This window comes from Schistocerca gregaria, chromosome 2, assembly GCF_023897955.1.
Source record: "Schistocerca gregaria isolate iqSchGreg1 chromosome 2, iqSchGreg1.2, whole genome shotgun sequence".
Taxonomy (NCBI): Eukaryota; Metazoa; Arthropoda; class Insecta; order Orthoptera; family Acrididae; genus Schistocerca; species Schistocerca gregaria.
In genome coordinates, this window is record NC_064921.1 from 382,169,555 (window position 1) to 382,313,733 (window position 144,179).

General features: G+C 42.1%; 2 protein-coding genes and 1 non-coding gene across 5 annotated transcripts in view; all 3 read right to left on the reverse strand.

The window, feature by feature from the left end:
* Positions 1 to 7,173: 7,173 nt before the first annotated feature.
* On the reverse strand, positions 7,174 to 73,552 carry LOC126320697 (esterase FE4-like). The gene is made up of 11 exons (XM_049994088.1): positions 73,428 to 73,552; positions 56,919 to 57,056; positions 53,745 to 53,876; positions 53,441 to 53,591; positions 51,639 to 51,824; positions 47,423 to 47,622; positions 30,858 to 31,023; positions 22,780 to 22,961; positions 21,310 to 21,442; positions 11,908 to 12,028; positions 7,174 to 7,546 (listed from the first exon to the last, which is right to left on the reverse strand). The coding sequence occupies exons 1-11, from the start codon at positions 73,494 to 73,496 to the stop codon at positions 7,393 to 7,395; spliced, it is 1,632 nt and encodes a 543-aa protein (XP_049850045.1). The 5' UTR covers positions 73,497 to 73,552; the 3' UTR covers positions 7,174 to 7,392.
* On the reverse strand, positions 57,723 to 57,796 carry Trnat-ugu (transfer RNA threonine (anticodon UGU)). Its single transcript has one exon. It is a non-coding gene; the product is annotated as a tRNA-Thr (tRNA).
* Positions 73,553 to 91,372: 17,820 nt separating the features above from the next.
* The window catches only part of LOC126320713 (esterase FE4-like), a 104,747-nt gene continuing 51,940 nt past the window's right edge, over positions 91,373 to 144,179 (reverse strand). For all 3 annotated transcript variants that reach the window (XM_049994090.1, XM_049994089.1, XM_049994091.1), the window contains exons 7-12: positions 137,691 to 137,890; positions 132,485 to 132,650; positions 124,812 to 124,993; positions 119,765 to 119,897; positions 98,222 to 98,342; positions 91,373 to 91,733 (exon numbers count right to left, since the gene is read on the reverse strand). In XM_049994090.1, coding sequence (XP_049850047.1) covers positions 91,580 to 91,733; positions 98,222 to 98,342; positions 119,765 to 119,897; positions 124,812 to 124,993; positions 132,485 to 132,650; positions 137,691 to 137,890 — 956 coding nt within the window. In that variant the 3' untranslated portion in view covers positions 91,373 to 91,579. The remainder of the gene's footprint in view (positions 91,734 to 98,221; positions 98,343 to 119,764; positions 119,898 to 124,811; positions 124,994 to 132,484; positions 132,651 to 137,690; positions 137,891 to 144,179) is intronic.

Below are 144,179 nucleotides of genomic sequence, written 5' to 3' on the forward strand. Positions count from 1 at the left end.
TGACTGGAACTGATCGGTTGTCGGACATCCACCGTCTAATAGGCGCTGCTCGTACATGGTTGTTTACATTTTTGGGCTGGTTTAGTAACATCTCTGAACAGTCAAAGGGACTGTGTTTGTGATACAATATTCACAGTCAACGATTATCCTCAGGAGTTCTGGGAATCGGGGTGAGGGAAAACATTTTATGATATGTGTACATTTGCTATAAGTTGCCTTTACCTTGTCTGCAGCTCACACGCCGTAGCCAACGAATTTAGAAACGTTAGTCAGTAGACGTATTAGTAGTGTTATTCATCTGTATATCACTTTTACAAGGATATTGGAGATGTTTTCGTGTCACAACTTAAGAAATGCAAAAATAATGTAGTTCATATATACAGGCTTATACATAGACCACCACTTACAGGTCTGTTTTGACAACGAAGGGGCAGATAGTTGGTTGTGGCCCTACAGTAGTTGTCTGAATACAGGGAAACCATGGATGGTCAAATGAAGACTGGAGCCTCCAGCCTCCAGAATACAAAGCCAATCTGTTTAAAACAGTGGTACCTCATTCGGTGTATCCTTTGTATACAATATTGTTTGTCAAACAAATAATTTTGTAATATAAGAGGATAGTGCTACAATGTTCATTCATTTCTCGCTCCCAGCCATTACACACAGCACACAAAACTGCAGTCAAGTCTGGATCCTGAACTCACCTTTCAAATGCCGAAATAGTAAATCGCAAATACCTCAGTCTGGAAAGTACTAGATGTATTAGAAACCTCATCGATAGTCACCTAGTACAATAAACGTTTAAAATCACAAGAGTATTTGATACTGACAGAGGAGAGTGAGACACCTTACGTGAAAGTAGTCTGTAAGTGTATAAGTGATTGGGAGATTGATGTAAGTAATATTGAACCTAAAGGAAAATATGTCATTCTTCTTTCTTTGATTTTTGGCCATCTGTGGACCATGTGAAGTAGCTTCCCCGTGATCTTTTCTCCTTGGCTTATTTTCGGTATTTTCAGTATTTCTTAATTCTGTCACTGTGTTCTTTCCTTCTTTAATCTTTCCATAAAGTGATGCGTTTTATAACCTTTCCCTGAAAATTTCCAGAACTTCCTAATCTTGTTTCTAAATGCTGGCCTATCTAGAATATTTGCTTCTGTAACGTTAAATACTGCAAAGCCCATTTTCAGTTCTCTGAACTAATTTGTGTTTTGGGCTTTTTTCTCGAAATCGTCAAATATTAATTAGTCTCTCTTTCCGTGAACATTCGAAGAAGGAGGCCATAAAATGAAATTCTCCATTTCCTGAGCGCGTCAATTAGTTTTTTAGTCTGCGTGTAGATTTTTCCATTACTTTTCCTCATCCGCTTGCTTCCTACTTTTTTTGGACCGAGTATTTTCGGTAGTATTTTCAACTCCTTTTTCTTCAGCTCTTATATTTCTGCATATTTGTTTAGGATTTCCTTTTTTTGTAGCTGTGTTGTAGTGCTGAATTTTTGTTTTTAGTGGGAGCGATTTTTTATTGTAAGTGTCCTTTGTTGACTGTAAAGATATTTCCATTTATCACCTCTTTATCTAGAACGTTTATTAGAATTGTTTCCCTTAAATACTTAAATATATTCACTCTTTCGATTCTAACGTTTCTTACGTTTGGGAATTTTGAAGCGTTTTTGGTGTTCGTTATTAATTCTGTTTTCACGAAACAGATCTGCAATCCAGCCGTTTCTGTCGTCTCTTACGTCAGTTGTATTTCTTCAGCTAGTGTATCAGCCGTACACATCTTACAGCGGTAATAAAGTGAGCTACAGTGAGTGGACCCTACTCTCAGGTCCAGGGAAAATATTACTAACTCATCTGCAAAGGCTACACAGTTGAGACCGACGTTCGAGTTTTTGTATCTCAGTTTAATTTCTTGGATTCCTGTGCCTTGAAGTGTTAGATTCCATTCCCTTATTACCTCTTCTCAAACACAGTTGAAGAGCATTGGGGAGAGGCCATAACCTTGGCTTTCACCAGTTTTTCATTTTACATGGTTCCGAGATACCTCCGCGGAATCTTATTTTGCACTTTGTTTCTGTTCAAAATGGCTCTGAGCACTATGGGACTTAACATCTGAGGTCATCAGTCCCCTAGAACTTAGAACTACTTAAACCTAACTAACCTAAGGACATCACGCACATCCATGCCCGAGGCAGGATGCGAACCTGCGACCGTAGTGGTCGCGCGGTTCCAGACTGAAGCGCCTAGAACCGCTCGGCCACATTGGCCGGCTTTGTTTCTGTCAATGGTTATTTAATTATGTCCGAAGCTTTTTGTCTGTGTTGAATTCTTGTAGTTCATTGAAAAGTGTTTCTCCCTCTACAGAGTGGTAGGCTTTGTTGAAGTTACGAGAAGATTTATGCTTTGTACGCAGTTGTTCCTTATGATAAGTTTCAGATTCATAATCTGTCGTACGCAGGACAGACCCTTTCTAAATTCCCGTTGGTGTTCACTGAATTTACCATCTAATTTTTATTCCAAATGATTTAGAATGACGTTGGATAGGATTTTACACCTAACAGTCACTAAGGAGATTCCCCTATACATGTTAATATTTGCATTATTTCCCTTCTTGTGTAAATGATGTTTGAAAGTGATTTCCCATTCCTCCGGAGTTATCTCAGTTTCCTAAATGTTCCCCATAGATTTTTGAAATTTTTCAGTCATATCATCGCTTGCAGTTTTCAACATTCCTCCGATAGTTTAGTACTTTTTCAATTGAAGCCGCGCGTGGTAGCCTTGCTGTCTGGGGCATCTTGTCATGTTTCGCACGGCTCCCCCCGTCCGACGTTCGAGTCCTCCCTCAGACGTGTGTGTGTGTGTGTGTGTGTGTGTGTGTGTGTGTGTGTGTGTGTGTGTGTGTGTGTGTGTGTGTGTGTCTCGTCCTTACCGTAAGTTAGTTTAAGTCAGATTAAGTAGGGTGTAGGCCTAGGAACCGATGACCTCAGCAGTTTGGTCCCATAGGCCTTACCACAAATTTCCAAAAAAAAAAAAAATAATTCTGTCCTCTTCAGAAGCCTTGAGATTTTTCAGTTCTTTAATGATATTTTGAATTTTAATTTTACCTGTGAGTTTTGCATTTGCTAAAACATTTTCAGGTTCTACTTTGGCAAAAGGTCCATTGATCTCTCACAGCTCAAAAGATTATTGAAGTACTCTCCTAATAATTTACAATATCCTTTGCAATTAATGGTTAGAGTGGCATTTTTTCTTTTGTGGTATAGACTTGGCACTTGATACTTCGTTGATATAGTTTTGGAAATTTTATAAAAAAGAACTCTGTTGGTTTTCTTGAAGTGTTCTTCATATAGAAGAGAGTTCTAAGACTTTTTAAAATAAATTTCCGGAACTTAACTGTAAATTACTATTCATTTATTTCACACAAAGATGGCTTAGTATTTATAGTCATTCTCAACTGCGAGCTGAAATGTCACAAAATATCCGACATGCCTAAATGACATTTCATCATCGAAATAACATTTTTCTGGTCGTATAAACCAGTTGACGTATTAAAGGATATGAATATACATCTATGTCCGCTTTGTTATCCATCTTTGATGGATACTAATATCCTATAATATTAGTGCTAGTCAAGCTCCCTGAATTGTTTTTTTAAGTCGTCATTCTTACGGTTCCGTTGCGGCGCGCCAAGATTCCTCCCCGATGCTTACCTCTTCATCTCACAGCAGCATTTAACCTACGTCCTCAGTTATTTGATGGCTGTATTTCAATTTCTGTCTTCTCTTACAATTTTTTCCGTCTACAGCTTCCTCAAGATAATGGAATTTATTCCCTGGTGTCTTAACAAATGTCCTACTATCCTGCCCTTTCGCTTATCAATATTTTCCACGTGTTCCTTTTTTCACTGATTGTGCGGAAAACCTTCACATTCCCTATCTTATCAGTCCATCTAATTTTCAACACTATTCTGTAGCACCACGTGTCGAATGCTTCGATTCTCTTCTGTTTCGGTTTTCCCATCATCCATGTTTCGTTACCATGCAAAGCTATGCTACAAACGTACGTTCTCAGAAATTTCTTCCCCATATTATGGCCGAGTTTTAGTACTAGCAGACTTCTCTTGGCCAGGAAAGCCCTCCTCTTTGCCTGTGCTAATTTGGGTTTTATGTCCGCCCTTCCGAAGTAACAGAATTCTCTAACTTCCTCTACTTCGTGATCCCTAATTCTGAGGATAGATTTCTTGTTGTTCTCATTTCTGCTACTTCTCATTACTTTCGTCTTTTTTCGATTTACTCTTAATCCATACTGTGTACTCGTTAGACCATTTCATTCAAAAAATCCTGTAATTCTATTTCACTGTCACAGTGAATATCATCGAAATACTTACCACAGATATATTTTTAACGTGAATTTGGTCATATGATATTCAATAGGTACTACGACGATTTGTTTCAGAAAACAGATATCTTATCAGTTAAGAAAGTTACTCGATCTCTTACTTTTATAGCGTAATAAATAAATGCTGTAGTTTAATGACACCTAAGTAAGAATGAATCTATTTATACTACGTCGCAAATGACTGAAAACGTATTCCCTCATTTCGTGTCCTTTACATCGAATCGCTGAAGCTGCTGCAACTGTAATTATCTGTATAGCGAAAACGATAGATTACCATTAATATTTGAAAGTTCGCGTGATGAATGTGATAAAGCGTACGTAACATTTTCGTATAATCTCGTTGAATAAAGTCATAGAATTCCCACGTAAAGTAATATTACTGTTCTTCTGGGTAGATTTATTTCTACAGCTTTTTCAAGTTAAGTGAGGGCGTAGCTTACCGTAAAAATAATAAACACTGTAACTTGTACTATGAAGTAACTAGGAGGGAAGAGGGCGTTAGTCACAAAGTTGTAATTGTCACCTGGTCTGAATAAAGTAATGTACCCATTTTTTGTTTGTTTTCAGGCACATGTTTGTAGGCCCAGGACACGTTAATACCCAAAGCCTTTTAACACAATCGAGCTGGAACCCGCCATTCCGTTTTGAGTCCTCTAGTTGTGTGGTCGGGCAAAGCGGTTCCGGGATTTAAAAGTGTACCAGCAGTGGAGACATGGGCCTAAAACAACAAATAAATAAATTATGTAACTTTATTCTTTGAAGTGATAATTAAAACGTTGTTACTACCCCCCACTGACAGTAGTTGCGCGCATCCTGGCTGCCTCACCACTTGTACGCTCCCAGAAAGAAAATATGGAATCAGTTTCATCGGCAACACAGAATGCTTAAAAAATAATGATCTTATTGTGGTGCTTACTTACAGTTCATGAAATGTGTGCCGATCTGTCACCGCAGGAGCGCAACAGCAGCTGCGATAGTGAGCTATAGCCGGTTACCCTGCTCTGAAAAAGTAAAATTCGGTTCCATCTGGCAGAAAGGGTAGTGCCAGTGTTCCCTTTGACGCAAAACATGTTTTTCTCTTTGTAAAAATAACAAGCGAATACTTTTCAAGTCTTTCGGACCAAGTAAATGTATAAATACGCGTGGAGAGCGCGCAGATTACAAAATGAAATGATCTCATTTTATCTGGACAATAAAAAGCTGGTTTGGCAACTACAGAATTAAGAGGTTTGCGATACGAGTTGGTGGGATATCTATCCTAGTCACGCGATTTAACCTACTGTCACATTTTGAAAAATTTGGTTTTGAAAAAGTTTTGAGTTCGTTAAAAAGATTATGACAACAGTCGATGGATGATCACAATTCAGGAATGGAATCTACTTACTCGACATATCGTGGACAACAGGAATAGACATAAAAGAGAGCTAAGAACAGAGTTTACCACTACCAGTGAGAGAACGTTCCACACCCCCCTTGTTAAAGCGAGCAGGTAAATCAGTGCGACTTTCCCACTATACACACAAACGTATTAGTTAACTGTCTTACTATGCACACTGCGTACGCCTTTGGGCAGAATTAGGAATTTTAAAGTAGAAAATACAGGAGCTTTAAACGATAAAATGGAAATAGTACCAAAGGTCATGGAGACCTATGTTTCGGTTAATGGTAGTGTGGTTGGCACAAAATGAGGTAAGAACCATCTTAGATGTAAGTACTTTTGATTATAGTACATGTTTTATAGGCTGTTCATGTGACGAAACACACTTACAGTGTCTCACTGAAGGTCCACAACTAGTCCGATACCAGTGTGGCATATCATATCTTTAAAAATAAATCTTACGCAGCCGATGTCGACCTTTTGTCAGCAGAAATGAAAATCTTGAAAAAATCATGGGCAATAAAAGTGGATACCTGATAACACAAAGTGATGTTTGTATTAATTTTTATTACCAATTTTAGATTTAATATAATTTATGCGTTTCGTGTGTGAAAAATACCTTTTACATTTCAAAATACCATCAATAACTTTTTGGCTATCGATTTCTGGAAGAGAAAACCTTTTAGTCGTGGAGATTTTGCTTTTCCATTTTCTGAATTCTGATGTGTCATTTTTAGTATACAGGCGAAATAGCAAAATTACTTAGCTCCAGTAAATTTATTAAAGACGTTCCTGCCTTCTTTAACAGTACTGAAACATGTCTTGCGTTTACTCCTTAAGTATGCGCGTTTTGTCAGTTGTTCCAGTACTGCTATACATGGAACGCTTTATCGTCTCATTAAGGTGACGCAGTGGATGAGTAGCGCGGACTTATTAGAGAAGCTTGTTGGATAAATCCCGCTCTCAGGATATAAAGACGTAAAAATATTCAGCAGTTTTCATGAATAGTTCAAGGTCAAAATCAGTATGGTTGCTTCAACAACAACGTTGTGCCCATTGCACCCCCGCCGTCCTGGTTAGCAACGACGCCGGTTGCACGTCAGAAGTCAACCATCCTGCTCCGTTTCCGTCTTCGAGAAACCACTGCACTCATAGTTGAAGAGCGAATCCTGCCCATCCAGGAATGTGTGTGCCGATGCCGTTCAAGATACTTTGACGCAGTCAATATTTTCTGAATCATCTCCATCAACTGAGTACCTAGAAGAAAACTCACCAGAAAAGCATAACCGCAAAGTCTTGTTCTTGCAGCACTTAGACCTCTTAAAAACGAAATATGTCGACACAAGAAACTTTTGTGCGGTATTGTTGAGACTTTACTCGGGAAACGTCTGGCACGTCTAGAATACAAATACATTTATTTTAATTTCGAATTTGCAGATAATATACAGACAGTATTCGGTTTCTCCAGAAACAACACAAACAAGGATTTTGTAAGAGCCAACACATACTGTGGTAAATATATGTTTGTGCCACTACTTAGTGTTTGTGGACTAGAGACTAGCTGCTGTCTGAAGAGCAAATGTATTTCACTGGTTGTGTCGTGTGACGGCGTTGAGTCTATGGCAGCAGATCATGCCAGAAGCTCATATACGGCTCAAAGAGGTTCATCCCGGAGCTGAGTGGAGCGGACATCCTCAGGTAGAATGGCGACGTTTCGTTGTACGCTATCCACTCTTCCGTCAGCAGTGAACTCACTTCTGGGGTTGGATTGCTGAAACAAGAAGACCTGCCATTAAAGAGCCATAACGGATGAGTAGACCGATAGTGCCTCGGAAGAAAATGCTAGGAAATGAATCATACTCATTTTCCTGGGGAGTTCTGCATTGTTAACTGTGAACATAACAAAAAATCACTGACATCATTACTAAAGTTGTCGACTCCCAAGCTCACCATTCAACTGTTCTTAGATATCCTGCGTATTCTAGAATTACAGGAACAATACCAACACCTGCACCATATAGAGGAAACACACCCGCACCAATGTCGCATGCAGCCGCAACAGCCACACTAGTGTTATGTGCAACATCTTCATCAAGGTCAGCCTCGACTTTTTCACCTAATTTATCTCATCCGTCAGACGAAGATGCTTGTTACCCATCACACAGCAAGAAATGGAACCTTTCTTATGAACTATAATCCTGACATACATATCCCAAAAGTATCCCTATAGAAATATAACAGAATTAAGTGGACGCATAAGATAAGGAATGAGCTGGGTCTTCGTAGAATCGATGAAGAAGGGAACATACGGAAAATAAAGACAAGAAGAAGGGACGGTATGGCAGAACTGTATTAAGACATCACGGAATAAGTTTCGTGATACTAGCGAGATTTGTAGATAGTAGAAAATGTACGGAATGACAAGGATTGGAAAATATCCGACAAATTATTGAGGATTAGAGTACAATCGATCATCTGAGGTGAAGAGGTTGACCTATGAGAGGAATCCTTGGTAGGGCGCAGATAACGAAAAAGTACCTGCCCTACCTAAACATACCGCACCTAATACCTAGTAATGTCTCTGTCAAAATAAAATGCTTAGAATGTAACTAACATTCCTTACTGGAACATGAACTCCCACTTGTAGCGTTTTTTTCCCATGCATTTTGCTCGCATTCATCCACGTCCTAAATAATTCCAAGCTAGTCGCGCCCCGCCGATCCTCAGAATTCCTATCAAACGAGTTGATCCTGATATCACAGAAGAGGAGACTGAACAGCAACTTGACACCAGCTCTGAGTTATAGATGTGCGAAGTCCTTTGTATCCGTAACTGCTTCAGTCCCATATTCCTTATTCGCATTTTCTTTGAATACTGGTCGTTTTATTGCCGATAGTTTCCTCTTTCACATTTGCAGACAATATGTTGACACCTCCTAGGTCCAGTCTTCGTTGCCTGAAATGCGTCACTTTCATCTCATCCAAGACAGCAAAACACCTCTTGACATAAATTCAAAATCAATTAACTGGTGAAATAATGTTCCAACGTTCAGTCCTCAGTACAATGTAGCACCTGCAACCAGTTCCACTCCACATGTTCCTATAAATGTAAAGATAAGCTGCTTCTCATCAGACTTGAAGTACACATCCCAATCTGCCACTTAGCAAAATGATAGAGTTTCGAGCTCATACAACACTAAGTACGGAAAGCCGACTAAAATTAGATATTGGTAGCAGTGAGATTTTTGAGCTAAAAAAAGAGCATATGGAAAGGGTAGGCTATCGGAAAATAGAAGTGGACCATTTGTTGTAGCATACAAGAAAAATCGGTTCCCAAAAGATAAAAAGTGAAGCTACGTGACTGTTGTGCGGATAAAGCTACGTATCAAGGGTAGACATAAAATTACACTGGATCCTTCTGCTAACCAGCATACTTCCAGTTTTCTTACATCACATACTGAAAGTCGTGTATCAAGTCAAATAGTTGGATGCAATACCTCTGGACTTTCGAAAAGCATTTGAATTGACACCAGATGAGCGTTTATTGACAAAAATGTAAATGACTTCAGACGTGCGCCAGGGATGTGCGTTGGGCCTCTCTTCAGTACTGTTCTGTTTACGCATGTTTCTGGTGTGTTTGCCTTTAAAAGTCCTGTGTGTTATACTGGAATTCATGGCATACTCTCCAAATGAGACGTGGCCATTATTTAAGTAATGACAGATGTGATTTTGTGGGCTAAACTGCTTTACCCTAGTCTGTGAAGACGGTCTGTGACTGAAACCAGTCGATATTTGGGTTTTTAAGTAAAAAAAAAAAAAACAGCTGATGGTCAAACATGCATTTAATACAATATTAACGGCATCTTCAGACATTTTTGCAGATTTTGCAGTTATGTGTGATAAATTAGCAATTAAAAAAACTGCAAAAATAATCAATCAGGCCTTGATAAGACTTAAAAGCGTTTCGGACATTGGCAGATTGTTTTAAATATTGGGACAGAGCAGACACAATATCCATATAAGTATATAGTTCTGGCAACACCAGTCATGACCTTCTTCTGTGCGGATGCACAAATATTCCCCGAACTCTTACGGGACTTGGAAAGAATGTCTTCCACGAGTGATGAGTGTGTTGGGGTGGGACACTACGAATGTAGTGTGTGGACATACAAGGTGAGGATGTGGATCTCGCGGGAGGTGTGCGCGAGATAGTCCCTGCAGTCGCGTTACCCTATGGGCCCTGGGTGGCTCAGATGGACCGTTCAGAGGGTTTGCTGCCCTCTGAAATAAAAAACTGGGTCAACGGCTCAACACTGAACTTGAACGCGTGTCCTGGGACATCAGCACCGAACAAATGCAACGAACAACATCGAAAACAAAATATGGAAAGAGCGTCTGCCATACAAGCAGGAGATCCCGGGTTCGAGTCCCGGTCGGGGCACACATTTTCACCTGTCCCCGATGAAATATATCAACGCCCCTTACCAGCTGAAGGTATTAATATAATTCTAAATTTGTGCTAGACGGCTGCAGGTCATTTCCGAAAGAACAGACACCATATCCATATAAGTACAAGTATCTCCTAAGGACCATCTGTGGCACGTATGCACGTACCTAAAATTTCATTTTTGCAATATTTAGCTGGACGCAGCCAAAACAGATGTTGCCCATCACCACTTTGCTGCGACGTCTAGTGTTAATGGAAAACGTCGTTTTGTTTTCTGTAACAATCAAAATGATTTTTAAAGTAGAACTTATTTAGACCTTTCGACAGAAGTGTCTCAAATTAGTCTAGTGTGATATTCGGTTTAGCAACATATATTAACAGGGATAGTAAAACATTAAAAATTACTAGTAATGCAGCAGTGACACGCGCTCTTTCATGACATAGGCTGTCCGCTACCATCATGCAGCAGCACTACTCAGCCGTTGTTGAAATACTGGTTATTCTTAATATTTTATTGGCGCTGTTGAAAGATATTGCTAAACCGAATATCAAACTAGACTGATTTTGGCCAATTCTGTCAAAACGGACTCATTAAATTGCACTTTAAAAATTATTTTGTTTGCAGTGGGGAAACAAACTGTCATTTCCTGCGTCGCAGGAAAATAGTGATGGGCCTCATGTGTTTGGGCTGAGCCCAGGTACACATTTCAAACATAAAATTGCTGCTGAAACACCAGAGAAAATCCACCCGACGACATACATATTAAAGAATGCTACATCCTTGTCCGACTTGATGCTACCAGCTCTCCATTTATATGCAGTTTGGTTAATGTATTTCCTTATTGGCTTGTTAATGTATTGTTAAATGGAATGGGTGCATCCAATGTGCTCTACAGTTTTTCCCCATTACTGTATCAAACGCCTTTTCTAGATCAACAAATGCTAAGTGGGTATCTCGATTGAATTCTGCACGTTTTTCATTGATCTGTTTCGTCACAAATACTGCATCTGCTTTCAATGTCCTGCTGCGGAAACGCATTTACTCCCCAATTAATAACCACTGTGACTTTGTTTTTTAATCTGCTGGTCAGCATCCTGGCGTTAGCTATTTACGCCGCTTCCAGAAAGATAATCACTTCATAAATCTTGCAGTTACTTTTATCTCAGTTTTTAAACAGTGATACAACTTTTGCCCTTTGCCACACTCTTGATAAGACACTTCTTTTTCGAAACATTCTGAATAGATTTGACAATCTTAGACGGAGAGAACCGTATTTTAGGAGTTCACTGACAATACAGTCCACGCTGTAGCTTTTCTTATCTTCCATCCACAACCTCTTCCATGCATAAATAGCACTCACCTTGCGCGTCTGTACTCGTATATTCCAATTCTTCATTTCTGTCTGCCCGTCTGCATACCAAAGCAGTTTTTAGTGGTATCGTTCACTCTCTACCTGTATTGTTTCTCTGTCTGCTTCATTAACCATTATTATTGTCTTACGTGCGGGTGCTGGTCTTCCGTGGACGTCACCTTAGATTAAACTACGTAATGCGCCATATAATAAAAGAAACGCTACATATATAATCCACTGGAAGACTTGAAGTCTATAGTACTTTTAAGGAAAGGAAGTTATCGATACTACATTATTACTTTAAGAACTTGTAAATTTGTAAATAAAAACTTACTCCGTTTTTGCGAAATTCGCCAACATGGCTGTCATTTGATCCCTTAGAATAGCTCCGTCTGCATTAGGGTCGAGAGATGATGATCCGAAGAGATATGTTATATCATCTGCATGGGCAGCTCCTGAAAAATTATTTTTAAAGATGTAAAACATTTATACAACTTGCCTGGGGTACCAGCATTACGACTATAAAAGATCACGTTCTGTTACAGCAAAAAACTTAATTTTTTATCTATAAATATTCTCTAACTGGCTTGGTCTCAGGCGATCTTATCCTAATACAGAGGAACCACAAATGTTTGCTTCCTTTTTTGAAATAAACTTTTGAATGCTTGTTTCCATCAGTGTTCGTTTGTGTGTGTGTGTGTGTGTGTGTGTGTGTGTGTGTGTGTGTGTGTGTGTGTGTGACGAGAGAGTGAGAAGTGAGGAGAGGGCCAGGGAAGAGAGGAGAAGAATAATGGATAGTCACTAAAGATTGTTTTTTTCCATGAACTTAAGAAAAACCTCGTGAAAGATCATTCAAAATGCCCTGCGTCTTATTCACTGGGCTTTTCGACCGGTTACTGATACCGTCTACACCACTGGTCGTTAGACGTTGTGGTGAAAAGACAATACTGACATTGTGCTGCGGTACTTCGGGCCGCATATGTACCAACCTTCTACTGATATCGAAAACTTAACTAACTTCAGAATAATGTGTGAGTACTGTGTAAATATCTCGATGGAACTCGGACCATAAGTAGAACCAACTGTTACGGTATTTAATAGCAGGTAACTGAAAGAAACACACAGTGAGACGAACAGAGAGACTTTTATTCAAAGACAAGAATTACACCGGTGTCACCAAGATTTGTGATGGTTCCATGGACACTTAAAAAGACGGGATATTGTTGTCAATTCTGTAAGTAATCACCGTGAACTGCAGCAGACTCTGTGCGAGGTGTTCCCATATTGGTCACAAGGTTGGTAATGAATTCCTGTGTCAGGGCGTTCCATTCCACCGCCAGCGCGATTGACGCTTGCCAGATGGTCGTTGATGCATGTAGACGTGCTGCAATACACACACGCGTTCCATCGGATTTAAGTCGAGGAAATGAGCAGGCCAGTCCATTCCCTGAATATCATCACATTCCAATAGTCCCTATACCAGCGTTGTTCAACGCAATCGTGCATTGCCATCCATAAAAATGAAGTCAGGGCCGAATGTACCCCTGAAAAGACGGGAAGTACACAGTGCTCAGGAAAGTTGACTAGTGAGTATAATGTGTTCGAAGATTTGCTGTTCAGTATGCCCATGCAGTGTTATGCCTCCCAACACCATACCACCTGGACCACCAATGTTCGGCAATATTCCTGTGTGCATTACGTGTTGCTTCCTCATGTCATATGAGGGGACGTCCTGAATAACTACTCAGACTGAATCTGCTCTCATCCGATAAGAGCAAGCGAGCCCACTGTTCGTTGGTCCAGTTCCTATGGTATAGGCACCATCCCAAAGGGAGCTGCCGATATGCGGGTGTCAACGGAACGCAACGTATTTCTCATTGGGCAAAGAAGCCACTGTGGAGCTTGAGACTGCATGCCTTAGAGTCCTGTTAAATATGATTGCCATTGCACCCAGCGTTTGCCGATGATCCCTTCTTGCCTGTTGCCTCCTCTCCTTCGCACAGCTGTGCCTGTGGTTCGGAACGCTCCCCACGCACGTGAAACAATGATGCGACCAATACCACTCTCCTCGGCAACCCTCGTCGCACGTCGTCCTTACCACAGTTCCTCAACCATTCTTCCGCGCGCGAAGTCATCCAGATCTTGTCTCCGGGCCATGTTCTAATGAGAGACACCACCACAGTGGACCTTAACCTATCGCTGATAGAAATACACTGTCTTTTCCGACCGTAGCCATCCACATTTGGTGCCATAGTCACACTGACCTCACGACATGTGGCGTACAGCTTCCTGTGCACGACTGGGAGACCTCTGGCAACATGCTCCCGCACTTTGAGTCATTTCCAGTGAATTGTTAATATGTTATGTTACTGTATCTATCTTGTTATTAAGTTTTGCAGAGCAGCTATTATTAGTTGGTAACATGTACAAGTTAGTATGTAGTCCAGCCGTAGTAATGGCGCGATTAGTTGGCCACCGACCACGGAGCATTGGCCGTTAAAAGTCGTCATCATTCGGAAAACATCGTGTCGGTTGTTCTCTATTTCAGACTACTGCCACTCCCAGCGACTCCACAGTTATGACTGTAATTGCTTCGTATACAGTCGTTGTGCTCTCTGTGTGAGAGGATTATTAATTGAAAAACAACAATAACTGCGCTTATACTTAAATGCATTATGGAACATGAGATGCGTTCACAACTGTTTACTAAATGTTTTGAATGTCATTTTTCTCTATTAATTGCATTCTGTCTCGACAGCATTAATTTAATCTCGAATTTCTCGCTACAAAAAGGTACCGAATTTGAAGAAGTAAGGCATGTTCACAAATCCATGATACTCCCATATAAAAGTTTACACCGCAGCAGCTGATCGGAACGAGCCGCGCACGCCTTTGAGACGCCAGTACAGGAAGACAAAAAATGAAGCATTTCCCCGTCTGACATCCACTACGCAGTGGCTGCGCTACCCCTCTGCCTCTGAGATAAGTGACCAAATCTACTTTTCTTACCGCCGAATTCACCAATGGCAAATAAAATTAAGCGCATCTTATAATATTCAGTCTCTGTCGGTCCATTATGGCTAGGGGTATGGGCTGGTACTTACCTCTCAATTCAATTAACTTTACCAACAGCCGTATACTTTAGGTTATTTTATTTTATTTCAAACGCATCCAATTCTGGCAATTCATTTTTCCACCTTCAGGCCTCATACGATTTTTTACAGTTAACGAGCTCTGTGTCACCCTTTCGTATGAATCAGTTGCTCAGCGATTAGGATTCACAGCATCCAGTTTTATGGCGCAATACGATAAGCTCGTTGCTACGAAAAAAGCGTATGGGGTCTGAAGATGGCAAAATGAATTGCCGAAACTGGTTCCGTCCGCCGCCAGCAGAAATACTTAAAACGTGCCGCCTGCGGCCCGCGGGCCCAGATTGACGACCACTGGTCTAGACGCAGGGGGCGGGGGGGGGGGGGGGGGGTAGTTACCTGAGCAGACACTGGAATGTGTTACATGGAAACAACAAAATTCTATCATCCTGTGGATAATTTTAAATTAGAGATTATTACGTTGAACTACGGTGTGTCTCACTTCACTATTCACGCACGTCTGCAGTTCCAGAGCTACCTGCACGTGCACAGGTAAGTTTGGCAGCTGTTGTACGACGTCTCGGCGCGTCTTTCCTGATTTGAGCAGAAACTAAGCCGCAAAGCGATTAAATTAAACTTGTCTTTGTCTACAGTAGGTGGGGACGTCCGTCTGCAGGAAGCGCAACCTAAAACCTCCTAAACACATTGTCTAAGGGTCCTAGAATTTTACTGAATTTTTTAAAATAAAAAAATCGAATACTCAATATTAACTATTCACGAGTACCGGATTTGTTCGCATTTATCTTACTTTTAAACATACTTGAAAGATAAAAATCGCGTGGATCTTGATATGGCGAACAGGCTGCCATTCAGGTATCTTACTATCAAATAAATATTATAATAATGTTTTATGTTCATTATCGGCACGTGCCCTCGCATTGTTTTGTAGTAAATAACGATTGGTATGTTCGAAAGCTGTTACTTCTCTGGATGGAAGTTGTAGTATTTTGTTCACTTATTTATCAGAGGCTACCATTCGGTGAAAGAAACCGGTCCCACTTTTCGTCTCGGACTAGTGTTGTACTCTGCCAAAACTACGGTTAAATAGCTTTGAGTGCACTACATAAATGACGTAGTAAACAGTAGGATTACAGGTAGTGCTGGTAGCATAGGTAGGGAAAGAAACATAAAAGAACTTTTAAGAGAGGAACTGGGAGCTGACGACTTTTCTTTGTTTTTCTGTTTGTTTGTTTACACATAATTAGAACCGTATATCCTTCAGTGCTAGTCTTGTGTATTTTATAGCCTTACAGAATATAAATTACAATTCATACGTAATAAAAATTACTTGATCACGTAAATTCTACGCTTTTATGTAACCAAATTAACTAATTTTGAGTTAAGTGCAGTTTACGTACACAAACGTAAAAAATATACAGGGCGGGAAAGATAAACTACACATTGGATTACAAAAAGAATTGTGATGAAAGTTGTTCGTCTCGAAGGGCGACATGCAATGAATTACAGTCCACCATCTGCACCACCCACATGGCGTTGGAGGGTGTCAGCTTTTAAATATTCAATAGGAAATACCAACTTTTTTGCAGATTCGGATTCTCTTCAAAAAATACGAAAGTTCTGAACATAACCTTTTAACGTTGTGTGATAGATGGCACTTTAATCGATACAAATCAAAATGGGTTACAATCCGCTGAAGCATGATAGTATCTCAGGAAATTAGGAATCTCAAATGGGTAAAAGGGCGGTATTTTTACATTCTGTAATGTAAAACACACCGGTGTTTTATAGCGAACCAGCGTGATTATGCAGACAATAACACACTACGGTGTCTATATTATTGGCGTAATTACCTTAAAAAAATGGTTCAAATGGCTCTGAGCACTATGGGACTTAACATCTATGGTCATCAGTCCCCTAGAACTTAGAACTACTTAAACCTAACTAACGTAAGGACATCACACAACACCCAGCCATCACGAGGCAGAGAAAATCCCTGACCACGCCGGGAATCGAACCCCGTAACCCGGGCGTGGGAAGCGAGAACGCTACCGCACGACCACGAGATGCGGGCGTAATTACCTTCGCAAATGGCACTAAAGTGGAAAGCGTTTAGAATTGTCTATTGGTTTGTTTATCGATACTGTAACAACTACGTTGAGCGATACCTAGAAACAACGACGTTGATGTAGTACTGTTTAGCTCCCTCTGGGGTGCCTTTTTAATGTGAGTCCCCATGCCTCTCACCATCAGCGTGCTTGTTTTAGGTGAGTTCCCTTGCATTTCACCATTGTTTTAGGGGAGTCCCTTTGCCTCTCACCATCGGATCGCTTGTTTTAGGTGAGTCCCCATGCCTGTTACTGTCATCGTGCTTCTTTTAAGAGACTCCCTCTGCCTCTCACTATTGGGTTGCTTGTTTTAGGTGAGTCCCTCTGCGTCTCGTCATTAAACTGTTTGTTATCAGTGTGTCCCCTTGCCACTCACAAATCTAATTTTTTTCTGAATCCAATGTTCCAAACAGTGCCTGTCTACTGCAACACACATCTTAAAGGCAATCCTACGTCTGAAGGTGTCTCTCCGCTGATGTTTGCACATTCAGTGATAACTCGCTGTCACACATTTGTTGGGTTGTTCAAAATGGTTCAAATGGCTCTAAACACTACGGGACTTAATATCTGAGGTCATCAGTCCCCTAGAACGTAGAACTACTTAAACCTAACTAACCTAAGGACATCACACATCAATACCCGAGGCAGGATTCGAACCTGTGACCGTTTCGGTCGTGCGGTTCCAGACTAAAGGGCGTAGAACCGATCGGCCACGTGGCCGGCTGTAGGGCTGTTGGTACTTCCATGTAACAATTCTCTTTTAGCCTCCCGCATAGGGAAAAATCGGGAGGCGTACATTCGACTATTTACATGGCCATCTATAAAGTATAGGCCAAACGCACTGCACCCAGCATTGACACTTCTGGGGAGTTGAAGCTCTACTTGCCTTAACCAGTGTAGATTCTCCACTGCCCAATAACGCATGTTATGCCGATTCACGTGGTCACGATTCCCAAATGTTACTTAATTAGAGAGAGGTATCTATGAATTAAAATCATCATTGGCTGCTGGTTCTTGTTGTACCCGGTTGCAAATGTTCAAGTGGCTTTGAAAGTCGCCCCATGTAGGACTTGATGCAACAATGGCTGATATAGCTGGTATCTGTGTTCATGCAGTATGCTCAGAGCACTTCGTTGTAAAATTCCTGCACCTCTCGTGATATGTCGCCAATTAATGTGAGGATATGCATGAGTTACAGTTAAAACATCCACTACGGCATTTTCGTTCGTTGCAGACGGTGGGAAGATTATTCGTGTGGGTTGAACACTTCCAGATGCAGCAAACAGTTGGATAATACTGCGAAATGTCGTTGCAGAAGGAATATTCCTCTCAGGAATTGGTTCGCACATCGCCGACGAGCTTCTCCTACGTGTCCGTTTGAAGCAATGTACAAAACAACGACATCTATCCTCTCTGCAGTCTTCAACATTGTTGCACACCTAGGAAGAGACGTTTTCGGTGCGAATGTTTGTAGTGAAGTAAACCGGGACAGCTCCCCTCCGCCGTTTCCTTGTTCAACGTTCGCGGTGAAGCCACAGCCGCGCTAAACACAATAGAACTACATCCTTGCATGTAGAGGTGTTGCACCTACAGAGAGAGAGGCTGACTAGCAACTGTGTAAGTTTGTTCATCGTCGTGTATCGCAGACGGTTATTTGAATGGTACAAAATGTATCACTGATCATGATTAACAAACAGAACATTTCCCTATCACTTTTCAATGGTTTGTAACACATTTTGACTGGTGTCGATTACAGCGCCATCCAGCACGAAATTGGCGGTTCCTATTGAAGATTTCAAAGTTGACCCCCTCCCACCCCCTGGGGATTTGCCAGGAGGGTCGAGTTTAGTGTCGCTGGATGTATGTCCCCTTTCAAGACGAACAATTTTTATCACAGCCTTTTTCCATTGGGTTTGTAGTGTCTTACCCTGTACATAATTGTAGTTGTTATTTTGTAAACAATAGAAAGTTCTTCATCATGATCAAAGTTTGCTGTTATTACTGATACATGCGGAAGTTTTTTATGAATAACAGAAACTTGGCTTTTATAGAACTTCGACGAAGTATCTAAATGATGTTCGACCTTTTCTTTTTTTTTTTTTTTCTCAGGAAACTGCGTGTGTATTTTTTCTTTATTTTTGCTAAAACATCCCTTTCAAAGGTCACTCCTGACCCGCTTATTTCAATCTAGGTTTCTAATCTTCTTTTATCTAGCCAGCTCCAGTCTGATTTATCTTTACTAAACTGTGTAACATCGAATCTTTGGAAACACATACTCCGGAAAGTGGTTGTATGAGAGTAGAATTTTTCTACGTACGTGCCCGATCTGACACATTTCATCAGAAGAAAAGATAGTTGATATGTTAGGAGAATAGATGCTTGGGTAGTACCCAAACATAAGCTTTTTCGAATTTTTCTGTAAGTTGTCCTGACTCATTCTTTACACTAATACTATGATGAGCCACTTTATAGAATTATAAAGCTCAAAGTTATAATAATCCACGTTCATTGATGTTTTTATGTTCTCAACCATTTACATTAAGGTCGTTCAAATATTTGGAGGGTTGTATGTTACACTCCATTATAAAGAGTAAAAATTAATTTATCCTATAAATAATTTTTGATCGGACTCATAACTGTTAGATGCATTAAACTAAATAAGTGCAAGTGAAACATCTTTGTACAAGATTCCACATCGAAAGTAATTAAACTCATATAAGCACAAATTTCTGATAACATGATTAAGGTAACATTTTGAACGGAACAGGCTACATTAAGAGTATTAGTTTAAACCTTAGTGAAACTTTTATCACACGTATAGTAAACACTGTTCCGCTCTATAAGGGCATAGTTCTCAAGGATCCAGCCCTCGCAAATGTGACACTGAATTCAGTCTTCTTCGAAGATTTCATTCGTTGTACAACATTTTTTATCGTCCATCACTAAATTTTCCTGTGAAACAGATTTCATGGTCATCTCTTTGTCTTCCCGTATAGCCTGAAGTCTATCAACGAATATACTTCGTGAACCTGAATATTTCTTACTCTCTTCGCTGATTGTCATTTCAGTAAGTCTACTTCTTCTTCTACGACTTTCGTCATGTTATTTTCATCCGATTTACGTCATGAGTTCTCCGTGTCTACCTGTTAGAGAAATAAACAGTAACGCTCAAGTTTTTATGGCATCTGTTATGCCTGGTACAACCTTAAACTGCTTTGTTCGATGCAACCCGAACGTACCGCTGCGATAGTTACCGTTCCCACTGTTAGTATTTGTCAAGGCATACAATACAGATAATAGTATCAGTTGTATCTGAAGATAGCCGGCGGCGGTGGCCGAGCGGTTCTGGCGCTAGAGTCCGGAACCGCGCGACTGCTACGGTCGCAGGTTCGAATCCTACCTCGGGCATGGATGTGTGTGATGTCCATAGTTAGGTTTAAGTAGTTCTAAGTTCTAGGGGACTGATGACCTCAGATGTTAAGTCCCATAGTGCTCAGAGCCATTTGAACCATTTGTATCTGAAGATATAATAAAATCGCAATATTACTTTCCTGCAAGCAAAATGCAACACTTCAAAGTTAGGTCTGTGTATCGAAAAAAAATCACATTTGTCCTCATTAAAAGTCGCGCGTGTTGCTTCTCCGCAACTTTTGTTCTATACAGTCTGCTGGCCGATGCAATCCGACACCCCCCCTGTACCACAATGAACGGAAACTACATACAACAACTAAGGAAAGAAAGAGTACACTTAATCACGCAGTAAACGGCGCACAAATACTTCTTGTTAACTGATATGCCAGTCGTTGCTATCTCCGAGTAACTGACCCACGGTGCTATTTAGTGATTGGAGACTGCCTTCTGATGCTCTGGTTCTCACTCAACTCCAGAGGAAGCGTTTGCATCGCACGCGAAACTTCCTGTATTCTGAACCGAACACTCCCATTTCGTGGCGCCTGGCTGCATACTCTCTAGCACACCGAATCATTGCCTCTTTACATTATACTATCCTCGATTATTTAATAATTATTTTAATTTTGATTGTACTGTGGTTTCATTGTTTTTCCTTGCTTTTCTTGGTTCTATCACCAGCTATTTGAACGAGATCCACTTTTTGTTGAAGAAAACAACGCAAGTGTTTCTGAGTTCCACAAGTGTCAGTACAAAGGTCTTCGACCTTTCCTCTTTCTTTGGCTTCAAAAAATTCCATACAATCTTGTACTCTTCCTTTTCCCCCTTTTTCGGCCTTCACACCCCTTGCAGAACATTTTTTTGTTTTTGTTTCATTGGGTTTCTGCAGTGAATGCAATAATAAATGAGGAGGTAAAAATCTCAAAATTCAGTGATAGTATTCCTTAGCCTGCAAGAGCAGTATATGTAATTTGAAATTAAATAGGCTATTATTATTACCATTTTATTCATGAGAAGAAGCAGTACGTTAAGCTACTGAACGTTTTGGACAGTTATATTATGAACAATATGTATTCATTAAATAAGCAAGTAAATGAAATACAGGAGTTTTACCTGGTCCGCCAGGGAACTGACTTATGGGTCCATTGTAGGCAAACTGGTAGTAGTAGACGGGCAGCGGGGAGTAGCGAGCCATACTCCTGATGACTGCGTCCACTCCCTCCACAAAGAAGAGGTGCGAGTCAAACTGGAAAGCACAACAAGCAGGTTAACATTGTCGTAAGGAAAAATATCTGGGGCAATGACGAGGTTACAGCTCAGAGGAAAATGTTGATTTAGCTTAATATTATACGAAATTTCATGAAATAGGAGAAAAATGTCAAATTACAATAAAAGTTATCAAAAAGTCAGTCGCTGAAATACGGGTGCATGTTTATAGACGAAGAGCCAATAAATGGCACTTTTGTGTGCCTGGAATAATAATATTACTGAATTGTTCCTACTGAAAGCTAATTTGTTATTTTAAACTGTAGGTCCATAACATTTCTGAAGATTTCGCAGTGTACTAAGATATACAGGGTATTAAAAGAAGTATCAGATATTTTGAGAGGTAGTGACAATTATCGAAACAAGAAAAAAGTCCAACAAACGTCGGTTCTAAAATTCATACCGTAGGAACTAGGAGCTATTCATATTCTGTACTGTGAAACACATCTGTTCGACTGAAAGCTCTCTGCTTTCCTCATTTTGGGAAGAGATAATATGCGCTATGGCAAAAAAATGTTAAGTAAACAAGAGCTCTAAAATGCATTCCCTTAGGGCTATGAACACTTCTTCATTTTCACTACTGAGAAGCACATTTCTTCCATTGAGCAAGTACTCATAGTTTCTTAGGTGTGTCATTTGTATCCCATGTTTACTGGACATTTCTTTTTTATTGTGACCCATACTACTACCTTATCCTAAAACATGGAAAACAAAGAGCTTGCTGTAGAAGATACGTGTTTCGCACCATCAAAGATGAACAAGTGCTTACAGCTCTTAAGGTATTCGTTTTAGAGCCCATGTTTATTGGACTTTTTCCCTTGTCTTCGTGGTTACTGCCACATCTCAAAATATTTGACACTTTTTTAACACCCAGTATAGCATGTCATGGAGATTTTCATGAAGTTTCAGTCACGGTACGCATTTAAAAGGAACATCTGTGGCAGATAAATTCACACAATTCGACGAATCAAGATGATGATGGCTAGCGTCAAAACAATTACGTTATTCTGTTGTATTTCACGTACCTTTTTGTTCCTCTCCACTCAAAGTAAGCTGACTAGAGAAAGTATATTACCGTATTTTATAATCAATTAAAATGTCTATATCAGTTGACATTGGTATTTGATACTGGGATTCATTATGGCCAATGGCAAATTTTTGTGGCGAAAAGAGTATCCGACTGACTTGCTTTTTCAAGTATTCGTCGTGTCAGAACATATGGGAATTTGTGTGTAAGCTTCGCTTTAAATTCTGTGCTTTAGGATGAGATGTGACAGTGTTGTCTGCAGCGTGGAGAGTTTAGTGGGCGTGACTCACCAAGGCGGTGGTGTAGTTGTTCTGGAGCGTGATGGCGCTGTCGTTGAAGTAGAACTGCCTCACGAGTCTCGCAGCGCTCAGCTGCTCCTGCCTCGTCGGCAGGCGGATGTCACAGGCCACTATCTCCTCAAAGTTCTCGTTCAGGTTCTCCACTTGCTCCTGTGTGGACAACACTCCACCCGCTGTAGTCAAACAAAGCCGCTTTTATTATTGAAAGAGCACAAAGTTCTGAACTGGTAGAAACTTACAGCAAGGCATGAATAATACTGTGCCACCTCACATGCACAAATAACCTTATTTTTCTTTGTGTGCTTTCTCTAACAATAGATCAGAATCACTTGAAGATTGATGTAACTTCTTGTCCTCATATTTACTCCAAGATTTTGTTCGTAACGAATTTCACAATTACTCTTTGCTTCTTTACACGACACTCCTGCCCAAAAATTAAAGGATCTTTGAGACTCTCGAAGAAACGTTGCATCAGGATGAATAGCAAAAATGTATTGTTAATGTGTTTCTTTCCAATATCAGACGTAGGAGTCAGCAAGCAAAGAAGGCAGAGAAAAGCACAACTAGTTTCAAATTGCTGTTCTTTTAATACGTTGAGACACTTGAAAATTTGTGCAAGACGGGGAAACGTACCCGGATTCCCTGCTAATAGAGAACAGTCGCCTTAAGCGTAAGGCTACCTGAGCTCGCCTCCGGGCCTGACTCAAACTTCCACTGTCACTCATGCTTCCACATATGTTTTCAGAACAGTAATACCGGAGGCTTTCCCACGGAATATGTGTGAACAGCACGCAGAGGAACGGGTCTGCGGTGGACAACGGCTTACCCGGCCATCGATTTCTTATACACTCTCTGACCAAAACTATCCGGACTCCACTATGTGGCTCAGAAGTGGCAGACCCGCCAATGTAAACAGAGGCGAGGAGTGCAGCAAAATGCATCGGTAGAAGATCTCATTGCCTTCGGAGGTGCGTTAGTCAGCAAGTAACAAATCCATCAGGGGCATTTCAGTCTTTCTACAGCTGCCCAAGTAAGACTTCTGTTGAAGTGGCCGTGTTATGAGAACGCGAAGAAGTAACCACAACTAATCCAAGAGCCGACATATATCATGTAATGACGGACAGGGACCGTCCGAGAATTTAATTTAAGTAATTATTTGCATCCATTCGCTTCCTAAACACAATCTCATACGAAGATGCCAATCTTTAACAAAGGACAGCAGTTGAAATACGTTTCTGCACCAGTAACTCTTACCATCATCACATTATCCACAGCACTAAAATTACCAGATTACACCTTGAAAAATAAGGAATTTACGAGATTTTTTTGTGACGGTTGCCCCAGTTCTTATCTTCGACAGACCGGTAGAAGCTTCAGTGTTAGATATCGTGAGCATATGGATGCCTTTACTCTAAAAAACGTAAATAAACCTGCAACAGCCACTTTCCAGGAGCCACTCACACGAATCAATGTGGACACTCCGTTTCTAACATTAATGATAACTGAGAAATACTACATACCACCAACAAAGGCAAAAAGACCGATACATTAGAGGAACTAGAAACATATATTCATACCCTCAGTTCACCCCAATCCATTCTAAATGAGCAGCTGGAGATAGCCAGTAACAATTTCCAGATAATTTCCTTGGGGCGTGCAGAGAAATTAGACACACCTCGAGACTCGTAATAGTCAGGACTCTGCACAAAACGTAGAACTTGTTTATAATATCAGTATATAATTGTGTAAATATAAGTTATCTTGGTAAGCAAATGTTTTGTTCTCATCCCACCCTCCCCTTTTTTAATTTCGTATTTCCATCAACAGCTTATGAACTGTAATGAGAATCAAATGTCTGCGTACCTAAAAGGGTGTACAACATTTTAAACAAAATATTTATGGCTGGTTCCGTCAATCACCAACTATAATTAACGGATGCATAGTTCGGGAGGTCCATGGATACAATAATATTATTTCTCAATGTCTGATGTCTCCAAGAAAGTACCTTCCGAAGGTAAATAGAGATGTACAGACACCACCAACGAAGCCAGGGCAGATGCTTTCTTCCAGCTTTTTATATATTTATTTATTTTTTAATCAGTTGCGGCCCTCAACGAATTCCTGGAATTTGTTGGATATATTCCAACATCCGGCTTCGCATAAAGTTAATACCCTTGACAGATCCTACTAGCACACTCTAGTTAGTCAGTGATGTTTTAACACATCTCTTATCATTCTTTCGCGTCTTCTTGCTAGTGTTTTCCACCGGTACATTCCTTCTTCGTCTATTGTCCGGAGAGCGTCCTCATTCCTTATCAGTCCACCTAATTTTCAACATCCTTCTAGTGCACTAGATCTCAGGAACTGCGATTCTCTTTTTTCCGGTTTTCTCGCTGTCCATGGTTCACTGCCACACAACGATGTGCTCCAAACGTACATTCTAAGCATTTATTTGTCAAATTAAGGTCTATTTTTAATGCCAGAAAAGCACCCTTTGTCTGCGCTAGTCTGTTTCTTATGTCCTGCTTGTTTTGCCCGGCATGTGTTATTTTGCTTCCAAGATAGCAGAATTTCTACGTCTACTTCGTGGTCTTCACTTTCGGGTTGAACTTCATCACGGATCTCATCTCTGCTACTTCCAGCTAATTTCGTCATTCTTGGGTTTACTCTCAATCAGTATTCTGTAGTCATCATACTGTTCATTCCATTCAGCACGTCCTGTAATACTTCTTCACTTTTGCTGAGGATAGCAATGTTATCAACGAATCTTAACATTGATGTCCTTTAACGCTGAATTTTAATCCCCTTCTTGAACCATTACTTTATTTCCTTCAGTAGGAAGGACGTCTTCCATTCTTATTGCTGCCTCTTGATTCTTGTCCATATTGTACGTTACACGTCTTTCTCTGCAGTATACTCCATTTCTTCTCAGAATTTCTGGCCATTTTACATTGTGAAACGCTTTTTCTAGGTCGTCAAATCCTATGAACGTGTCTTGAGGTTTCTTCAGCCTTACTCCCATTATCAAGCGCAACATCAGAACTGCCTCTAGTGCCTTCATGGTTACAAACTGATCATCATTTAACAGCTCCTCAATCTTCTTTCCCATTCTTCTGCATATTAGTCTTATCAGAAACTTGGGTGCATGAGCTGTTAAGCTACGCTACGGTTCTCGTACGTATCTGATCTGAATTGATATTTTTCCGAAACATTGATGGTAAGTCTCCGGTCTCATAGATTCTAGACACCATTTTGAATAATCGTCTGGTTGTCACTTCCGCTAATGATTTTGGATATTCTAAACTCTTTCGCAGATCTGATAAATTCTGACCCTTATACTAGGGCCGGCCGGTGTGGCTGAGCGCTTCTACGGTCGCAGGTTCGAATCCTGCCTCGGGCATGGATGTGTGTGATGTTCATAGGTTAGTTACGTTTAAGTAGTTCTATGTTCTAGGGGACTGATGACAGATGGTAAGTATCGTAGTGCTCAGAGACATTTGAACCATCTGAACCTTATACTAGATCACCATGTCTTCGATATCGACTCCTGTGTCTTCTTCTATCACGTCATCGAACAAGTACTCCTCCTGGTTGAGGTCTTCTTGTACTCTTTCCACCTATCCACGTGTTCCCTGCTTTTAACAGTGAAATTCCCGTTGCACTCTCAACGTTGCCCCCTTGCTTTTCATCTTCGACGTAATCAATCTTTGATAAAGGGTACCAAAATTTTTGATTTTAAGTTGCTATTGGCATCAATATAATTAAGAACGCCGCATTAGTTTAAAACTTCGTTTAATAGACTGTTGTACCTGGCCATATTTGCAGACTTCCGTTATTGATTAAAATGTCAGTAAAAAAAGACCAAAGGCTTATGAGATATGATTCTATCGTACCCCATATATCACTGGAACTTCTGAGAACAGTAACACCGGAAAAACAAAAGTTAAATAACACATCTCCATTTACAAGAAGTCTCCTCGTAACGCACTGAATTACTACACTGCTTGACAATAGAGAGCTAAAAGGAATTCGCTTAACTTTGGTTACACGATAAACCAGTCTAATCTAAAAGCCGTTAATTTAACTAAATACGTAGGTATTACAATTACGAACAATTTATTGGAAGGAACACATGGAAAATGTTGTGGAGAAGGGTAACCAAAGACTGCGTTTTATTGGAAGGACACTTAGAAAAGGAAACAGATCTACTAAGTCGACTGACTATACTACGCTTGTCCGTCCTCTTTTAGAATACTGCTGCGCGGTGTGGGATCCTTACCATATAGGACTGACGGAGTACATCGAAAAGGTTTAAAAAAAGGTAGCACGTTTTGTATTATCGCAAAATATGGGATAGAGTTTCTCAAAAATGATACAAGATTTGGGCTGGACATCATTAAAAGAATGGCATTTTTCGTTGCGATGGAATCTTCTTACGAAATTCCAGTCACCAACTTTCTCCTTTCTCCTCCGAATGCGAAAATATTTTGTTGACACCGACCTACATAGGGAGGAACGATCACCAAGATAAAATAAGAGAAATCAGAGCTCGTACGAAAACAAATAGGTGTTCGTTCTTTCCGCACGCTATACCAGTGTAATGCTGGAAATGCATACCCTCCTATTTCCATCTATTGTACTATAAATTTGTTTCCTTATTTTGTTACCTGAAAATATGACATTTCTGTGTCTTTGTATGTCGTAATTGTTTTACTATTTATATATATACATGCATTTATATCGATGTATATTTGGTTTGTTTTGTAAATACTATTTGTATTTTTACGCTGGGTCTTGCCTAGGGAAAACTATGCTATCGAACGAATACATCGATAGGTCGTGTGAAGAACCAAATTGTTTAGGATCATTGGTAGTGTGAACTCTGCCGCGTGGAGAGCGGGCAGAAGAGAGTCTGGCTGGAGTAGGGCGGTGGAGCAGGTGTGTCGTGTGACGCTCCCGCGAGTTGCCGCGCTTTCGGGGATTGGCAGCATGTAATTGCGGTCGACTTGCTATGATAGTTTCTGACACGGTGTCGCGGACGGGAAGCGTTAGCTGGCGCACATCAAGAGTCCGTTTCGGCTGGAGACCGTGTCGAGAAGAAGGCGTGCCAACATCCAGCTTCTGCAACAGCGACGGCCGACTATGAGTGACTGTCGCCACCTCCTCGATCGACGACTTCAAACCTTCAATCAACCAACAATGAAGACTAACAGTTTTAGAACTGTATGGCAGACCTCAGCTTTTCAAACTGTTAAATTTTTCTCACTAAATTACAGCAACGTAGCATGAACCTTTGTTGCTCATTGTCCCAATTGCATTACCAAGCAGGGTCCCTTCCTTATCCAGAATGAACCCGAGTGTCGTTGAAATTCAATTGCCAGCATTAAAGTAATATCATTCGATTTCACTGCTTTAATTTCAAAGTTCAGTTAAGGTATTTATAGCTGGCTACAATATTTAGATTACAGAAGCACAAATTAAGAGTGCGGGTTTTGTTACCGTATTTTAGCTTACTTGTGACGGCAGCTGAGCTTGGTACGTACTAAATTTTACTATTGTTAATTGTTCAGAATCATTTAATTCAAGGTCAAAGTTTAATCTCTTGTTTCTAAATTGCCTAGATTCAAGTAGCTTTTGAAATGATTGTTGTGATAGCCCAAGACTAACCGTATTTTACTGAATTTCGATGTGATTCAGAAACAAAGCTCACTAAATTAACTTTCAATTTTCCGGTTTTATTAATTCTTTTGCTAAATTATGACAGAGTGTAGCGAAATTTATTACTTCTGACAAACTTTCAGTTTTCACACTACATGTGTCAACCTTCAGTTGCCACGCTTCTAGTCCTAATTATATGTGTAATAACCTTTCTTTTTCAGTTACTATAGTAATTGTCCATAGGACTGGCGACCGTAATTTCCCCCAAATCTCAAATATCTAATTACCGCTAGTTAATTGTTAACGTAACGGCCGCACATTTACTTTCCTTATTAATTTTGCCCCTTTTCAAAATTAATTTCCACCAGTTTAATTTGCATTTTTCCTTTCAGTTAGATGTAACCATTTCCTCCCTCTTTGCCGACAGAATAACTTCGGTGACGATTACTTTTCCCAAATTTCCATTGGGTACACGCGGTTTAATTTTTCACTGTCATTAAGGTCGATAAGTGACGAGGAGGTTACACCAGATTGGAATAATAAAGAATTGTGAAGGTGGTTCGAAGAACTTAAATGTAATTTGCAGAGTATCCATGTAGATGCAGATGTAGAAAGGGATTTCTGGTCACGAATAGTCACACGGAATGATGGACGACACGAAAAACAGTACATACGTAATAGAGGTGGAGCGATATACTTTGATAAAAAGTGGTACAGATTTCACCACACAGTAAAGCAGGATAATAGGCATAAATAACGTTCATGTTTGACACAAATCAGACTCCCAACATAAACGCAGATATCCGACTCTCGGTAAGAATATGCCCTCCTCGAGCAATGATGCTCATTTTGCAGCTTTTATTACTGCTGGATCCCAAGCTGTTGAGACGTCCTTGGAGGATATGTCCCACTCATCTCTCATGGAGGTTTGCAGTTCTTGCATGGGGAGGGGACGTTCGTTGAGAAATGCGTCTGCCAAGAGCATCCGCAGGCAAGCTTGTAGGGTTTAGGTCCGGGGAGCAAGCAGGCCATTCCCTACGTTCAATATCTTCGCTTTCCATTGAGTCCGACACCTCAGTGGTCCTGTGTGATCGGGAATTGTCGGCCATAAACAGACATTCGAGACTTACGACACCCCTAAACAGAAGGACGTGATCGAGAATAATCTATCATTACCTCTGTGCTGCATCCGTACCTCGCGCAAAGATGTGTAGCGGTGTTCGGCCGCTGTACGTAATGCCTGCCCACATCATAACATCTAGGCCAAATATTCACGACATTTATGAACATTCTGTAGTGTGTACCGTGTGATCCTCTCTCTCCACGCTAACTGGTGGCCAGCATCGCTTTTCACAGTGCAGCGAGATTCGTCAGGGAATCACTATCGCAAACTCCAATCAACGTGCTCCCAGCACCAATGAACTCTTTCCTAGTCGACGATTGCGTGATTGAAGTTGGTTACGCTTAACAGGCTTCCGAGAAGACAAACCAGCCTCATTTAATCGCCACGAAGTGGTTCTGGCACAGACACGTGTACCGGTGGCGGTTGCTAGGTGTGCTGCGACCCGTTCCTTTTCGCTACTAGGACTACGTATCCTCTTGCAGTGTGGTGTGCCGTCTACGTCCGCTGGCATGGTTTCGTATAGCATTTCCACTTCCAGCGGCCTTTTTTTTTAATCGCCAGATTTAAGATTTTGGGCACAGCATTGCTGTGGCCGCAATAGTGACACTGTGACTGGCCTCGAGACGTCCAACTGATCGTCCACCATAGTAAGACCTCAAATGTTGTCTTGCAGACACGTTACCGTACCATACAGAATATCACACTAAGCAGTTCCAGAAAACGATCGAGAGCCACCGCACTGCATGAGCGGTAGAACGCATACAGAGAGCTCGTGCACAGGCTTCACTGCAGTTAACACATCACGCCTTCTACATTTCCTTTTACAATCATTGGTCGGGTATTCTGTAGCACTTGTCGCCTGTTCCTTAGCAAATGGCTGCTGTTCCTTAGCAAGTGTGGGTTGTTTCTCAGCAATAGCCAGGCAATGTGCTATATGTAGCTCTTAATGAGAATGTCACATAACGTATCAGTACTAGTTTATCAGTCATGTGTCAAATATTTTTCACTTCATTGAATGTAAAACATACCTGCTGTCTCTATGCTTATAACAGTAAGACTGGCTAGTTACTGTATATTATTAGAAGTTCTTTTATTTTTTTTTTTTAAATAGGAGAATCCATATTGAACCAAAGCAAATTCGCTGCAGATTGTCCCTATGAAGTTATTTCTAATTACGTTACGAACTATCTACAACATACTTTAAGAATAGATAAACTAGAATTGCCGTATCTTGCACTAGCTCTTAAGATATTCCAGGCCGTTATTTTTCTGCTCTGCTGTTCCTTACGTTGGGTCTGTGCGAGCTGCTCCAGGTCGGTGACGCCGGACATGTAGGGGACGATGTTGTAGCGGCCCTCGGCCACCAGTTTCCACGGCTCCTCCGTCAGGAACGCCGACTCGTGTTCCGGTTCGACGCTGGGCGCCCAAACACACGTGAATAAGCTCAGTCGGTCCTGTCACAGAAACAAAACGCACGTTGCTACTACTCCACTCACATACGTAGCAAACCAATATAACTATAGATGCATAAATAATTTTAGCCAACCTCAGAGGTCAAAGGAGTATGTCAGAATCGGATATAATGAATATTTGTATATTTTTAACAGTTTCCTAAGTATTAGAACAACACTAAAATCGTTTTTACGAGCTATAATTACACAATTTCAAAATTCTATTCTTGTGGATCACTGTGCAGTGGATGATGATGATACATAATGTATGTCTAAATTCCCACTTGTTTCACGTGCCATAGCACTAAATATCTTTGTAATCATCGTTGAAGTGTCATGGTATTTTGTTTGTCTAATTTTTGTAGCGATCCCTCTACAGAATTTTGAACTACTTGTAATCAATATTTGTTTCTGATGTACAGTTGCACAACTAATTGTTTGTGCTAAATAACAAGAAACTGTTTATCTGTTCTACTACATTATTCTTTTTGAACGCTTGACATAAGATTAATCGGTAATTATAATGTAGTACAAAAAATACTTTCTCCTCCTCCTCCCATGTACCAGTCCATTGAGCGGTCCGGGTGCACGGTGAAAATGCTGCTGACGCCTCAGGGCTGAAGATGGCACGGCTGCCGGTCGGTACCGTTGGGCCTTTAAGGTCTATTGGGACTGTTTTTGTTTCTTTGTTTAATGCGGAACAAATAACTTGCCGATAGCTGCAGTATTACGTAAGAGGAAGAATATCAATCACTATATACGCCGGTAGTGTGATGAAAAGTAGAATGTGATTTCCGTTATTTGTGAAAGTGAGACCCAGCTTATGATACTAGTATACAGCTCATGTGTTATATTCCACACTATATACTCATTAACTTCGTCTGTGCTGAGCGTGGTCTCGGTTAACTTTTAAAGGGATAGGTGCCCAGTAAAATATTACATGTTATTCACAAAAATTAAAATTCGCTTCAATTACGTCAAAAACTGGTCTCCTATTCAAGATTTTAGTACTGCAAAATAAGTTATTGACGTACTTTATTTTTTTATTGAATTTATTCTTTTATTTGCCATTATACAGTATTATACTGCCTTCTACATTAAAAAAATTATGTTTACGAAAATTATTCTACGGGGCTGTTTGAAAGAGGCTCATTTGATTTCACAAGGCTATGTCTCGGGTAAATTTTAACACACCGAAGCCTGTCGGGTCCACATGGCGATAGCACTGCATCAATAGGCGTTTCGCCTTCTCCGTTTCACCAGGCGTAATTCAGTTACAACTGTGCAGAGTTAGCTACTGCCCTACTTCCGCTTAAAGAGTTCGACGCTGTCACCAGCAGTTTCTGGTTGTTTATGTAAAACGTACCGGCAGAGGTTCGAGTCCTTCCTCGTGCATGGTTGTGTGTGTCTGTGCTTGGGACAATTTAGGTTAAGCTTAGTAAGCTTAGGGACTGATGACCTTAGCAGTTATGTCCCATAAGATTTCACACACATTTGAACATTTTTTCGTAAAACGTATTACACAAGTCACCCCCGGGTGCTCGTCTCACACGTAAAGCGTAATCAACAGAATTTTGCACGCAGTCCACCGAGTTGCACTCGTCGTGCGAGCTGAGAAATGCCCGTTCCTAAAATTATTCCTGGTGTGTGTCGGGGCACGCCTCTTTTTCAACCATTCTGGATTCACTTACTGCAAAACTCTTCACGGTGGTATTAAACAACAACGCGTCGATTTTGGTGAATTCATTCTGCTCTAGAAGATAGAAGGAAAGAATTTCCTTTCGCGATTATTGTTCAGTGATGAGGCTACGTTCGTAAGAACATCGAGTCCAGAGAAGCCACGTACCATACTGGAACAAGACGGAAACACTACAAAGCTTTGTGTGTTTGCGTCATTTCCAAATAATATTTGTTTTTTATTGAAGAAAAGATAATTACAGAAATTACCTAGCTACGTATGTTGGAGATATGGCCATTTCCACAACTTTTTGAATAAGCCGAAAATTTAAATTTCTCACAAGACGGAGCACCACCCCACTGATACTGTACATAAAAGCATGTCATAACAATGAATCTCCTCAAGCGTTGAATGGCTTCCTAAGAGCAAGGCAAATGATATTTTCTTTCTTTTGATTGTGGTTGAGAAATGTGATGCAGTCCTTCCATCTGCATCCCCTTCCAACAACTTTGGATGAAGGGCGACGCAGAAAGGCAACATCAGTGATTTGCAAAGACCCCCGACATGCTGGACAGCATGGCTAGAAGACGATTGTCATTTAGAAATGTGTTGAGCGTTTACTTGAGGTCTCATCGAATATCTGATAACACTGAATGATAACTTTGATATTAAACGTAGTTTCGAGAAGTACTCAAAGCCTGCCTACTGTTGCAAGTGGAAAATATACCATGGAATTTTTTTTAGATTACAACTTTGTAGACTTAAGCGTAAGTTCAAATTCAACTGGAGTTTTCGCCTTAATAAACGTAGGTGAAACTGTCTTGTGAAATAGGATGAAACTTTTTGAAACTACTTGTATTTCGAGCAGGAAATAATTGACTTTCTGTTCCAGGTTTGGTCATTTTTTGTAGCGTGATAGCGTCTCTTGCTGGCGTTATCTTAACATGCTAGTTGCTTCCAATACAAGATTTAAACATCCAGTCGGTTCATACTACACATTTAACGTCGAACGGCGTAATTCGACTACGCTGAGATAACACGATTACGATGTAAAGTAGAGAGCAAGTGTTAACTTCGTGCAATATGTAGTTTACTACTTGTAATTGTGATATATGAAAAGCCTATGCAGAGGTTGTATTGCATAACCACACGTTATAAACTAACCGAGGCGTAACTACCATTTCGGATTATACACAAAAGGGAAGAAAGTAGTTGTCACCGTCAGCGTGTGATTTCTTTGCATGTGACAGTCTTGCAGTCTGTACTAGAGCGGCTAGAGTCTTGATCCGTGTTGCACTTGCTGAAATAACCAGTGGTCACTTGTGACTATACATTTTAGGTGTTCACAAATTTTTACTTTCAAATACATTTGAGAACGTGAAATTAATATCATCTATTGTATAACAGATAAGCTTATCAACATGCAACCACAGGCACCGCCTATAATAACAATAACATAATAAGAATTATAACAATAATAAGAAGCGTAACTTATCTGACAAAACAAAGATTTGTTCCTGTAGATTTTTTTTTAGTTTTGTACGTAATTAAGTACAGTTTAGGGCGATAACGAAATAATATGTAAGATTTGGCAAGTCTCTATTTCTCATTTTTGTATAAATGACAATTTTCATGCTTTCCCATTTTTTCAGACACATTTACATGATTCCTAAGAGATTTATTAGTTCAATAATTTGATTCAGGGCTGAAAATCAGATATTTTTGGGCTACACCCACAGAACAACATACGCTAACAGTACACTTGCTGGTTAAATGTTCGCTTATAGTCACGCTTATTTGATTTCGTCACTATTTCAATCAAAGGATCTTGTCTCGGTGACCCTAGTTCCTTTGTAGCTAACTTTTCCTGCTAATTTACTTTTCTATTCCAACAATGAGATTTTCACTCTGCAGCGGAGTGTGCGCTAATATGAAAATTCCTGACGGATTAAGCTGTGTGCTGGATCGAGACTCGAACTCGGGACCTTTGCCTCTCGCGGTCAATTGATCTGCCGACTGAGCTACCCAAGCACCACTCACGACCTGTCCCTACAGCTTTACTTTCCTGCTATTATTTAAAATAATTTCAGCATAGTTCTGCACACGAAAGCCGATTCCTTACAATAAACTACAAATTCCAAACACAGACGACTCAAGTAGTAATCTATACCAACATGGTCACTTGAATAGAATACAAATGAGGCGCTGAGATCCATAAGGACGAAAAGCACACCGCCTTCGATTGAACATTTAAGTAAATATCACAGAAACAAGTGATACAGCTTTTCGTGAATTTCAGTACACACAGTGTGGGCCCACAGCACTGATAAACCTGACTCGCCGTCAGATCAACAGATTTCAGAAGCACGAATAAATGCTACATTGTCACAATTGACGCTGATGTGCTTTAGGCCCTTACGATTCTCAGGGCCTCAAATGGATTACTGTGTGACAAAATTCATAATCTAATATACTATAACTCACTCATAAACCCACAAAATAGGTTTATTGTCAGTACAACTTTGACGTGTACTGACCTCCGCTCTAATGTTACTATATAGTGAATGAATTAGCATATCTGAGAAGCATGCTATCGTCTAGCAGGATTCCAGGATTTATGCCAAGTGAACGGGGATAAAAATCTTCCACATTGTGCGACCACCTGGTGGCACTGACGTAAGCTTCTGGTTAAGCAGCAAGAGCTAGATGTGTGCACTGTGGTCCGTGGATGTTGTTTACCAAAACCGTATTATTTGGCCCATAAGGCAGTTACATCATGTGAGTCCCCCATGCACAAAAGCTCCTTCAAACGTGCACAACTGAAGGAGTGCTCACGACCCTCTTGCCAAGTTTCACGGAGTCTACAGGAGCAGTGGCGCGGCAGATTCGAGTGCCGTATATTCCAGACCGCAGCGTCTACACTCGAGAGCCAAGGAAACTGGTACACCTGCCTAATATCGTGTACGGTCCCCGCCTGCGCGCAGAAGTATGCAACACGACATGGCATGGACTCGACTAATGTCTGAAGTAGTACTAGAAGGAATTGACACCATTAATATTCCAGGGCTGTCCAAAAATCCCGAAGGCTACAAGCGGGTTGAGATCTCTGAACAACAAGTTGCAAGACATATCAGATATGCTCAATAATGTTAATGTCTGGGGTGTTTGGTGGCCAACAGAAGTGTTTAAATGGAGAAGAGTATTCCTGGAGACACTCTGTAGCAATTCTGGACGTGTGGGGTATCGTATTGTCCTGCCGGAATTGTCCAAGTCCGTCGGAATGCACAATGGACATCCATGGGTGCATATGATCAGATAGGTCGCTTCTGTATGCGTCACATGTCAGAGTCGTATCTAGACGTATGAGGGGCCTGACATGCAGATCCATGGATTCATGAAGTTGTCTCCATACCTGTACACGTTTATTTGCACTATACAATTTAAAACGAGACTCGTCCGATCAGGATACATGTTTCCAGTCATCAACAGTCCAATTTCGTTGTTGAGCGGCCCAGGCGATGTGTAAAGCTTTGTGTCGTGCAGTCATCAAGCGTACATGAGTCAGCCAAGCATTGAAGTCTGCAGGAATTTGCGGAATGATTGCACTTCTGTCACGTTGGATGATTTTCTTAAGTCATCGTTGGTCCCTTTCTTGCAGGATCTTTTGCCGGCAACAGCGATGTCGAAGATTTGATGTTTTGCCGAATTACTGAAGTTCTCATAAAGGTCCTATGGGAAAACCCCACTTCATCGCTACCTCGGAGATGCTGTACCCCGTCGCTCGTTCTCAGACTATAACACCATGTTCAAACCCACTTAAATGCCATGGTAGCAGCAGTAAACGATCTAACAACTGCTCCAGACACTTGTCTTATACAGGCTTTGCCGACCGCAGCGCCCTATAATGCCTGTTTATACACTCCTGGAAATTTAAATAAGAGCACCATGAATTCATTGTCCCAGGAAGGGGAAACTTTATTGACACATTCCTGGGGTCAGATACATCACATGATCACACTGACAGAACCACAGGCACATAGACACAGGCAACAGAGCATGCACAATGTCCGCACTAGTACAGTGTATATCCACCTTTCGCAGCAATGCAGGCTGCTATTCTCCCATGGAGACGATCGTAGAGATGCTGGATGTAGTCCTGTGGAACGGCTTGCCATGCCATTTCCACCTGGCGCCTCAGTTGGACCAGCGTTCGTGCTGGACGTGCAGACCGCGTGGGACGACGCGTCATCCAGTCCCAAACATGCTCAATGGGGGACAGATCCGGAGATCTTGCTGGCCAGGGTAGTTGAGTTACACCTTCTAGAGCACGTTGGGTGGCACCGGATACATGCGGACGTGCATTGTCCTGTTGGAACAGAAAGTTCCCTTGCTGGTCTAGGAATGGTAGAACGATGGGTTCGATGACGGTTTGGATGTACCGTGCACTATTCAGTGTCCCCTCGACGATCACCAGAGGTGTACGGCCAGTGTAGGAGATCGCTCCCCACACCATGATGCCGGTTGTTGGCCCTGTGTGCCTCGGTCGTATGCAGTCCTGATTGTGGCGCTCACCTGCACGGCGCCAAACACGCATACGACCATCATTGGCACCAAGGCAGAAGCGACTCTCATCGCTGAAGACGACACGTCTCCATTCGTCCCTCCATTCACGCCTGTCGCGACACTACTGGAGGCGGGCTGCACGATGTTGGGGCGTGAGCGGAAGACGGCCTAACGGTGTGCGGGACCGTAGCCCAGCTTCATGGAGACGGTTGTGAATGGTCCTCGCCGATACCCCAGGAGCAACAGTGTCCCTAATTTGCTGGGAAGTGGCGGTGCGGTCCCCTACGGCACTGCGTAGGATCCTACGGTCTTGGCGTGCATCTGTGCGTCGCTGCAGTCCGGTCCCAGGTCGACGGGCACGTGCACCTTCCGCCGACCACTGGCGACAACATCTATGTACTGTGGAGACCTCACGCCCCACGTGTTGAGCAATTCGGCGGTACGTCCACCCGGCCTCCCGCATGCCCACTATACGCCCTCGCTCAAAGTCCGTCAACTGCACATACGGTTCACGTCCACGCTGTAGCGGCATGCTACCAGTGTTAAAGACTGCGATGGAGCTCCGTATGCCACGGCAAACTGGCTGACACTGACGGCGGCGGTGCACAAATGCTGCGCAGCTAGCGCCATTCGACGGCCAACACCGCGGTCCCTGGTGTGTCCGCTGTGCCGTGCGTGTGATCATTACTTGTACAGCCCTCTCTGCAGTGTCCGGAGCAAGTATGGTGGGTCTGACACACCGGTGTCAATGTGTTCTTTTTTCCATTTCCAGGAGTGTATATCGCTGTATTTGAATACTCATGCCTATACTAGTTTCTTTGGCGCTTCCGTGTATCTTACGTTTAACAGCATTCGAAGCAAAATAACAAATCCGCAAGGTGTCGAACGTCGAGAGCGAGAGAGAGAGTGTGCGTGAGAGAGAGAAAATCGTGCTGTGAATTTTGGCTAGCTGTCGTCAGCGGCCATTTTTCAGAGTATCCACGCAACCTACGACACTCTGTCACGTTTATGTTGCAAACAGGGAATAGAGCTGTAGCTCTCGCTTACCACTGCTTAGCTTTTGCGCCAGATCTGGTATTACAGATTTGTTGTTGTTGTCTTCAGTCCTGAGACTGGTTTGATGCAGCACTCCATGCTACTCTATCCTGTGCAAGCTTCTTCATTCCCAGTACTTACTGCAAACTACATCCTTCCGAATCTCCTTAGTGTGTTCATCTCTTGGGCTCCCTATACGATTTTTACCCTCCATGCTGGCCTCCAATGCCAAATTTGTGGTCCCTTGATGTCTCAGAACATGTCCTACTAACCGGTCCCTTCTTCTTGTCTAGTTGTGCCAAAAACTCCTCTTCTCCCCAACTCTATTCAATATCTCCTCATTAGTTATGTGATCTACCCATCTAATCTTCAGCATTCTTCTGTATCACCACATTTCGAAAGCTTCTATTTTCTTCTTGTCCAAACAATTTATCGTCCATGTTTCACTTCCATACATGGCTACACTCCAAACAAATATTTTCAGAAATGACTTCCTGACACTTAAGTCTATATTCGATGTTAACAAATTTCTCTTCTTCAGAAACGCTTTCCTTGCTATTGCCAGTCTACATATTATATTCTCTCCACTTCGACCATCATCAGTTATTTTGCTCCCCAAATAGCAAAACTCCTTTACTACTTTAAGTGTCTCATTTCCAAATCTAACTGCCTCAGCATCACCCGATTTAATTCGACTACATTCCATTATTCTCGTTTTGCTTTTATTGATGTTCATCTCATATCCTCCGTTCAAGGCACTGTCCATTCGGTTCAACTGCTCTTCCAAGTCCTTTGCTGTCTCTAACAGAATTACAATGTCATCGGCGAACCTCAACGTTTTTATTTCTTCTCCATGGACTTTAATACCTACTCCGAATTTTTCTTTTGTTTCCTTCACTGCTTGCTCAATATACAGATTGAATAACATCGGGGACAGGCTACAACCCTGTCTCACTCCCTTCCCAACCGCTGCTTCCCTTTCATGCCCCTCGACTCTTATAACTGCCATCTGGTTTCTGTACAAATTGAAAATAGCCTTTCGCTCCCTATATTTTACCCTTGTCACCTTTATTATATGAAAGAGAGTGTTCCATTCAACATTGTCAAAAGCTTTCCCTATGTCTACAAATGCTAGAAATGTAGGTTTGTCTTTCCATAATCTATTTTCTAAGATACGTCGTAGGGTCAGTATTGCCTCACGTGTTCCAACATTTCTACGGAATCCAAACTGCTCTTCCCCAATGTCGGCTTGTACCAGTTTTTCCATTCGTCTGTAAAGAATTCGTGTTAGTATTTTGCAGCTGTGACTTATTAAACTGATAGTTAGGTAATTTTCACATCTTTCAACACCTGCTTTCTTTGGGATTGGAATTATATTCTTCGTGAAGTCTGAGGGTATTTCGCCTGTCTCATACATCTTGCTCACCAGATGGTAGAGTTTTGTCAGGACTGGCTCTCGCTAGGCCTTCAGTAGTTCCAGTGGAATGTTGTCTACTCCCGGGGCCTTGTTACAACTCAGGTCTTTCAGTGCTCTGTCAAACTCTTCACGCAGTATCGTATCTCCCATTTCATTTTCATCTACATCCTCTTCCATATCCATAACATTGTCGTCAAGCACGTCGCCCTTGTATAGACCCTCTATATACTCCTTCCACCTTTCTGCTTTCCCTTCTTTGCTTAGAACTGGGTTTCCATGAAAGCTCTTGATATTCATGCAAGTGGTCTCCTTTCTCCAAAGATCTCTTTAATTTTCCTGTAGGTAGTATCTATCTTACCCCTAGTGAGATAAGCCTCCACATCCTTACATTTGTCCTCTAGCCATCCCTGCTTAGCCATTTTTCACTTCCTGTCAATCTCATTTTTGGTACGTTTGTATTCCCTTTTGCCTGCTTCATTTACTGCGTTCTTATATTTTCTCCTTTCATCAATTAAATTCAATATTTCTTCTGTTACCCAAGGATTTCTACGAGCCCTCGTCTTTTTACCTACTTGATCCCGTGCTGCCTTCACTACGTCATCCCTCAGAGCTACCCATTCTTCTTCTACTGTATTTCTTTCCCCCATTCCTGTCAATTGTTCCCTTATGTTCTCCCAGAAACTCTGTACAATCTCTGGTTTAGTCAGTTTATCTAGGTCCCATCTCCTTAAATTCCCACCTTTTTGCAGTTTCTTCAGTTTTAATTTACAGTTCGTAACCAACAAATTGTGGTCAGAGTCCACATATGCCCCTGGAAATATCTTACAATTTAAAACCTGGTTCCTAAATCTGTGTCTTACCATTATGTAATCTATCTGATACCTTCTAGTATCTCCAGGATTCTTCCATGTATACAATCTTCTTTTACTACAGATTTAGTAAACGTTTTAATGGCACCCGGAAAATTTTCAAGAAATCTTAGATGCTAGAAAACAGAGTGTATTTATGTGATTGTTCTACAACTGTACATCTGTTTCAGTGATACACTGTCATAGAATATAGTATGAGACACACACTACTCACTGAAAGAAAACAAAAGAACGCGGTAAAACGTAGACTGGGAGCAAGAAATTCCAGAACGAAAAGAACACCACCACAAAAATACATCACCAACTACAATAATAATTGTAACGGTAATAGCAAGAGTAATGACAGTAATTATAATAATAAGAATTCTATCAACATTAGTAATAATAAATTTGCAATATTACAAGTTATTACACTTCACATGTCCTAACAGTGAACACGTAATGGGGTAGATGTCGCCCATGGCCTAATAGTGGCAATTATATTGGTATTCTTCTGGAAGGATTTGGGAAAAGCGCGGAAAACCGTAATAATATTGGGATAAATAAAGCTGTACCCTCTTTACATGACAAACGTTCCTGCTTTATGCTGTACTTCAGCGACTTGAATTTATAACAACACAGTTAAGCAGCATTAAACAAGTAAAATTGTTTAATTTCTTTCATTCGTTTCCGTGAGTTACACGTTGCATTTGCAGTTAACTGGACCGAAATTATTCTTACAGGAAGTGGAAGGAGTGTGCCAGGAGAAAAGCTTTCGTCTTGCTATTAAAAACCAATGCTTTGTCACATCTGTCAGTTGTTCGGTTCGTGTTGTACAGTGCTGAACACTTTTTGAACGGAAGATAAAGATATGATCCCAAAATAAAGATCGTTTCTGTGTCTCATGTTCAGAATATAAATGCTGCCAGGACATCCACGTTTGTCGAAAAAAAATACGAGCATTCATAATTGAAAGGAAACTGCTCAGATCACGCCTCTCGCTCCAAGCGGTTAATACAGCATAAAACCACGCTCTGGCGACAGAAACCACGTGGCAGTTCCATTCGCCTGTCGAATGGCGCTCGTTTAGGGTATCCGAATGGTAAGGTTCACCAAAGGCGCGTCTGTAGTCGCTCGACAACAGACAGCTAAGCGAAGTCGCGCACAGCTTTGCTGTCTCTGCTGCCACCCGATTACAGACCCGCCATTGAGAAAAGGTTAACATTCGACTACATTTAATGAGTGACATTCCACAGGCGGACGGATGCTGCCAGGCAGCTGGTGACGACCACAGCCTGCGCATCGAAAGTAGACCTTCAGGTAGACTGATGTCCACTGCGTGCCACAGCACAGTACATCTGCGCAGCGACAAACCCGAACCATTAGTATGTGCTTTGTTAGTCCTGTATGTGGGAAACACTCGCTTATATACATCTAACTCGTTTTATGTTATCAGCAAAATGAGGGGACCATCAAGGCCCCCTTCATCAAAAAACAAGTGAGGACATCAAAAAATTACACCATCTGCATCTACATGGGTACTCTGCAGATTCCTCTGAAGTGCCTGGCAGGGGGTTCACCGAACCCCCTTCACAGTTCTCAGTTCTCAATCACCCCAATCTCGAACAGCGAGCGGAAAAAAACCATCATCTGTATCTTCCATGCGAGCGTTAATTTTCTTTGTTTTATTATGATGATCCTTTCTCCCAAGGTAGTTCGGCGTCAATAAAATATTTTCGCTTTAGGAGGAGAATGTTGGTGATGCTAATTTAATGAAAAGATTCCGCTCCAACGAAAAATGTCTTTGCTTTAATCATGTCCACCTCAAATGCTGTATCATGTTCGTGACACTGTCTCCTCTATTTAGATATAATACAAAACATGCTACTCTTCCTTCAGCTTTCTCGATGTACTCCGTTAATCGTGTCTGATAACGATCCCACACCGCGCAGTAGTACTCAAAGAGAACGGACAAGCGTAAAGTAGTAGTCTCTTTGGTTTGCCTCCCTCGCAACATTTTCCATGTGTTCTTTCCAATTTAATTTCTTCGTAATTTTAATCCCTAGGTATTTAGCTGGATTTATGGCCTTCAGGTTTGACTGATTTGTCGTGTAACCGAAGCTTAACGTATTCCTCTTAGCACCATGTAGATGACCTCACATTTTTCATTATTTAGGGTCAATTGCCAATATCCGCACCACACAGATATCTGTTCTAAAACTTTTAAAATTTGTTGTGACCTTGTGATGAATTTACTAGCATATTTCATCAGAATGAAAGAGGTATTAGAGATAAAGTTACTGAACTGCTTCTAGATGTTGACTCTAAAAGTATTGGTATATCGGAGCACCACTTAAATAATTTGACAGTTCCGAGGCTCAGGATACAGATTAGCTGGCTGTTTTTCCAGGAGTTCCTTGGGGGGGGGGGGGGGTGGGGGGTGGTAATGTACGTAAAAAGCAGTATTCGATTTGAGTGCATAGACGGCACTGCACATGTTTGAATGTTGAGCAGGGGCAGTTGACTTCAGTGAAATTAAACTTCTAATTGTTGTTGTTTATAGGTCGCCTAACTCAGACTTCATAGGATTTCTGCTCAAGCTAGAGAGGCTTCTTGATTCACTTTATAGAAAGTAACAGAAATTAGTTATATTTGGTGATTAAGTATTAATTTTGTATATGATGGTGCAAGAAAAAGGATGTTGATAGATCTCGTAAATTCATATGATCTGATCCAGACTGACTTTTCTTTCAAGTAGGGTGCAGAGGAACAGCAACACATCCATAGACAATATTTTTATTCATTCTTTACTACTAGCTGGGCATTCTGTTAGTAAAAGGATGAATGGCCTCTCAAACCATGATTCACAAATTTTAACACTAAAAGGCTTTTGTACTCAAGCAGATGTCACATATAATTACAAACTGTGTAGTGAATTTAATCCAAGAGCAATATAGTTTTTTAAACCTCTTTAAGGAACAAGAGTGGCAGGATGTTTATAATGCCGATAACATAGATGACAAATATAATGCTTTCTTTTACACATTTCTCATTCTCATTCCCTTTCAGAGTTGCTTTCCATTTGACCGCTGTTAACGGAGCACTAGCAGTAAAAGGCAACCTGGGTGGCTGACTAGTAAATAAGGATATCATGTAGAACAAAGCGGGTATTATATCAAAATGTTACAAGTGGTCACAACCGAGTTACAGTAGCCCATTACAAAAGGTACTGTAAGGTACTTAAAATGTTATTAGGAAGGCAGATAGTATGTGGTACGCAAATAGAACAGCTAATTCACAAGATAAAATTAAAACAAAACCATATGGTAAGTTGTGAAGGAAGTGTCTGATCAGCAGCACAAGGTCGACGGTATAAAGTCAGTTCGTAGTAAAAATATTTCAGTTACTGATAAATCAGATATATGTACAGTATTTAACAATCATTTTCTGGGCGTTGCTGGTGAATTAAATTAAAAATTTTGTATCTACAGGGTATCGTATTACACGCTTGGCAAATGCTTTTCCGAGATTGATGTCTGAAATACTCCTCTGTGATACAGACAAGGTAAGATTGACTCATGGACATGATGGAGTCCCTAGCAGAATATTAAAGTACTGTGCTGCACATGTTCGTCCATTATTTAGCCGTATTTGTAATTTTTCCTTTAGGAATGGTCAGTTTCCTAAACGATTGAAGTACTCAGTAGTAAAGCCGCTTTGTAATAAGGGAGAAAGGGATAATGTAGACAATTTTAGACCTATTTCTATGCCATCAGTGTTTGTTGAAGTTTTTGAAAAAGCTGTGTATGTAAGGATACTTCATTTTATATCACACGATATGCTATCAAATGTACAGATTTAGATGTCGCTTAACAACTGAAAATGCTATATGCGCTTTGCTCTATAAGGTATTGGATTAATTAAGAAAAAGGTTTCGAGCGCTGGACATGTTTTTTTGATTTAACTAAAGCGTGTGATCTACATCTACATAGATACTCTTCAAATCACATTTAAGTGCCTTCACTATTCTCTATTATTCCAATCTCGTATAGCGCGCGGATAGAACGAACACCTATATCCTTCCGTAGAGCTTTGATTTCCTTTATTTTATCGTGCTGATCGTTTCTCCCTATGTAGATCGGTGTCAACAAAATATTTTCGCGTTCAGAGGAGAAAGTTTGTGATTGGAATTTCGTGAGAAGATTCCGTCGCAAGGGAAAACGCCTTTCTTTTAATGATGTCCAGCCCAAATCCCGTATCATTTCTGTGACACTCTCTCCCATATTTCGCGATAATGCAAAAACGTGCTGCCCTTCTTTGAACGTTTTCGATCTTCTCCGTCAGTCCTATCTGGGAAGGGTCCAACACCGCGCAACAGTATTCTAAAAGAGGACTGACAAGCGTAGTGTAGGCAGTCTCCTTAGTAGAGCTGTTACATTTTCCAAGTGTACTCCCAATAAAACGCAGTCTTTGGTCAGCCTTCCGCATAACATTTTCTATGTGTTCCTTCATATTCAAGTTGTTCGTAATTGTAATACCTAGGTATTTAGTTGAATTTACGGCTTTTAGATTAGACTAATTTACCGTGTAACTGAAGTTTAACGAGCTCCTTTTAGCACTCATGTGGATGACCTCACATTTTTCGTTATTTAGGGTCAACTGCCACTTTTCGCCCCATTCAGATATATTTTCTAAATCTTTTTGCACTTTGCTTTGATCTTCTGATGACCTTATTAGTTGATAAACGACAAAATCATCTTCAAACAACCTAAGACGACTGCCCAGATTGTCTGCTAAGTAGTTTATAAAGATAAGGAACATCAGAGGGTCTATAATACTATTTTGTGGAACGCCAGAAATCACTTCTGTTTGACTCCATGACTTTGCGTCAATTGCTACGAACTGTGATCTCTCTGAGAAGAAATCACGAATGTAGTCATAACTGAGATGATATTCCATAAGCACGCAATGTTACTGCAAGCCGCTTGCATGATACAGTGTGAAAAGTCGTCTGGAGATCTAGATAGACGGAATCAGTTTGAAGTCTCTTGTCAAAAGCACTCATTATTATAATGCAAATTACTGTGGAAGGCCAAGTAACTTTTATTGAATGCCGCACTACACTTCAAAGAGACACAGATAGGGATTATTTTTCAACTTAGTCATCAAATCTGTGTAAACAACGCTCGCTACATGTTACGAGTCGTTAGAATTCTGGACGATGCAAACATGCTCCTCGTTCACGGACCCATTCGAGAACCGCTGTGTGAACGTCCCCATTATTGGAAACTCTTTGCCTTCAGATGCACTTCACCCGTTGCCTACATATTCTCTTCTGTAGTGGATGTGGATGGCCTTCATCCTGGTCATCATCAGCCACGTCTGTGCGGTCTTCGTTAGTTTGTTTGCACGATTCCGTTATGGCTGGCCAAGACGTTGTGTTTGGTTATTATACTGCCAGACTGTCACGCTGAATCTCTATGCAATTTAAACTTTTTGCCCACAGAAATGGTCCTGTCCCGTGTACATCAGCTTTGCAGTAGGTTTCCCGTTGCCACGCCATTTCAGTTGCACATGCTCACGTACTTTCCATCCATACCGCAGTAGAAATGTATCAGTAGGAAACCAAGATGTACTCGCTTTGGAAAACATCCATCTATTGTTGCACCATGGTGTTAGTGTGGGGCGACATGTGTAACTTACTTTTTGAAATTCTTATGTGCATTATTTCACAACGAAGGTAAGAAAACATATTTAGGGGATTAACTTCACGTAGGTTGAGCTCTCTGTAGAGATGAGCGGAAGCACAGTCCCAGAAAGATGGGAAACGAAGTCGACCACAAGCATTATGTAGAAGTCGCAAAGCCGTTGGTATACCGTGACATAGGGAAACCACAAAATCAAGGTAACTAGAAAGGAATCTGAACCCTGCTTACCGGAAAATCAATTTCGTGCCTTACCCATTGGAAGACATTTCTCCAATTACTACTTTGGGCGTCACCTAATGAGCATTAGGAGTAAGAGGGCGAGCTAATGAATAATTCTGATCATACCTAGCAGATCAACTAAGAAGATTAGAGACGACACATACCTCAAATAAGTCTAAAGTCTTAGTGAAACATATATCACAAACAAAACACGTTAATGTAGTTTTTCCTCAGCATAGGATTGTAGGTTCAGTACTGTTACTGATATACGTCAATGATATTGCCACTAGTGCCAGCCACTGGAAAATTTCTCTTTTCTGATGACAGCAGTATCATAGTCACTGGTAAAACAAGAGAACTCCTTGCAGAAAAGCAAGGGAAATCCTTAAAGAAGCTTAAAATTGGCCCATCAGCAGTAGAGTGACATTGTGCATGAAGAAAACTAATGCAGTTAATTTCAGTTTGAAGAGGATAAATGACCGTTAAATTAAATATGAATGGCAGCTTAATAGAGTGTATAACAAATGCAACCTTTCTGGGACCGAATGGTGACTATCTACTGTATTAAAGTGATGTGATCACACAAAGGTACTTGCAAACGGGAATCACTAGCATATTACGCCGTCTGAGTCCTGCCATCAGTGTTTAACAGTCTATAATCTTCATCTAGCCATATTTTTTTCAAGTTTCTCATTGTCACCCTAAATTACTTCAGACACTTACTGCAATGCTCACTACTATAAGGCTACGACCGACTAAATGCCCCATCTTTGTCAGTGCTGTAAACCTGTAAATGTCTATATATGTGAATTACTTTATTTTTGTTGTTCTGATATTGTAACACCAAGACATACCCAAAATTTTCTAAATTAGACCTACGAGTAAATAAAAATTACTATTGCTATTACTAGTACAACACGCGAAGAACACTTACCTCTTCCGAAAGGGCGTTATTGATGTTCACCACCAGAGTGCTCGAATTAATTGTTTTGAAGAATTCTACAAGATCAGATGAGTTTTTGACAGGGTGTCCCAGGTACTCTGCGAAGCGTACTGATCTGTCTGTTGCGTTCCTGGAGAAGGCCCATGGGCTTAACGCCGTTCCACTCATTGCTACTGCATTTTTGTACAGACCTGTTTAAAAACAAACGCTATATGATAATGACTGTTTCTACGATTACTACGTTCTAATGAAATAAACATTTCTTTTCTTTAAACGATATTGTAACGCTCATGTTAAGAACATAGCCTCTCCCCAAAGAGAAATTCTTTTGCATGTCAAGTTATCTCTCCACATATACGAATGCTTCGTTTGCGTGTCTGTGGTGCGTACATTAGTTCCAAACTTGATGATGTTGTCTTATTGTATTATACATGCAACGCAATCCTTGCGATTTCGTAGACTTTCCCGGCGTAATAACTGCTGATATTCTTCACAGATTTGCAGCCGGATCATGTCGTCCCGACACAATATTTCGGCGGACCAGCTGTCCGCCATCTTCAGGTGAGTTAATGCTCGTGCACTGCCTCGCAACAGCACTAGTTGGAAGAATCCAATGATCGAAAAGAAGACCGTTGTTGTTTAATGTCGGACAAAATCGGATTCCATATCTTTCTTAGAGGAAAACCTTTATCCCTGTTAATAATATTACTTGATAATCTAATTTCAGTGGATTCTTTAAGAACACATTCCCAATAGCGACAAGCAGGAGAGATCAATTGTAACTTGTCATACATCACCCTGTGTCCTTCGTTAGGGCAGTGTTCCGCCACTGCATACTTCTTAGGCTGGAACAACCAAGTGTGCCGATGATGATCCACACACCGGTCCTGAATAGTTATGATACTTTGACCAATATACTTCTTTCCACAGTGACACAGAATTTCATAAACCCCGGGCTTCCTCAAGCCCTTCCTTTGACTGGGCCAAGAAGGGCTCTAGTGTTAGCCACCAGCGTAAAAACACTTTTAATATCTTTTTTTTAATTCTTGAAATTTTGGATGATATATTTCCCGCAAAGGTAAATAAGCAAAACTCGATGTTAATAAATTTCTCTTTTTCAAAAACGCTTTCCTTGCCTTTGCCAGTCTACGTTTTATATCCTCCCTACTTTGATCGTCATCAGTTATTTTGCTCCCCAAATAACAAAACACATTTACTACTTAAGCGTCTCATTTCCTAATCTAATTCCCGCAGCATCACCCGGTTTAATTCGACTACATACCATTATCTTCGTTTTGCTTTTGTTAATTCTGCTCTGTGCAAAATTTTACCAGGCGGCTTCCTCTTTTATTCTTTACTCCCATTCCATATTCACCTACTACATTTCCTTCTCTTTCTTTTCCTACTATCGAGTTCCGGTCATGACTATTAAATTTTTGTCGCCCTTCACTATCTGAATTATTTCTTTTCTCTCATCATACATTTCATCAATCTCTTCGTCATCTGCGGATCTAGTTGGCATGTAAACTTTTACTACTATGCTGTTTGTAGTAGCTTACCCGCATTGGTATTTTCCTATTTATTATTAAACCCACTCCTTCGTTACTCGCATTTGATTTTGTATTTATAATCCTGTATTCACCTGACCAAAAGTCTTGTTCCTCCAGTCACTTAACTTCATTAATTCCCACTATATCTAACTTTAACCTATTCATTTCCATTTTTAAATTTTCTAACCTACCTGCCCATTGAGGGATCTGACATTCCACGCTCCAATCCGTAGAACGCCAGTTTTCTTTCTTCTGATAACGACATCCTCCTGAGTAGTCCCCGCGCGGAGATCCGTATGGGGACTCTATCATGGCTGTGAGCACTTAGGGACATAACATCTGAGGTCATCAGTCCCCTAGAACTTAGAAGTACTTAAACCTAACTAATCTAAGGACATCACACACATCCATGCCCGAGGCACGATTCTAACCTGCGACCGTAGCGGTCACGTGTTTCCAGACTGAAGCGCCTATAACCGCTCGGCCACACCGGCCGGCCGAATGGCGGACTATTTTACCTACGGAATATTTTACCCAAGAAGATGCCTTCATCATTTAACTATACAGTAAAGCAAAGTGGTAGCCAAGTTTACTTCCATATCTACTTAAGCTGTCTTCTCTGACCCCAGGTTCCCTATCTCACATTGTCCAGTCTCTATGTCCTGTTACAGTTTTGCATGCTCTTGCGGAAAATCCCTGTATAAAGGTGTTAGTGGCACCAAAGTTACTGTCCAATCACTCATGGGCAAAACACAAAGTGAAACTGAGAGTAGCGAAGCAAAATCAGAGTTCCTTAACTCTATTCTCAAATGTTACTTCACAAATGGAAACGCAGGAATACTGCCACAATTTAATCCTCGGGCTGCCGAAAAGAAGAATGAAATAGATGATAGTGTCAGTGGCGTTTAGAAACAGCTGAAATCATTAAAACTGCTTGCCGAAGTGACCGACAAAATTTTGTATCACATTTATACTGAATTATCGGCTGAGTTAGCCTCTATGTTAACTATAATCTGTAATTTGTAAGATTCCTTACAAAAATAAAAAATAAAAAAATAAAACGGTGCCCAGTAGTTGGAAGAAAGCACAGTTTATATGGAGAAGAGCAGAAGTCACCGCAAACTACCACCCAATATCCCGAATCTCGTGGTCGTGTGGTAGCGTTCTCGCTTCCCACGCCCGGGTTCGACTCCCGGCGGGGTCAGGGATTTTCTCTGCCTCGTGCTGGCTGGGTGTTGTGTGTTATCCTTAGGTGAGTTAGGTTTAAGTTGTTATAAGTTCTAGGGGACTGATGTCCATAAATGTTGAGTCCCATAGTGCTCAAAGCCATTTGAACCATTTTGAACCACCCAATATCCTTGCTATCCATTTGTTGTAGAATCTTAGAATATATTCTGTACTCAATAGTAATGAGGTATCTCAAACAGAATTACGTACTCCAAGCCAACCAGTATGGATTCCAACTACATTATGTGAAACCCAACTCGCTGTTTTCTCACGTGACATCCTGAAAGCCGTGGATCGAGGCAATCAGGTGGATGCAATATTTCTCGATTTCTGAAATGCCTTTGACTCAGTACCACTCTTACGAACATTGTCATAATAACGATCGTATGGGATATTTGGCGAAATTTGCGACTCGATTGAGGATCTTTTCGTAGGGAGAACACAGAAAGTTATTTTGGATGTAGACCATCGACATATGTAGCTTCGCGTGTGCCCCAGGGAAGTTGTTGGGTCCCTTGATGTTAATGTTGTATATTGATGACTTTGCCGATAATATTAATAGTAACCTCAGGCTTTTCGCAGATGATGCAGTTTTGTACAGTGAAGTACAGTCTGAACGAAGCTGCACAAATAGTCAGATCTTGTGGCGATTTATAAACGGTGCAAAATTGACAACTTTCTTTAAATGTTCACAAATGTAAAACTGTACACCTCACAAAACTAAGACACTGTATCTTACGAATGTATTGACAGTGAATCACTTTTTGATCAGTAAACAAATTCCTCTGTATAATACTTGGTAGGGACAGGAAATGGACAGACTTCAGCTTATTTGTAGAATAGTAGGGAAATGTAGTCAGTCTAGAAACGAGACTGCTTACAAATCACTCATTCAATCCACGCTAGAATACTGCTCAGGTATGTGGCCTCCCTACCACATAGGGCTAAGAGGGGATGTTGAACTTATTCAGATAAGAGCAGCACTATTTGACACTCGTTTGTTTGACTCGTGAGAGATCGCCACTGAAATGGCGACAAACCTGAATTGCGAGGCGTTTGAATACACAAAAGACTACAAATTTCAAGAACAAGCCTTAAGTGAAGAATCTGGAGCTCAACTTCGGCCCTCCACTTATCTCTCCTGCAGGGTACGTGAAGGCGATATTAAACTGATTACAGCGCCCAATAGAGGCATTATCTAATCAAGTATTCTTCCCATGCTCCACACTGAGTTCGAATGGCAAGAAATTCTAACATGTGGTACATCGCTAAGTAGCCTCTGACATGTACTTCGCGGTGGTTTTCAGAGTATGTACGTAATAATCATATTTGTCAACCAGTAGTTTATAAAGAACGTGAGACTTCGATATTGCAGTTAACGGAATAAATATCGCATGAAAAGTTGACTAAAAGGTTTTGTTGATGCCTACCTTTGCTCAGTGGAGATAAGATATGGTAGTGGATGGATGCGCCTCCAGCACTTTCGCCGAAGATAGTGACTTTGTCTGGGTCGCCGCCAAACGCCGCTATGTTCCTCTGGACCCAACGAAGGGCCTCTGTCTGGTCTTTGAGGCCCATGTTTCCAGGTACGACGTCGTCACCGGTGCTAAGGAAACCTACAGAAATCCAGTTCTATAAATATTAACTGACAAGCAAATGTGTAGCACAAACTCACAGCTAATTAAGCGAATGATATTTTGCATTACCACACACAGGAATGGCTTTTTTACCAGGCGATAAGTTAGTTACCGGGAGGCAGCAAAAGATAAAAGGATTAACGTGTTCGCCGAATATGGGAATAAGAAGCATACAAATATTAACTACTGTTGCAATACGTGTAAGGCTGCTTACAAATCACTCGTTCGACCCATCCTTCCACCACATTTTTTTGGTTAGTGACATATAGCATTATTTTGTTCCATTCGATGGAATTTATAGTAATCGAAACGAGAGAATGGAACAGATACACACAAAAAAGTAACAGCGACGCTATAAAATTTTCAGTTATTAATAGCAAAAATAAAAAGGGGGAAAATATATTTTATTGTGTTTTTAAGAAAACTTTTATGCTACAGTATTCTAAATGACTGAATTTACAAACTACGTTAATACTACGAAGTTCTAGTGACACTATCCAATGTATCGTCAGCAATAAATTACTGTTCCACGTACAGCACATTTATTGAAATCTGTGTCTTGGTGCATGACTTTCTTTTTAGAATCTTGGAACGGAAAAGAGTTGGGAAGAGGATGAAGTCACTGCACCAGAAACCCAGTGTTCCAGAAGCCAAATGGGAGAATATTACACTCCTATTCGTCTCAGCAAGATACCGAAAGAGGAGGACGAGACGTAAGGCCAGAGATGTGGGAAGTAATATCATACCCACAGTATTCATTCATATGGTAATGGATGATAAGAAGTAAGAGGGAGCTAGTAATACACATTTTTATCGAACAAAGAAGACAAATGAACCCAATTACCAAGCTTCCTCAACCACTTATTGGTCTCGATAGTTGACACACTAATTTTTACAAGCTCTGAGTTCTCTCCGTGAAAACCATGTGATGCCAACCGATTGCCGTGTCATTCGCCAACAGTGGCGTCATTTGGAAGGGTTACGTATGGTATAGTGTCAGCACACTGCTTTCCGAGCCGGTTTCAGCATTATAGATCTTGGTGCCACAAAGTTTCACTCGAGTTACTCCTCGATTGTCATCACGAGGTTGAGTGTACGCCTTTGCAATCCTTTAACGAGGTACAATATCCCTGTCACTAACAAGAATTGAACCCTGGTCTTCCGTACGGCAGTCAAATTCGGTGATCGCTCGGAGGCGGACTGATGTGATCGATAGCCAAATGAGCTAAAACGTATTATCAGTTCGCAGTTAATCTTTTGAAGGACGACATCAGAAATTCCTGATGAGTGCCTCAACTAAATAATGCTCTTGTAGCTAAGCTAGATAAAAAAAGTCGGCTTCGTATTATATAACCGTAGGCTTATGACACTGCGAACGACCTGAATCTTCCGTTCCTTAAGCAACTGTAGAATGATAAGGCTGCTTAATTGGGCAACAATCTTGGACTTAGCTACCCATGGATGTACTGAAGGAATTGTCATGTTATTGACCTTAAGTATTTTAAGCAAACTTCCATCAGAAACGAAACTTACACATAGAGTGTTCACGAAAGTAGGATAGTTAGCTGTACAAGATAGACTTTTACACGTGTTACCTAGCAGTCCTAGGCGGTAGTTTATACCGACAAACACAATGTCATTGTCAACAAAGTAGTGCGGTGTGGCAGTGTCACTTCTTCCTTCCCTGAAGCAGCCTCCATGAATCCACACCATTACATTTTTCAGGGTTTCGTTTGTCGTTCCCAGCTGTGAACGTGCAGAAAACAACCACTGATTAGTACATGTTTAGAACATGCAGTAACACGAAGTTTTATCATCATATTCATTTTCGCGTTATTATTAAATGAAAGATACATTCGTTAACCTAATTAGAATCCATCCTAGTTGTAGAGAACATACTACTGGGCTGTAGACGTTGAGGAAGAGGCAGTCCTCGTTGCCGATCACCTCGTTGCTGTAGAACTGCGGGCACGGAGAGCCCGGCTGAAGAGCGTCTCGAACGCCGCTCCACGCCGTCTTGGTCACTGGAAGCTGTGACACAAAATAGGTTGTCGCAGTAACAACTTTCACTGGAATCAGAATGGACTACTAACTGTGAACTGATTGAAGGACAGTCCAAACGATAGCTCAATCTTCGTTTCACTCATATGTTTTTTGCACTTTTATTCTTTTGTCTGGATATTCGGGAATATTTATTTAAATATGAGAATTTAAATGATAATACAAGCAGGTATTATTTTCACTCCTTCAGTTTAGTGTCGCGTCTACATTGGTGTTGCTGCAGACGTCATGCCATCCCAGAGCACTCCGGGCGAAGAAATGTAGAGCGAATGGACTTTCAGTGAAAATCCTGTACAACTTAAAATGACTTCGGTTTCCTCATGGTGTTCGTCCCTCGTCAGTCTGGAACTTTCGAGAATGGATTAATAAAAAATAGAGAAGAGTTAAGATGGTGCTTTTAATGCTTGACGTGTTACACACAGTCCCTCCCGCTACTCCTCCTTCGCCCGGCTGAGTACAATGCACAGAACGTTCGTACAACCATGTGAAACTATCCGAAATTCTCTGTTTGAGATGTTGTTTAACTTGTACGTTACATTGGCTTAATCGTCTGTTAAATCGTCGCCGGCCGTGGTGGCCGAGCGGTTCTAGGCGCTTCAGTCCGGAACCGTGCGACTGCTAGGGTCGCAGGTTCGAATCCTGCCTCGGGCATGGATGTGTGTGATGTCCTCATGTTAGTTAGGTTTAAGTAGTTCAAAGTCTAGGGGACTCATGACCTCAGATGTTAAGTCCCATAGTGCTCAGAGCCATCTGAGTTCATAGTGACGACTGGTTGGTCTAATGCACATCTACTGCTTACATAAGTTACTTCAAGCTGTCGCCATAGTTATTCCGCTGAAGTCGCTAATACACCAGGAATAAAATGTCTCCCATCTTTTTGGACAGTTGGTGTATGAGCTGTGGTTGAGAAATGGAGGTGACAGCTTCGTTAATGAGAAACTTTAAATGTATTTTAAAAGATATTTAGACAATAATTTTTAATGAAAAGTATGTATGGAGCAAATTGAATACAGCTGTTCGCATTTGTAAATAGTTTGTACTTAAATACGAGTGATATTATTCCTCGAAAACTCGTGTCTGTTTCCTGTCCCAGGACATGACTGAAGCTTACAATATTTCCAGAGCATGAAACTATAACCCGACGTGTGAGTGAATGGTAAATTTCTTTTCTTGATCGTTCATCTGAACCTGGTTTAGTTGTAGAAAGATAAAATGGACCTCACGAGACCGAGACGGGTTGTTGTTCTTTTCACACTAATATCCCATAAATCTCGGACGCTTGCAGAAAGATTCCAATGGCTAATAATTTGGTTCAAATGGCTCTGAGCACTATGTGACTTAACTGCTGTGGTCATCAGTCGCCTAGAACTTATAACTAATTAATCCTAACTAACCTAAGGACATCAGACACATCCATGCCCGAGGCAGGATTCGAACCTGCGACAGTAGCGGTCACGCGGTTCCAGACTGAAGCGCTAATAATTTGGATGAGATTTCCAGTTCCGATATTTTCCTGATAACCATGACAAACTTTTCAGAAACCGTGGTCAGAAGGGGAAATTGGAATTCATTTCTGCAGGCAAGTGTGTGCGTGTGTATCTGCGTGTGTGTGTGTGTGTGTCTGTGTGTGTGTATGTGTGTGTGTGTATGTGTGTATGTGTGTGTGTGTGTGAGTGCGTGTATGTGTGTCATGGTGCGTTGTGCACATAGCTGTGTGTATAGTAATGTATTTATGTGTGTCACAGTTCGGAAACCAAGCCCGTATGTCGTTCCTGTTTGCGAGAAGTGGCTGGGAGAACCGAGGACAGTGATTTAGGTCGTCGCGAGCTCTGTGCACAAAATGAATTGTGTTATTATTGTTTGTTTATGTATTTTACTATTGACTGATTTCTTGGGACTCAGTTACTTTTAACTGCTTATTTTTCTCTAAAAAAATGCACTAAAACGGCACATTGTTAGAGAATGAAATTATACTGCTAGGAAAACTGTCACGGCATTGATTACTTGACACAGCTATTATCCTAATCTGAATTGCTTGTTCTACCAGAGCCTGGTACAGAAAACATTTATAAAGGTTGGCAAGCTGGAACCCGCCGTTATCGGCCTCTGCACAGTTTGGAAGCAAATGTGTAGGGCCCGTAACAAACTGAATCTTTTAATGAGTCTGGAAGTTGCTCGTTATGGAGTACATGATAGCGCACTTCCAGCGAAAGGCGAGATCTAGATTTTAACTTGTCTGGTATAAGCAAAATAAATTCGTTGTGTTGATGATGGGGAAGGCAATATTTGGGTAATTTTATCGAGGCTTCGGAAATGAAATATTCATGGCATTTTTATTGCAACATGTGGATCGTGATATTGAATCAATATTCAGAACTTCGGAACGAGGAAATTCTACATACATTTACTCTTATTAATATCGTCACTGCAGCTCCATGTTACGTCGAACTCTGGTAGACTTTTACTCGAAAAGAACTTGATACTTTTCAGAATCGTTAGATAGATTAAGCATGCCATCTGCGTGCGTTTTACGCTTTGTCTCATAAAGGTGACATTCATTTCTAAAGCTTTCGTTAATATGGACTCTGGGATTTGCATAACAGTTCTGATATGTTTAGCTGTTGAAATGGGTAGATTCATATAAAATCCTTACCATTTTTTTCTACCGTGTGCATACTACGAAGCTCGAATGAGCCCGCGTGAAAAGATCGCTCTCAACATCAGTATAAATTCTCACGACATTATGATTACACTGGACTACGAAATTAGTGCAGCAGACATGACTGCAATCTGACCAATGCACATGAATCGTGAAAATACTGTTTAAGTAAAGCAACATACAATGGTCAATCACATCGCGAACAGTCCTCTGAGAAAACGGAGCATCTAAATAATTTAATTGTACTCAAATTATCTACTCAACACACAAAATTTAGCTGTCAAATATGCTATCCGCACGCAAGATAACTTGAAGTCAAATGGTAAGCAGCGTAAATCATTTGAAATACTTACCTGAAACCGGAGATCATCGACAGGAGGTTCCGCATATGGGATACCTTCGAAGCTGTACATGGGTTTGTTCGTATACGTTGCTCTGATAGAACCTCTCAAGGTTCCTGCATCTATATCCACCGTTACATATTCCTGGGCCTGTGACCAAATAAAACATATTAAGTAAAAGACGTAACAAGTTGCAAATAGCTAAAAAAAGTCTAAACTTAAATGCACTTGGAAACTTACATTTGCGGGCAAACAATACGCTACATCTATATAAATAAAAATGTAAATGTTGTTTTGTTTAAAATCGTTTATCTTCTAAAATTCTTGACCAATTGCTTTGAAATTTGGATACAACGTTACATTTTAATGGGACGTGTTTTTAGGCACCTATTTCTATAACTTTTTTAACATTCTTCCAACAACATTTCCCTATTATTATATTTGTAAGAAAATTTATATATTAAATACATTAAAAATAGTATTCCAGTGCACTTTGTGTCAAAATTTCAAAGCATTCGGTCAAAACCTTTCGGAGCATTGCGATTAGGAACGTTTTCAGTTTCTATACAACTACAAAAATAGATGTTCGTACCTTCAGAATCTTCCATCTCATAAAATTCTTCATAGATTGATTTGAAATTTGCAGACAACACTACATTCGAAAACTCACTTATTTTATATACCTACTGGAACGCCATCTGATGTGTATCTAATATATATGTAATAAAATGGAAACGTTATAAAATTACAATGAAAGGAACCCCCTTAGCTGCTTACAAGCGTTGGCACACGTCAACGGGGACAGATGATAATGTGTGCCCCGACCGGGACTCGAACCCGGGATCTCCTGCTTACACGGCAGATGCTCTATCCATCTGAACCACCGAGGATACCGCGAGTGCAGGGATTTATCTCTGACACGCCTCCCGCGAAACCCACATTCTTAACGTATTGTCATTATACTCATTACTCGCGGCGCGTTGCCGATTCTCTTAAGAGATCCGGCACTGTTTGTGCATTCGCACAGAAGACGAAGATGGTCAAGTGAGCCTTTATATATACTCAGATGGTATCTGTTCTTTCGGACAGATACCATCTTAGTATATATAACATCATAAAAGGCTGGCCGCGTACAGCTAGTATACGATATAAACATAGCTAGTTATCCTTTTACAGCCATAAGCTGCCTGTTGTGTGAGGACGAAATGGAATTGATGCTGAAGCTTTGATATTATGGTCGTAGTGATTTATTTATGGTAGTGTTAAACTCGGAACGACTCGTTTCTGCCGTCTTACCAAATAAAATTACAGTTCTTTCCTTTCTCACTACCACGCCACTGCTTTACAGAATTTTTACTGTCAGTTTAACTAGGCTGTTACTTCTATACCCAAATTGGTTTAGCATTTCGATGTTTATTTTGCTCGGAGAAATTCTGTTATCTAACATACTCACTTCTTTACTCCCGTCTGGCCAATCGAACAGTATATACAAATTTCTGTGTTTGCTGCAGCATATCACCCATTCGACATAGACAACACATTCACAGACATTAACTGAACAATAACGATTAAAACAATAATAATTAACTGAATAATTCATGGTGTATATGTTAAATTACATCGGTATACAAGTTTAGTAATAATTACATGATGAGTGTTTATAACGTCAGATTACCGTTTCTTCTGCCTCTAATTTTAAATGGATCTAACGTATTCCTATTATTATCATAAAAGCAACAACCTTTAATGACTACTGTCTAAAGAATACACAGTAAACTTATATGAGGTGAATTTTATATAAACTAGTGTCCAAAATTAAAGCAACAAACGCAAATTTTGCAAAGTTGCTTTTATTTTGCCAAAAAAGTAGTGCAAGCAGGTGATAGTAAAGTAGAAACAGTGTAAAAAATTCGGAACCTAAACAACTGTAACACGCATAACGCTTACAAAAAATGTTCTTCGTTTTTTCTAACTTAACGGATTTGCACACACATTCCGACAACTGGTTAATGTGATGGGGTGTGATCACCTGTGGGTGAACTACAGGACTGTCAACGACGGGACATGCTGTGAAAGATGTCACCGGTATCACGCTGAGGCAATAGCGCCCATTCTTCCTGCATAGCTGCTCGCAGTCTTGGAGAGTGGTTGGTGGATGGTGACGTGATGGACGTCGTCTCGCTGCTGCAGCGCAGACGCGCTCTATGGGATTCAAACCGGGAGAGATAGCAGGCCACGCCAGGCGTGCAATACGTTCCGTTACCAATAACATATTAACCACCCGTGCTCTATGAGGTCGAAGATCTCGTCACGATACCTGACAGCAGTTAGACCTTGCCAATTCAACAATACAGTTTCACGAAGAGGAGTTCGAGTGGTAAACATAATCGCTGCCCACGCCCACACCATTAGGGATCCTCCTCGATACTGGACTCTTTCCACAGTGTTTGGGTTCGGAAATCGTGCTCCACGTTCCCTCCCGATGCGAATCCATCGAGAATCACTCTCTAGACTAAATCGAGACTCATCTGTGAAAAGAACATTGGCCGACTGTTCGAACGTCCAGGTGGCATGTTGATGACACCACTTTGGACGTTCCCTTCGGTGAAGACGCGTCACAGCTCGACATACAGCGGTTCTCCGGCAATAAAGGCCACTCAGTCGAATCCTTCTGCACACCGTTGGCCTAGATACAACACGTTCATTGGACGCTACGAGCTCACATGCTAGTTGTGGTGTAGTACTAACGCGGTACTCTGCCCTTACAGCCAAATAAAGGTCCTCTCTTCTGAAGTCACACGTGGTCGGCCCTGCCATAGTCTTTGGGGTACAGTTCCGGCTTCTATAAACTGTCGCCACATCCAAGTAACAGCAGAACGATTCACATTAAGCCATCGGGCCACATTAGTCTGCGCCACCGCAGAGAGTCTGGCAGGCATCTTCTCTGTTCCATACTGCAGCATCTGTGACTAGGTGCACAGCGACTGTGGATGTGGGGCTACCCGGTCAACACTACCTCGTTTCATAGGTGCCCACCGTCATCGTTGGCGTGGTTGCCCATTGACTGCAATGTCATCTTCCGTGCAGAGCACGATCGTACGGACACCTAGTTGGCATTTCTATGATTATATCGTTAATTGCACACAGGACGGGAAACAGCGGTTTGTTGCTTTAGTTTTGGGCAGCAGTGTAATAACAGTGTTCAATTACATGGATTTTGACTGGACAGTTGTATGCAGAAGTGCTATAAACGTAACTGTGACTAAATTATCTATTGTCCGCGCTGCCGAGCGAATGTCGTAATCGTTAGCACACTGGACTCGCATTCAGGAGGGCGACAGTTCAGATCCGCGTCCAGCCATCCACATTTAAGTTATCCATGATTTCCCTAATTTGCTAAACGTAAATGCTGGGATGGTTCCTTTGAAAGGGCTTGGGCGGTTTCCTCCCTCATCCTTGAAACAATCTGAGCTTGAGCTCCGCCTCTAATGATCTCGATATCGACGGGATGTTAAACCCTAATCTTCCTTCCTTTCTTCCTTTTTTGTCACTACTGTCCGTCTGGAATTTTCTGTACCTCGTGAACGAATGTGCTGAGAGGTAGTTTACATGGTTAGACGGTTGATAGACCATACTCATCAACATTTATAAGAATGCGCTTGCACCACGAGGGCTTCCACTGTCTCCTCTGGTGGGTATCACAGTAAGAAGGAAGCCTTATGCAAGAGACTAAGAGAGTGGAAGCATCAGTCTTCCAGAAGTACCGCTGCTGTTCTTGCATCACAATGTACAACAACTTAAATTGCAGCCAACATAAGTAATTTGGTACTTTGGCTATACATTGAGTCGAGAAGGTGACAGAACATCGATTCCAGTGGCCTATGCCTCACGTCGTGTAAATAAGGCAGAAACGGATTATTCTACCACAGAGAAAGAAACGCATAACATACTTCTGACGTTATTGATATGGTATGAAATTTAAAGGAATAATCGATTTCATAGCATTAAAATGGCTATTAGGATTGAAGTTTTGGGCACTGAAACTTATCGAGTTAGATTATGAGGCGGTCCATCTATCCAGCAAGACATCTGGGAGTGCAAGTGGCCTCAGTAGAAAGGCTGGTCTGTAATGAAGAGTAGGCCATACCGCCAAAGAGTAGCAGAAAGTGTAATCAGATAATGAGGACTATAAGCTATTTACAATGCAGTTATTCAACGCGTGACAGAGAATTACGATAGAAAGCAAAATTGGCTCTCATGTTGTAGTTCCAACCATTTCCTGGTAGGAAGGTTTGAGTTAGTCGCTAGGTCATATGTTAGTGAACTATGAGGTTCATAAAACCGCAGAATGGCACGTGGCTGAACGGTACCAGTTGCAAACTTATAAGCAGGACGTTGAATAAGAGGTGAAGAACTGTGCACAGTTTTCACTGTGAGTTGAATTGTGCCATAAGCATATACCATTGAAAATATTACTGGAGGCTAGTAAACAATTTGAAATATTCTTACGGACATCCTAGGTCATTTTACACAAACGCCAGCAGTGTATTACTATATACCGATAAAAACCGATCACTTTTTACAGTATGTAGAAATAGTGGCTGTCCTAATTCATGGCAAATAATTGGTTGTCGAGATTTGATGTTCCAGGGACATTTATTATGGGTCTGGGCACCAGTCTCATGTCAAAGTTAATGAAACAACTTTATCGTTTATTGTGTATTTATGAGTTAACGACAAACGCTTGACATTCACAGGAGAAAGTGAGGAGAAAACGAGTATATCTCAGAATAAGGAAATTATTAAGTCATTATGTAAATTTGTCATCATATCAACTGAGATAGATTGCTACCATTCGTTGTCACAGAATATAATGCTATAGTTCGCTAAAACATGGGTCTATCATCGTACAAGGTAATATGTGGCTGGGAAATGCTGTCACTAAAGTAGGAGTCAATGGAGAGTAGGCATGGGATTCTGCAAGAATATTGCGGGAGCAATGAAAGGAAGTTCTTAAAGTTAGGGCAAGGGCCCTCATGCGTCGGAGTCGAATGGGCAATGCACAGTAAAATTAATTGACTATTTCATATGTCAGTAGATGATGTTAACAAGCCAAGACGCAAAAGGGAAAGGCAAAGAAATTGATCACTCATTATCAAGGCCCATATAATGCATCTGAAATGACCTCACCAACGAATATGAAGCTAAAACTTCCTACTCGTACAATAGCCCTCCACATCCGTCATATTTGTCACGTTTGGGTTGTGCTGAACTCTCACCTGCCATTACTGGTGCTCTTACCAAAAAAGATGTTAGGCGGTAGAAGAGGAAGACAACACAGTAGGCAGAGCAGATAGTGCACATTGCCTTATGCATTAAGATCCAAGAAGGTAGAGTGATTGATTCTTCACTGCTTCAGGTAACATCCACAGCAGAAACAGCCATGAAGAGCATCGAGTTACTGGCGCTGCTGCATCTCTATAGCTGGAGACGGGTACATGAAGTGTATTCGGAATTGCAAATACAAATAACCATCAGCTGCATAAGGAAATGACGACAGTGAAAATCTGTGCCAGATCGGGACTCAGACCCGGATTTCCCGCTTTCCGCGAGCAGTCACCTTGCCTGCTTTGGCTATCTACGAGGGCTATCCACAAAGTACATAACGTTTTGGAATTAAAAGTAAATAAAGTGTTATATATTTTTTATTATATACAGATGAAAGCCACACTTAAATACTACTTTTCTACATAGTTGTCATTTAAATTAAGGCACTTATCGTAGCAATGGACGAGCTTGGAAATTCCTTCGTCGTAAAATTCGTCCGCCTGCGCCGTCAATCACGTGGTTACCTCTCCTTGAAGCTGTGCGTCGTCATCAAAACGCTGCATAGCCAACCACTTCTTCATAGCTGGGAGTAAGTGGAAGTCGCTCGGTGCAGGTCGGAACTGTACGGCGGATGAGGAAACTTAAAAGATTCGAGAACTTCACGAGTGGCATTTGCCGTGTGGGCCCGGGCGTTGTCGTGAATCAGGACGATCTTTGAGCCCAACTTTCCCCTGCGCTTGTTTTGTATTGCTCTTCTGAGGTTGTGCAGAGTTTGGCAATACCTTTGAGAGTTTATTGTAGTGCCTCTTTCCAGTAAATCCACAAAAATCACACATTTTCTGTGCCAAAAGACAGTCGCCATCACCTTCCTTGCCGACATTGTCTGCATGCATTTCTTGGGTTTTTGAGGGGAATTTGTGTGCCCCCACTGCATTGACTGCAATTTTGTCTCGCAGTTCACATGCTTAACCAATGTTTCGTCACCAGTAACGATGCGAACGATTAATGAGTCGCCATCTTTCTCGTAAGCGTCCAAACACGTTAACGCCGCAGCCATTCGCTGATTTTTGTGAATATCTGTGAAGATTTTTGGTATCCATCTTGCACAAAACTTGTGGTAACCAAGCTTTTCGGTAATGATTTCGTGCAACAAACTTCGTGAAATTTGTGGAAAACTCATAGAGAGTTCCGTTATTGTGAAATTACGGTTTTCACGAACCGCGGCATCGACTTTTTCGACAAGTTCGGCAGTCACTACGCTTGCACATCACCACCAGTCTTACACCATACATATACAAGTTCTGAACTTTAAAGTTTACGACAAACACGACTTATTAAAACCAGTGGTTCATCACTAGACAGATAACTTCCTCCATAGGCTTCATTAGATTGGTGTACAATATTAAATGTCTTCCACGCAATTACATCACGATTTGGAAAGGAATCCAAAGAACTCTTCTTAGCATCACTAGATCGAACGAAGGCAATAGTAATCCAACCATTACCCGTTCCTTGCACGGACATAGCCAAACTAAATCTTGCAACAAAACCCATCCACCTGTGGGCACCAGAAAGTATAGAAGCCTCGTCGGTAGCTTTGGGAGAAAGATTGATACTCTTACATACTTTGAAAACAGAGGGCCTAAAGCGCCTTCTAACGTAGCGTCGACGAGCCATCGTGCGGCTGCTCGTGCGGCGCCAAGGTCGCATGACGTCACAGGCACGCCCAAACTTGATTTTCGCCCGCCGCGCCGCTAGTAAGCATAGAGCCGCGCGCCGACGGGCAACGTGCCAACAGCGGCAACTTGATTTTCGCCCGGCGAGAAACAGAGAGCAACCCATGAGGTGCCTCACACACAGTGCATCCCAGAGTGCCCCTGAGAGCTAAAACACCAAGAAGAATCGCTTCTCGGCTTTTGGCAAGATCAATGAGTAGTTTTTTGTTTGTTTTTTTATAAAGGTAAGGATATAAATCTTTATTACTATCAAACATTACAATAATAAAACGCATGTTTTTTCGTAAACGTGAAACTTCAGAATCTGTATATGTATGGTGTAAGACTGGTGGTTCCTTGGGTAATTTTTAAATTTCATGACCCATTGACGTACTCTATCTTCAGTGATTATGTTGTCCCCATACACCTCACAAAGTTGCCGATATATTTCTATCGGTGTACAGTTTTTTTGCCGTCGGAAACCTTATTACAGCACGCACTTCACACTTAGCGACATATTCAATTAACGCTGACATTTCAAACTGTCACAATAACTCGACCTCTCACTAGCACGGCAGGATGCCGACTGAGCGGCGGAATGCCATGAACCAAGAAGGCCGCGCTAGGCCAGCCCCTAACGGACACAAACGAAAACGTAATGTACTTTGTGGACAGCCCTCGTATACACGACCCACAGCGAGGCCCAAACTTCCGTGTATTGTCGTTCCTGGGTCACAACCTATAATTGTTCGTTGTTCAGGTACAGAAGGAAACTGAAGGTACCACAGCATACTATACAGTTGACAAAGCTGTAATATGGGTTGTTAAATAATGTCAAGCTCTTCTGCGGCTAAGAATAGATTTGAATCCCTACATAAGGACAACAACTTGTTCAATGAATGGAAATTTTATCAGATGGATTGTCCAGCTGGACTTAGTGGATATCTTGTTGGCCATGTTACGGCTCTTACGCGCTCTTGTCGATCGTTTTGAAGATGTTAACCATGCTGAGGCTCAGGAAGCCCTACGCTATGCACAGGTGTACAACTAACCTCTACCCTGCTACAGCCAAATCAGTTTCTGGCTGGTCTGAGTAAGGCACGAGATGAAATACTAGCTACGCTGCAATTCATTATACCCGCAGAGAAAAAAACGTTTTCGTTATAGTGCCACATCGCATCCGTAGAGGTCGCTCTGATCACACCTGCCTCCACATGATATTATGTTTAGCAGTAGTAGGAACTAATGCCAGATACAAATGTTGCGTGAATCGCTTGTATCCATTTCCATATTATGGAAATTTTTACGTGTTAGAATGAATAAAATTTTCTTAGTTACACCAGATAGGAAAACCCACCTGCTAATGTCACCATCGATGCTAAAGAGAGCAGATTTTGGTATGCCCTGCCATGATAGTTCTAACTGCCATGGTGACAGGAACCTCGTTTTTGGACACAATCTTCATCCTGGTCCTTGCTTGCATAGCATATGCAAATCAACTGTAGAGAAGCATCCATTCTCCTGAACTTCCAGTCTACTACATGCCGTCCAAATGGGTCTTTCCTAAGGCTTGAGCACCCATCTCTATACACTATGTGACGGAGTGAGCAAAGAAGAAAAAGACGGTCAGAGAATGAACTGTAAATAAGGGTGTCAAAATATAAACAAAACTATGTTATTTTACGCGATTCACTGATTTAGCAGTAGTGGACCAAATTTTCCGCAGAGGGGGGGAATTCTGCAGCAGTACACCTCAGTCCAGACTTCACATTCTATGCCGAGATGAACAAGAAAACTGCATATGAAATCTTGCACCAGGTCTAGAGTATTGCTGAAAGAGCATGGTACAAGACCCCAGTCTTCGCAGTGATGAGCTGAATTTCTTCATGCTGTAGCTCAACACTGCTCTGCATCCACAACGAAGCTACACAGAGCCGCTATAAATACTCGCAGCTCGGATCATAGCAGTACCGTGTCTGCTACTACCGCTGAAGCGGTCAGTCCCATGCGAACCAATAAACTTGGTTTCCTTCTAACCTCATCATGCTGGTCTACAAGCCTCGTCTAGACCTGATGATTCGGGAGTTTGAGCCCGTCCCACCAAATAATGACCATCTTTGGGGACTCTTCATTCAATCTCTGGACATTTTCAAGGGGTTCTGGGTTTGGTGTCTGCTCACCAGTGCGCCATGAACCTGACCGGACGGCCGGAGCAGTCAGCTGTCCAACACAAACCTGCCGTCTGCTGGGCACCTGATGTCAGTCTCGCGTCTCCATGATCGCAACAGCTGCTGCTGAACAGGCAACTCTACAACCGGGCGCCCTCGCAGTGTCGCGGCGACGCACGCCGCTGTGTACTGTGCTGTGTTACCAGCCGCTGCTTGGAGGTCTACTTACGCCACCGAGTCGCTGCCGTCAACCTCTGTACAAGCGTCTTGTTGAATAAAGAATGTTCTGCTAATTGAGCTCTTCTGGTTCCACGACCACCAGGGAGCTGGTGGTAAACAACCCATCGTCATGCAAATACCATCCTGAGACGACCATCCTGGCATTACTGGTGTCTGCTCCACGACACTACTACAGTAGACATAAACTTTTGCTTAAACACAACGTCGTATTCAAAGAGTGCTGAACAGTTGCTTGCTGTTATGATTATAGCAACATGCTGCACCACGGTCGCCCCATAAAACGGTGATAAAATGTGAAAAGACTCATTTCTGCCGTCTTATCAAATAAACATAAAGCCCCATAATACTGCTCTAGTGGGGTTTTACTGTCAGCATAACTAAACTTTTATCTCTGCACTCAAACTGGTTTAGTATTTCAACATTTATTCCGCTGAGTGAAACTGCTGTCATCAAAGCAGTTACCGCTTTACTTCCGTCCCACATAATCAGTTAATTATACATAGTATATAACTTTCTCCCGTTTCTTTTCTACATGTGATGAAGTTTGGATTACTGTTTGTTCTGTAGATTATTTTAAATGAATCTATCACTTTCCTATCGTGATCGCAAAAGAAACAAACATTAATGATAACTGCCTGAAAAGAACATTGTTTACGAGTATTAAGTGTAGTATATCGAGTAATAATGATCGTTGACTTGAATTTTGACTGGATGCGTGATTTCTGAAATGATATAAATTTATCGCCAATCTAAATGACATGCTGTCCTTAGGGCAACACTCGAAAGTAGTTATTACTTTAAAGGAATGCTGTAGTTAACAGCCGGCTGGTGTGGCCGAGCGGTTCTAGGCGCTTCAGTCAGGAACCACGTGACCGCTACGGTCGCAGGTTCGAATACTGCGTCGGGCATGGATGTGTGTGATGTCCTTAGGTTAGTTAGGTTTAAGTAGTTCTAAGTTCTAGGGGACTGATGACTTCAGTTATTAAGTCCCATAGGGCTCAGAGCCATTTTTTTGTAGTTCACTGCCTCACTTCCTGAAATTGCTTTTCCTTTTTGAGTTAATCCTAGTACATCAGTGTTTTAATAATTTTTTGCTGCACTTGCTCGACATAAAAACCACAGACGTTTGTAGTAAGCAAGCGGTGATACTTTTCTGCGGCTGACGTTAGTCTTGTGAACCTGAGGTTCTCCTACATCTGTCCGAAGAAATTTGCCAGTAGCAAGACACGTTGGACTGTGCTGGCTTAACTGATCTGAGATGGCTGCAAAAAGAGTGGCATAATCTAGCTCCAACTTAATAAAACTTAGTTGAAATTTTAAACAACAAAAATCTCACTCCAAACAATTTAAACATTTTTTCAAGTCAGGGAAACTTCTTGAGGTATTTTGTGAAAAATGCAAATGTTTATAATATTTATCTGCTCCAACGAGCACCACCACTATTATTATATTTGCTGGTGTGAAGTGCACCCTCACATTTTAAGGCTTCCACAAAACATACACTATGCCCTTACAAATAATTAAGCACTTTTAACTACTCCTTTGCATACTACAGTCCACACAGTAGTCATTGATTCAGGTTCGTTAATTCGCCACAGCCATTAATGTAACACAACTCAAATACACCTACCACTTTGCTGAGAAAAAAAATTCACTTTTGACTGCACTTGCCGCTATACTCTTGCTTCCATTGCTCATCCGTTGTAAATAAGAGTACAAATAGCTACTCAGAATTCTTCAAACTCGATTTAGCTGATGTATTGGTGATCTTCTCTTGTCTGATGCGAATCTTCACCGGCAAGTTAATATTACTCCTTCTCCCATTTTCCGATCTTCTTTCTTGATGTTCCTGAATAATCTGTATTGTAGCTGTCCCGATAGAAAAGCCCGTCAACGCGTTCTACCACAAAATCATTACCGTCTGCATTAACACATCGTTAGACTGACCAGTTCTCCAGAATAGCTTCACTTTATCTCCTGATGGTTACAGTATGTCTTTCCACACTTTACCCACATTCTTCAGTGCAAACAAATCTTTAAAAACTTATCTGCTTATTCTGTTAGATGAACCGTTCCACCCCTAAAGTACTACTATCGTTTGTCCACCATCAACACTATACAAACTGCCATCCTCTACATTACAGAACTAAGTTATATCTGCAACCTAACTGCCATAAACTCACTTACATACCCTTAATACGTTAATGTTACTTAATGGTACAAAAAAGGAATACATTTGCACATAAAGTTCCATAAAGTCATCTATATTAGCTTATATCATATATTTGTATGAATCAGTTCAGTAAATAAAGTATTGTATTATATGCTACTGGTGATCTAGAAACGACGGAGAGGCTTCGTCTCCGCCGTAGCCCTCAGTGGTTCACAACCCCACGACAGGCACAGCTGTCCACTCACCCCACCGCCGCCCATACCTAACCCAGAATTAAATAGAGTATATTAACAATACATAGAAAAACAAAGAAAACTAACTAAATAATTATTACTGTCAAACTGACACACAGTAATTACGTAAGTCTAAAATCTCCGTCACAGTGCAGCCAAATGGTATCGTTTCTTCTTATAAAGACACTAATCAAACATCAAGCAGTGCACTACAGTGTAACAGCATAGTAATTCATGCAGACTACATTCTGTACATCAGTAGAGTAGTTAAGTCAACCATTCATCTAGCCATCGCAAAGTCGGTTTAGTATTCACATATATGATATTCATGGCTGAAAAATTGTATCTCATCAGCTATCTGTTGTAAATTACTATACAATAACTACCATAATACAAATTGCCGGCAATCTGGCACAATGCTGCCATAATACTTATGTCTATACAACTACAATAATTATTCTTGTTTTGCTTCAATCATATTTGATAGAATATGTATTTCCCTGATACTCTTAGGATTAACTAATTTTCTCCATGCGACTTAGTAATAAATATGATGTCCTGAAATATTATTATTGTATAAGCTTTCTGTCGTACCTTCTACTTGCATATCGTATCTTCTCTGGGAGACATATTTTTTTGTCGTCATATATATATATATATATATATATATATATATATATATATATATGTGTGTGTGTGTGTGTGTGTGTGTGTGTGTGTGTGTGTGTGTGTGTGCTGCTCTACACTGTCTGCATCTTCAAAGTTCAGTAAAGTGCTGAATCTTGCTAACAATCCGTGAAGTTTGAACTTTCTAAAGCAAATACCTTAAAAAAAGGAGGATTACCGCTGTAAGAAACACAAAACTGACTCAGCCCACATTTTAGACCAACATCGCTTACACGCCGTAAGCTAAACATAATTTCAAATGTGAACAGCTATCTGTAGATAAACTTGTTTTTTCTTGTATTTCTGTACTTTATATTTGAATGTGTAAAATGGCTATTGCAGGATTTCTACTAGGTTTCTATAACCAACAGGTCTTTCTGCATTTCGTAACAATCTCGCCACCCATTTCCTTCCAGGAACTGAAAGCATTTTATTCTTTTGTACATAGTGTATGCACCCATAAAAAACTCTGTCGTTCTTGTTATACCTGTCACCTAACTGGAAGTTCCTCCCCTGTCCTAACATCTTGGTCTCACAATAGAACTCGAAACCAATGTCCACATCTTCTTTTTCAGCGGCTGTATTCCAATCTCTGCCTTTCCTTAGAGTTTAGTCTTTTTTCCTCCGCAGCTTGCTCAAATACCTTCGCAGTTATTCCTTGGTATCTTGTCCTATCATCCTGCCCATTCTTTTTTCAGTATGTCCTAAATGTTCTCCTCGCAGATTCTGCGTTAAACCTCCTCGTTTCTTGTCTTATGAAAGCCTAATCTTCAACTTCCTTCTGTAGAAGAAAATCTCAGTCACCTTCGTTAGTTTTTTTCCCGGTAGATCCACTATCCACGATTCACTTCCATATAGTGCTATGGTTAAAACGTTTCTCCTTCGAAATTTCTTCCTCAGATTAAGATCGATGTTTGATAACAATAAACTTCTTTGGCTACGACTATGCTCTTTGAATATTCTAGTCTGTATTTTATGTCCTTCTTGCTTCGTCCGGCATGTATATTTCTACCACTCCTCATAAATTTCTTAGGTTTACTCTCAGTCTATACTGTGTGCTCATTAGACTTTTTATTCCATTCAACAGGATCTTTAATCCTTCCTCATTTTCACTGAGGAATCGTATCATTAATATCTTTTCAGTCAGAATTTGATTCCGCTCCTGAACGATTATTTTGTTTGCATCATTTGCTTCTTCGCTGTGTAAATTGAACAGTAGTGGTGAAAGACTACATGCCTGTCTTACACGATTTCTAATTCCATCACTGTGTTCTTGGTTTTTCATTCTTATTTTTCCCTCTTGGTTGTTGTACATATTGTATATTATCCGCCTTTTCGTATAATTACACCTGTTAACCTGAGAATTTCGAAAATCTTACACCTTCTTACTTTCTGTAAAGCTTTTCCAAACCTGGAAATCCTATAAACTTGTTTTGAGTTTTCTTAAGTCTTTGTTTACATAATGAAACACAACACCTGAATTGCCTCTTGGTGTCTTTAGCTTTCCTAAGGATAAAGTGATTCTCGTGTAACAGATGCTCAACTTTCTTTTCCATCATCCCGTACATTATTCCTTTCGGCAACTTTGTTGCATGAGTTGTAAAGGTGATTATGCAATAAATCTCGCATTTACCTGTCCTTGCTTTCTTTGAAATTGTACGGGTGATATTTTTCGAACGTCTGAGGGTATGTGACCAATCTGATAGACTGATCCCCCAGTGATCCTAGGAATTACGAAGGATTGTTATCTGTCCATTCCGCCGTATTTGACCACGAAGCTTCCAAGTCTCTGTTAAACTCTGACTCTTCTGAATCTTCTATCTCTTTCACAGCGATGTCCAGTTTTTTTCTATTGCGTCATCAGACAGTTACTCCCCTCGCAGACGTCGTCAGTGTACCATTTTCGTCCCTTCGGTCTGTTATCTATGTTTAGCAGTGAAATTCTTCTTGTAAATTGTGACACTTATTACCAGTGAGAATGATGTGCTGATTCGTTTTGCTAAGAACAATACAACCCAACAGATGGCTTGATATTGCACGAATGCCTAATTTTTCGGCGGTGCGCTAACCTACTGAGGACTTCACAGGACCCAAGTGACGCCATATCATCTTATAATTCATTATCTGTAGTCTGAGAGCTAGTCCACACCATCAGACATTGCATCACGAAAACTTCCACTGTCTGCCTCGACGACTACCACGACAAAAAGACAACTTTGTGCAAGAGACTAAGAGACGGATCCATCAGTCTCTCAGCAGTATCTCCGTAGTTCTTGTATCACAATGTACAACAACTTATGGAATCATTATCGACTTCTTTTTTAAAAGAAAGAGATTTTCCTACAGACATAACCGAGCGTATTTTCTCGGAGAATTTCTGTCTCACTGCACGGAGTGCCATGCGTTACAGCTGCAACCTACATCTTACTTAATCTTTACCATGTGGAAGTGGTCCATAATCACAAGAACATGATGCAACACCATTCCTGAGTAGTTTTGAGTATTTGTGCTACATTTGTCCCTTAACAAATTGATCTAATTGTATAGGTTGCGACATACCATAACGATCAGTTACTATTTGCTCCGTACATAATACACATTTTTTTAAATCCTCAGATACACATCTTACGTAATGAGCCTGCATGGTATGTGTTTAAAACAATTTTCGAGGCCGAAACTTATGCCATAATTTTATAATACACTGATATTATTGCTACTGATTAACAAACCTATATCGATTTAAAACGAACCTTAATAAATGGGACGACTTTGCCTATTAAAATCACTTGTGAGACACAGTTGTCCAGAGGTTGCTCGTGTAGGCTGCAAATGTTTCAAATAATTTACATGTGACGTAAAATATATATATCAGATAGGTTTTTGTTCTATCGAACACCTCCCCATGCTTCTCTATGTCTGTCAATAATTGTATGAGATTCTCATCAAAGTATGCTATGGTTGCTTATTTTCATCTGTCCCATATCATTTGGCTCTATATGCAAGCATTTCTTCTCCTTCAAGTTTGAGGTAATAGTAAGTTGCACCTTAACTTGACTTGCCTGTTTCGGGACAAAATCGGTTATCATACAGTCTTATTTTGTGCCATTCCATTATCCCATGAACGCTGTCCGATCATAATCTTCAAAAACTACGAGGGTATTAGCGATTAAAGAGAGTGAATAATTTCTGCTATGGCACTTGTACAATGACTGTCTGACGAAATGAGTGGTAGTGTAACGAAAGAAAGCTGACAATGGAAAGTAAGAAGTCTTTAGAAGTCATGTACGTGACTTCATGTGAAGTGCAGCTAATTTCAATCTGTCTGTTGTTACTGTGTATCACGGAATTATATTAGACATATGTACACATTATACACGATTTTTTTTACTTATTTGCCAGAAGGTAGCCTAATTGTGTGACCGTTACTGGTTATAAAATATAGGTTTAAGAAAGGGCGCCGGAGAAAATACAGAAAAAATTTTATGTTCTGCGCCTGTAATAGGTTGACACTATTCTTATATTTAACAGATATTGATTGATTGTATTTAGATGCTAGGTGATGACGTGTTCTTTCCGTAAAACTATAACCAGTGATAATTAGATTCATATCATCTCTCATTTACGAGGATCAACACCTCAATTGCGTACACCGTTTTTGACCCAACTTATTTAGATGACCGCTAATTCACTAATTAAATGTATGTAAAAGATTCAGGGCTAACAATGTAAAGTAATACTTGTATCTAGAAAGAGTGTCAATTTGCAGTTTTTGAGTAGCGTTTATCCTACCTGTTTATTTAAGAACACAGGGAATTTTCATGTATTCTGCATTGCTACGTTTACTTTTTAAGCTACTTCTAGTCCTTTAGAAAATCTTGTATATACACTGTTACGCTATCTTGCAACATGTCTGACTCGGTAATGAATCTACGCACATGTGGGTGATTTCTGCAAGGTTAAGCAAATAAAGCACGTTTCAGCAAAATGAATAAACTCACCAATATCGTAGCTGACGCCAGACAAAAGTATAACGTTGCCACCAAATGAATGGTTCTAGTGGAGCTCATGTCGATCTTGCGTGGTTCCTTAAGATTGCTACTAGTTGTTGACTGAACGTAGGGTGTGCTCGTATTTCCCCACAGATAGGTATTGTTATCAAAAATCACTTATTCGACGACTCTGAAGAACATATTTCAGCCAATATCATACGTTATACAGGTATAAAGAAGGCAGATAAGATATTTATCGTTTTGAATCAACTGAGCCGCCAATGACACATTATGATGCAACTTCCAGTATCTTCGTGCTGTACTGCCGAAGTGTCTATCATTGTTTCAACAAGACAATCAACCTCTGCAACGTATTGTGTAAGTCGATTTAAAGTGTAGAAATCACGACTTTTTCTACGAAACAAAGTGAAATAAAATTTAAATGAATATATCTCTCTAGTGTTGTAAACATCAACAAATGTATTTCAGGTAAAGAATTTTTGTTAGAATGAAAAATATGTTTGGAAGATGCAAAATCCAGATTGACATGCAAAAAATAACGTGGATGTTGAGTTTGGTTGGCTGGTTCAAATGGCGCGGAATACTATGGAACTTAACTTCTAAGGTCATCAGCCGAGTTTGGTTATGTTGCGTCTGGAGTCGTTAATCATTATGTCAACCTGCGGTAAGAGAAAAGAATCCATTTAGCGCTTCCCTGGGAAGGAAAATACTGAGCAATATACTGAGCAATCACATCTTCAGCAGAAAGCAGTTTGCAACTGTTACACAGCATGTACTCAAAAGGACTTTTAATAAAGGTGAAACCGACTGCGGAAACAGGAATTTCTTACCTTGCTTGTAATTTTGCTATTACTAACGTGCCGAGCTATCTGTCACATGAATTGAGTTACACATATGCGTAGCAACAGAAGGTATTCCGGATAAGTTAATGCTCAAGTAACTTACATGAATATAGCCATGTGCAGGTGCACACCCTGTCATTTCCAAGGCGCAAGTGCGACTAGAGATCGCTTCGCAAGAAACTTTAAACCTCATTATGCCGAGTATATGAGGAAAGATAACACACATGGGCACTTTCGCCACAGAGTAATATCACAGCAGCTGAGAGGGCTGCTTTGCTTTCACTCACAGTGGATACTGACATTGCTATCTTATCCACGGACAAGGGCAACGCTACAGTTGTGTTGGACAAGCAGGATTACGTTTAAAGGATCAGTGTTTACCATTGGCAAAAAGTATTGAGAGAAAGGCTAACAATCTCCTGAAGAGCCGCCTGGTATGGCCGAGCGGTTCTAGGCGCTTCAGTCTGGAGCCGCGCGACCGCTACGGTCGCAGGTTCGAATCCTGACTCGGGCATGGATGAGTGTGATGTAATTAGGTTAGTTAGGTTTAAGTAGTTATAAGTTCTAGGGGACTGATGACCACAGATGTTAAGTCCCATAGTGCTCAGAGCCATTTGAACCATTTTTTGAACCTAATATTCGCTTCACGATGGAAGTGGAATAGGATGCTTGCCTTTCCTTCCGTGATGTGTTGTTCAGGACAATGGTTGACAGTACATTGGGAAATGCCATTTATAGCAAGACAAATCACTCTGATTTGTATCTACAGGCTGATAGTAATTAAGATTTGGCTGAGTGTCAAGTTGTGGCGTATCGTAATTTCTTTAGACCATTAGGACTGTGAAGGACCGATGTGTTGAACATAACTGTCACAAAAATTTTCTACAACCGAGCAAATCTCGTGCTGCGGGACATTGTCTTAGCACCACTCATCCTAACACGGAGAACGGCTGTTCTCAAATAATTCTCCCCACAAAATTCGAAAAAGTTAACGAAAATGAGTAAAATGGCAGACCTTTCACTCTTCGACTCTTCCTACTGTCATCCTGTAAAGTACTGAAGATTATCATTAGATATGCTAAAACGACGCGTTACCCCAAAGAAATAGGCTTGCTAGAGAACCTGAAACTATGAGAACAAAATCAAAAGGGCATGGTCAAATATGAAAGAAACATAAGGTTAGAAGTTGGGTGCTTTCCTATTATACATTTTCTGTAGGAGAATGGAAGTGATATTAATTTCACACAGGCGGCCCAAGTATTTAATAACTATTCTTTGGTATTATGACTAAGCTAAACTAAAGATTTATTGGTATAAGGAACGTACTGAACACTCATACGGTAGTGTTTTAATTTAACTATGTATCATACAGCTACAAGAAGCATTAAGGTGAAAATTGATCCAATTGTTGAATAAGTGAACAGTGTGGACGCACATGGGCGTCATGAAGTACCAAATAGCTTTATGAATATCAGAAGCGCATGCAGTTGTACTGTTCAAAACTATCATTGGAATGTTTCTTTCAGATCATTCAGTTTCGACAGATATTAAAATATATTGTTGTAGAACCAGATCATAAAAAGGAGGAAAGACGCACACACACACACTCACACACACATACACACACACACACACAAAGAGAGAGCGAGTGTGTGTGCGTGTGTGTGTGTGTGTGTGTGTGTGAGAGAGAGAGAGAGAGAGAGAGAGAGAGAGAGAGAAATTTCTGTACCATCAGCGTTTTTGAAGGTTTTGGTAAAGAGCTGATACATCTTAGTGCACGTAATTTGATGTCCGCCTCGTCATTTCAGGAAATGACCATGAAGAGAAAAGGTAATGTGTTATTTTGTTTCTGGGCAACTTACTAACTTAACTGAAAAGTTGAGTGTGATAGGTATTGTCTTTCATTTAACGGAACATTTGCTGCTGTGAAATGGACTACCCTTTTAAGTAAGTTACGGAATTAAAGAACATATACTAGAATAGTTTCTTCCGTATCTACCGCCGCGTGGGATAGCTCCGTGGTCTTAGGCACCTTCCCACGGATCGCGCCGCTCCTCCCGTCGCGGTTTGAGTCCTCCCTCGGGCTTGGGATGTTTGTTGTCCTTGACGTAGGTGGCTTAAGTTAGATTAAGTTCTGTTGGAGACTGATGACCTCAGCAGTTTGGTCCCATAGGAACGTACCACAAATTTTCCATAACTCGGACATAGAGAGCCATAGACACAAGTACACTACTGGCCATTAATATTGCTACACCAAGAAGAAATGCAGATGATAAACGGGTATTCGTTGGGTAAATATATTATACTAGAACTGACATGTGATTACATTTTCACGCAATTTGGGTGCGTAGATCCTGAGAAATCAGTACTCAGAACAACCACCTCTGGCCGTAATAACGGCCTTGTTACTCCTGGGCATTGAGTCAAACAAAGCTTGGATGGCGTGTTCAGGTACAGCTGCCCATGCAGCTTCAACACGATACCACAGTTCATCAAGAGTAGTGACTAGCGTATTGTGATGAGCCAGTTGCTGGGCCACTACTGACCAGACGTTTTCAATTGGTGATAGATCTGGAGAATGTGTTGCCAGGGCAGCAGTCGAACATTTTCTGTATCCAGAAAGGCCCGTACAGGACCTGCAACATGCGGTAGTGCATTATGCCGCTGAAATGTAGGGTTTCGCAGGGATCGAATGAAGAGTAGAGCCACGGGTTGTACCACATCTGAAATGTAACGTCCACTGTTCAAAGTTTCGTCATTGCGAACAAGAGGTGACCGAGACGTGTAACCCATGGCACCCCATACCATCAGGCCGGGTGATAAGCCAGTATGGAGATGACGAATACACGCTTCTAATGTGCGTTCACCGTGATGTCGCCAAACACAGATGCGACGATCATGATGCTGTAAACAGAACCTGGATTCATCCGAAAAAATGACGTTTTGCCATTCGTGCACCCAGGTTCCTCGCTGAGTACACCATCGCAGGCGCTCCTGTCTGTGATGCAGCGTAAATGGTAACCGCAGCCATGGTCTCCGAGCTGATAGGCCATGCTGCTGCAAACGTCGTCGAACTGATCGTGCAGATGGTTGTTGTCTTGAAAACGTCCCCATCTGTTGGGATCCAGCACGGCTTTCCTTATTACCCTCCTGAACCCACCGATTCCATATTCTGATAACAGTCATTGGATCTCGACCAACTCGAGCAGCTACGTCGCGATACGATAAACCGCAGTCGCGATAGGCTAGAATCCGACCTTTATCAAAGTCGGAAACGTAATGGTACGCAATTCTCCTCCTTAAGCAACGTTTCACCAGGGAACACTGGTCAATTTCTGTTTGTGTATAAGAAATCGGTTGGCAACTTTCCTCATGTCAGCACTTTGGAAGTGTCACCACAGGTGCCAACCTTGTGTAAATGCTCTGAAAAGTTAATCATTTGTATATCACAGCATCTTCTTCCTGTCGGTTAAATTTCGCGTCTATAGCACGTCATCTTCGTGGTGTAGCAATATTTTAATGGCCAGTAGTGTATAACTGTTGAAAACTCTAACAAACAAACATAACCGATTTGGGAAATAGAGTGGTTGGTTTCACAAGCAAGTAGAATGCACAGAACAGACTATCATTTAACTGCAACAAAATGATGTAAATAGATTTTCATACAGAGTTCCCCTATATAGTAAATTTTATTGTCACTAGGTAATCAAATAGTCAATCAGGTCGAAACAGAGTGATGCTGTCTCCACTGTAAGAATGATCATCAGTGTCACTGACACTGAAACACGAAAGCTTGTTTACATTGCTCAGCTGCATATGTTTGTCATTTTGCAACTTTTTACATTAAAGGCGAATATTTTTTGGCAAAAGAGAGAGAGCGGTCAGAACGATCTCCAGAATAGATAAAAAACATCATTTGGGCCTTTGCTCAAGAGATTCGGAATTTTGATCCTGCCCCTCCTATACATATGCTTCCAGTTGGAAATTCTTGTTACCGAAATTAAATCATTCAGCAGGATCGCAGTATCCACTAAGTGAACACTGCTCTTAAACAAAGAAATTTCACATGAGTTACACTATCATAACCACTATACCGAAATATTTTACTCCGCATCGCAACTTTCATTCTCTAAAGAATCGAAATAGTGGAAATATAAGCTGAAAGACTACTTTGTGCCACACTTTATTTATTTTCTTTGGGAATTTTTCACCAGTCTACGTAGTTTTAATCATAACTGTACGTCGTCAGAAATCTATTACCTTAATTGCTTTAATTTTTTAAACTTTTTGTCAACTATCCTCAAGTTACGTAGCGACTTTTTTATATTACGAGGTCATTTTCGCTCATTTGGGCCACGGAATATGAGAACGGCCGAAAAAACAGAAATACTACCGTGAATGTATATGAGTATGTATGATGCTGATAGTTTTCCAACTTGTGCTCCATCTCCAATTACCCCGACGTTGACGGGACATTAGCGTGTGATCCACCTTTTAAAGAGTGGTTACAATGTTACCTTTAGTTGTAACACTGCTCCGCATCACTGTAGTCTACAATTGCCATCGTGTGGCTATAGCTTCAAACATCATGTGCCAGTACAGTGAGTGGTATGAATAGCTGCAAACGTTCAGGTGTTGTATGACGATTGTTTGTTTCATTATTTAAACGTGATGTTCCATTGCGTTTGTGTAGAATTGGAATGCTAAGTCTTACGAATTGTTAAGAATCTACGTCTTTGCTTTCGGAAGAATAATGTATGGTCAACAGCCAAAATGTCACTCCTTAAATGAACAGACTGCTCGCTTCGAACCGCTGTTGGTGGCGAACAACTCGCACCAGCGAGTCACGTGACCCACATGACAAGACTGTGGACGTACAAGGAATGGTGTTCCAACTGCAGCCGCATAGCATGGTGTAAGTGCATTGGAAAAAAAAAAAAAAAAAAAAAAAAAAAAAAAAAAAAAAAAAGAGAAGAAGAAGAAGAAGAAGAAAGCGCTCTGGCCAGAAACTAATGTCCAGTTTTGTCACTGACAATCGGTTTGTTACATAAAACTGTACGTTTTGAGTGGGTGCTGGAGAGCCGGTGTCTGAATGCCCGTGGCCCAATGCAATGAGTCGTGATTCCGCCACAGTTCGAACGATGCAAAGCGTCGAGCCCAGCGACGGACCAACGGGGCGTTTAATCAGCAGTGTGTGGAGGTTGCAGATCAGACCAGATGTGGTTCTGTGACATTTTGAGGATGTATCTCGTAAAATGACTTCAAGTGCTAGCAAAATTAACCACGATGTTTTTTGCAACGTTCTCGGTGACGTATTGTTACCCTTTCACATATACAGGGTGTTACAAAAAGGTACGGCCAAACTTTCAGGAAACATTCCTCACAACAAATAAACAAAAGGTGTTATGTGGACATGTGTCCGGAAACGCATAATTTCCATGTTAGAGCTCATTTTAGTTTCTTCAGTATGTACTGTACTTCCTCGTTCACCGCCAGTTGGCCCAATTGAAGGAAGGCAATGTTGACTTCGGTGCTTGTGTTGACATGCGACTCATTGCTCTACAGCACTAGCATCAAGCACATCAGTACGTAGCATCAACAGATTAGTGTTCATCACGAACGTGGTTTTGCAGTCAGTGCAATGTTTACAAATGCTAAGTTGGCAGTTGCCCATTTGATGTATGGATTAGCATGGGACACTAGCCGTGGAGCGGTACGTTTGTATCGAGACAGATTTCCAGAACGATGGCGTCCCGACAGGAAGACGTTCGAAGCAACTGATCGGCGTCTTAAGGAGCACGGAACATTCCAGCCTATGACTCGCGACTGGGGAAGACCTAGAAAGACGAGGACACCTGCAATGGACGAGGCAATTCTTCGTGCAGTTGACGATAACCCTACTATCAGCGTCAGAGAAGTTGCTGCTGTACAAGGTAACGTTGACCACGTCACTGTATGGAGAGTGCAACGGGAGAACCAGTTGTTTCCGTACCAAGTACAGCGTGTGCAGGCACTATCAGCAGCTGATTGGCCTCCACGGGTACACTTCTGAGAATGGTTCATCCAACAATGTGTCTATCCTAATTTCAGTGCAAATATTCTCATCACGGATGAGGCTTCATTCCAACGTGATCAAACTGTAAATTTTCACAATCAACATGTGTGGGCTGACGAGAATCCGCACGCAATTGTGCAATCACTTCATCAACACAGATTTTCTGTGAACGTTTGGGCAGGTATTGTTGGTGATGTCTTGATTGGGCCCCATGTTCTTCCACCTACGCTCAATGGAGCACGTTATCATGATTTCATACGGGATACTCTACCTGTGCTGCTAGAACATGTGCCTTTACAAGTACGACACAACATGTGGTTCATGCACGATGGAGCTCCTGCACATTTCAATCGAAGTGTTCGTACGCTTCTCGACAACAGATTCGGTGGCTGATGGATTGGTAGAGGCGGACCAATTCCATGGCCTCCACGCTCTCCTGACCTCAACCCTCATGACTTTCATTTATGGGGGAATTTGAAAGCGCTTGTCTACGCAACCCAGGTACCAAATGTAGAGACTCTTCGTGCTCGTATTGTGGACGGCTGTGATACAATACGCCATTCTCCAGGGCTGCATCAGCGCATCAGGGATTCCATGCGACGGAGGATGGATGCATGTATCCTCGCTAACGGAGGACACTTTGAACCTTTCCTGTAACAAAGTGTTTGAAGTCACGCTGGTACGTTCTGTTGCTGTGTGTTTCCATTCCATGATTAATGTGATTTGAAGAGAAGTAATAAAATGAGCTCTAACATGGAAAGTAAGCGTTTGCGCACACATGTCCACATAACATATTTTCTTTCTTTGGGTGTGAGGAATGTTTCCTGAAAGTTTGGCCGTACCTTTTTGTAACACCTTGTATTACAGCTGTGCTCCCAGGGATGCACTCACAGTACTGCAAGCATACCTTCTTGGTTGACGAGCACTCAGGCCCGTCGACTGTATCATTAACACCTGATCTTAATCCCATAGAAATGATCCAGGTTATTTGGACAATGTGGAACAGCGGTTGAAACGTATCAGCATCACGACAATTTGGCATCTCTAAGGGTTATATTCATCAATGAGAGGCTAATAGCGGATATGGTATCTGAAAAAACTTACGGGCTCTTTTTCTAATTAAAGCCGTTATGAAAGTTAGGGTCGGTATCACACGCATCAGCGTGATGTCTACTGAGAATGGCCAATTTTTGTTGGATGTGCTTGCATAACCAGGTTCTGACAGGGTGTTAGTACCATATTGAAGCGTTTGACGACACTAAATTACTGTATAGTTTACTTAAAGCAGCAAGCTATACAGACAAGAGCCAACGAAACTGAGTTTAAATGTTCGAATAATGTAGGCTACTGCAGAGTCCAATTTTAACTAAGCCGTTTTTTGGCGTTACCGCATGTTATGGGTTAATGTTAATGAGAATTAGTGTCAATTAGCTAGTAGGTCGCGTTTGAGGAGAAAGTAAACGATTGTTCATAACACAGTGAAAAATATAACATGAATGTTCGCGAAGCGCAATTCTAGATGGCACCTGAGCAGTTCATAAGGCCTTATGACATTAAGTTTGCAGATATTTTTCTCTCTCACTTTATGTCTGTTGCTTTGTTAAAATTCATGAAACAATAATGCGAAAGACGTTCGAACGGGTATTAATAGAGCAAAGCTATCTTTTACTGTTCGACAGCAGCCAAGTTATCATTAAATTTTTTTTGCAAATACCGAAAGTTATACTTCGCTGAATGAATTAGAAGGCTACTAAGGGACACATGATTCGAGCGGAAAAGAACCGTTAAAGTTACAATGAAACAAAGTACGTTATCCGGTGATAATAAGTGGTCAGGGCACTCTCTTGTCCTAGGGGTGGGAAATTGCCCCTAAAGGCGGAAGAATCAGTAATGATCAACGACATGAGGATGCAGAAGGCAATGGAAACCACTGCATTAAAGACACGTAACGTGTATCCGCAGGACATGTGGCCTGTAGTTCAAGAAGTGTCATGATGATCTCTCCATTGGCAAAAGATTCCGGAATAGTCCCCCATTCGGATCTCCGGGAGGGGACTGCCAAGGGGGAGGTTACCATGAGAAAAAGATTGAATAATCAACGAAAGGATAATGTTCTACGAGTCGGGGCGTGGAATGTCAGAAGCTTGAACGTGGCAGGGAAACTAGAAAATCTGAAAAGGGAAATGCAAAGGCTCAATCTAGATATAGTAGGGGTCAGTGAAGTGAAGTGGAAGGAAGACAAGGATTTCTGGTCAGATCAGTATCGGCTAATATCAACAGCAGCAGAAAATGGTATAAAAGGTGTAGGATTCGTTATGAATAGGAAGGTAGGGCAGAGGGTGTGTTACTGTGAACAGTTCAGTGACCGGGTTGTTCTAATCAGAATCGACAGCACACCAACACCGACAACGATAGTTCAGGTATACATGCCGACGTCGCAAGCTGAGGATGAACAGATAGAGAAAGTGTATGAGGATATTGAAAGGGTAATGCAGTACGTAAAGGCGGACGAAAATCTAATAGTCATGGGCGACTGGAATGCAGTTGTAGGGGAAGGAGTAGAAGAAAATGTTACAGGAGAATATGGGCTTGGGACAAGGAATGAAAGAGGAGAAAGACTAATTGATTTCTGTAACAAGTTTCAGCTAGTAATAGCGAATACCCTGTTCAAGAATTGATACGGGAAGATTTCAATTAGGTTACATCATGGTCAGACAGAGATTCCGAAATCAGATACTGGATTGTAAGGCGTACCCAGGAGCAGATATAGACTCAGATCACAATATAGTAGTGATGAAGAATAGGCTGAAGTTCAAGACATTAGTCAGGAAGAATCAATACGCTAAGAAGTGGGATACGGAAGTTCGAAGGAATGACGAGATACGTTTGAAGTTCTCTAACGCTATAGATACAGCAATAAGGAATAGCGCTGTAGGCAACACAGTTGAAGAGGAATGGACGTTTCTAAAAAGGGCCATCACAGAAGTTGGGAAGGAACAGATAGGTACAAAGAAGGTAGCTGCGAAGAAACCATGGGTAACAGAAGAAATACTTCAGTTGATTGATGAAAGGAGGAAGTACAAATATGTTCCGGGAAAATCAGGAATACAGAAATACAAGTCGCTGAGGAATGAAATAAATAGGAAGTGCAGGAAGCTAAGACGAAATGGCTGCAGGAAAAATGTGAAGACATCGAAAAAGATACGATTGTCGGAAGGACAGACTCAGCATACAGGAAAGTCAAAACAACCTTTGGGGACATTAAAAGCAACGGTGGTAACATTAAGAGGGCAACTGGAATTCCACTGTTAAATGCAGAGGAGAGGGCAGATAGGTGGAAAGAATACATTGAAAGCCTCTATGAGGGTGAAAATTTGTCTGATGTGATATAAGAAGAAACAGGAGTCGATTTAGAAGAGATAGGGAATCCAGTATTAGAATCGGAATTTAAAAGAGCTTTGGAGGACTTACGGTCAAATAAGGCAGAAGGGATAGTTAACATTCCATCAGAATTTCTAAAATCATTAGGGGAAGTGGCAACAAAACTACTATTCACGTTCGTGTGTAGAATATATGAATCTAGCGACATACCATCTGACTTTCGGAAAAGCATCATCCTCAAAATTCCGAAGATGGCAAGAGCTGACAAGTGCGAGAATTATCGCACAATCAGCTTAACAGCTCATGCATCGAAGCTGCTTACAAGAATAATAAACAGAAGAATGGAAAAGAAAATTGAGAATGCGCTAGGTGACGATCAGTTTGGCTTTAGGAAAAGTAAAGGCACGAGAGAGGCAATTCTGACGTTACGGCTAATAATGGAAACAAGGCTAAAGAAAAATCAAGACACGTTCATGGGATTTGTCAACCTGGAAAAAGCGTTCGACAGTATAAAATGGTGCAAACTGTTCAAGATTCTGAAAAAATTAGGGGTAAGCTATAGGGGGAGATGGGTCATACACAATATGTACAACAACCAAGAGGGAATAATAAGAGTGGACGAACAAGAACGAAGTGCTCGTATTAAGAAGGGAGTAAGACAAGGCTGTAACCTTTCGCCCCTACTCTTCGATCTGTACATCGAGGAAGCAATGATGGAAATAAAAGAAAGGTTCAGGAGTGAAATTAAAATACAAGGTGAAAGGATATCAGTGATACGATTCGCTGATGACATTGCTATCCTGAGTGAAAGTGAAGAAGAATTAAATGATCTGCTGAACGGAATGGACAGTCTAATGAGTACACAGTAAGGTTTGAGAGTGAATCGGGGAAAGACGAAGGTAATGAGAAGTAGTAGAAATGAGAACAGCGAGAAACTTAACATCAGGATTGATGGTCACGAAGCCAATGAAGTTAAGGAATTCTGCTACCTAGGCAGTAAAATAACCAATGACGGACGGAGCAAGGAGGACATCAAAAGCAGACTCGCTATGGCAAAAAAGGCATTTCTGGCCAAGAGAAGTCTACTAATATCAAATACCTGCCTTAATTTGAGGAAGAAATTTCTGACGATGTACGTCTGGAGTACAGCATTGTATGGTAGTGAAACATGGACTGTGGGAAAACCGGAATAGAAGAGAATCGAAGCATTTGAGATGTGGTGCTACAGACGAATGTTGAAAATTAGCTGGACTGATAAGGTAAGGAATGAGGAGGTTCTACGCAGAATCGGAGAGGAAAGGAATATGTGCAAAACACTGATAAGGAGAAGGGGCAGGATGATAGGACATCTGCTAAGACATGAGGGAAGACTTCTATGGTACTAGAGGGAGCTGTAGAGGGCAAAAACTGTAGAGGAAGACAGAGATTGGAATACGTCAAGCAAATAATTGAGGACGTAGGTTGCAAGTGCTACTCTGAGATGAGGAGGTTAGCACAGGAAAGGAATTCTTGCCGGGCCGCATCAAACCAGTCAGTAGTCTGATGACCAAAAAAACCATATACGAAACTAATCTTAATCGATGATAGAATGGTTACTTCTTGTCTAGTCGCATACTACACAGCCACATTCCTTTTGTAAGTGACAACGGTTGAGAGATCGGCATGCTGACCGCATATCAAAGACTCTATTGGCAGAGAATGACACAGCGACCGGTTGCTTCTGAATGACCTATCATGGCCAGAGCGTGGAGTTGATTGAAATTAATTTATAAGCTATTTTTTGTACGGGAGTTTATCTTGCAGCGATAAAAGATGTTAACTGAATTATGTACGCCGGCCGAGGTGATTGAGCGGTTCTAGGCACTACAATCTGGAACCGTGCGACCGCTACGGTCGCAGGTTCGAATCCTGCCTCGGGCATGGATGTGTGTGATGTCCTTAGGTTAGTTAGGTTTAAGTAGTTCTAAGTCCTAGGGCACTCTGATGACCTCAGAAGCTAAGTCCCATGGTGCCCAGAGCCATTTGAACTATTTTTTGAATTATGTATTATCTTCTGTATACAAGTATATACAGCCAGTAACAACAAAACCTACAAAAGAGAGAATGCCGTGAAACAAAGGGATGAAAAGGAAACGTGGTTGTTCGCTCCATTGCCCGCCGCTGAGCAGTTACAATATACGAAAGTGGGTACTAAAGTTCAAATACAAATAAGAAACAATACTCGACCCACATGTCAAGCAGGAGTCGCTCTCGTGATCGATACTTTCACTCGAGTCTGCTCCGTTTTATTAGCAACCGGAAATTGAGAGGGCAGATTTTGTACGGTTTCGAAGCCGTAAATGATGCCCTTGGACTTATTGCAAGCGATGAAGATCAACAACACGATACTCCATCTTTACTGACGGCTAATAGTCCTTTTGAATTTTTCGCACACTTCACGGATTGCTCAAGAAGTACTGAGGCCATACCAATTCATGAAATTTAACACTTCACTTTAACTATATTTGTTGATTTATACAGTATGGACTGTAATCCATTTCCGTTTTCAGTGAATGTACTTCTGAAATATGCAACTGAATTAATTTGTTTCAGTGTCTTATGACGGGCCTGTGTGATTTCCGCTGGTCTTGTTCGTGATTTAAATTTGTCGAAGCAGCAGGCTGAGGTTTCAGATTCAGTTTTAAAATAATGGTACCTTCTTGCGTTCCGAAAGTAGATGTATCGTATCTCGATGCTCCTTTCTTAACGTTATTCAGGGAAGGTGACATGATCTTTTGTAATGATGTCTAGTTCTTAATGGAGACTTTCGGCGATGACTTCAGTGTAAATGAGCGGATTTGTATAGTTTCCAGCAAAACCATTCTGAACGAAGTACTTCTGCGCAATGGGAACAACTTTTCTTGTGGTCCGACTGCTCCTAAGTTAATCTGAAGGAGCTGTAGGAGAACTGCGAGTATAAACTGTTACTGACGCTTATCCTGCATTAGAAACACGATGACCTGTATGAGATCTCAAGGTAACTATAGGTCTTTTTGGCATGCAGTTCGGGCACAGAAAGCACTGCTACCTTGTATGCGAGTGGGACAGAAGAGACAGGAACAAAACACTGTTATGAGAGAAAGGTGACCTCCTCCAACGAACTACTACTTGGATGGACTAATGTAAATATTCCAAATATTCCTTTTGTTGAACCCAAATAAGTGTATCTACCACCGCTTGACATTAAATTGGAACGCGTCAAAAACTTTGTGAGGACTATGGACAAATCTTCACCTAGATTCATGCACTTGCGAGATATGTTTCCACGGATAAATTAAATAAAGCTGTAGGAAAGAGTATTTGTAGGATCGAAAAAAGCGAAATAATGCCTCATGAACATTTCCTTGGTTTGTTGAGTGATGGTGAAAGAACTGCAAGGCTCTCCTTAAGAAGTTCCTGCTAGATCTTCTTAGGCGGGAGTAGGGTAGATAACTGCTGCGATATTGCACCAGAACTACTGAGACCATGGAATTTAGCACGTCACTTTAACTACGTTTCTTGATTGATCATTTCGACTTCTTCCTGGTCAATCTTGGCGCCGCTATTAACGAACACGGAGAGCGGTTCCATCAGGACATTTCTCAAATGTACTCTGAAATGTTGCTCTGAGAAGACAAGAGGCGTTGCTGACGCAGTTACTTATCTGAAGATGATTCACAGTGATCGATACATGTAATCGAATTAAAATGGTGTGCAGCTGATACGAAACAATAAATGAGTATTATCTTAAATATCTCTCGAATGGTAAACCGTTGTCAAGACAAATGGAGTACTACAGTGTCGTCCAGCTACTGCTAGTTTTACGAAGCGACGTTCTTAAAGCCAAATATCTCAGGAAACCTGGAAGTAATTTTTTTACTTTCTTCCTGTGTTCTTGCGTTACGATTTCTTTGTGTACTAATACATTTTTTTTCTATTTGCGTTTGAAAATCTTGTCCCGGGTGAGTGTCATTTTCCGTTTTTGACGCTCGTGTAATCCTTTATGTACATCTACATCTACATCCATACTCCGCAAGCCACCTGACGGTGTGTGGCGGAGGGTACCCTGAGTACCTCTATCGGTTCTCCCTTCTATTCCAGTCTCGTATTGTACGTGGAAAGAAGGATTGTCGGTATGCTTCTGTGTGGGCTCTAATCTCTCTGATTTTATCCTAATGGTATCTTCGCGAGATATACGTAGGAGGGACCAATATACTGCTTGACTCTTCGGTGAAGCTATGTTCTCGAAACTTTAACAAAAGCCCGTACCAAGCTACTGAGCGTCTCTCCTGCAGAGTCTTCCACTGGAGTTTATCTATCATCTCCGTAACGCTTTCGCGATTACTAAATGATCCTGTAACGAAGCGCGCTGCTCTCCGCTGGATCTTCTCTTTCTCTTCTATCAACCCTATCTGGTACGGATCCCACACTGCTCAGCAGTATTCAAGCAGTGGGCGAACAAGCGTACTGTAACGTACTTCCTTTGTTGTCGGATTGCATTTCCTTAGGATTCTTCCAATGAATCTCAGTCTGGCATCTGCTTTACCGACGATCAACTTTATATGATCATTCCATTTTAAATCACTCCTAATGCGTACTCCCAGATACCTTATGGAATTAACTGCTTCCAGTTGCTGACCTGCTATTTTGTAGCTAAATGATAAGGGACCTATCTTTCTATGTATTCGCATCACATTACACTTGTCTACATTGAGATTCAATTGCCATTCCGTGCACCATGCGTCAATTCGCTGCAGATCCTCCTGCATTTCAGTACAATTTTCCATTGTTGCAACCTCTCGATACACCACAGCATCATGTGCAAAAAGCCTCAGTGAACTTCCGATGTCATCCACAAGGTCATTTATGTGTATTGTGAATAGCAACGGTCCCATGACACTCCCCTGCGGCACACTTGAAATCACTCTTACTTCGGAAGACTTCTCTCCATTGAGAATGACATGCTGCGTTCTGTTATCTAGGAACTCCTCAATCCAATCACACAATTGATCTGATAGTCCGTATGCTCTTACTTTGTTCATTAAACGACTGTGGGGAACTGTGTCAAACGCCTTGCGGAAGTCAAGAAACACGGCATCCACCTGTGAACCCGTGTCTAAAGCCCTCTGAGTCTCGTGGACGAATAGCGCGAGCTGGGTTTCACACGACCGTCTTTTTCGAAACCCATGATGATTCCTACAGAGTAGATTTCTAGTCTTCAGAAAAGACATTATACTCGAACATAATACGTGTTCCAAAATTCTACAACTGATCGACGTTAGAGATATAGGTCTATAGTTCTGCACATCTGTTCGACGTCCCTTCTTGAAAACGGGGATGACCTGTGCCCTTTTGCAATCCTTTGGAACACTACGTTCTTCTAGAGACCTACAGTACACCGCTGCAGGAAGGGGGGCAAGTTCCTTCGCGTACTCTGTGTAAAATCGAACTGGTATCCCATCAGGACCAGCGGCCTTTCTACTTGAGCGATTTTAATTGTTTCTCTATCCCTCTGTCGTCTACTTCGATATCTACCATTTTGTCAACTGTGCGACAATCTAGAGAAGGAAGCACAGTGTGAAACAGCTTTGAAAGAAGACATTTAGTATTTCGGCCTTTAGTCTGTCATCCTCTGTTTCAGGACCATTTTGGTCACAGAGTGTCTGGATATTTTGTTTTGATCCACCTATCGCTTTGACATAGGACCAAAATTTCTTAGTATTTTCTGCCAAGTCAGTACATAGAACTTTACTTTCGAATTCATTGAAAGCCTCTCGCATAGCCCTCCTCACAATACATTTCGCTTCGCGTAATTTTTGTTTGTCTGCAAGGCTTTGGCTATGTTTATGTTTGCTGTGAAGTTCCCTTTGCTTCCGCAGCAGTTTCCTAACTCGGTTTATAAAATTCATTACTATAGGAAAACTGAAATCAATACAAAAAACTCCAAAATTACATTTGAATCAAATCAGAATTATTTTCCAGAGAAACGCCATATTGTTCTTATAATTTAAAATAAGATTTTTTTATTGTTCACTGCAACCGGAGACCTCTTCCTGTAAAGGAGATATCGATATCTATACGTAGTGTCTTTTACTGTTCACTTGTACATGTTTCATGTATTACAATTTGCCGATGCACTATTCTCTTAGGTTGTTCGCAGATGATGCTGTAATTTACCGTCTAGTAAGGTCATCCGAAGACCAGTATCAGTTGCCAAGCGGTTTAGAAAAGATTGCTGTATGGTGTGGCAGGTGGCAGTCGACACTAAATAACGAAAAGTGTAAGGTGATCAACATGAGTTCCAAAAGAAATCCGTTGGAATTCGATTACTCGATAAGTAGCACAATTCTCAAGGCTGTCAATTCAACTAAGTACCTGGGTGTTAAAATTACGAACAACTTCATTTGGGAAGACCACATAGATAACATTGTGGGGAAGGCCAGCCAAAGGTTGCGTTTCATTGGCAGGACACTTAGAAGATGCAACAAGTCCATTAAAGAGACAGCTTACACTACACTCGTTCGTCCTCTGCTCGGTGTGGGATCCTTACCAGGTGGGGCTGACGGAGGACATCGAAAGGGTGCAAACAAGGGCAGCTCATTTTGTATTATCACGTAATAGGGGATAGAGTGTGGCAGATGTGATACGCGAGTTGCGATGGAAGTCATTAAAGCAAAGACGTTTTTCGTCGCGGCGAGATCTATTTACGAAATTTCAGTCACCAACTTCCTCTTCCGAATGTGAAAATATTTTGTTGAGCACAACGTACATAAATAGGAATGATCATCAAAATAAAATAAGAGAAATCAGAGCTCGAAAAGAAAGTGTTCGTTTTCCCCGCGCGCTGTTCGGGAGTGGAATGATAGAGAGATAGTATGATTGTGGTTCGATGAACCCTCTGCCAAGCACTTAAATGTGAATTGCAGAGTAATTATGTAGATACAGATGTAGAATGTACATAAAAATATTACAAAGCTCGAAAATCCATAACTGTTCTCTTTTCTGTGAGACATGGCATAGGTGCCATAATGGTATGTGGAGTAAATCAACTTTGCAGCACTTACCAGATTCACTACGCAGTTGATATATTCATGTGTTCATTCACGACAAGGAGAGCAAAACCCAGAACGAAGAATCATTATATGTAGTGTAAATCATCAGATATGAAGCGGTCGTGTATTTGTACCTATCAGAGTCAGCAGTAATGTTTTTAGTTACTAGAATGCATGTTTTACGTTTGTCATTTAGGTCGTGTCGAAAAAATTTTGTTACAAGATTGTAGTAATATATAAGATGTGAGTTGATGATGTATTTCTTACCTTTTTTACAAATACAGGTAACTCAGTAAATTGACCGTTAAAATTTGGTTTTCCCAGGGAATGTAATGGCTCTATTCTGGCTGGATTTCTCATGATAAATGTTTTATTGGCTACCAGTATCAATAAAAACGATTTACAGATTCAGGTACATAGCACAACTATTCCTCTAATATCGAAAAATCGGATGGGGTCTGTTGTCGCAGTAATGATCAGGAGTTTGCAGTGACTGATATTGATTTTAGCGAGCGTCAAGTGCTGTTGACGTCATTTCACACAACGGCAGAGGAAACAGAGGATTGAGGAAACGAAAATAAAACGCATATGTAAAGTAATATTTAATACAAATTCATAATCTTAAACCACAATACATTTGTATAATTTCTACATATGAAGAACAGTACAATTACATAATGACGGAAAACTTTGTATACACTTCCGATAATACGTTGTCCTTGATGGCTCCAGTGTGATTGGTGGCAATAAGAGGAAACATACTCCACAAAACAAACTTTATAGTGTTTGCATTCACGACAGTAAGTCGTGCCAGAAGCTCATGTAGGGTTCATCCATGTTCGTTGCCGTGCTTAAAGGAGATGTTATCTTTAAATAGTAAGGCGATGATTCACTGTACGTCCACCAAGTCTCAGTCAGATTCGATGCATCCTCTGGAGTTGGGTTACTGAAACAAAAATAATAGCCGTCAGCTTCGTCGGCCCATTGAGGAGCTGCTTGAATAATGATGCAGCAGAATCACCAGGATTCAACAACTGGCGATAATGACTCGAGGATTTGGCGACATGATAATCACGTGGCCCACGATCATAGATCGCTCCTCGTACTGATTTGTAGGCGGTAGTCGCCTAGTGCGAACGGGAATAAAGCATTACCCGTGAGTGTTCGCTCGTTTTATGTCCCAAATATTGTATTTTTATACGACTCATGGCACAGACATTCGTGGAGATGTGTGGTTTTGTAGCAGTGTAAATTCATTACTTCAGCCAAAATTACGTATTTATAAGTTTTGTACCAACTTAGGTTATGCTAGAACGAAAACTCACGAAAACTCTACCCGCTTTCATACTATAAATTTTCTCGAGTAAATGAAACGCAGTGAATATTATAAATTGCTTCTCGTGCAATGTCAACACATATAACCATGTGGCAGCTGGATTGTTTTCGTATGAAGGAAGTTTAATTGAATTTTACGTTTGCAAGCGTTCGCTTTAAGGCGAGCTAATAAATGAGTTTTCCAGACACAATTCGGGACTTCTCCGGCGGTTTATAAACCTTTTGTTGATGCAGGCTCTGAGTCACAACAGTCAGGGAAGAGCTCCGTTATATTACGGTTGTTGTAAAATAATCAACGTATTGTATATTTTTTAAGCTTTTCTTATTTTTCAGTATATATCTAGTTGTCTGCAAAGCATGTTTTTCTTCTATGTAGTCAGTCGCTGGCCCACTACGGCTACCTCATAGCTTTTTTTAGTTTTAATTTTGTTTATTTATTTATTTTTTCTACAGGGAAAACGCCTGAAGGAAACAGCAGGTGGAGAGATAGTACGGGTCGCAGCTTCTCCCACTAATATTCTTGTAACAATATCAACCATCTCTATTGCCCCTATAGAGTAGAGTGGTGAGTTCACATTGCTGACAATAAAACCGTGTGCTGTAACGCAAGCTGTTCCAAGATTTGTCACCGTTTGCGGTAGTGCCCAGTATAACCAGAACGTGTGGCGGGTTAACGTTTCATAGTTATAACATGTACACACGACGATTTGTGTACCGCACTGGTAAGACAGTTAATGTACACTACTATGGTCGTGTAGCAATGTTATACACAGGGTGTGAGGAAGCAGGTGTATCATTTGCTGCTGTTGTGTTATTGTTCCCCTAAGCTTTGTTTGCAAATATCTTCAGTACCGTAGCATTATTTATATAGCAGCTGCACAGAAACAAAAGTTTTGAATATTAACTCATGGCTTATACAACCTAATTGTATTACCGATTACATTCGTTTGGTTAATTAGAATCCGTTGATGTAGTTACAGTCCCTTAAAACTGTACTAATTACAAAATACAAATAATATAAAACTTCGTTATTTATGTGTGATTAGACCCTATTGGACCACGCATAGCTTCTCGATTCTTTTTCATTTTTCTCCACAACTTTGTAAGTATTTTCGTATATAGCCCGCTGCGGACAGCAGTCCTTTTGAAGAGGGAGGAAGGATGATGGTGATCCCTGTCTTCAGGTAACTGAAAGGGGGAGCGTTGGCAGCGATTCATCTCTTCATCATTGGGGTGGACGCTTTACGGGGGCAGCACCTGGATCGGGGTGTGCTGTACTCAAGGCATGAAGATGTGGTGGTGTTTAGTCACCAGTGGGCGTTAAGGTTGGTATAGAACGTATGGGAAATGCGGAATGAAGTAAGGAGGCTTGAGGAAGTGTTCGAAGAGCTTACGCAATGTACAGAGGGCAAGGGAATGCTGAAAGAAGTTGCAGGGGAGTATAAGAAATCGCATGAGGCTTATAGGACGTTCCGAAAGCAGGTACGACAGATGGAGGAAGCGGTGCCATGAGTAAGACAGAAATGAGGATGACTGAACGCAGGGGGAAAAATTTTAAAGACAGGTTTTGGAATTGCAGATGAAAGCGATATAAAAGAACTGAACAACACGGTGGAAGCCGTGAGGCACGTCGCAGAGGGGAGTGGGGCAACAGAAGCTTGGCATGCATCTCAGATAGGGACATCGCAAGGGGAAGTCCTGAACAACGATTCAAATGGTTCAAATGGCTCTGAGAACTATGGGACTTAACATCTGTGGTCATCAGTCCCCTAGAACTTAGAACTTCTTAAACCTAACCAACCTAAGGACATCACACAAGTCCATGCCCGAGACAGGATTCGAACCTGCGACCGTAGCAGTCGCGCGGCCTGAACAACGCACGCTTTGTGCACACATTAGCAGGGCAGTTAGTGGAATACGTTAAGGCATCAGAAAACGTAATAAATCGTAACCTGGGAACACTACAGGGGCATCTGGAAGTGCTAGATAGCGGGGTGGTGTTAACCAGACTTTCGCAAGGAGTAGCGGACAGTGTGTGGGATGTGCAGAGAGTGATAACGAAACTGCAAGAAGCGCTGCATGACACATTGCAAGGCCAGATAAGTACCAATTTGTTACCGCTGGACCAATATTTATGTGGATTGCGCAAGGCGCAGAACGAACTACTGTCAGGGTTATGTTGAATAATGGAGCCCAGAGAACAAAATTTGCCGTTTTTCTACCATGCTGCAACAGTAATGGTAACAACTGACCACCCACGAGTGTGTATTTTGGTCCAATTCCCGATTATGGGGAAGAATTTGAGGTTTCAGTGTTACACGGTGCACCCATATCCAGTGAAGTAGGGAGCGTTGAGCAAGTTTGTGAACGTGAAAACAAAAGAGGTGTTGCTGATCTCCGCAACCAGAAACCGGTACGGTGAAATGGCAAGGGAGGAATTACGAAGCTGCCAGAGGGAAGGTAATGGTATGTCCAGCCAGGATGGTAAGTACCAATCCGGACACATGCACGATTTAGTTATTTTTATCCAAGGGGAAAGTAATAGACTGTCCAAGGGACATCTTGGAGCCAGAATTGAGCCTGCAACAGGTCGGAATGCATTGGATCTTCTCCACCTACGACAACTTGGTAGTAGTAGCAAGTTGCTTTGAGTAGGGAATATTTGCAGAAGGGAAACTTATAGAGCTCGACGGGAGCGGAATTTCAATCACTGGAACTAAGTGTAACATAATAGGACCAACCTTCCTCCTGCCAGCGTCAATTTCAGGAGTCACACAACTGAATGTTACACAGCCACAGCTGTACTGGCCAGAAGTCCCTTTAGAGTCTTTGCCAAGGCACATTCTGGCCTTGTTAACTCAAAGTATGGAGCAAGGTCTATTGAGACCCATAAACTAGTTCATTTTAAAGCAAGAGGGACGCATATCAGCTGAACAGCTTGTGCAATGTTGCACTCAGTATAAGAAAATGCAACGGCAAACAACGATCATTTTGAGCATCACTGTGCCAATTGTCATCATAGCCATACATTGTTGTGTGTTGTTTTCTTTTTGATCAGGCAGAGAGATAATTAAAAGGGGGAAGCAAGGGTAGTCCGAGTCCCAGTGGATTGGATACCGAAGACGTGAGAGACCCAGTAGATTGGATATCGAAGACGTGAGACGAGTAGGTAAGGGGTTGATCGAACAGTGGTCGTTCAGTAAGGAATTTTACGCTTTGTTTCATGTCATGGTTTTAAGGGGCACTAGACCACATTTAAGTTTTCTAATAGTAAGGAAATACGCCATAGGTGCAGACCCAAACACGTTAAGGGCTAGTTAGGGGTCGACCTGGGGCCAGGTCTTTCTGAAGAGGGGAATAATGTAGCGGACCATCGTTTAGGACAGGGAAAGTTACTTTTGTGCAATATTCTGAGCACAAGTTACAGCCAGGTGCTGGCCAGATTGCAGAGAGTTATGCATACTAACAGTTGCGTGAGGAGAATAGAGGTCACAGGGCCGTCAAATTGCTCAAAGAGTATACACAGCAGTTTTGCATGTCGCAAATCGCAGGCAGAAGGGGCCCACTGGCCAATCTAGCATGTTATGAGTACGTGGCAGGAAGCGGTGCATATGGCAAAACAGAGGCGCACAGCTGCGTATAAATAGGTGCGGGTTTCTAACAAGATTCATTCAAGTGTGGCAACTCTCCCGGATAGTGGGGCATGTCACACCACCAGCTACACGCAGCAGCAGATGGGGCGCCAGCGTTCCAGTCGATGGAGCGACGCTGGTTCGACCCTCTGAGGCCAAAGCGGTGTCCGTAGTCAGCCAGCGGTAGGCCACTCCATGGCTCACTACCACGGGCATTCGTCCTGGCTTCCAACACATGCTGGAAGCATCCCGAGGCGAGGGCCACAGAATCGGACGCCAGATCGCGGGCTCTTGTTGTTGCTGCAACCTCAGCCAAGCCAGAGAGAGCCCGCAGCTGGTCGCCTGAGGCTCACACCGAGCAGCGCTGAGTCAGCAGGGATGCAGACCGCTGAGTCGACTGTTGGCATCCTGACGATACCGCAACTAAGCTGGCGTAGAAGGCCGACACATGGTTCATGCATGGGTCACTGAGACAGCCATTGTGCACCAAGCAATTTCGCACACAGTGAAGAGGTGTCCTCAGCACTGCAGGAACCAGCGACACACACCAAGAGAAACACGGCACTGTAGTTGGAAACAATAAATCACTAAGAAAACTCAGACAAGTGTTAATACAGTGCCTTCTACTTCTTCCGCTACATTTGGTCATCCTGATACATTCGGTGGCAGAAGTAGCTACTGCAGATCTATCACAAGTTACATAAACTAACAAAGTAAGAGCGCTTACAGAATAATGAAACTTGTAGTGTCGGTAGCTTTTCCTAATGCACTAGACTCTGATACCACATTAGTATTTGGAGATGGAGGTACAAGGAAAAAGACCGATTGTGCGGTCTGGTTACAGATGGGCAGACCACATTAATCAAGATCACAAGAGTAGGAGTAATGTTGGATGCAATGGTGAGAGAAAAGCTATTCCAGGACAGAAATAAATGGAGGAAGATCTTTCACTGAGTTCCTACCCAGCTCAGTGGAAGGAAATCTTGAAGTTGTTGTTGTTGTTGTTGTTGTGGTCTTCAGTCCTGAGACTGGTTTGATGCAGCTCTCCATGCTACTCTATCCTGTGCAAGCTTCTTCATCTCTCAATACCCACTGCAACCTTCATCCTTCTGAATCTGCTTAATGTATTCATCTCTTGGTCTCCCTCTACGATTTGTACCCTCCACGCTGCCCACCAATACTAAATTTGTGATCCCTTGGTGCCCCAAAACATGTCCTACCAACCGGTCTCTTCTTCTAGTCCAGATGTGCCACAAATTTCTCTTCTCCCCAATTCTATTCAGTACCTCCTCAATAGCTATGTGATGTACTCATCTAATCTTCAGCATTCTTCTGTAGCACCACATTTCGAAAGCTTCTATTCTCTTCTTGCCTAAACTATTTATTGTCAACGTTTCACTTCCATACATGGATAAACTCCATACAAATACTTTCAGAAACAACTTCCTGACACTTAAATCTGTACTCGATGTTAACAAATTTCTCTTCTTCAGAAACGCTTTCCTTGCCATTGCCACACTACATTTTATACCTCTCTACTTCGACCATCATTAGTTATTTTGCTCCCCAACTAGCAAAACTCCTTTACTACTTTAAGTGTCTCATTTCCTAATCTAATTCCCTCAGCATCACCCGACTTAATTCGGCTATCTTCCATTATCCTCGTTTTGCTTTTGGTGATGTTGATCTTATATCCTCCTGTCAAGACACTGACTATTCCGTTCAACTTCTCTTCCAAGTCCTTTGCTGTCTCTGACAGAACTATAATGTGATCGAAAAACCTCATTAATTCCTACCCCGAATTTTTGATTTGTTTCCTTTACTGCTTGCTCGGCTTACAGATTGAATAACATCGGGGCTAGGCTACAAACCTGTCTCACTCCCTTCCCAATCACTGCATCCCTTTTATGTAACTCGACTGTTACAGCTGGCGTCCGGTTCCCTTCGAAATTGCAAATAGCTTTTTGCTTCCTGTATTTGACCCCTGCCGCCTTCAGAATTTTAAAGAGAGTATTCCAGTCAACATTGTCAAAAGCTTTCTCCAAGTCTACAAATGCTAGAAACGCAGGTTTGCATTTCCTTAATCTATCTTCTAAGATAAGTAGTAGTGTCGGTATTGCCCCACGTATTTCAATATTTCTGTGGAATCCAACCTGATCTCTCCCGAGGTCGGCTTCTACCAGTTCTTGATGTTGATAACTTCAAAAACGAGTGCTGGTTAGGATGATGTAATTTTATATGTAACCAATTAAAGACTAATTAAATCAGAAAATCATGGCAACAGTATTTCATATAATAGAAGTATTTTGCTGTGTATTGAAAACTGTTGATTCAAGTTTTGCACCAACAATAGCTTGTTACTGGGCACACAGTATGGACTATAGGGTCACTAAATTATACTCAACACGTAAGGTGATGAACTCTAATACAACGAGAGCAAAATAAATTTAAGAAAATACATACTTACTCGTATTTTGCAAAATTTGCAAACATTTCTATCATTTGATCCCTGATCATACTTCCATCTGGGTCTGCATCCGGCGTTTTAGTAGTGAACAGAATAGCCACAGTATCATCGTGAGCCGCACCTGGAAATGCATTGTAGACGATCCGTTAAGGTACTCTGTGAATTTTCAGCAGTAATATTCTAATCTTGTTCTATTCCCTGCCTATCTGTGGACAACGTTGTCATCCAATACTCTCCACAGGTTTAAAGACAATACAGATAGTGCAGTTCTTCCGTCTTTCCGTCCCAGTTTTTCTTTGTTCTCCCTGCGCCCGGCCGTAAAACCGTCATTACATTACATGAATCGGTTTCCATGTACCCAATTAAGAATGTTCCCTACAATTTGAAAAAAAATACATGCATGTGAATTTTACTTAGGTACAATCGGTACGCATGAGACAAAATGCGCTGCCTAATATGCTCCAAAATGCCGCGCATAATAACCAGACCCTTCTGGGGCTCATACTTCTGTTTCTATTGGCGATAGAAAGGTTGGGAGGTGGCACATTCCTTGGGCTAGGGAAAATTTGTATACCCAACATAAGTCGAATCTCTCCGACAGGTATACGGAACTAAAGGTGACCTTTAGAGGAGGTCATACTCTAACACAATGGTTCGGAAGTGAACAGCCTCTGAGCACCTTAATGCAATGTTTAACAACTATATTTATGTTACGTAGGCATACATTGATATGAATGTAACAGAGTTCAATGAGATGCTCTTAGACAAGGGCCTTAACCACTTTGTAATCTTACAAATATGCAGCAAAATAGTAATTAAATATTTCGATCAAAATCATTGGCTAATCTTAAGTTAATCAAAAAACCTTTAAAAACATTTAACATCACTACAAATTTAAAAGGGAAAATTATTAAAACTTCAGCAGATGCTATTAATTCTGAAACGGCCGAATGTAGCTCCATAAGAATGTAAACCAGACATCGAGAATTGCCCCTCTATGAACTGTCTATACAGTATAAATACAAAATACAGGGAAACATGCAGAACATGCAGAATTAGCAAATCTTAGGTTTTTCTTAAATTATACGACCATCTAACCATTGAAACTTCTTAATCTGCAATATAATAAACGACTAAGGGGACGTTGCTCTTTCTAAGAATACACAGTGCACATCGAGTCAGGTTGCGGCACTGCCCTATTTTACATCAATAAATCACAGTATGACAAACTGCCGATTGGCTTCTGCTCTCACTGATGTTTCGCGAGCATGGGTGGCTGGCACTGTCAAAGCTTGACCCTCCATTGCCGGTGGTGAACTGGAACCGAGCTCGCGGCCGCAGACTGTCTGCACCTGGCGCGCCAACGTCCGAGGGCTTCTCCTCGGTCATTTCTGAAGCGGTTCTCCTCTTGCTACCATCGACGGTCGTTTGCTGCAGTAGGGGAAGCCACGATCCGTTTACCTTAAGGCTTTCCTCTTTCTTGTTGAAACTGTTCATGTGTTTTCGTATTTCTACAGCTTCTCTGAACAAGCACGTGTGATAGTCCTTCTCCAAAACCAGATCATCCGTGTCGGTAAATTTTATTACGTGGTCGGTCTCACTCAGTGCGTGCTCTGCCACGGCCGATTTCTCCACCTGCCCCAACCGGCAATGTCGCTTATGTTCTTTGATCCTGGCGTTGATTGATCGTCCAGTCATTCCGACATAAACTTTTTCGCATGTGCATGGTATACGGTATATTCCCGACATTGCAAGTGGGTCCCTTTTCTCCTTTGCCGATCTAAGACACTCTTTGATCTTCCTTGTCGGTTTTTAAAATCGTCTTTACGCCATTTTGCGCAATATACGGCCGATGCTGTCCTTCACTCTGGGAATGTACGGCACAAATGTAGGAGCCTATTCACAACTGCCCAAGCACATCGTATCCACGACAGAATGGAACGAGCTTCTCTTCGTGAGCGAATACTTACAACACCGAGAGACTTGGCAAGAACGGATCAGGAACTTCTGGACATTTTCTATCAACTAAGTAGCAGAAAGCATCGAGACGACTGGTACAAGAGCGACAGCATCACTCACAGGAGCATGCAGAACGAATTGGAGCGCTGCACCGAGCGACAGACGAAAATGTTTGAAAGATGCCGGAATCAGACCGACAGGGCGATTCCCGACATGTCACACACTGTGGTCAACCTCACTGAACGACAATTGACCGAAGAGGAAGTGTCTGCTCTTCAAAAAGCAGGGAATTTCGCTATCATCCCGAGAACTATACCTATGGCGGACATAATTTCAAACACAGAAGCGGCCATTCGGACCCTTCCTTGTGAAAGGGCAGAGGAAATGCGCACTGAAACAACCAAGGTACTGCGCCGAGCAAAACCACCAGCTTGCAACGTGAAGAAAGAAGACGTACAAGCCATTAAGAATCTCAACGCCGACAAGGGTATATTGGTACTGTCTGCCGATAAGGGGAATGCGACCGTCGTAATGAAGACCGAAGATTATGTGCAAAAGGTTCAAGACCTATTAGATCCGGCGACGTACCGGAAACTAAACACAGATACGACGCAGCGTGTCGCACGTACTGTGAATCTATTAATCAAGGCGTTTTGTCTGCCGGCGGACATACAGAGAAACCTGCGCAACACAGAAGCCCTACCACCTCGGCTGTATGGCTTATCCAAGAAGATCCATATGAACAACATTCCAGTAAGACCGATTGTTAGCGCTCCTGGCTCACCGACGTATAAACTGGCAAGACACTTGGCCTCTCTGCTCCAGCCACACGTGGGGAAGACCGACACATGTATAAAGGACTCAGGACATTTGATTGAGAAGCTGAAGAAACAGGAAAATAGAACCAAACGACATCCTGGTCAGCTTTCAAGTTGTTTCTTTGTTTACGAAAGTGCAACTCAGTGGCGCTCTGGAGCACACCGGTTCCATTTTCCCGCAAGACATCACAAATCTCTTCCATGCTTGTCTCACCACGAGCTATTTCACATAGAATGGCGATTTCTACGAACAGCTGGAAGGCGTCGCCATTGGTAGCCCTCTTAGTACAGTGATGGACAACCTCTTCGTGGAACATTTCGAAGCACAGGCACTGGACTTGGCGACTTGCAAACCTAAGGTGTGGTACAGATATGTCGATGATACTTTCGTTGTGTAGAGCCCAGGTGACGAACAGCTCGGTGACTTCCTAAGACACCTGAACACCCTCCATACCAACATAAAATTTACCATGGAAGCAGAAAAAGACAAAAAGCTGTCGTTTCTAGATGTGCTGATCACAAGGGATTGCGAAAACGTGGGACACACACGGACCGATACCTGCCCAAAAAAATGGCTCTGAGCACTATGGGACATCTATGGTCATCAGTCCCCTAGAACTTAGAACTACTTAAACCTAACTAACCTAAGGACATCACACAACACCCAGTCATCACGAGGCAGAGAAAATCCCTGACCCCGATGGGAATCGAACCCGGGAACCCGGGCGTGGGAAGCGAGAACGCTACCGCGATACCTCCACAAACTATCAAACCACACCCGAGCTATAAAAGAGGCATGATTAATACACTCGTAACGCGAGCAGGACGAATGTGTGAGCCGCAGCACCTCAGACGCGAAATGCAACACCTGAAAAGTGTTTTGGGGAGGAATGGGTACTCCACAAATTATATCAGAAGTGTAACAGAGCCAAACACTCGGCGAAGTTAGGAATCAGAAAAAGAAATGTCGAGTACGGCCTTTCTGCCATGCATTCCCCGAGTGAAGGACAGAATCAGCCGTGTATTGCGCAAACATGGCGTAAAGACGATTTTCAAACCGACAAGGAAGATCAAAGGGTGTCTTAGAGCAGCAAAGGAGAAAAGAGACCCACTTGCAATGTCGGGAATATCCCGTATAACATGCAAATGCGAAAAATTTATGCCGGATTGACTGGACGATCAATCAATACCAGGATCGAAGAACGTAAGCGATATTGAAGGTTGGGGCGGGTGAAGAAATCGGCCGTGGCAGAGCACGCACTGAGTGAGACCGACCACGTAATAAAATTTACCGACACGGATGTTCTGGTTTTGGAGAAGGACTATCACACGTGCTTGTTCAGAGAAGCTGTAGAAATACAAAAACACATGAACAGTTTCAACAAGAAAGAGGAAAGCCTTAAGGTAAACGGATCGTGGCTTCCCCTACTGCAGCAAACGACCGTCGATGGTAACAAGAGGAGAACCACACCAGAAATGACCGAGGAGAAGCCCTCGGATATTGGCGCGCCAAAGTGTTTGCAATCTGCGGCCGCGAGCTCGGCTCCAGTTCACCACTGGCAATGGAGGGTCAAGCTTTGACAATGCCAGCCACTCGTGCTGGCGGAACGTCAGTAAAATCATTAGATGAACGTTGGCCGAAGCCAATGGACACTTTGTCAACAAGTGGCCACGAAAGCTTTAACAATTTTGTAAATCATAGTTTGTATAAAGTTCCTAATAGTTTAATCTGTTATCGGTTATGTTAAACAAGTAATTCACAGGCAAGTAAACAGTGAATTTTATCGAGTGTCGCCCAGTTGAAAATCAGCAGCTTCCAACAAATTTAACAAACAATGAGTTAAGCACAATGGTAGGCAACTCAAGAGAATCTGAAAATGTTACAGAACGGGCTTTACCAACCCGTCCCTGAGTACATACATACATTATTTGGTAGGAGCTGTCCTGGAGCTAGGCAAGGGCTTGAAGCAGCCTTAAGGTTAATTTACTTAGTACCAACAGCCTACAAGGACATACATAACACCAACCAAACTTGCACAGGCTTCTACAGCACATGAAAGACGCAGTTAAAGATTACGTAGCCTACTGTTGCCCGAGTGCAACTCAAAACGGCTACCCAAGGCGCACAAATAACTGCCACTGATAATTCCTCTGTGCGCACAGATCACTTGAGACACGCAAGCGAGCGTACGTAATCCTGTAGAGTCAGGAGGAATCTCCCAAATAAATACAGTTGACAGTCAGTAACCCAAGGAGCCTCAGCCCAGAGAGAGGGAATGAATAGGCTCACCGAAGTCAGAAAGATGTACAGCGCTCAAGTCCACGGGTGCAGCTTGTCACATCACTCCCGAGCAGGCAGCAAAGCAGAGACCCGTCCATCCACAAGCGACTCTACATTCCGTCGGCCTATTCCAGAGGTGCTGTTTGCTTGACAAGACGGGCCCCGCGATCCACGACGCGGCCTCAGCGGCACCAAAATGCTTGCTGCAGAGCGTTAATCAACGCTTCCTGTGTGCTGCGATCGACCTCATTTACTCGATTCGCGGTGGTTTAAGAACTTTCCGCACCGGTGCGAGAGCGTACCAGCCGGCAGGAGGATAAAATCCTTGTATCAGCGATCCGCTGCTAGGAAGTATCGATTGGCCGTATCAAGATAGATCGTCTTAGTACCTTTATGTTACAGTAGAGTGTTGAAATGCGAACATTACACACTTGCTTCTGCTTAGGCAAATAGAGCATATCGTTTGGTTATTTTTGCATTTGGTGTGGTCTACGGTGGGCCTTACCAGGCTAATGGAGGCACCTTTAGTTCATGGGCGAATATTTAGAAAACTCCACCCCCCCCCCCAAAAAAAAAGCTTTTTTACATTTTTTTCTTACTAAACCCGAGCCGTGAATTCTAAAACGGCTATGCACAGAAAGTAGCTGTAATTTTTACGACATATCCCTACGACCCGTATCTCGAACAAGCTTGAAAATTTTATTGATATCTTTCTCCGTTAAAGAAGTTCAAAGTTACCGAAATTGTACACTTACAATACGCACATAAAACCTGGTGTGGCGGAAACGTAGGTAATAAAGTGGAGTACCACGGAGATATATGCTGTTAAACGCCTTCTTTATCATCAGTAGGGTTGTGAGAACGCCATATTGTAGTACTGAAACAAACGCTAAATTTTTTTACACGTTGAATCCGTCCTATCTGAGGATTAAAATTAGTTTAGCGTTATTTCAGTTTGACATTAGTAAACTATCAAAATTTTACTGACTCACAAAGTTCCTTTCGTGATGAATGATATGTCCTGCTGTGGGATGGAAAAGAAGGGGATTATCGACATGTTATTCGTGTCTATTTTGCTTAGCACCTTTAAAAAATTTCAGAAGAGTTTTGACATGCAGATATTTTCTCGCTTTTTTGTGGTCAGAGAGAAGGGTACAAAGGAAGAGAGGGAAAAGTAATAAGTACTGGCATATAGTAGACAGTGCTTATGGTACAGAAAGAACGAAGGAGACAACAACAATATGAGAGAAAAAGAGAGGGACACAGTGGCAGTGAAGCGTATTTAAAAGTACACACTGTTTTATATATAGAGCAACCACAGCCGAAATAGTCCATGGTTTGAGAGGAAAATAGCGTTGCGACTGTCAGAATTCTTTGTTGGTGAACAACACCGGTTTGGCAATTTAAATTTGCAAGTTCGGATCCTCCAAGTAAAACGATTGAGGTTCTATTAAAACCGAATAAAGCAATTCCCAACATTTATATCCAGGTATTTAAAACTTCTGACTCACGAATGTGCAATCGTCTATGACAAAATGTATTGGGGGCTAGGGCCATCCCCAGTCTCCGTTGTATACAGCCTGGGGAGGAAGCGTTGCAGTTGCCGAGCTGATAGGTATGAGCGACTTACAGCGATGGAATAGTGCGTTGGTCATCCAACTGTGGCCTGCGGGCAACATGCGGCTCGAAACAAGTACTCGTGCAACTCACGGTTCTCAGTCGAGTCTAAAAACGTCAATAAACCTTAATAGATACTTAAGAATATAGTTTTCGTGCTCATCAGGAAAGAGGAATACCTACAGAGACAGTCATATTTTCGAATGAGGGTAATTTTAATTAACGTTCGCGAAATCGGCAGTGAGCTAAGTAAAGATGGCCGCTTGTGTCAGGTACAGAGGTGTAAGCAGCACGGCCGCAGGAGGTTTAGAGGGTGTGTTAGGGGGAATACGTACTTGTCTGTCTTCAAGTTTTGCCCACTCACGTGCGTGCTTGCCTGGTACCGATCACTTGCAATGGTATAAATTTCAAACGGAAGCAAAGTGGATTCATGAATGGTTATTACAGAGGTGGTCATTTTCCAATATGGTACATATTTGTAGCACGGCATATGAAATTAAATTAAGGGTGTTGCAATACGCCGGCCTCGGTGGTCTCGCGGTTCTAGGCGCGCAGTCCGGAACCGTGCGACTGCTACGGCTGCAGGTTCGAATCCTGCAACGGGCATGGATGTGTGTGATGTCCTTAGGTTAGTTAGGTTTAAGTAGATCTATGTTCTAGGGGACTGATGACCACAGCAGTTGAGTCCCATAGTGCTCAGAGCCATTTGAACCATTTTGTTGCAATACACCGCAATGAGTAGAAGCAAAATCTTTAATAAACATTAGTGATACTATTTCATACTCGTACTGCACAAATCATTTAAATAGAAGTACAATTACTGTTTTTAATCAGTTAATCAACCGCTCACACAGAAAACACAACCCTTCGTCCTGAAATTACAGTGACGTAGCTGGGTGATTGCAGAAGGTGGCAGCAATCTGAAATACGGAACACTTGACACAAAATAATCCGATGAAGTACAATTACTGTTTTTAATCAGTTAATCAACCGCTCACACAGAGAACACAACCCTTCGTCCTGAAATTACAGTGACGTAGCTGGGTGATTGCAGAAGGTGACAGCAATCTGAAATACGGAACACTTGACACAAAATAGTCCGATAGGTGCCGACATTTAAGGATCATGACCGGTTCTCGGGGCCGGCGGCCAACTTGTCGCTTTCTTATTGTAGCTGGTCTTTTGGCGGCTCAGGCCATAGTAATTGATGTACACGCACGGATAGCCTTGCGTGTCAAAGAGCTGTCCCAGGAGGGGGAGGTGTGCTGACACAGATCGGATCCACCCGTTGGCTTAACGACGAGGATTGTTTGCTGGCTGACGTAGATGTGGTTATCAGGCGGTTTCCCACATTCCACTAGGTGAATACCAGGTTGGTACCCAAGTGCCGCCTAAGTTAAACAGTTCACAAATATTTAAAATACTTTTGCCCGCTTTAATGTAAGTAACAATGCACGCAGACAGCTGGGATGCACATGTTCCGTCCCGTGGGTAACGTGGAGGCGACGGAAAGTGTACCTGTCCGTCTTTTAAATTAACCGCGCCAAATCCGTAAATAACGATACGGACCCTGTGCCGATGCGGAAGAAAGACACAAGAAAAAGGAGAAGACGTAGTAATGTATGTAGGTTATCAGTAAATAATAAGATGGGAACATATGTGGCCCAATATGCCACCCCACAATGTCAGTATTGGCTCTTGAGCAAATAAGTTTGACGACTAGTGTGTGAAAGCGATTTACAGTTAGGAGATTTCGTAGGAGTAAGAAGTGCTTTGCATGTTAAAAAAAGCGCGAATGTGTTCTCATACAAAAATTTTTGGGAAAATTTTTAAAAATATTGAGTAAGGTAGATTGAGGTAGCTGGCACCCCACATTTCAGTCAGTCTCTTAAAGAAGAACATAGTCGTCTTTCTTGTGTTCCGATAGGAGCATTTGGCCGCGGGTATAATAAACCGACTCAGCTTTGTAAAAGATTCTAGTATTACAATGCTAATATTAGGGTAAGGTGTGATAAAGTGGTCACTGCCAATCCTTTGACCTGAATCTTACTGCTGCCTGCCGCGATGTGCTGATACTAGCGCTAATATACCTGCGCATTATCATTCTTATCAGTGAGTTTGGTAGTGGAAAGCTGTTCCGTTATTTCTTAGTAAAAACTTTTCTGATTTTCAGTCGCCTGACATAAGGTAAGTTACTTATATCTCTATTGTTACCTCACTCACACGTGCAGTATTATTATTTCACAATATCAATCTTTAAATAGCGTTTTTTGGCCTGCTAATGTAGTTCGTTGTTGTTTCTTTCGGTCTGATATAGTCAGTTACTTTCATTATCATACATAATTCCGTAAATCAGAGTGACTTCTAAACCCTTTTATTTACAAAGATATCATCCGGCATTCTGTCCATTTGTTAGCAATTTTAATAAATAAATGTGTCTAATGAAAATGGGATATCGTTTACGCTTAAACAACAAAGGATCCAAAATACAATTCTGTGTTACACCGCGTCAGTTCCGAGCACCTGCTGCTACGTAATCAGTATGGTAATCATACACGCTGCTTTCTGTCAGGCAGATAAAGTAAAAGCCAGGGACAGGCTGTATGCACTATTCCATTTTATTTTCATTTTAACACGAAAAAACACACAAGTAATCGTTTTAGCTAGATCACAAATTGTTCTTAATGGCAACAATTTGTTATTTATTAACTCTAATCGATCGTCTCTGGACAGAACTATAGCATACCCTATCGATAGCCGTTTTCGAACTGTAATTATTTGCTACTGCGAAGTTTTTCTCTGTTGCTCTTTTATAGTGTTACTGTGTATAATTTTACCTAAATAATTTGAAAATGCTGGCAAAATGAAGTGGTTGGTAATTCCCTACTGTTTTAGCTCGCCTCTTTCCTGTAAGGGCCTAGCATTATTATATTTATGTCTGAGAGGATACCACTGTGGAGAAATCGTAATACGAGCTCAGTTTAAGAGCATTTGACCATGAGACCAGTGATTTTGTCTTAATCGCATCAAAATTATCTTTTAAGGCAGTTTATAACGCTTAATACATTTTGTAGACGTAAGATGCAGATGAATTTTATCAAACTTGTTTTGGAGTCCTTTTCTAATAAACTAAGGATGTGTTATGTGTTCAAACCTAAGTTAGTAAAAACTAGCAGAAGATGTTAAGCGTGCGTTCATTTGGGCTCTATGCATGAGTAGCTCATTACTTACTTTTAATCGCAGGCCATCATACACTTTTCAAAACTTCGTTCCAATAGCAAGAAGGATATATGTAACTGAAAAGTACTTTAAACTAGATTTTAGTTACCGTACATGAAATTACAAAGATGATCAGGAATATAGAGCTGTTCAGATAATTGACTTCAGGAAAGTAGTGGTATGCAACGGGGCTGTGTTTTATGATCAGAATCTCTAAATATATTGCTGATAATTAATCTTAGACGTAGTTTCTGTCTGAGTCGTAAAGGGATCATCACTGGTTGGTAAGGAACTTAACGGCCAAGTTGCTAACAAAATGTATTAAAGGTATATCCCATGAGTCATGCCAACATGGCAGTCTCTGCGTCAGCGGTATCCGTCATTTTCTGAAGAAGAGTTGCATACTGGACGCGAAATGTGATCCGCAAACGTCTAGCACAAGTATAGAACATACAGTTGCCTATAAAACGGGTACTAGATTGATGTCTTCACTTTGTCAAAACTGAGCACCTTTTACGGTCGTTTAGGCAATGGAATCAATATTTGGAAATATGAGGTTCGAATCCCGGTACAACCATGCAGATTTAGAATTTCCATGGGTTCTCTAAACAGATTAAAACGAATGTCTAGATGAACTATTAAAACCATTCCGAAAGTTTCTCTTTCCATCCTTTGTAATCAGACGCTTCTCTCCGTATACAATAGTCTCGTCAATTTCATATAGTTTCAACTGCGAGAAAATCATTGAGGAAAATTGTAAAGAAAAAAATATGAGATCGGGAATGTGAAAATTTTAAATTGTTAATTTAGCCAGACCTAATTCAAATTATTTCCTTTTAACTGTATCTTATAAAAATATATTTATGTTTAACATCTCCTACGCCACTGGATCAATTTAAACCAAACTTGGTACACGCAACACTGTGGGAACAAGAATCACTTATCTCTCAAAGGAGGTCTCACGTCGCTCAAATAGCCAGCCTATATACATCCAGTATTCGAGAATGAGAACATTTAGTGACTTGCAAGAAACATTACACATAATTTCAAAACTTTACTAACTCTACTGGCTCTGTTCGCAATATCTTTTGGAGACAGTATCTACATATACTATTGAATGCAACTGCTAAAATGTATCAATGTACGACACGAAGTTTAGGAGATATGACGTCATAAATATTGACCTGCATGAAAAGGAAACTGCTGGGCACAATTCGCTAGAGAGACACGTAAAATACATGTACCAATATGTATGAAGTATGATAAATACGAGTCAAATATACGTGACATGTTTGAACCTGAGCGAAGCTCTTCCTAAACTCTGTGATCAATTTCAACAAAACTTGGAACTATGTTACTTAATATCTGGAAAGAAATACTGTGGGGGCGAGAACCACTAACTTCCTACCAACTTCCTATTGGGGTGGGGATGATAACGTGGTGATGTAGAGAGAAGGGGGAGAAGAAATGGATAGACACTGTGGGGAAGGAGCAGATGGACACAGTAGGGGGGGGGGGGGGAGGTGGTCATGGACAGAGAGAGAGGAAGGAGGAGACACACAGAGAAAGGGATGTGGAGGAGCTGGACAGAGAGAGGGGGCACGAGAAGTTCGACAGAGAGAGGGGAGAAGGTGGCGAGTGATATAAGCGAGGAAGATACGGACAGGGGAGGAGGAAAGGGGGAGGAGGAGATGGAGGTGGACACAGTGAGGGGTAGGGGGTGGCGGAGGTGGACAGATAGAGGGGGAGGGGAAGATTTATTTAGAAGGGAATGTGATGATGGACAAAGCAGGGGGAGAAGGAAATAGAGAGAGGGGGGAAGAACCTAGGGAGATAGATAGAGAGAGAGAGAGAGAGAGAGAGAGAGAGAGAGAGAGACAGAGAGAGAGAGGAGAAGATGGACAGCGAGTGGTAAGCGGAGGAGTTGGACAGATAAGATAGAAGGGACCACGGGGATGATCAGAAAGTTGAGGGAGGGGGGTAGTAGGAGATGGACAGAGAAGGCGGGATGGAGGAGATGGCCTAATAGAAGGTTGGAATAAATACACACCCAGGCAACGCCGGTTACTCAGCTAATCATGGTATAAAGTAGAGGTACTGCTGAGCCATTGCAGCAGGATTATGATATGAAAATGATGTAGCCTTCAGTCGTACATTATACATGTTACTGACAGAAGTACGTGGAAACCCATTCTCATTATGTCATTCTAGAAGAAACTCTGAACTGTACCTGTAGAACGATATTACCCTAGACGGACTTTACTCCTATTTGACTTTCGAAGCACTGTCGCCAGAAATTAGTCGTCCATACAGTGGAAAACATTGAACAGAATTTCATACTGTGAGATGTAGTCCCAATCGAATGCTCGCCGTTAAATAGATACGAGAAAAATTCCAATAATTCAGAAACAAGCCCTAATAGCTTTCACGATTCCTACAGCCCAACCATTGTATCTACATGCTGGTTATTTGTGAGGATTTGAAACATTCTCCAACTCAGCTACACTGATGTTCAGTGGATCAGATGAGAGATGGGGGATGTGCCACATAGTCGATGCTCATTTCGATTTCGTCATCGACAACTAAACATCGATAACCGATCATAATTAACTACAAAACATCGATGTTAAATGATGAATTTTTAAAACCGCGGGAAAAGCAGTTGGTTGGTTGGTTACGTTGCTCATAAACAGCCTTTTTCAATCTATCCCAGGCTTGTTCTATAGGGTTCATGTCTGGAGAACATGCTGGCCACTAAAGACGAGCGATGTCGTTATCCTGAAGGAAGTCATTCACAAGATGAGCACGATGGGGCGCGAACTGTCGCCCATGAAGACGAATGCCTCGCCAATATGCCGCCGATATGATTGTACTATCGGCCGGAGGATGGCATTCAAGTATAGTACAGCCGTTACGGCGCCTTCTGTGACCACCAACGGCGGACGTCGGCTCCACATAATGCCATCCCAAAACAGCAGGGAACCTCCACCTTGCTGCACTCGCTGGACAGTGTGTCTAGGTCGTTTAGCCTGACGGGGTTGGCCCTAAACACGTCTCCGATGATTGTCTGGTTGAAGGCATATGCGACACTCATCGGTGAAGAGAACGTGATGCCAATCCTGAGCGGCCCATTTGACATGTCGTTGGGCCCATCTGTTCCGCGCTGCATGGTATCGTAGTTGCAAAGGTGGATCTCGCCACGTACGTCGGGAGTGAATTTGCGCATCATGCAACTTATTGCGCACAGTTTGAGTCGTAACACGACGTCCTGTGGCTGCACTAAAAGCATTATTCATGATGGTGGCGTTGCTGTCAGGGTTCCTCCGAGTCACAATCCGTAGGTAGTGGTCATCCACTGCAGTAGTAGCCCTTGGGCGGCCTGAGCGAGACATGTCATCGGCAGTTCCTGTCTCTCTGTATCTCCTCCATGTCCGAACAACATCACTTTGGTTCACTACGAGACTCCTGGACACTTCGCTTTTTGAGAGTCCTTCCTGGCACAAAGTAACAATGCGGACGCGATCGAACCGCGGTATTGACCGTCTAGGCATGGTCGAACTATAGACAACACGAGCCATGTGCCTCCTTCCTGGTGGAATGACTGGAACTGATAGGCTGTCGGAGCCCCTCCGTCTAATAGGCGCTGCACATGCATGGTTGTTTGCATCTTTGGGCGGGTTTAGTAACATCTGTGAAGAGTCGAAGAGACTGTGTCTGTGATACAATATCCACAGTCAACGTCTATCTTTAGGGGTTCTGGGAAGTGGGGTGATGGAAAACTTTTTTTGATGTGTGTATATCCCACCCAGTTCACAGGTAAAAATTATTTATAGGAAGCCTAGTGTCTTCTGCCTACAGTTGAGGGTTAAGTTTTAATTGAACGTACAGTTGTATACTGAACTCCACATATCGAATATACCCTAGTACTTCATATCTCAGTAAAGCTTTTTTTTTTTGAGTCGTCAGCCTTCGAATTTGTTTGATGCGGCCCGCCACGAATTCCTCTCCTGTGCCAACCTCCTCATCCCAGTGTAGTGCCGCTCGCAACCGACCTCTTCAATTACTTGATTCATGTATTCCAATCTCCGTCTTGCTCTTCAGTTTTTACCCTCTACAGCTACCTCAAGTACTTAGTTAAGCATGTCTGAACAAATCATTTCGTGTTCAAGCTTATAGTGAATCTGTTCCACATATGATTACCATACATAGTCGTATGAGCACAAGTTTGAATTAGGGGAAAACTACATTTTAGACAGGTCTAGGCATGAATCTAACTATGGCGTTTTGAGAGAAGTAGCTTATGGGTAGAGTCCATCTTATTAAATATTATTTTCAATACACGTTGAAAGTGAGGTAACATTAACTCTTTTGGGAACCCCCAGCGTAAAACGAAAGAAATTACATGTTTCATTTTATTCCTGACTGTTGTAAAGAAATGTTTCTCTGACTCTACTCTCCAGTGAGTACCTAGTAGTGTTAAGTGTACATAAGCAGGCGTCAGTTTAAAAATATTAAAGAGGAACTTCGTGATGACCACGTCTTTCCTTGGAAGACATTGAATACAGTAAACGCGCTGAGGGCTTAAGTGATGCGATGTAAGGAGAAACTGATGTAGTGGTGAAACATCAGAGGGGCCACCCTGTTAATACAGAGAACTAGCAGACAATTAAAACCACTTTGACTGGAGGAGACTGCACAAATTTGCCTTTACGGTCGATCTATTCAAAGTCAGAGAAATAGCTATTCATATTAAAACTTCAGGCTGCGCGAACCATTGGATATGTCTTGTGCGTTTAGCTAGAGCACTTCTCCTTCTTGTGTAATTATAACTTTATTTCCTGGGCGGGTCCACTGTGTGTTCAATCCTTCTCTCAGATTGGAATATATTTCACTCAACAGCTAAATAAGAGTATTCTTTGGTGTACTGTCCGCCCACCAGCAGGTCTGCTACCCCTCCACACGTGTGGTATGCGAGCGTCCTGACCCGTATGGCCTACATCAGCAGAAGACTAGAGTTGCGCTCTACCAAAACAATGGTTCGGTAGTTTTGGCTCACCACATGAACATAGTAGAAAACGGTAGGATTACAGGTGGCATTGGTAGCATTGGTAGGGACAGCAACATAAATGAATGTGTAAGAAACTTGAAGCAGCCGGTTTCTCGCTGTTTTCTTTCACTCTTTTTTTATGCACATAATTACCACCGTACATTATTCACTGTTAATCCATTCTGTATTCTGTATCCTTACAGAATAAAAATTACATTTTGTAGGTGACACAAATTTATTGATCGTTTAGCTTCTACACCTTTATGTAACCAAAGCAATTACTTTTGCTGTAAGTACAGTTTACATGCACGAACATAAAAAATATGAACAATTACCATTGTTATTTTGAACTCAATAGAACTTTCTTCACCGTGATCAAAGGCAAGAGTTTCCCATTATTACTGATAAATGTGGCAATTTTTATGAATTACAGAAACATGTTTGATATAATTCAACGAAGTGTTGAAGCGATGTTTGATATGTTATTGTGTTGTGGTTTTTTATTTCATTTTTCAAATTTTTGTGAGGAAATTGAGTTTTGTAGCGTTATGTGATAAATCAGTAGTGTTTACTTGATTTTTACTTCTGATTCACGTTACAAATCAACGATTTTCGTATAAAACCTGGATCAAACATCGACAATTACAATTTTGCTATGGATACTATTTACTTTTCAGTAATAGTCAGGAGGACAGCCATGTAGAACAAAAATGCTCTGTAGGTTACCGTCCCTGTATACGGGATGGAGAAAAATTGCGTCACGAATTTTTAACCCTGGATAGCTGATGGCAGTAGGAACCAAAATTAATAATGTCGTGTAGGTCGAGAAAGCACAATTTTTAAACCACGGAAACTTGCGCCACACGCTCCGATTGGCCATGGAATTGCTCTGTTGCCGTTCGTCGGTTGACGGGCAGCGCCATGGTTGTCGGTTCACACATACAAACGTCCCTCGCCCCGGCGCTGCCCCAAAGTGATACGCACGCGTGTCGAATAGGTCTTGTTGTTTGTCTCCACCTCACGTCAGAGGCATTCACACGTAAACATCGCTTCGGAGCACACACACACCGCCTGCGATTTAGTCATACAGAAAGCATAGCGGCACCGTACTCGTTTGGTTTTTGTTTATGGACAAGTCGACGGTAATGCACATGAAACTCGACGGTTGTATGAGAAACCATACCCAACAAGACGCCACCCACACCCGCAAACGTTTACAGCAGTTCACCGGTGACTTGGCGAAACAGACTCCTTAGTGGTATATGACGGTGATGCTGAAAGACCTCGAACACGAAGTGAATCTGCATTTGAAGGGTCTGTTCTCGATCGCTTCGAGGCAGCATCTACGACAAGTACTCGAGCGTTTGGACACGACATGGCGGTCACTCATCGGTTACTCTGGGAGGTTTTGAGGAATGACAGCCAGCATCCATTTATTTTCCACACTGTCCAAGACGTAAATCCTGTGGTGGACTAATGAACACAGGCTAGGGTTTTTCCGGTGGTTTCTGCAACGTGTTGCAGGAGATCCCCACTTTCCCGCCATTGTGTTGTTCATCGACGAGTGCACCTTCCATCGGTATGGAGTTTAAACACTCGAAACGCTCATTACTGGGCAAAGAGAAATCCTCACGTCACGTCACGACCATCTGATTGGGCCGGTCCGTCTACGTCCTCGACTTACCGGGGCAAATGACCTTCACTTTTTGCAAGAAACTCTACCTGGTCTGTTGAAAGATCTTCCGCTGGACATACGGCTACGGATGTGGTTGCAGCACATAACAGTCGTGCTGTGCGCGGATTTTTAAATGAACTCTTCGACGGCCAGGTAATTAGCAGAGGTGCTCATAGGAAATGGCCCCCGCGATTGCCAGGCCTCATGCCATCGAACTTTTTTCTGTGGAGATTGTTCAAGGTTCCAGTTCACACACCAGGACGCGAACCACCTACAAACTAAGAGGAATTAATGGCTCGCATTCAACATTCCGCCAATCACATCAGGGCAAAGCCAGGAATCTTTGAAAGAGTTCGGCAAAACATAGTTCGACGTTAGGAAGCTTGTGTCGCATCAGAGGGTCACCAATTCGAGCACTTGCTTTAACAAAGTCCTAGCTACAAAAGAGGCCCTTTTCAGGGCCGACACAGTTTGTAAAAGATTTTCTGTACGCGAACTAACAGCTATTCACGGGTTTGTTCTTGGTACGTCTTATCATAAAACGTCAAAGGATGTGTCGGGAAGCCGGCGGATTCGCCCCCAGAGTTGGAATGCTGGCTCGCTACCACCGAACATATGGGCCGCCTTGGATGCATCACGATCTGCGACAGGCAAAGCTTTCGCGGTCATGCGTTGTCCGGAGCATACGGCAACAGGGCAAGTTTCCGTAGTGTAAAAATGGTGCGTTGTCGACCTACCCAACATTAGTGCTTTTGGTTCCTACTGGTATCAGCTACCCAGGATTGAAATTTCGTGACACAATTTGTGTCAGTTTCTAGACAGTTAACCGCTTCGGGTTTTGGGGGAATCTAGTAAGTATGAATTAGGGGAACAAAGGGGAAAACTGATCACAACCGGAAAGGAAGCGATCGTTATCAGCTAACGCCGGACAGGTACGCAACACATCTAACGTACAGGTAAAACGGTATGACAACTGATCAAAGCTGATAGGAAACTGACGCAGTCATCGCTTACTAACAATAGTGTACGGTAGTCCATGGTAGTTTTACAACTCTACAGATGACAGAACTACATTCGTACACACTGGCTAGGCCAGGTGGAAACAGTGCGAGTGCTGCTACAGAGCGCCAGCCCTGCGGAGATGAATACTTCTGCAAGACACTTCATCTCAAACTGTGCCTGTAGACTAGTATCTCTGCGCTGTCTGTGTTTATAGGGCGGCCCAGCATTGCTCTAAACCAGTCTTCTGCCGAGCCCCAAGCTGGCTGCATCTCCAGCTCTTCAATCACGGTCCCAATTGGAAACTTCACTAGGTATGACGCCGTGCCACATCAGCTGTCGTCGAACTACAGAGCCGTCTGGATCAGTCTTCCCCTTCACGATAACTCTGCACGTGCTTTGGAGATGACCAGGAACTTGTTATCGACTTTGACCTTCACTACATTACTTTTTTCTACTTACATATGAATATTTAACTTCGTGTGCTTCATCATTACGGTCTTCAGCCCAAATTCAGACTTGTGCAAATTCAGTGCTGATCACAAACTTTCACAAACTATTGTAGAGAAACTTTTGGTTCATGCATACATACAATTTATAAAAATGTATATATGTATGTACATATGTTCAACATTTCCTCCTAAACTACTGGACAGATCTAAGCCAAGCTTGGTATCATTTCCTGTTTGCAAAGCATCACCATGGGTATGAAAACCACGCACCTATCAGAGGGGTTGGGATGTGGATGAAATGCAGGGTAGTCCACAACGTGAGGGTACCCACACTTCAGCCATCCAGTACTTAATAATGTAAGCACCTTTACTCAAGTTTTTCTCGCTCAGGACCCTCACAGAGTGATGAAAGGGAAAAAGTTTATCGCTTACTGCATTTTCGCTGTTCGTGCACTAAAACTGCCACATCAAGCACGACGTTTTGATTTATTACCTACTTACTACTAATTGTATTCGTAACGCAGTTTTCAGACCGTATTCACATTCACCACTGAATGTACTAGATAAATTACATCATTGTACGACTCTAGTTAAAGAGATGCGGCGCGATAAACACTAAGATGCGCGACTAACTCCCGCATCATGCATTATTTATTACTTCGTTACCATTAACTCTATTCGCAACACATTTCGCAGATAGTATCCAAGTATGTCGCTGAATATGCCTACAAAAATATATCGTTATACAACACACAGTACAGGATATATGACGTCACAAACATTAACTTGCTCGAAAATGAAACTGCAGCGAGACATACACTCCTGGAAATGGAAAAAAGAACACATTGACACCGGTGTGTCAGACCCACCATACTTGCTCCGGACACTGCGAGAGGGCTGTAGAAGCAATGATCACACGCACGGCACAGCGGACACACCAGGAACCGCGGTGTTGGCCGTCGAATGGCGCTAGCTGCGCAGCATTTGTGCACCGCCGCCGTCAGTGTCAGCCAGTTTGCCGTGGCATACGGAGCTCCATCGCAGTGTTTAACACTGGTAGCATGCCGCGACAGCGTGGACGTGAACCGTATGTGCAGTTGACGGACTTTGAGCGAGGGCGTATAGTGGGCATGCGGGAGGCCGGGTGTACGTACCGCCGAATTGCTCAACACGTGGGGCGTGAGGTCTCCATAGTACATCGATGTTGTCGCCAGTAGTCGGCGGAAGGTGCACGTGCCCGTCGACGTGGGACCGGACCGCAGCGACGCACGGATGCACGCCAAGACCGTAGGATCCTACGCAGTGCCGTAGGGGACCGCACCGCCACTTCCCAGCAAATTAGGGACACTGTTGCTCCTGGGGTATCGGCGAGGACCATTCGCAACCGTCTCCATGAAGCTGGGCTACGGTCCCGCACACCGTTAGGCCGTCTTCCGCTCACGCCCCAACATCGTACAGACCGCCTCCAGTGGTGTCGCGACAGGCGTGAATGGAGGGACGAATGGAGACGTGTCGTCTTCAGCGATGAGAGTCGCTTCTGCCTTGGTGCCAATGATGGTCGTATGCGTGTTTGGCGCCGTGCAGGTGAGCGCCACAATCAGGACTGCATACGACCGAGGCACACAGGGCCAACACCCGGCATCATGGTGTGGGGAGCGATCTCCTACACTGACCGTACACCTCTGGTGATCGTCGAGGGGACACTGAATAGCGCACGGTACATCCAAACCGTCATCGAACCCATCGTTCTACCATTCCTAGACCGGCAAGAGAACTTGCTGTTCCAACAGGACAATGCACGTCCGCATGCATCCCGTGCCACCCAACGTGCTCTAGAAGGTGTAAGTCAACTACTCTGGCCAGCAAGATCTCCGGATCTGTCCCCCTTTGAGCATGTTTGGGACTGGATGAAGCGTCGTCTCACGCGGTCTGCACGTCCAGCACGAACGCTGGTCCAACTGAGGCGCCAGGTGGAAATGGCATGGCAAGCCGTTCCACAGCATCTCTACGATCGTCTCCATGGGAGAATAGCAGCCTGCATTGCTGCGAAAGGTGGATATACACTGAACTAGTGCCGACATTGTGCATGCTCTGTTGCCTGTGTCTATGTGCCTGTGGTTCTGTCAGTGTGATCATGTGATGTATCTGACCCCAGGAATGTTTCAATAAAGTTTCCCCTTCCTGGGACAATGAATTCACGGTGTTCTTATTTCAATTTCCAGGAGTGTATGTCTACAGATATCGTGAATTACCCTAAATATGTGTGAAACATATTTGACATGTGCGTATGTGGGCGAAGCCCTAGGCAAATAGCTCATACTAAACACGTGGAATGATTTCAATCAAATTTGGTACACACATTAGTTACAATCCGGAAAGAAATACTGTAGGTGTAAGAACTACCAGCATTCTATTGGGCTGAGTGCCATAATGTGGAGATATAAGGGGGGTGAAGAGATGGACAGACAGTAAGGGGAAGGAGGAGATATGCACAATTAGGTGGAAGAGGAGATGGATAGAGATAAAGGAGGGGGAATGGACAAAGAGAGGGGAGGACGTGAACAGAAAAAGGAAAGAGGAAGGGGGGGAAGATATATGCAGAGAGAAGATGGTGGGAGGGGGGGGAGAAGATTAACAGGTAGAAGGAGAGGAGGAAATGAACAGAGGAAGGAAAGAAGAGGTGATCGACAGAGATAGGTGAGAGGAGGAGATGGACAGCAAACGGAAAGGGAAGGAGGTGAACAGGGAGAGGAAGTTGGACGAGATGGACTGAGAGAGATGAGGATGAGGAGGGAGAGAGTGGGGAGGAGGAGATAGAGAGTGAGAGGGGAAGGTGGAGATTGACAAAGAGAGGGGAAGGAAGATCGAATTAGAGGGGGAGGAAAAGATGGACAGATGGGGAGGAACAGATGGACAGAGTGTGGTGGAGCAGATTTACAGAGAGGAGAAGGGGTGGTGCAGGTGGACAGAGAGAGGTAGAGGGCTGAGATAGTCAAAGAGATGAGTGGAATGAATATGTACACCGGGTACTCTTCTATTTATTAATGAAACTGTTCTACATTGTTTGTCTGGGTTGTGTTCTCATTGCACCTCAACCGCCACAAGACGTATCACATTTCTTTGCTGGTTACTTGTATTCGCACCCACCGCAATGACGACAAATTATATAAAGACTGGTAAGAATGTATTTATTATTTATCCTCGAGCTCCTTTAAATATCAAAAGCACTTTTACTACACCATGCCACCTCAATGCTTTACTCATGTTTTGTGTCCGCCATCTGCTGTGAAGTAAATAAATACAAGATAAGTATTTATTTGGGCCTCGCTATTGTCGAAGCATGAGATTACATACCTACATTTTTGAAATCTTTAGCAAAATTTGTAATTATATAACTATGTTTAATTTACTTATATAGTTGGCGGCTTTAAGGCAGTAATTTTCAAAGTATTGGATCTGAGGAGGTCATTTCTTACCTGGACCACCTGGGAACTGAGTAGTCGGACCATTGTAGGCGAACTGGTAGTAGTACAGAGGCTCTGAAGAGTACTGGGCCATGTTTCTGATCGCAGCGTCCACTCCTTCCACGAAAAAGAGATGAGAGCTCAGCTGGAAGAGAAAATCGCAGAGACGTCAACGAAATTTCTATACGTTTATCTCACGTACTTCTTTCTTCTAGTCGTCGGTTAACTTATTGACATTGTGAGCAATTGGTCGTTAGATAACTTTTTAGCTATCGCTTACTGTAATAATAAACGTCTCTTTAAGGCAGCTTACTAGGTTACAAAACCAAACTTATGATTGTTACACAAGTGTTGCGTGTTTTTTGTTCTTAATTCCGCCAAGAACCAAAGTAACAGTCAATTAAAACAAGACTAAACATTGTTTCTTCACTAACCTTACGCGTGTCTGCACTGTGTATAGCAGCCATCAAAAAGGATTGTGTTCTGACTATAAAGCATGAATTACAGCGACTATTCTCTCAGCTTTGCTAATTCGAAGTCAAATTACTAGAATTTTTACCTGCTTTCTTGCCGTACTTGGCTTTCATCGGCATACGATAGCGCGGAGTTAATGACACCTGCACTATTTCGATTATGGCTGCCATCTTACCCGGAAAGATTTTAAAAGGCTTTTTCCTTCTCTTCAGTGGGACAGGCAAAGATAACAGTAGACATCATTGACGGCAGTCTGAAGAGCCATGGATGCGGCATGAGCTTAAAGTGAGTGTTGAGAAGGGAGCAAGCCTCAACGTTAAATGCAATTTCTTTCGTTCAGCGTAAAAATGACGGAAACAAAACCCAGCATCCAAATGCAACCTTCGTCATTCCTCGTGCGGTGGCTTCCGAATTACATATGTAGATGTAATACACCTTGTGAGACAATCTCAGACGTGCAGTATGACAATGATAGGGGATTATTACTTCGCTGCCGAAAACGATAAATTTGTAACAGTTGCTATTATCTAGTGCACCTGCCCATCACAGCTAGAGAAAAAATTGTTAAAATAACATGGCGAAACTCTTACCTTGTTTGACGTAAATACCTACTCAAAACTGTCATTATTCGCGCTCATAATGTATGAAATCACGGAACTATAATCTTCCTTAAACATTCAATCACGAAAGTGCAACGTGATCGTACTTTATTCACAACCCGCCGTCGTATTTCATGTGACAGTTTTTAGATCATATTTATGGTTTTTCATCGAACTCAGAGTGCATTGGTACGGAAATTGTTTCAATGTTTCAGGCGAAAAAAACCGTATCAAATTTCAATTTCTTTTTCACTCAAATTACTACATGGAGCTGCATTAAAACAAAAAAATAATACCTCTTATGTAACATTTACCACTGTCTAGAAAAATAGCTTTTTAAAAAATTTCATGTTTAAGTATATAAGTCTTGTTCAAATTGCAGGGGAATACTTTTTTAGTATCCCTCAAGAAAAGATTGAGCAGAATACAGCGTATCTGTCAGAGGAACAGAGTGACCTCAAGGGCTGGTAGATCACGTTCGGATAACATCCACTGTTCTATATTAGCAACTGGAAAGAATAGAGCTAGTAATAGAGAAATGCATATGACTTTTGTGGATTTGAAAAAAGCGTACAACATCATACCAAGCTCTGAGACTGCATCTGCCATGAACAGATTAAAAGTAAGTGATAAGTGAGTTAATATAATTATGAGAAAGTACAAGGAGACAGCAGCCAAAGTAAAGATTGGAAAATGAATAACAGAAACCTTTAGAACCACTAAAGATCTTAAGCTTAGTTGTAGTTTGTCAGTTTTACTTTTTAAGATATACACAGAGCAAGCGCTAAAGGCATGGTAGAAAAATTGTTAAGGAGTAAGTATGTTAGTTGGACAGGGCGGAATGCATTCACAATTTTTTTGCAGATGACGCAATCATTTTCGAAAACAGTAGACAAGAGATGGAACACATCTTACACTACTGGCCGTTAATATTGCTAAAGCAAGAAGATATGCAGTTGATAAGCGGGTATTCATTGGACAAATATATTATGCTAGAACTGACATGTGATTACATTTTCACGCAAATTGAGTGCATAGATACTCAGAAATCAGTACCCAGAACAACCACCTCTGGCCTAGTAACGGCCTTGATACGCCTGGGCATTGAGTCAAACAGGGCTTGGATAGCGTGTACAGGTACAGCTGCCCATACAGCTTCAACACGAAACCACAGTTCACCAAGAGTAGTGGCCGGCGTATTGTGGCGAGCCAGTTGCTCGGTCACCATTGACCAGAGGTTTTCAGTTAGTGAGAGATCTGGAGAATATGCTGGCCAGGGCAGCAGTCGAACATTTTCTGTATCCAGAAAGACCCGTACAGGACCTGCAACATGCGGTCGTGCATTATCCTGCTCAAATGTAGGGTTTCGCAGGGATCGAATGAAGGCTAGAGCCACGGGTCGTAACACATCTGAAATGTAGCGTCTACTGTTCAAAGTGCCGTCAATGCGAATAGGAGGTGACCGAGACGTGTAACTAATGGCACCCCATACCAACACCCCAGGTGATACGCCAGTATGGCGATGACGAATACACGCTTCCAATGTGCGTTCACCGCGATGTCTCCAAACGCAAATGTGACCATCATGATGCTGTAAACAGAACCTAGATTCATCTGAGAAAATGACGTTTTGCCATTCGTGCACCCAGGTCCATCGTTGAGTACACCATGGTAGGCGCTCCTGTCTGTGATGCAGCGTCAAGGGTAACCGCAGCCATGGTCTTTGAGCTGATAGTCCATGCTGCTGCAAACGTCGTCGAACAGATCGTGCACATGGTTGTTGTGTTAAAAACGTCCCCATCTGTTGACTCAGCCATGCGGATAAGATGCCTGCCATCTCGACTTGTAGTGATAGGAGGCCGTTGGTATCCAGCACGGCGTTCCGTATTACCCTCCTTAACCCACAGATTCTATATTCTGCTAACAGTCACCGGATCTCGACCAAAGCGAGCAGCAATGTCGCGATACGATAAACCGCAATCGCGATAGGTTACAATCCGACCTTTATCAAAGTCGGAAACGTGATGGTACGCATTTCTCCTCCTTACACGAGGCATCACAACAACGTTTCACCATCCAATGCCGGTAAGCTGCTGTCTGTGTATGAGAAATCGGTTGGAAACTTTCCTCATGTCAGCAAGTTGTAGGTGTCGCCACCGGCGCCAGCCTTGTGTGAATGCTCTGAAAAGCTAATCATTTGCATATCACACCATCGTCTTCCTGTCGGTTAAATTTCGCGTCTGTAGCAGGTCATCTTCGTGGTGTAGCAATTTTAATGGCCAATAGTGTAGATAAGTTGCAGAAGTAATACACAAGATCAGGTCAAAAAATTAATTCTGATAAGATACAACAGATGGGTTTTTCTAAAACAGGAACAGATTTAGTTCTCGAAGGTTGGAAATTAAAAACCGATAGTTTCAAGTATTTGGTTTCTGTTATATCCAGTGGCGGAACCTGCGACAAAGTTATTGACACGAAATCAGCGATGACTGAACGATTATTTAACAGAATGAAAAAAGGATATTCCATAGTGTCATTGAGAATACAGCTACTTATGCTGCAGAAATGTGGCCACTTAGGATAAAAAATGAGATAAGTTAGGATAATGGAATTAGATTTTATGAGAAGATGCCTGCAGGTCAACCGTGAAAATAAAATTAAAAAATCTAAAAAGGAGAAAAATGGAAGTGGCACAGTCCATAACGAGCACACTGGAGAATAAAAGTCTGCAGTGGTTTGCGGATGATAAAGGAATGAACAATGACAGCTGGCTTAAGAAGATGGTAACGTGGGTCCAGATGAGAACTAAGAGTGGAATCGTGGGAATTCTATATTGATTGTACGGTGGTTGAGAAGGGGTTAACAGCTTTCACGATTGGATCAACCGAGGGTACTGGAAAACGAAATCGACTAACTTGTAGTGGTACAAGTCAAATAAGAAGTAAAGAAAATAAACCTAGTATAGAATTTTCACATTTTAAGTTGTATTGCGAGGGATAAAGAGCAGTTGGCAATTGACACCGACAAACGTGTTAAACAACACGGAGATCGTGTGGCGCCTGTAACGTTTCATCAACAGCGATTTATTCAAACGCAAGAGACACAGTTTTGATTACTAGGATTTACTACATCGCGGAACGAATACTTCGAATTACAACTATTATGATTAGTCACATATAAATAAGATGGACATTTCTTGGAAGGAAGACGAATCGAATATTATAAGAACAAGCTCTACTGCTGTGAGGCACATCACGAAACACAGTACAAGTAAAAATAAATATTAGTCATAAATAAACGTTAGCTAGTGTCGGAAAATTCACTTTACTTGCACTATCTTTTACTATCTTTTCAAAAGTGTCTGGGCATCTGTTACTGGACATTAATACGTGAGATGTCCAACCTTTGCCCCTACGATGGATTCAACTCTGCTGAGAACACTTTCAGTGAGGGGTCTGAATGTCTGTTGTGTGACGGCAGCATCTGCCTAACAAACATGTTGGCTTACAGGTGAAAGTACTGTACTGCCCCCGCATGGCTCGTTTAGCATCCTGAACGAACGGTCGGACAACATGTCTGGCGTATCGGTAATTTTGTTTGCGGGCCATTGCGTATAGTCATGATTAAAATTCGAAGAATAACGTAAGCAGAAAATATAAATTTGTATCCTCACTCTGTAGTCGCTTTAAACATTGCAAGTAATACTTTGAAAACCCATTTTCAGACATTTCATCAGCACATTTGAATCATTAGAATTAATTTACGGTTTCTGTCTGAGAAGTTTAAATAACGAAAATAACAAATTCTCTTTCAAGGAAAACAAAATGTACTGGATATCTGTAATTTTTAAAGCATCATACACTTCTGATATACTTTCAGATGCATGTACGTGCAGTGGTAATTCCTTCAGATAACACTGTTCACCGCTTAAGTGATGACAACATAACTAAAAAGAACGATGAGTTTTTACTATGGTCCTGACTTACCAGAGCCGTTGTGTAGTTTTTCTGCAGTGTAATGTCACTGTCGTTGTAATAGAACTGTTTTATTGACTGAGCAGCGCCCAGCTGTTCCTCCCTCGTCGGAAGTCGCAGATCACAAGCTATTGTTTCGTCAAAAGATTGACTTAGTTTCGACACTTGTTCTTCTGTGGACAACGGCCCACCAGCTGAAACAAATGCAGTTTACTCAGAGCCAAATTATCTGACAAGAGAGATGAAAATATAAACTTTTACAAAAATCGAAAATGAATTGTCTCTGTAAAACAAACTGCACTGATATGTAAACATGGGAATATAGCATAGCCCGACTCCAGACATCTGCTTTGATCCTTGAACGTCATATTTCTAAAAAATAGCGTAGTTTGGAAGAGGTACGGAGACAACCACAGATAAAATTTAATAATAGGCCAAGTACATACTTCAAGATGGTGACCATAAGATACATCACGGTCGATAACAAATATGAAATACGTACGAAATATTTCAGTCCGCTATAGAAATGAGAGTAACGGGACAAAAGCAGGCGTTAAACGGTTCTGGGGAGGGAGAGAAAAAGTAATAAAGCTAAGATCATTCCAAAGTAACTAAACAACCGAAAAATAACGCACACGAATACGTCTACAATAATCCTAACGCAAAAAGGTAGAAAACACAAAACTGGAATCGAATAATATGACAGCGATACCAAACGTGCCGCCCCCTCCCCCCCCCCCTCCCTCCACCCCCAGATAATCGAAAAACGACACACATGAATTTATCCAGAACAGAGGGAACGAAAAACGACAAAAGTCGCACAATTACCGAACACACCCCCACAAAACAAAGACATAATCTAAAAATAACACGGACAAATTATTTAAGAATATAAGGAAAATAAGTTTAAGAAGAAACCTACACAACTGGAATTGCAGTCTACGATGGATGTCACTAATTTGTCTTTGTGAATGGTGAGGTACCCCGATCGTCTACGTGGTTGGGCTACCCTTATTATTATTAAGTAAATCGCTTCCGTTGCACGGCATTATCGTTTTCTTTAATTAATTTGCATGAATATATGGGTTTCTTCCCTTCTCTGTAGGTCACCAGGGATCGGACTTTAGCATCTAGGGACGTGCAAAACAGCGCAACCAACACCCCACACCATACCCCAACGTGTAGGCTGCCCTGCACGACAGGTATTTTGTGTTAAGAGTACTATCAGCCTGTTTTAGCGATGTTTAGCATAGCGAAGGTTGAGGTAGACAGAACAGGCGATAGACTGGAACAGTTGGCAGGATGGGATGGGTAGGGAAAGATGGACAGACAGATGGAGCAAGAAGGAAAGCAGCTTTAATAAATCACTGGGAGATGTGCTCTCAATATACACTGATGAACAGAGCGCTCGGAATGTAATACTGACCGTCACGACGTTCGTACACAACATATCGAAGCAAGACACAACCGGCTTCGTAACCTCCGTTTGCCTGACGGTCGAGAGGCTGGAACGACAAGTATACATCGCTCTCCTTACAGCCGGACGGTACTCCAGATGACTATGTGAAACACCTCATCACCAGTCCCGAAGAATTAAGACAGTAGACCCGCATACTGACGCTGGACTCCCATGAGGAACACTGCGAGCGCTGTAGCGCCAAGCACCGGACAGTGACATGCAGCCCAAGATACTTGGTACTGATTTTTATGCTTGTGCTGGAAGCAGGATTATCGTTAAATTTACCAAAGCGCTAGTTTGGCCCGTTTTGTATCTTCGTCGCCTGTCAGAGATAGCCTGTGTATAAAGTTGGGGATTTGTCAAGAAGAAAGGCCATCTAGAATCCAGAGGTACAGACAGGCGATAAGAGATGCGAGGAAACTGAAGACCTACTCGACAACCGTGAAGCTTCGACGGAAGGGAGTACCTTCGGTCCTCTAGTGAAGAGGATTTAATAACAAAACCAGAACCCGAGCATCAGCCAGCGCTACCAAAAGACAAACTACTAACAAGATCTATATCTAGGATGCTGTAGTGGGCTCCAATAAGAACTTTTGAAACAGCAGGTGGTTTTTTCTCCATGACAGAGATCAATGCCGCGAACTGCAGCACACACGTTGTGTCTTCTTGACAAATAAAACACACTGCCGGAAGAAAATTAGTGTGCCTAGAAACACTACGTCGATTTTGATCCGATGACGGCGTATTCCATCTGAAGGACAGTAGATACACTGATAATGGTTTCAACTGCATCTTCCAACTGACAGCGCAGTGACATAGCTAACAGAGCACCTTGTGTGTGTACTCTTTAACAGGGCATGCTCACAGCTAGAAAACGCAGAGTGGTGCAAACGTGTGAAACAAGCAGGCAACCATGCAACTGATTGAAAGGGGTCAAATAGTGGCCTTCCGGGAGGCGGGAAGATCCTGTCACACAATTACCACACACGTTGGACGCGCTAGATCAGGTGTGCAACGATAATGGTGTCAATGGTCATGTGAACATTTTGAGAGCTGTAGACGAGGTTCTGGATGTCCACTCGGCACAGACGCCTGCCAGGATCGTATGCACAGTAGTGGCAATCGTATCGCTGTTACAGTACAGATAAGAGGACTTGTGAGCGCAGATGTGTCAACACGAAATGTTGCGAACTGGTTATTAGCTGTGGAACTTCGGACAAGCACTCCTCTAGCCTGTCTTCCACTCACGTCACAAAATTGAAGTGCACGGATCGACTGCTGCCTTGAGAGGATCAGTTGGAAGATCGAATGGAGTGCCGTCGTCTTCAGCCAAAGAAACAGTTTCTGCATGCACACAGGTTATGGTCGTTTGCGTCTACAATGTGACCTGGTGAGCGCTGTCGCGTAGAGTGCGTTCATCCAAGACACACTGGCGCCTCTCTTGTCCTTATGGTCAGGGGTGTGAAAAGCCACAAACCTCCTCCACCTGTGGTGTTTCTGGAGGAAAGAGTAACCAGCGCAGAATGTTGTTAGACTCGTTCTTTCGCCGTCCTTGCTACAGGTAAGTAATGTGTTGTTCCAACGGATATTACTCGCTCACACACTACCCGTGAAACTTAACGTGCTCTGCAAGACGTGCAGCAACTTCCCTGACAAGCAGGATCTCCGGACTTGTCGCCAGCCGAGCACGTGTGTGATATGATGGGACGAGAAGTGAATCGTGCGACTCGTCAACCAATAAGTCTTACAGAACAATGTGAACAGATCTAGCAGATGTAGCATAACGTATCCCAGGACAGTATTCGCCATCTGAACGGTCGGCTTGGTGCCAGAATCAGAGCTTGCAGAGCCGCCCGTGGAGGCCACACCACGTACTAATATGGGTGTTTCAGTTTGGGTCGATACCTGGTACCTCAGAGCCACTTGTGCTATTGGTCTCCAAATGTAATCATTTCATTTACTCAAAATGGTTCAAATGGCTCCGAGCACTATGGAACTTAACTTCTGGGGTCATGAGTCCCCTAGAACTGAGACCTACTTAAACCTAACTAACCTAAGGACATCACACACATCCATGCGCGAGACAGGATTCCAAACTGCGACCGTAGCGGTCGCGCGGTTCCAGACTGTAGCGCCTAGAACCGCTCGGCCACTCTGGCCGGCACATTTCCTCCATATGTACTGTTGTAACAATAAATCCTGAGTGAACTGGAACCTCTTAATTGATGTGCTGGTTTTTTCCGGCAATGTACTTGTAATATTTGTACATTCTGAACTATTCGATGTCTGTATAAATATACTGTTCAGAGGAGTAATCGGAATACGTAAATCAATATCTGGGACGTTAAATCTATCTTGATAGATTAGATAGCATAGCTTGATATCTTCACTTTCCACGTGGGTAACAATTAAAATAATTCGCCGGTTATTGGCTGTGTTATGCATTGCACTATGAGGTTACTCTTCAGAAGGAAGTTAGGTTCCAGTGTCCCAGTACTTTCTAGTGAGGTACACATGTAGCAGCTGTCATTTGAGTTATTTTATTCAACCAAGCACATACAGTCTGACATCTAAATGCAAGGGCGGTCTGTTCGATCCAAAAAGGATTGACTTTCGGTCACGTCGGCTCAGATACCGTTGCCTCTCCGTACGTCATCCATAGGTAACGCTACAAGGACACAGGCGAGTTGGACACGGTCGCCGACGCATTACAGCCCCACGTGAAGACAGATATCCAGTCATCTCCGCGCTGTGGTGACCTATGGGTTCCGCCAGAGCACTGCAAGACGATGTAAGAAAGGCTACTGCCGCCGCTGTGTCCGATCAGATTGTAACGAACAGGTTACAAGAAAGGATCTGAGGAACCAGACGTCATGTTCGAGTACCCCGCTTGACACTGTTGTTACATCTTGCAGTTAGCCTTCAGTTTTGCCGTTCCCTTGTCAACTGGTAACTTCGTCACTGGCGAAACGTAGTATTCACAGACGAGTCCAGATATCTTCCGATGCAAGGTGATGGTCATGTTTTTGATGAGGAGGCCGGTGGTGAGAGGTACCTGCCAAGTGTTGTCCAGAGAGTCGACAGATTTCCAAGCTTTCGTGAAGTTGTTGGGAGGCTTCGGTTTCGATAGCCATACGGATCTTGCCGTTCTCCGTGGTCTCCTTACAATTAGGCTGTACATCGAACAGATGCTGTTGGACCATGAGGTGACTGCTGCACACGGCGGTGGCGCTGAATTCTTTCTAATGCGAGCGGAAGCAGGGAGGTCTTGGGAAGCCTGTCGATGGAATAATGGAATGGCCGGTGGTGAGTCCCGAACTAAGCCAAATCGTGTACATATGGGACATGCTTAACAGACGTGTTCAACCACAGACGCTCCCAGAGCTCTCATGGGCTCTCATTGAAGAACGGCAACGGATGCCACACGGTGACCTTCGTGGACTTACATGGAATATGGCATGAAGATGTCAGGCAGCGATGAACGCTCACAGAGGGCATACACGTAAACATCACATCGGCATACACGTAATTTAAGCTTTCACAGTCTAGCGAAAAGCACCTCGGTTGACGGAATGAATTAATCTTTCAACTTTGTTTTCGATACCTGTCGGACTTTTCAATTCTTTTTGTGTAAACGATTGAAGATGTAATGATACTTTGTTGTGTACTTGATTTTTGAATGATAAAAGTATAATTTGGCGACATAGCCAGCCCCCAGCTATTGCTCAGTAGAGTATGTCAGAATCCAAGAGTTATGTTCATCCCGCCGGCCGGTGTAGCCGAGCGGTTCTAGGCGCTACAGTCTGGAACCGCGCGAACGATACAGTCGCAGGTTTGAATCCTGCATCGGGCATGGATGTGTGTGATGTCCTTAGGTTAGTAAGGTTTAAGTAGTTCTAGGTTCTAGAGGACTGATGACCTGTGATGTTAAGTCCCATAGTGCTCAGAGTCATTTAAACTATTTTATGTTTATCCCATTTTTACAGCTCTGGAACAGCAGTCCGGACTATTCGATATTTGTGTAAATAGCTGCACTCTATCTAGTGGAGGTCAGATCTGTTCTGAATTTACAATTGTGTGAGTAATAAATGCGCTTACTATTTCTATATGTTGAATTTCATTGACGATCCTGTATACGAACATGGAGCGATGGTGTTTTAGATATAACAGTATTATTTGTTGTCTTACACTAATGTGATTTTTATATTGTCGCAATTCATTCTTCCATTTTTCGCTTAGATCTGAAGATTATCTGCTAGTGAGACCGAAAGCGGTTATCATTAATAAATATAGTGACACAGGGGTTTCTCATATCATTTTCATTCGATATGATTCTGTCAGTTCTTGAATCTGTTGACATCCTCAACTGTGTGGATTGTCTTATGTAGAAATTAATATAGTATAGTGTAGAATGTTACTTGATGGAGAAGGTATATTTTCATTTTCTGCAATTCGAATACTCATATATATTTTACAGTGGCACAACAAGGTATGAATTCTGAAACAGTTTATTTTTCTCTGAAGACGCAGAAGACATTGTAAAAGAAATTAGCATCGCTTTTTTTAAGAAATAATTGATACGTCTTATCAGATTTTAATACAGATCTATGATATTGATTGTACAAAGAGAAAGCTCAAGGGGCATGTTCCAGCAGCGTTATGTGGCCTGATAAAGGGCACTTGCCAAAGAGACCAAACGTTAATTTCTTTGAAAATACACTCCTGGAAATTGAAATAAGAACACCGTGAATTCATTGTCCCAGGAAGGGGAAACTTTATGATCACACTGACAGAACCACAGGCACATCGACACAGGCAACAGAGCATGCACAATGTCGGCACTTGTACAGTGTATATCCACCTTTCGCAGCAATGCAGGCTGCTATTCTCCCATGGAGACGATCGTAGAGATGCTGGATGTAGTCCTGTGGTACGGCTTGCCATGCCATTTCCACCTGGCGCCTCAGTTGGACCAGCGTTCGTGCTGGACGTGCAGACCGCGTAAGACGACGCTTCATCCAGTCCCAAACATGCTCAATGGGGGACAGATCCGGAGATCTTGCTGGCCAGGGTAGTTGACTTACACCTTCTAGAGCACGTTGGGTGGCACGGGATACATGCGGACGTGCATTGTCCTGTTGGAACAGCAAGTTCCCTTGCCGGTCTAGAAATGGTAGAACGATGGGTTCGATGACGGTTTGGATGTACCGTGCACTATTCAGTGTCCCATCGACGATCACCAGAGGTGTACGGCCAGTGTAGGAGATCGCTCCCCACACCATGATGCCGGGTGTTGGCCCTATGTGCCTCGGTCGTATGCAGTCCTGATTGTGGCGCTCACCTGCACGGCGCCAAACACGCATACGGCCATCATTGGCACCAAGGCAGAAGCGACTCTCATCGCTGAAGACGACACGTCTCCATTCGTCCCTCCATTCACGCCTATCGCGACACCACTGGAGGCGGGCTGCACGATGTTGGGGCATGAGCGGAAGACGGCCTAACGGTGTGCGGGACCGTAGCCCAGCTTCATGGAGACGGTTGCGAATGGTCCTCGCCGATACCCCAGGAGCAACAGTGTCCCTAATTTGCTGGGAAGTGGCGGTGCGGTCCCCTACGGCACTGCGTAGGATCCTACGGTGTTGGCGTGCAGCCGTGCGTCGCTGCGGTCCGGTCCCAGGTCGACGGGCACGTGCACCTTCCGCCGACCACTGGCGACAACATCGATGTACTGTGGAGACCTCACGCCCCACGTGTTGAGCAATTCGGCGGTACGTCCACCCGGCCTCCCGCATGCCCACTATACGCCCTCGCTCAAAGTCCGTCAACTGCACATACGGTTCACGTCCACGCTGTCGCGGCATGCTACCAGTGTTAAAGACTGCGATGGAGCTCCGTATGCCACGGCAAACTGGCTGACACTGTCGGCGGCGGTGCACAAATGCTGCGCAGCTAGCGCCATTCGACGGCCAACACCGCGGTTCCTGGTGTGTCCGCTGTGCCGTGCGTGTGATCATTGCTTGTACAGCCCTCTCGCAGTGTCCGGAGCAAGTATGGTGGGTCTGACACACCGGTGTCAATGTGTTCTTTTTTCCATTTCCAGGAGTGTATGACACGGGCTAGAAGCCAGAAGAATTATACTGAAAATGACTCTGCCTCGGAAACCCTATACACTTACAACTATATATTTCTTGTATGAACATCGAGGATGTCTGTAAGTACTTACGCTGTGTCTGAGAAAGTTGTTCGAGATCAGTCGATCCAGTTACGTACGGGACGAAATTGTATCGACCCTCCTGCACCATTAAGCGCGGATCCTCCACCAGGAATGCTGACTCGTGCTCTGGTTCAACACTGGGCACCCACACACAGGTGGTCAGACTCAGTGCGTCCTGTCACACACCAGGAAACAAAGTATCACTCATAACGAATAAAGCGAGCAGCAGTATCAGAAAATATATGCAGGGTGTAACGGCTATAAGCTCACATATTTTACGTGTGGTACCTCAATATGTACACACACGAGTGTCTTGGTTGTTTCTTTCTCTAAGTCAAACAGTGTTCCCACGAACACGTCACATAATTTACTACCTGATGTTTTCTGCACAGTCGTAACTGCACCACTAAATGGACTACGCCAAAGTATACACTAACTGCGTCGACGTGTCCACGCTTCAACACCTGACGTGCTGCCAGTAGGAATTAGACATTACAATTTGCTCTTGCCATATGTACTTGGAGGTACCAACCTAAAAACATACTACCCCTAATAACTCTGAGTATGAGTCTGTATGAAGTAAATACTGATGTTATACAATGTCCACAGTCATTAAGAAAAATTTATGCACGTTACCCGTTACACTCTGTATTTAATTCCGAGACGGTGTAGAATGATACAAAATTTATAAAGGGTCATTATGAGATGATGTAACAGACTTTCAGGGCTGATAGAGAAGGGTAAATGTATCAGTCTGAGCTTAGATACCCTGGTTCAGATAAGAGTGAGTCGACAGCAATAAGTGGAAGAGTTCTGATACCTTCTGACAGTGGAATACATGCCCCGGTACTGTTGTTACTAAAATTCGGGTGTGCAGCTTTTAGAGGTATTAGTATGGACCAAATAAAAAAATAGTCTGTTGTAAAAATAAGATCTAAAATGCAAATTTCAAGAGCTATGAGCACTTGTTCATCTTTGACACTATGAATCACTTCTCTTCTAATGTAAGCTCTTTGGTTTCATTATCTTTCAAGACGGTATTATGGACTAAAATAAGAAAAGTGCTTCAAATATGGGCTCTAAAATATATACCTTCAAAACCATTAGCACACCCTTCATCTTCATTAAGCTGTGATACATCTCCTGTACTGAAAAAAGTGTTCTTTTCTCTCAAGCTGTTCATTTTAGTGCCCATGCTTATTACATTTTTTTTAATTTTTGTCCATAATTACTCCTTCAAAAATATTGAAACCAAAGAGCTTGCGGTAGAACAGATGTGTTTCACAGGATCGAAGATGAATAATTGCTCATAGCTTTACCACGCATTTTTTCTTGTTTTGGTCCATGCTACAGTTATGAGAGTTAGCTACCTCAAAATGTTAGCAACAGCAGTACCGATATACGCATTCCACTCTCAGTGGTATTAGAACAATGTTCACTTATAACTTTCCGTACAAGAGCCCATTACCTCAGATTGACACATTAGCCCTTCTCCACCATCTATGACAGTTTGTAACATAATCACGGAATCACCCTGTACGTTAATTGACTTTCGTTGTCTTATTCTTATATCACAATTTTATTTTCCGCCAGTAGCAGATAAAATTTCAGAATTTCAAAAATTCGTGTTTAAGAAACTGGACTATCAGCTGCGCTTCTGAAAATATGTGTATAGCTTAAACCGTAGTGGAGGCCTCTTTTTTTTAACTGCAGCTTCCTGTCAATATCAGATTTTATCTCGACAAATATCAGTATTGCGGAAGTACCGTCAAATGTTAGGGCGGTTTCTAATTTAGGTGCCGGTATAGCGGAACCTGAAAGAAAGAATATTCTTTTAGCCTGTCTTTCAGACGCTGTTACTTTCATTGTCTCAGAATGAACTCTTTTCCCATACTCGGGTCAAGTGGTCTCCACTCGTCTTGGTTTATCTGCGAGGCTAACTGTTCAGTCGCCAAGTTTCACTTACTCTTTTTCCTTTTTGTATTTCCTGTTGTGTTATCCCTGCACCTCTCATGCCTTCCTTTACTGATGCGAACCATTTTATAGTTTCAGTTTCAGCATTACTGGAAGTTTCGTAGACACTGACAACTTTGCTGCTTAATCTGATTTTTTCGATTCTCATAAAACGCAAACAGAATTTTTACCTGCGTAATTTTAAAATTCGAAAGAATGTTTTCCTTCTTTTGAATTCCTTTATTTGGTATTAATCTGTATTTCCCTTCTTCAGGGTACTTTTTACTCAAAATTAATCCATTTACTTTTCTTTCTCTCTTTCGGATTTCTTTAATGACTCTCTTTCCGTTCAAAGACAATCTCTCAGCCCACTAAGGACAGTTTGGTTTGATGACAGTGTTGTAGTGGCGCAGATGACTTATTTGACTGAATATGTCTTCTGGAAGTCTGAAGACTGTGTCAGTTTTGTGGCAACGAATTTCATATTCATGTTGAATGTTTTTACATAATTGTTAAACTGAAAGACCCGATTTTCCCGTATTTAGTTTTTATAATTTTTGGGATCAGATAACGTTACACACGTCCTATTTTTATTTTCAAATGATGTTGGGAGACATATTTTTCATGTAGTTCCTTTACGAATTTCCATTCCTTTTGTGTTATTCGGATACCATAACGCAGAACTGTAAGGTTGTCTGTGAAAGTTGCGCAGCCTAGCTTGACATTAACTTTTTCAACTTTCTTTAGTTAGCCAGTTTTTAGTACCGAGTTAAGTTTGCTCCACTCTTTGATTACTTTTCCTTAGATACAGTAGCAGAGTACTGAAGATATTCCATCGTCTTGACTGACTCCTGTTCATTTGTGAGTGTACCGTAATTTCTCCCTTGAACTTAAATTTTTATTTCTCTAATAATTCCTGTGGTTTTGAAGTGTTAAAATCGTGCAGATGATTTATTATTATGAATAAAATCTTTTTAAGGAAAATCTGGTGTTATAATGGAACCAAGTATGCAGTAACAGCAAAGATTTATTTGTGGCAGAGCAGATAACTGTGAGGCAACGACTGCGTACTGAGGTTTTCAGACGTCACTGGGCGGACGCTTATCGCTCAGTGGAAATAGCAAGTGCTGCCCTTTGTGAGTCGACCGCACCAGGTCGGCTGATTGTTTTCGGGCAGTTAAAAGGTTTCATATGATCATCAAGTTTTATTGAACAGTTTTTAATTGACACCTGAGAATATATGAACGACCGTCTACTATCCACTTCCCAGATAAAATGAAGAGCCACATTTTCACAAGCGCTACCATCGATAGTACAGTACGCGGAACGGTCGGAAAGCAACAACATAGGAACAGATTCTGGAATGAAATGAGCGCTGACCAGAGTGAATGAGCGACTCAAGGATTTCATTTTTAAAACAGTTTCTCGACTGAAGACCACTTCCTGTATTTTGTAACTCACGAGGAGAACATGGCAAGTGACGTGGGGTCAAAGATAGTGAACACGCGTCTCGGCTTATCCGTAGATTACGAACCCGAGCGCTTACCGCTGCGCCACGGCGCTGTAGTAAATTATTAATCGTAGAGAGTATTTCACCGCAACGGTTTCTTTTAACTGTCGATTTTCTCGACAACGGCTGAGAAGTGCATCTTGGTGCTTTGCCACATTACACCTCTGGCCATGAGCTTTTATTATGCGCAGTATGAATCGAATCTGAATTTCACAATTGGCGGCCTCCCCTTGTTAGAGAGTACTGTTAACTGGTAATCCATCCGAAAGCGTAGTTGTTCTGACACCCATGGAACGAGCTGAGATTTCGGCCCGTGGCAGGGCAGCGCTGATCATCTCGGGGCCCTGGGGGTGTGACCGCTGACGTAAAGCAGAGGTAGGCTATTACTGGAAATGTTTCCCGTGACAGAAAAACAGTCTATTGCCCTGAAAGCTGTTGTCAATCGATCATTAGATATTCGCATATTTTGGTACAACAGAAGTTTCAGTAACTGTTTCTTAAAAACCCTTTGTCTTATTGTGCTACATAACACCACTTTGGTCTCTACACAAAGTGACACCACTGCAACAAATAAATGATATTTGTGTCGCTTAATGTGGTGAAGAGGAGCAACTCTAAGTAATTATTTTATTCTAAAATATTTGGAGAAAGGTAATTTAGTGGATTGTTTACTACTTAGCTACCGAACTCTAGTTGTCTGAGCGTAACAGCCAAAGATGCTTGTACCGAGTGGTTATAACGAAAGTGTAGTTATTCACGGAGATCCAGTGTGGGCTTCAATTATCGTATAGCAGCGAAATTTCGTAGATGGGCTAAAGTGCTAATGCGGAACTGATCTACAGCGGAAATAACATAGTTCAAGTTTTGGCCATCAGGTGCAAATCTGGGGCTGTACAGAATCTGGTCGACGACCCAGCGCTCACGCTGAACAAATTCTGTAAGGGGTGGTCAGTAATAAAATCAACATTATGCCTCTCTAACTTGTTTGGCATTTTATGCCTATGTCCCTAATTCATTACATATGGAAATATTTACATTCGCCTTCCTTTCATTCACTGCTCCAGATCTACACCTGGTGGCCAAATTTGAACTTTTTTTCCCAGAGAAGTGGTTCTGCATTAACGCATTAGAAAATCCATCACATTTCGCTGTCATACGATAATTGAAGCCCACACTAGACATCTTTCAGCAGCTGCACATTAATTACAACCATACAGTATTTTGTCTCTCGGCTAACTACAACATGGCTGCCAAGAAATGTCACAAGGACACAAAAATGAAATACTTTTCCATTCTGCTCCCACTTCAGCCTATTACATCGCATTTTGACAAAAGATTAAATACGGGAAATAAGTAAATAATTCCTTGTCACCTACAGACCGCTGTAACATTTTGTATTATAGAGATCTACTAACTACCAACTGAAACTAGTAACTAGTAACTGCCGACTACTAACTATAAGTCTGATTTTTATAGACTAGATGAACTTGTTTTTCATTTGGCATAATTTGATAGGTTTCTTGTATGAGTGTTGCATGAAACTGGATGTATGATCTCCCGTAACGCGTCATCTAGTTTTCTTATGTGAATACATTTATAAGCATTGACACTGGCGTTGTCTGAATAATTTGCAAAGTATATTTTAACTGCTTGTATTTTCGAATAAGGTTTCTGTGTAGAATGCAATGTGATTTTATCCAAATCTCTTTTCAAAATTATTGTGGATGTAAATTATGAAAAATAACAACGTACCTCGTCGGAAAGAGCTTTGTGAACGTCCTTCACGAGGATATTGGCATCAACGGTCTTGAGGAAATCTACAAGATCAGATGAATTCTTGGCAGGGTATCCCAAATACTGTGCAAACCGTAGGGCCCTGTCAGTGGCATTCTTGGAGAAGGCCCAGGGGCAAAGCACCGACCCGCTCATGGATATCGCGCTCCTATAAAGACCTGGCAGTGAACACAAGACTAAATTAACGACACAACACAATAACGCAACGCAGAAGGAGATCTACGCACCTTGATTATTACCAATAAATTATGACCTGTTTAAACATCAATAATATCATATGTATACAAGAAATCAAGTCCAACCAAGAAAGAGCTATCATTTGATGACACTTGTATTACGATGTTATTTACACGGAAGGAAATACATTTGAGTGATCACATCTTTTTATTACTCTTTGTCTATAAAATAATACACCTCTCGATACACCTACTTAAATACTTTCCACCTTAACTTTCACGTGTCCATTTCCAGCGACTCTTTCCCCAGCTGGTAACTCACAAGGGGACCACGCCTACTCGTCATCAACGATTTCGTCAAAATTTATGATATTTTCAGAGCTTGACCAGGAATGAAACTGGCAGAAAGTAGAATCTGCAGTCGGCCAAGCGTTTAGAAAAGACAGCATGTCGCGTGTTGGTCAAGTCATTTATGTTAGCATACTTTCCATGCAGCGGTTGGCGCAGTAGAAAGGGGACAGAGTGGTAATTGGAGAGTCGTATGGCCGAGTCTATGTGCGGAAGATACCTAATCTTTCCTTTATGTTCAGTTTCCACGTTACTTATCCTCCAAGCAAACCGAATTAGTGCTCAAAATGTTATATTTAATAATAGTTCAAAAAATACGTGAAAAGGAAAGACAGTTGAAAATGTGGAACTGCAAACGAATTTCCGGGAAGGGATTTTAAAGCGGACGCGAGAGCTTCTTATATAAAATTTGTTTCGTTGCAAAAACAGGAGAAATTCTAATTACCTTGGCATCTTGGACATGTTATCAGCGCTGCATTTTTACACTTACACGGTTGTTTTAAAATTTCTATAGAAAAATGAAGTTGGCTTATAGTCATACAAGGTTCTCACTAATCGCACAGTTTGGCTGGAACCCAGCGATGATGTGTGGTGGTGTAAATGGAATGTATTTTGATCCAGTCTTCTCGGGATGCGATTTATTTTTCTCTGTTGATGAGAAAAGAGCAGTTTTGAAGCTTTTTGCTCAAATTCTTTACCAGATGACGAAAACAGGCATTTCAGGGTTGCACTAGCGGAGTGCTTTAGGGGAAATCACTTTAATGCTGCACGATGTCAATCCTTCATCTTAAATGATCTCGTCGTTTAATTGTGGATTTGTTTGTCCCTCCACGAGTCAATTAACAGCGAAAATTTATGCTCATGCACGAAGGGCTTTATTTCCAATCCCAAATTTTTCTTTACGTTTCCATTTCAAGCCTTTTATGAAAAATTAATAAATAGAAGATAATGAGCACTCTTTCGGTTTATTTTTAGTGTAAGTAAGACAAAAGTAATTGGCCGACTGCGATAAGGACTCGCGCACTGGTTGTTCGGTACAAACTTACTTACGGTATGTACAAAGACAATTCCGGAAATCGAGGATCTCGACGACTTTTGCTGTTTAGACACTGATACTGGTAAGATATCGGTCCCAAGGATTTAATAAGTTCCCACATTGTTTTAATTTCAATTTTAATGTTGGGTAAAAAATGATAAAATAAATATTTTTTCATGTGATATAATTAAAAATTAATAATTTTCTGATTTTTTTCCTTTTACTTGTGCTGCGAAACACTTCTTTCGCCAAATTTCATGACTTTACATCAAGGGAAGTACGTACAATAAAGGTTTTAAGGAGTGAGTTTGGAAGTATTGAAATATGTGGCGTAAACAGCCGTATCTCTAGATTGCACTGACTTGCATTCATCAGTTTTTTATATCACCAAGGGACGGTAGACCTTAATGTGTGACATAAATTTCAGTTTGATACTTTTACCCTTTCGTCAGTAAATGGGATCTGAACAGTGGTACAGTCGGACAGCCGGACAGCAAAGTGACCCTACAAGGGTTCCGTTTTTACCGATTGAGATACCGAGCTCTAAAAATGCTTCCACATACGGATTCGACCCCATGACCCACGGATTACCGTTCTGTCTTCTACCCGTTGCGCTAACCGTCCTAGAACGACTGATGACTCGCCTTACCCTGGCCAAAAATTTCCTGAACGCTTGGCCATCTGGAGTTTCCACCTTTGTCACTATCATTTCCGAGAAGGCCTTGCACGTATGGAGGAAATGGGCGATGACGAGAAAGCGCGGTCCTCTTGTCAGGCGACCCATAACCACTGCTGGCCCTGCACACTCCCCACTGCAAGCACTGCCTGTGAGACGCGACAGTGTTCCATCCGCCGGGAATGACGCATAACAACAACAAAGTACTAGAAGGTAGGGCCCACCGGTTAAGCCAAAGAGTGGAAGCGTCAAGACACTAAACTATGTTTCAGTGTTTGTGACATTAACAAGAACGATGCAATGCATCTTTCAACTTGGTGCATATTCAAAGGAACACTGCATCGTTCTTCTGAACAACACAGTTACCTCAATATCGCACTTTTCCATCCATACCAGATAGCGACTTTAAATTAAAATGTCCTCCCTGTACAGGAAGAACATAATGTGTGTACGAGTACAGGTTGTGACGCAGGAACTACGATATAATTATGGAAGTTTGGGCCTGCAAGTAACACTAAAAAGTTTGTTCTGTATTGCTTTTCCTCGAACTCCAACCACTTCTATTGAAACACCACCATTTCCTGGTATCCCTTGCTTTATGCACCTGTTGCGGCCACATATAGTAAGCGTTGCTTCACGCAGTGGAGAATGACAAAACAGAGGCACGCCGGCGACTGAAGCGTTGCGAAGTAGGCAGCCACAGATAGCCTTGCTAACAGCAGCAGTCTACTAACAAGCTGATGCAAGGACGCACACAGACCTAGCGCCGAGCAAAGCCTGGAGAGTGCTGAGTAAGGGGAAGTGAGGCCGGCACGCTAAGTTATGCTGCAATATACTGCAGGAGTAATAACAAAAAGCTACCACCGAGAGTAAAAAACGTCCTCCTGCCGGATATAAATAGTGGAGCGCAAGCAGCAACAGACAGAAGCCATTAGGAAGCAGGTCGGATCTGAGGACTGACGTGGTCTGTGTCCGAATGTTCAATCTTCGTAGGTGACGATTCCGGAAGTCTGTTCCAGCTCGCAGGAGTCATCCGTTTGCCGCCAGATATCAACTTCAGCTCTGGAGGTCGGCCCGAGTTCGGTCGGTACCATGGCTGAGTAACTACAGAGAGAACTTCCAGCAGGACCGGCCGCAGCGCGGTCTCGGTCACAGGCGCCGCCGAGGGCTGACGCCCGGACTTCACGGCAACCCGGCCCTACGGTGCGTGGTCCGTCCATGATGGGAACTCACAGACATCGCGACTGACGGCTTCCCAGCCGCCGGTGCAGCAGGTGTGGCCAGCTGACCTCATGGCGACGCGGCTCCGTGGGTGTGCCGCACTGGGGCGCCGAGCAGCGACGAGTTCATCTCAACCACAGGGCATGCTGGCTTCAGTGGGGCACTGGTGGCCTGAGGCTCCCGAGTGCGAACAGCGGCGCGCGTTGCGCGCATTGTCGGAGAATCTACACAGCAGCTGCCAGGCGGAGGGATCCGCAGGGCTGGGCAGTGACGACGAGGGAGAAATTGTAAAGAAAGTTCAATAAATCATTGTAAAATCCCACGCCATCTCAGTTTTTGGCGCAGTCTCTGTGTCTGCTGCTACCAAGTGGTGCCAGAAGCGTAACAAATGTTTCAGAAGTCGTAACACACCTTATGTTTCATCACTTCGAAAAAATGGTCGTGTTCATTGTTAGTCAGCTGTGTTTCTGATTGATCTTTTGAACCAAACAAGTGCTTAAACAAAAATTGAAATGCTTGTAGAGTTTTCTCGATATTGTTAGTTCCTGCTACATCTTATTGGCAAAATATTCTGACTACAACTCATACGCTTGCAATTTGGTATCTTCATACTGTTAAGTGTTTTTGTTACCAATATCCAGAAAGCACTTCCCAATACTTTCATTAAACCCATTACATTCTATATTTTTGTATTACTTTTTTCAGTAAATTATTGCCTGCTATTTAATAGTACCGCCGTCAATACCTCCTGCTGTTTTTCTAGGGCCCATATACATATAAGTAACTATTCTTTTATAGTATAGTGGGTTTGTCGCTCATGATCAGATGTACCTCCCCACTCTTCGATAAATTCACATAACGTACATTTTTGATTGCCCGTTTGATGAGCTTGTCTACTTATAGCATCACACATTTGTGTTGTGCATCCTGTTAGTCTATGATCAGCTGCAATACTTTACTACTGTCACATCATGCAGCAAATAATAAAAAAGTTATACTAGTATAGAAACATTTTACTTGGAAACGATGTACTCTTGGCTTGAGCCATAATTGTCACTAGCTGTAATAGAATCCGCCAGTAAGTCAGTAATACCACAGTTGCCTTTTCCATTCTAACTTCTAAATACAAAATATACACTTAGGGGGCAAAAGTCATGGGAAAACTCGTTGTATCGTATCGGATCCCTTTTGGCCCGTTGTAGTGCAGCAGCTCGACGTGGCATGGACTCAACAAGACATTGCAAGTCCCCTGCAGTAGTACTGACCCGTCCATAATTGCAAAAGTGTTGCTGGTGCAGGATTTTTTGCACAAACAGACTTTTCAATTATGTCCCATATATGTTCGATAGGATTCATGTCGGAATAGGCCTCGCGGGGTAGCCGTCTGGCCTATGGCGCCTTGTCACGGTCCGTGTGGCTCCCCACGCCGGAGGTTCGAGTCCTCCCTCGGGCATGGGTGTGTGTGTTGTCCGTAGCGTACGTTACTTTAAGTTAGATTAAGTAGTGTGTAGGCCCGTAGGACCTTACCACAAATTTCCAATGTCGGAATATCTGAGTCACCAAATCATTAGCTCAAATTATCCAGAATGTTCTTCAAACCAATCGGAGAAACTGTGACTCAGTAACACAGCGCATTGTCATCCACAGAAATTCCATAGTTGTCTGGGAACATGAAGTCCATGAATGGCTAAAGGTGTTCTCCAAGTAGCCGAACGTAACCATCCCCGATCAGCGATTGGTTCACTTGGACCAGACGATCAAGTCCATTCCATTTAAACACAGCCCACACCATTATGGTGCCATCATCATCTTGCACAGTGTATTGTTGTCAAGATCACATGAGAAATGGTCGACATTGAAACACTATATCAGCTCTTCCCAGCAGAAATCGTGACTCATTTGACCAGGCCACGGTTTTCTAGCAATCTAGGCTCCAACCGATACGGTCACAAGCCCAGGAGAGGCGCTGCAGGCGATGTCGTGCTGCTAGCAAAGGCACCCCCATCGGTACGAATACCTTTGTCGTAAGAGCTATATCGATTTCTGCGTTACTCCTTTCAATCTGTTACCACTGAAAACTCTGCTCAAACGCGGCTGTTCTCGTCCGTTAAACGAAGGACGTCGGCCACAGCGTTGTCCGTGGGGAGAAATAATAAGTGAAATTTGGTGTTCTCCGCACACTCTTGACACTGTGGTTCTCGGAATATTGGATTCCCTAACGATTTCCGAAATGGAATGTCCCGTGCACCTAGCTCCAACTATTATTACCTGTTCAAACTTTGCTAATTGCCGTCGAGCGGTCACGATCCCGCCGGACATCTTTTCACATGAATTACCTGAGTACAAATGACAGCTTCACCAATGTACTGCCGGCCGTTGCGCCCGAGCGGTTCTAGGCACTTCAGTCTGGAACCGCGCCACTGCTACGGTCGCAGGTTCGAATCCTGCCACGGGCATGGATGTGTGTGATGTCCTTAGGTTAGTTAGGTTTAGGTAGTTCTAAGTTCTAGGGGACTGATGACCTCAGATGTTAAGTCCCATAGTGCTCAGAGCCATTTTTTTTTTGACCAATGTACTGTCCTTTTATATCTTGAGTAAGCGAGATTATGTGCATATCGCTATCCTGTGACTTTGGCCCTCCGTATATACAGTCTTAACTCGTGAAGTCAATGGTATTTTTGTAGCAAAGAGTAGTATCGAAGTCCCACAGCGGCCTCTCAGTATGGAAGGATTATACCAGCGTCTGTTGGTCTCGTTTCTTCCCTCTTACTAGCCCTTCTCCGTTCACCTCGTCACCTCCCTAACTGTTCACCGGTAAGAATACTGTGTGTAAGGCCAGATATCGTTGGCAGTCCACACCCCCAAAAATTCACTTAATGGATTAATAAACGTGGCGACTGTGTAAGACTATTCATCCTGACAAGGGTGCTACCGGCGTGAGCTTTACCTTGCTCCTCATAGACCTACCTGGTCAGTCTACCACAAAGAAG

Bases quoted from the DNA above. Each gene is read 5' to 3' on its own strand.
- LOC126320697 (XM_049994088.1), bottom strand. From the start codon at position 73,496: ATGAGCTCCACTAGAACCATTCATTTGGTGGCAACGTTATACTTTTGT. The intron at 53,877-56,918 runs GTAAGTATTTCA...TTTGTGTCACAG, and splicing joins TCGATGATCTCCGGTTTCAG to CTTCCAGTGACCAAGACGGC. The intron at 21,443-22,779 runs GTGAGTCACGCC...TGTGCTTTCCAG, and splicing joins ACAACTACACCACCGCCTTG to TTTGACTCGCACCTCTTCTT.